The sequence below is a fragment of the Pomacea canaliculata genome, linkage group LG3 (assembly GCF_003073045.1).
Source record: "Pomacea canaliculata isolate SZHN2017 linkage group LG3, ASM307304v1, whole genome shotgun sequence".
Taxonomy (NCBI): Eukaryota; Metazoa; Mollusca; class Gastropoda; order Architaenioglossa; family Ampullariidae; genus Pomacea; species Pomacea canaliculata.
Genome location: NC_037592.1, coordinates 9207653 through 9351831, shown reverse-complemented (window position 1 = coordinate 9351831; position 144179 = coordinate 9207653). Strand labels below are relative to the sequence as shown.

Sequence of the window (144179 nt, the reverse complement as noted above, 5' to 3'; positions counted from 1 at the left end):
GTCACGAAGTGCTGTGGACAGAAAGGTCAGTGTGACGTACATGTCACAGTCATGATGCTGATGTGTCACTGTAGTATCCAGCGTGGGGACATGTCACTGTGCCAGTGTCAGCAATATGAGTACGTCACCATGTCACAAAGCATCCTCTTCGGTCAATTGGAAAGTCTTTGTTTCTATTCTCAAACAAGGAGGATTAAAAATAAAAAAAGAAATGTTATTGGCATTGCCGCTCGATCATAATTTACTTGTTCCCCTGTCTCCTTCACTCACTCACTTCACTCACTCCCTCACTCAGCCATGTCTTCACACGCCGTCCTCCATTCCCTGGCGTGAAGAAGCGGAGGGCGCGAGAGTGCGGAGGGAAAACTGTGGCGGGGGTGGGAGATCGATGCCTGGCCTGCAGACCCAGTTACTGCCCTTGATTTTTTCCTGGCTAGAACCTGTCTCAGACACATCATGCCAAACACCCACCTCCAGACCTTTTCACTCCGTCACCGCTGTAAATTCTCATTTTCCCTTCTCACACAGCGTTTAAAAATGTTCGACTCTTGCACGAAAACGTGAAAAAAAAGAAAAGATAAAAAAAGATGAAAGTCAGGGGTCAGCATGTGGCCGTATGCCTAAAGCCATAATAATATCCCATCATTTTTAGCAGACGTATTTGCAGTGGCGCGTTGCGGTTTTTGGCCGTTGGCTCCAAGTGGTGTGAGCATTGCCGTGAGAAGGGATGAGTATTGTTCATTAGGGTGAGGCCATCTTGCTCGAGACCCACCACACCGACAGTTGTGGAGTTAAAGTGATGTAACGGCGGTATTTACCCGCGACACCTTCGTCTACATCTGTTCACTGCCACATGGAGGTATATCCTTTCACAGGGTCAAGTCATCTGCCTGATCGTGTGTCTTCACATGTGATGCATTCTTTGTCTCAGTGTCCAGAATCTTCTTGTGAATTCTCAGAGCCATGCATATTTCTTATTTAAAATATGCTCTAGACAAAGACAGTTAGGGATTTCATAAGCCCCATTCTTAAGCAGAGAAAGAACACACATAAAACATATAAATGCAATATAAATAAAAAGAAAAACAATCTTGCTGATCCAGTAATGACAGAATGCTTGGTCTGGCAATGATGCCAGGGTATAAAATTCTGAAAAACCGTCATATTAGTTTTCGACATCCCCTTCCCTGCACTTTTTAAACTCTAAAAAAATTTTAAAACTCGTGTTTAGCCATTACACCCACTATCTCCATCGACCAAGGCGATTTTTTTTCAAGCCTGATTTTCTGCATTGTCATTCTCGACGGATATGACCTCAGCATCTTGTCATCACTCGGCAGACATTTCGTCTGCCATCTTTTCCGCCGGACAGGACTGACAGCTGCCAAGAAAGGGAAATGTCCAATGATCAGCAAACAATAAGACAACCCCATCTCCGAATCCGTTCTCTCCTTCTCTCTCTCATTGACTTCCACTTTCCTTTCATCTTCCTCCAAACTCCTGCTCGTAAGCTCTTCTCCTTTTCCTCCCTAGGAGCTCAGTGAGTTTTTTTTTATCTTTGCCCTTTATTTAGGTTCTAAGCTTCTCCCCCCTCACTCCCGTCTTATTTCTTCTTCAACAGCAGTTCAGTCTTGATCAGTTGCTCCCGTTATCCCCGTCACGGACAATAACTGCTTTCAGTCCACGGTGTAGACTTCAAAGAGTTGCCCCGCTTAGCCGGTCGACCGTCAGCGCAAAGTGGGAGGATTATCGAGCGATAAGATGCATTGACTCCCTCCTCACCCCAGTCCTGGAGGACGATGAAAGGAAAGTCCGCAGTGCGTGGCACCCGCACCGGAAGTCTTGTTGTATGTTCATGCGCAGCTCCTGGCACGCGCATGGCTGACGGAGAAAGCTCTCAATGGGCTCCTGGAAACGCTTACTTGGTTTATTCACAAACACCTTTTGAAAAGCATGCAATGGTCCTTCCTGATTATTTCAGTTTCTGGTTCTTCAAGCTTTCTATGCTTAACGAAAACAAGCGATACATCAAGACTACTACAGGGATTGTTTTCTTGTTTTTTTTTTTTCTCGGGTGGGGTTGGGAGGGGGATTTATGTGGCTTCATACAATGTATACATAGGTCTAAAGATATGTAAATGTTGTGGGTGTCAGCCATGAGGTATCTATAGGGGTGGGTGCAAGAACACGCTGCAAACAATAAAGGTACAGGATGCAAGGCAGGAAACCTTTTCAAGATCCCAGGATCAAACCCAAGCAAAGGATTGGCAATGAAATGTTACTGAGGAAAATAAGGATTTGAAGTATATATATAGTTAGACTTTGAATTTCTTTTAAAAGAATTAAAATTTCTGAAGACTATATAATCCACTAGTACATGTAAACTGCGTAGCTCCGTCTTGGTAACCAGAGAGATGAATAATAACTTTGGCAGAAAGTTGTGGAATTCTGTATTGGATAAATTTCCACTCAGTACCCGGTACTCGACATGATTTCTAGTCCAAGTCAGTAGATACAAGTTTCAGCCATGTTGCTAGAACATCCATATGTTTATCCTTGCATAATTTTATTTCGTTTGGTTTTATGAGTACGCCGACTACATCAGATAGAATCTTAAATAATTAAGAAATTTTAAAATTAAAATAAAAAATAGTGCATCCCACGACATTGAACCCCTCTCTGGGATATAAGCTATCAGACGGCAAAGATTACAATCCACTGTGTTGGCTTTTTGCTCTCTCAGTGCATCACCCGGTCGGAGAGCTCCTAAACTACTTAAAATATAACACTTCTTGAGATGAGACGAAAGCTGGAGCCAATCGGAAGCCGGCAGCAGGCAAATATATCGACATGAGAGCAAATGTTGTGCTCGTAAATAATGGCGCATCTTTGGAGGGTGCTTACATTATGCCCATTTCAGCAAAATGCAGCTGTGATCGCAAGGACAGATTGCAGGTTGTAAACAGTCTGCAGGTTTGTTTGTTGGAAGAGATCAACTATTTGATAGCTTGGCCTCTCAGACCTAGTACAGTAATAAAAAAGCTGTAGAAAAAACTTTAAATCCACGGCAGCTATCGTGAGTATCCCTTGTGTCTGGCAAGCTTTATGATAGGGAGTTACATCCTATCTTCTTCGTCCTCCGGCAGTGGGAGGAGGGTACGGCCATTACCAGCTGCTTCATAGGATTCAGATGGGCTGGTGTGTCAAAAAAATAAAGGTTCGGCCCTGACACCTACTCTCCAAGTTTATAAATCAAAACACCAAAGCAGTTCAAGAAAGTTAAAAGCATGCAACATCAATATCTTATGAAATATATTATGATACACTAGCAGGACATTCACAATACTGAATCAATATCGTCTTACGAGTTCCACCATGGCAGCTTGTCGGCTCCAAGCCCAGCCAGCCAGGATATATAATATATTTGTATACACATACATATATATATAATTGGTTCTGGATCAAAGGTACCTAACTGTCAGCCACTGCGTCTGTCTAGTAACCCCGACGACCAGTAACGGTTGGCCAACATACATCAGTCATCGTCGGTCAAAAAAGGAATTAACTAATGGGCAGTGAAAGAAGAAGATGAAGACAGTCGGATAACTGCCAGACAATATGTTATTTTTTCAGTCTAAATTCAGCTTATGTCTAAACTGGGCGAGCTCTTACACAACAGCATTGTCGTGATTTAAAAAAAACATGTTGAACACAATGCTTTGTAAAACTCGGCCAGCTCGCATTATACAAAGCAAACCGTTTATAAACACAACAGACTGCTATCAGCACGGAAGAAAGTACACAACACATATATTTAGAAAACATAATAGGAGATTTATAAACGAACGTATCACAGGACCTTTGTTGCCTTCAGCTAGCTTTAGACATGTTAGATCCGATGTTCCTTTGACCTCGCAGTCTGCTGGTTCCTGTACCCATGATGCAGCGGACTTTCTTGGCGTCGTTCACGACAGGCATCCGATCCCGCCATCCATCACCGTGGAGTCAGGTGCACCCAGGTTCTAGCTGGATGGTTAACGCGCAGCAGTCATAAGCTGCTCATATCAATGCTCAATTTACCGCCGACTGCTTGACCTTTAGCCACCCGGCTATCGCCCAGGGAGTTATCATGCAAATGGCCCCATCGCTGCTCTACGGCTTGCACATGCCACAAAAAAAAAAAAAAAAAAAAAAAAAAAAAAATACAACTCATCTAAACCACAACTGATGCAGAGAAGAGGAAGTTATAGTTCACCAGCTGTACCCTTGAAAAGTTGATCCCCTGACAGCAAAAAAATCCAATTCTTCTAGCATCACCTGCCTCACTCATAACCACTTTATCATCCTCCCTTTGAGAACTGTGGGAGACAAGAGATTTCGTATCGAAGGATTATCGAGTGATTAAAAAATTAGAATAAAATCAGTGTTGATTTTATCCCAGAGGCAACGAGAAAACAACCACCAAGCCTTACAAAAATCATCCAAAATAAACAAGGAAACATGCAAACAAACAAATTCAAACATATTTCGCAGCTCGGTGGACATTCTGAACTCTTCTCTTCCTGTCGGATCGATCGCAGTGTGCAAATTGCCCAACGTGGGGTGAAGGGCAGGCTGGAACCCGCTACACATGCGCAGACGGAACGGACTCCACCATCCGATCAGGCAGTCACGTGACAAGCGACAAGCAGGTTCAGGCTCAAGCAGAGGAGGATGCGAGGCGCAGGTCAAGGCGTTCGTTCATTGGAGAAAGTCTGCGGCGGCTTCACAGACACGGAGAGCTAGGTATCAGCGAAATGCCTTTGAGGAGAAGAGAGCATTACATTGCGAAACGGGTAGAATTTAAAAATAAAAATACCCAGCTTTTTTTGATGGCACCGTCTCAAACATTTTTCTGTTGAGCCATGCCCACTTATCTGCCTGCCAGTACAGCCTCGCCGAGTGACCTCTGAGCGAACTGTGGAGGTCAGAATTCTGTCTACCTGTATTTTTATTTTTATTTTTATCATTTAACAGCGTCGATAAAATTTCGATCGTGTGAAAACATTCGCGTTATTTCTTCTCAGAAGATGCATTTACAGCGGTTTTCACACACTAGTCTCGCTTGTCAGGCACCTGCCAGGCCGAAGGAAGGTTGTAATGTAGAAGCAGGTGAAGAACATATACCGACCTTGTCTACCCCTTGATCACGTGATGAGGTAACTACTACGATCAACGTTGCACTGAGGCTGCAGACAGTTGATCTTTCAACTACTCTGGGGTCTCTATCTCACTAGAGGGGCCTGATTAGTCTTTGATGCAAAAATGGACGATTGGATAGCTTGGTCAGTTGAAAACTGATTTGTGTGCAAGCAAGCGCGCTTGGTAAAATAGTTTTTAAATGTATTTATATCTTTCAATGCAATTAAACAACCTACATTTATTGTTTATGGTCACATAAGCTGCTACGTGTCTTCTATTCACAAAAAAACACACAAGTTTATATGCATGTGTTCGTAAGAGTTCTTACAAGCAGCACACACTTATATTGCAGTCAACATGCAGTTGCCGAGATGTGCATACTTGCATACAGGTGCCTAGTCTTATACACGTATATACACACACTTACCTACATTTACCTTGTTGTGCTCTACTAATGTGTAAAATTATTTTCCCGTTTCTTATACTCGTGTTTTCCTTCAATGTATCTTGTATGAATCATTGCTCTGCTGGATTTCCGGACGCCATGTACGAGCAATGATATATTCGGGGTTAGAGGTCACGGTATGGGGTATTATTACTATTCCGTGAGTGCGATAAGAAGCTAATATTTCCTGCACAACCAAGAGATGAAAATGTAACACCAAACACCACTGTTGTTTCTGTGCTAACAACAGACTACCAATCAGTCCTTCTGACCATGTCCTCCCCCAGTGCTCCACCATAGTATGTGTAGAGCATGGCTGTCATCAAATCAACTTGATTTGTTAGTCTTCTGACACTTTCATGCAATAATCTATCCAACATAATAAATTAGATACAACAAGATTTTATAAGGCCTACCTGAACTGAAAACTACAGTGAACCGTGAAAGTACATATCAGTCACTGACTCGAAGAAACACAATGATCACTGAACCGTGAAACCACCCACCCGTCCTTGATTGAAGAAACCACACAGCAGTAACCAAACCGTCAAACAACACGGAAGTCCATGAATGGAGAAACCCACAGAGGTCACTGAATAGTGCGATATAATTTAAACAATAAAAACCTTGACAGTACAAACAATAAGCCGCCGAACATTATTTTTATTATGTCGATCATCTCGGCGATTTCTAGAGACTGACTGGCGAGGAAAATGCTAATCAGTCGATTCCCAGCCTACGTGTTCCACTTTTGAGCATTTTTATGTTCCCAAAACGACACATCCTTTGACATGTCTAAATGTGTTCTAGGTGTAGAGCTGTTTTGTAATACGTAGTAATGAAACAATTACTGGAGAGATTTGAATACATTTATTGAAATTTATTGAAATTAGGAACACCATGTCGTCCTTATTCAACATATTTCAATAATCTGAAACACATTAATTCATGCTTTAAATCTGTGGCGACCTGCTGACCGATAAATGAAAAAATTCAAATAAATTATATATTAAGCTAAATAATTTATTAGTAAAGGTAGTGAGCAATGATCATGCAAAGATTTGTATGAAAAAAAATCCAAACCGCCTACACACAAACACTCATACAGTCCTAATATAAAGCATCATCTGATAGAAATAATACCGGTACAATGTCAATAAAAGGTAACTTTTGATTAAGGTCGTTGTTGACAAGTATATGAAAAATTAAATACTACATGTGCACATTTGACGGATGATATACCAGCATGGCCTATTATAGGTGATAATAAGATTATGTTAATAAGATTAGTAATAACAATAGGAAAGCAAAAATAACATTCATCAAGTACTTAATCTTACTCTAGGTGCACAGATGACAGACTGTTGTGCATAAGTATAAGATAAATGCCTATCGCTGTTGCCAATAGAAAAATGTTCTAGAAAGTTGTTCTTTCCCTTTCTCTAGATATCTAGATGAGGCTGCTTTCCCTTAGAAGTGCATAAGTGAGAATGTTTTTGGCGCAAGAATGCAGCAACACGGAAAGTCGCCAGCAATTAAATTTAGCTTTACGTGGGAACGTAGACAGCATCAAATGCGTTGCTAAGGTCTATTTCTGGTAAAGGTTAACATGACTTTGTAAGGAAACCATTTTATACTCAAAGCCGACAGTATAAGCTCATATGTGTGTGTGTGTGGAGATTAATATTACACAAAGGTAAAAACTTGCAGTGTGTGTATGTGTGTGTATGTGAGCGCGTGTTTGTTTATGCGATGGTTATTGCGTCCATAGCGACACTCTCATGACAAGTGATAGAGAAGGAAAGGGAAAAAAAAAGACATAAAAGAAGGACACAGTCCTTCCATCACCACCTCCACCACAGCCATCAGACTCTGTCGTTGCACGTGTCGTCGGCCCGAGCATGCCCGAAACACTAGCGCCGCCGTGCGGGCTGCTGAGCGGTGCAGCGCAAGCGCGGCAACACGTGCGGCGGATGGTGGCTGGCAGCCAGCGTGGTGGCGCCAGGGACAAGACACCCGGCGTACCGCCGTTGCCAGGAGAGCCAGAGCCTGCAGGGAAAGTGCCGCCAACCCGAGACCCACACGGACACACTTGCGCACGGTTGGCGCTTCTCCTTCCGCTTGAGTTCCGCCTCCACGGGTATTGCGCCATCGCGGACGCCTGCATGAGTGGCCGGCCTGCTGGTAGTTAGCCAGCCAGCCAACAAGCCACCACCGGCAGGTGAGCTAGACACCAAGCGGACCGTGTTGTCTTCTGTCCCAGCAATTTTTTTTTTCTAACAAACATTCCCCTACCACCTTCTCCTTCCACCCAGACCCTCCGTGTCGCAGACGTTGTGACGAAGAGTTTCGAGGACAAGAACAAGGATAAAAGGACTTCACCTACAGGAGTAAGTGTTCGTGCTTGTGTACTCACTCGGATTGTTATCCCTTAACCCAATACCGTCGACTTGATAGTCCTGAGCCCTCCCCATCCTCCTACCAAGTAGTTTTGTTTTTGCCACCATCTTCAAGAGATCAGGAGATTGCGATGGCAGTGCACCGACGACGACCAGGAAAGGTCAGGGCGCGCTGACGATGAAAGACCTCGGTAAGAGCAAATGTCAGTCGATGTTCTTTATTTAGAGATAGCTCACCTTTTCCGTCAGACAGAAAATATTTTACTCGATGACAAGACTTTATCTCTAAAACACACTCGGTGCTGTTCTACCCTGACTTGCTGTGCACTCGTATTGAATGTCAAAGACTAACTTCTGAAAAGAAATTCACTTTGCTTAGCAATTGTAAGATTTGAGTCTTTCACATTATTTCTAAAGTTTGGCTCTTTTCTAAAATTTCTTACACAAAATTCGTTTTTCTTACGGTAGCAAGAAGACACATTCTTTTCTTTCTATTTTTCCTCCCCAACTCCAACACACTCACACAATGTTCCACTACCGACACTAACACAACTATACATAAAAAGACTCGTTAAAACAATAATATTGTTTCTCATAAAGTATTTTGTTATCTGTTTAAAGGCACTTTGATCCGTAGACTGCGTATGTGTTATTTATACTGCACATTAATATTATTATCTATGATGTAAGCCCCGCGATTTAAATGGATGCACAACAGCACCTCACTCTACATTGATTCACCTTTGACCCAGCTAGAATTACGAAAACTTACTCCATTACAAAAAGTTTTCAGTGGATGATAAACCTTGTATATTCAGCTTTATTATGTAAGCGATCTTTACATATATTTGCTTTTAATTTTAAAGTCTTGTTCTGCAGTTTTGTAACAACAAAGCTTTGAAACGGCCGAGATAAGGGAAGTAACTCCTTTTGGCGTTGAAAGTCTAGGAAGGGGGGATGAGGAGCATTTAATTTTTTTTATAGCAATGTTTACAGTCGTTGTCCCCTAGAAATGACGGGAATGTAGTATGTTGTAGACTATGAGAAAAAAAAAAAAAAAAAAAAATCAGCCCACGAGACCTTTGAAGGGGGACAACCCAGAAGGCAGCATTGATGTTTTATTGTGCGATGTCCGGGGCGTTGCGATGCCGCTGGGAAAAATGGACTGAAATAACCTGTTCGGTGTTGATACATCGTTGCCGGGCCGAAATCGATTAGCGCACAGAACTTACGAGTCAGGATTTCTTTGGCTGTCAGCTTTACATCTTCCATGGACAGAGCGCGCGCACACACAAACGCACAATACACACTGATGGAAACCACACGCAGGTACATGCATCCAATCCCGCTGTGGCAACCAGCTTTCACGCCGATAGGCAGGTATTCGCAGGTGCAAAGACAGAGACACACTGCCACAAAGGATGAAAAATGGAGGTAGAGCAGCCAGGTAGGTGTTTCGACACCGTGGGACATGATGTCACGTGGTTAGTTAGCTAGGGACGGACAGAGAGAGATATGAAAGGACCAAACAGATAAAACACGTGGATGAGAAGTAGACAAATTTAAATGGCTTGCTTCATATGTATACCTGTTTGTTTAGTCTGTATATACTTATCATTCAATGGAGCTTGTAAAGGTATGTATTGCTGTCCTCGCTTCTTACCAGAATAAAACAAAAATGTAGGTTTGTCTGACTTTTCAAAGCTTTTGCCTCTGCCACTAGCATAAACTTTACCATTGCGAATTGAAATCATTTTTTTCAGCATATCAAAAGGTAATTTTTTTGAAAACACATCTGTATTTAATGTCTGTATACTGAAATACGTATCTTGCAAACATCATGTCTGGTAGACGAGTGAGAAAGAAGACCGCGAACTGTAAAGAATTTAAGGACCAACCCAGCTTTCCATTCCCTGAGTCCTCACAAGTCCTCCTCAACCACCTCTTCTTTTCATTTCGCTCCTTGAAACGGGAAGTAGTAGAACCTGGAATCTGAATTGGGTTGTGGAAATGAAGCCGTAACTTGCACTGAAGCTCGGGACTAAATTGCCTGGCGTATGGATATGGCGGCGTGTAGTCGGATGTGCGTTAGGAGACACGCTGTCACGCCATAGAAGCGATTTGCGATCAATGAGGTAAGTTTCCTCAGTAGTCGTCTCCCTGCTCGCTGATGCGGCTCCTCATCATCATATTCAGCATCTCTCTTCTTTCCCTCCTCTTGCAATGCAATCGTGATGCGTCTTCACGAAGGGGAACGAATTGTCTGATGTTATTTCTCCGAGTCTGTTATTTTTACCAGGGACAATGACCTCGTTTGGAACTTCTTTTTACGTCGGGTGTGTACCCATTGGCTACTTTATCAGAACCTCCAATCTCTCCCTGGCAATGTTGTTTTGCCCATTTTCGCCAGTCGCCGCGAAGGAAACTAAGCAATCACACTGTCTGTTGCCAACCACCTAAAAGGAAAGAGTGAATGGAGGATGCACATGAGAAAAATCGTTCAATTTCCCTCCCCCTCCACATTCCGCTAGCTCACTGATTGCTGCAGACCCTGATTCAATTTTATTTTTCCTCTAACGACGATGGCGCTATTTCCTCGAGTTCTGGAGTCTCCGTTTCTAAGTTGTTCGAAGCACGCGCATAAAAGTTAGAGATGACCTCTCAACTTTGACAAGAGATAATATCTCGTTACCAGAGCCTCAGCATTACTCACCTTTAAACTTAGATTTTTCAGTTGCCTTCAATGACAACGAAGTCTTTATCCTCAAAATAACCTCTATCTTTTTATAGAAAAAAAAAGGAATTCGGGAAGCAAATGAGAAAAGCCAGGATAATAAATAATATGCCGGTTCCTAGGATACCAATCGTTATACCAAGCAATGCCCGCTAAATTCTGTCTCAAGACAGCCATTCTTTCTTTCTGTGACAGGAATGTTATTTTTGAATTCCTGTTCTTATGATGCCACTGCCTCTCCTAGGAGTTGAGGTTAACTTCGACCAAGCCTTGAGCTAGATACAGAAATATATCTTATGTCTTGTAATAATGGGTGAACGATGTTCAACTGTTCATTTACATATTTTGTTTGTCGTGTTTGACCTTTGTCTTCTGTTGTATTAGCATGTAATGAATGTGTATTTATTTGTGTTCATATTATTTAAAATAAAATCTTGTATATTTGTTTCTACTATAACAAAATGCGGTCTTCAGTAATGAAACCTGTTTTTATATGTGTCTTCACCTTTTCAATAGTATATTCTCTGTCTTACTTAAAATGATTCTGTTTATCTGATCTCTTTGTTAATGTTTCCGATTGTGTGCACGTGTGCGAGCGTGCTGTTGTGTGTGTGTAAACACTTTTTGGTAGAGTGGAGGTGCTTAGGTACAATAACATATCTTTGAGGATAGTAAGAACTTTTTGTTAGTTTGTTTCCCCACAGTTTTCTTGTGGACGCTAGTTCATTTAAACATTTTTTCTAGCGTTTATTTTAAAGAATCCTGTTTAGAAAACATGTCAGATGTTATCTGCTAAAACTGTTAAATTATTTCCAACTTTACCTCTCACCAACCACTGCAAACGTGTTTGTTCTCGTCGCATCTCACACTTGATAATCAGTGGAAAATCTTGGCGATGAACAACAGAAATGAAACACATGGTGCGTTTTGCTTTCTTTCTCACTCTCTCCCAGATACACAGTTTCACACACACACACATTGCTTCCACCAAACGTGGCATCTCACTGTTGGAAGGAAGGAGTAATAAACAAGGGCAGGTAGGATTACACGGGACAATTACATCACTAGGTAGACTTGTGGACAGGTGAGAGTGGCCAAGAGTGATGTGGTTCTCACTGTGGAGGTTACAAGTGGTTTTCCACCACCTTCTAGAACCACACCGTCACATTTCTTCACCTGGCAGCCCTCCGTGCTAGATTTATCTCTCTTGACGCTTCCTCCTGACAGAGTTACCCATCTTACACTCACGTCTAGTGCACCCGCATTCCTTGGAGACCTCCACCAGGCGCAGTTAACTCCCCCTACCCCACCCGCGCCCTCCAAACGACTCGCAGATGAAAGCGTTTTATTCCAGGAGGACTTCCTCGCCGGCAATAGAAGACATCGCCAGCGGCGAGTCGTTCGAAGCTTTGGTCTGGGAATTATTCGCAACATGAAATGGGGCTGAATCAGCACAGACACATCCCTGTGGTGTGGGGAACACCGTCAGCTGACGTTCCCTGTGAGGTGGGCAAGGCTCGCAAACGTCCATCGTGTGAGGGAACATGGAACTCGTTGACCTCGCGGCGTCAAATCAGAGGGTCAGGTTGAGATCTGACGTCATGGAGGTCTGAAGTTAGAGGTTCTGTCGTGGACCACCCTTCAGATTCGGTCCACGTGGTTCTGTCTTCCAGCTGTCGCTTCCGGAGTGGGAAAGTTTGTCGGGAAGGGACTAACTGACGAATGAAAGGAAGGCTGAAAATTTGTTTGCGAGAGATGGAGGAACATAATGAGGTTCACCTGACAATATGTGAGGGTAACACCTTTCTGATATTCATTGTGAGCGCAAGGAAGAGAAAGAAAATTGTAATATACTTGAAGACTGATGTGGGCAAATCATTGTTCCTTAAACTTGGATTCAGAAAGTGAAGAGTTCTGTATGGTTCTTATTTGACTCTTGTAAGTCATGTTGTTTTACAGTTTGTGTGTAGGTGTGTCTGTGTGTGTGTGTGTGAGAGAGAGAGAGACTTCGAGATCCTAGGTGTCGAAGAATAAGTGAGATAAACAGAGAAAGAAAGGAGTAAGAATAATGCGAAAAAGAGATGGAAAGGAAAGTGATTTCCCCTTCTAGGTGTGAGAAAGAATGTTGTGTTTTTGCTTGAAAAGATATCAAGTAAAAAAAAAATGTCTAGTTTATTTTCAGCACTTAAGAAAAGCTAACTACTTTTTTTGTTCAGCTAAGTTTTTCCTTCTTCCTAGAAGTTATCTCTGTTTCTTGCTTCTCTCCTTCGATTAAATCTCCCTCCCACCTCCTTCTATCGCGATGTTATCATATATATTCATATGGTGTTTGGCCCCGAGGAAAAGTGAGATCTCTCACACCTCACCCTCAAACACGAACTTGTATTACTGGACTGCTGGCACACGATTTTTTTTCCAGCTAACTGCCAAAACGAGGCATGCTACTCAATAGCTTCCGGTTTAGTCACATTCTTTGTTACGGCTCGCCGAGACTAACAGCGGAGAACTTCACAAGAGGCTAAGCGTTGGTCTTGGCAGACAGACAGCAGTCCACCTATACACATCCATGCCCTCAAACGACCTGAAAAGGTGAGAAAACATACGGTGTTTGGCGGGTGTTTCTCACGCCGAGCCTGCAGCTAAGTCAATATCATTACAAAGCAGTAAATCCTGTAAACAGATGCCACATGCAGAGAAATAAAAACGTGCCGGAGACGAGAGTTGAACCCAGGACAGTCAATCCCTAATGTATTGGTGACCGCCCGCTATGTACAAAACACCAGTATTAAAACTTTACCTCCGAAACAGATTCAGTGCTTTCACTTTTGTCCGGTTAGGCCATGGATGCTAACAGAATACTCGCCATAAATTCAGCCAATAAACTCGCAGCTCTTGCGGCAAACTCCCCGGACATCCATACAGGGAGGACAAGCCAGCTTAGCTGACGGGGAAAGCCCCTGGGAGAACCGGCTACAAAATAAATTGCGGAAATTTGTTGATAGCTGTTGGTCTGTGGCCTGCTCTATTGAAATAGTCGCTGCTAGTCGTGTGACATCCAGAGGCGATAGCGAGGCTAACAAGATGCTGCTGACACGGGGTGAGTCTGGACTGGGCAATACCCGGCGAGGGTGGGGTAGGTGGTGAAGGATGAGGGTGAGTGTAGAAGTGACCTCATTGATCTTCGTGCGAATAAAACGTTTCCGGTTGTGCACTACAATAACCGGAATCTTCCGACATTTTCTCATCTCAGGTTACGTTGACTTTTGGTCTTTTAATTAAAAGGTTTTTTAAAAAAAAATTTAAAACACAGAAAATAAGTTATTCTGTTGTCACGTAGTTGATTATTCAGAAATGACTGAAGTTTTTGATGTTGACGGTTACCTGCCCACAGCGTCAACAGCATCACCTCCACCAGTGTCGTTGCCGATAAAGTCTTTGTCAATACTAGACTGAATCATTCCAGTAGTTGCACACACACACACACAAACTTAGGACTCGCGACGACGACGACAACAACACTCGTGAAATCAATTGCAACACAATCCGAGTTCCCAAGCACAGGTAAACATTGCCAGAGACCTCAAACAAAGGGCCACCACTGACCGTGAAGGTTATTGTCGCCTCTGGTCATGGTACTCGGGAGATGGGGTGAGGTAGGGGTCGGGTGGCTGCTTTTACTGGTTTCTCTCTTTCTCTTTTTATGGCCTTCTAACGATTTTAGCTTGGGATGTAGAGAAAAATTATGGGTCCCTCGACAGTTAGACCCTTTTCCGTTGTCTTAGTGCTGTGTGAACAACCTCGTATCAGTGTGTCATAGTTCTGTGTCTGTGAACAACTCAATGTTCCATTGTCCTTTTGCCATGTGAGCAGCCCTGTCTTAGAGCGCATTTGTATATTTTCCAGTCTGGGTTTTTGCTCCTATTTTGTAAAAGCTAAGGGGGAGGAGACGATGAGAATCATATTCACTTTTTATTGAATTGTGCAGAAATACTTATACTGGGAAGAAAAACTCTCGAGAAAGCAAGTGTGTGTATGTGTGTGTGTACTTGGGTGGCTTGCCTTTGACTTTTGATCTTTAGTTATCCTTTTCCTCCCACTCTCTGCCCCTCGTCCTCCTGTGAAGTGGATTAGGATCTCCGTGCTATGTTGTAAACGTGTGAAGTGAGCTGAGTGCTGTTCACATTTGCTGTAAATAAAAAAAAAATGACAAGATGAAATCAAGACACTTGTGGCGTCTGCAATTAACGGAAGCTTGGGGCCATATTATTTTTAAAGACATCTGTGGATATTGTTTACAAAACCTGCAGGACGTGTTTTTCGTTTTGGTGTGTATGTGCGTGGGCGCGAGTAAAACATTCGAGTTTTCATATCCGTGTATATGTTTATGTGTTTATGTTTAGGTGAGTGTACTTAAAATCCCGACAAACTTTTACTGTTGACTTCTAGATATCTCTATGTCCTCTCAAAGAAAAGAAAAGACAACTGTCTTTTGTGTTTGATATATTTTGCTTATAAAACTCTGAAGACTCATGTTGGAATTGCTTTAAATATTTATTATTGTTATACTCCAAATCAACAGAGAGAAATGTAACAGAAATGTTTACATGAACAGGCAAGAGAAAACATGATTTTAAGCTTTCTTGTTGACGTATCTCTTTAATCCATATTTGCTCGATCGTTTTCAACAAACACCTTAGCAATGGCAAGATAATGAAATTAAAAGCAGCTTTTTTCTTGCTGCCAGCCTCTTGCGTCATCAGAGTATCTGCCAAGCGCGCGAGAGCAATCCATTTAGGACCGTTACAGACATTTTACGACAACAAAGACGTTCCTGACGAACTGGGGCAACCGCCCCCTCCTTCTGGGAACCTGGCGCCCGTGCTGACGGGATGCCTCCAACACTCATGCAAAGATTTCGAATGAGCAATTAGTAACCGGAAGTTTATTCACAGACCCTTCCTCTGCTCTTCGTCCTACACGTCGGCATTCACAATGTACCTGCAACCTTGTAATCTTTTCCCGTCCATGATTTTTAGGACTACATCTCGAACACAGGAAGCGAGGTAAAGATAAACGAGAGAGGGAAGTCTAAAATAGGGTAAGAAGGAGGGATCCACTCAATAGTTTTATTGTTTTCTTGGACTAAATAAACTCAGACATGTCGTCTGGGAAATGGCGCTGTAATAATACTTTGACTGGCAGAAATACTTGATGGAGAGAAAGATTGATGAAGAAGCTTAATATTTTATTGAAAAATAGAAACAAAATAGGAGGAAAGAGTCATTAATTAAAAATTAAAAAATTGCTGTGAAACGGTACACTCACGCGCGTGCTCGCACACACACACACATACACACACTTGCACGCGCATGCGCACAGAGAACAAGCACTCAAAACCTCAATTTATGCGACTGTGAACTAGAAGAGGCACTTGACACCTCCTTAAAAAGGAAAGACAGAAAGATTTACCGGTGATGAGGCGTGCTTTGTGTAGGAAAAACAGGAAGAAAATGGTGACTGTTTCAATAAATTCTTCACGCATCTAACGGTAACTGCACTTAAAACAAACGGCTTTCAGGCGAGAGTGGTGCTTAGCATTTCTGCAAACCTTCTGTAATGTGAAACAGTCTCTTTCATCACACTGGCGTCCATTGAAACCGTCTCGTCATTTCATCATTACTGACCTTAAACTGATAAAGGAGGTCTAAGTTTCCATCGGAAGTGACAGTGGTAGATGAAGCTTTTTGCTCTGAAAAATAGTGGAGATGGTAAGACCAGGAGGAGAAGAAATGGCGGGAAGTGTGTGTGGGTCCTCTGTCTTACTGTAAGTCTGATTGTAGTGGCAAGAGTTCTCACAAACAAGACTGTCATTAGCTCAGCATGTTGACCAAAGCTGCAGGGTCTCGTGTCCATCACAAAGCCACTGATCCGTTAAAAATATTATGCTAGAGGAAGAGTTAAGAACACAAAAGCAATGACTTAAAATTACCAGACTAGAAAATCTATATCACAGGACAGACAGACAGACAGACAGACAGACAGACAGACAGACAGACAGACAGACAGACAGACAGACAGACAGACAGACAGACAGACAGACAGAAAGACGAGACATAGGATCCAAGACAAGGAAGAAATCATTGAAAAGCGTCGGCAGGAGCTACTCTTGCATCGCTGGTCTGTTTACTCTCCTGGGTTTCTGGAAATTTTACCGAAGAGTGTTGTTTGGTTTGGTTTTTTTTATCTCCCCCTTTTAACGATTAATGAGTATTGACAACGCGCACTTCGTATGGTTAGATGTTTTCTTTTATCCCCCTCTTTCATGCTTGGCATATAGAAATTTTCAATATTGGAAAAGATTTCCTCTTTTTTTTTTTTCATTAATGCCTGTTTCAGAGCTTATTCACAAGTTTTGCCGTGCTTGCTGGCGAGCAGCAAAACGCAGACACTTTGCTTCCATGCAGCCATCTTGCTTTGTAGATTGGGCGGCTCAGTATCTTACGATGGTTTTCAAGATGCCGGAATGTTTGAAGTAAAAAAAAAAAAATTAAACGAAGAATAATGTATTCCTCTCCTGAAAATAGCATCTGATTCTTTTTCCCCTTCTCACCGCGGCTCATTTTCAGAGATGCATCTGAAGTCACCTGCAGTAAAAGCATCACTATTAGCTTTCCTTGCTGGATGCTGGACAAGGGTAGACACCAACCTCGAGAGTAGACAGACTGAATCAATATGTAAGAACTTGTCTTGAGAGAGTTGGCGAGGGTAGGGTAGGGTAGTTTTCCTTGTGTCGGGACGGTTGGCTTTGTGCAGAATCGGCAGACACGAGACCCGAGACAGGAACAAGACAGGGAAGGAGACAGGAGAGCTGGGTGCACAGAGGTCATTCGTTGGCTGGCTGTAGCTGGCCCCGGGGGTGGGCCTGTGCCTACCAACAGCGCGTATTTCCGACCTTGCAGGAAACAATAGCCGGAGTTAATGACTTTCTTGATGCAGCCTTCAAACGGCAAGCAGTACTTGTCTCTCTCACCTTGACTTCTGCTCCACGAGAAACAGCGAGACTGGCTGGCCGAAACGCGAGAGGCTAAAACCTGAAGTCTTGGTATGACGTCATAGTGGGACTTAGGCTGTTCTGATGCAAACCTTTCTTGACTAAAGAGTTAGCCTTAACCCCTGCTCTTTTTTTACGGGTGGGTGGACAAATTATTAGAATTTTTGAGGAGTTGAAACAATTCTTTGCCAATGGTAGTAAAAGAATCCGATGTTCCTTTATAGGAATCCAAACGCATTCATTGACCAAACATCTCATCCACTGACATCGCTTTTCCCAGGTCATGACATCGGCTGACAAGACTGGCTTAAACTAAAACGATTTGCCCACCAAGCAGGTCCTCTAAACTTCCAAATGTAAGACGTTCTGATGGGAAACGTTTGTGTCTCAACTAACTTAATTGACAGTAATCTAAACAAACCAATCTTTATGGAGGGTGAGTGTGAATCTGGGAAACCATCTAGTCTTTGGAATTACGAAATCTTTGTCAATGACTGGGCTCGGAATGTCGTAAATTCCTCTTTGTTCTCCTCCTCCTCCGCAGACACCTGATAAAGTCTCCCCAGGTATGGTCCCGATGGACGTGGGTGTTCGTGTACGAGCTTGTCCCTGGCCAGGGTATTATTTTTTTCCGGCATTGAGCATGGGCTGCAGGACATGCGTTGTGGTCTAAATATAGCATCCAGATGTTGATAGAAGGGACTGGTCCCCGGTCATGGCGCGGAGCAGCTAATTGCCTGGCGGGGTTAAATCAGGTTTAGCGGTGTAACAGAGAGCCGTCTGCACGGCTAAATAGGAAATGCCGGGCTTTCACCAGCCTCGTGATGCTGAGCCATTCCACCAGAAATGAGAGAGAGAAGGATGGGGAAGGACAAGGGGGAGGGTAAGAGACACAACAACACATACACACATGGTGTTTAATATATATATACCTTTTTTCTCTCTCTCTTTCTCACCACGAGACACTTTTTAAAATATTTTCTCGCTCTCTCAAACACCGTCGATTTACTGGTAGTGTTATATTGTTACAATATTTTCTATTACCATGTTCTTTTGGCAACAGCTTTGATTTTGTAACTATTTCAAACAAGGGGAAAAAAGCAAACGTTCTGGATGTTGATATGTTATTTCCGAATATACACTCTGTTTATATATTTTTATTTTCCCTCTTTAGTCAACAATATGTTACTGGTTATTCTCTTTTTTAAAATTCAATTATTTTTTAAAATTTAATTTGACTTAATTTAATATAGTTTATTTTTTATCTTATTCATTGCCAATCATCAGTTTTTTTCATATGCTCTCCTCCTTAACAAAAAAACAAAACAAAAAAAAAACAAAAAACAACAACAACAACAAAAAAAAAAACAAATAAACAAACCTACTACCTAATGAATAAACAATTAGTTATTGCTTTCATAAGACCAGGGTTTTAGGGTTCTCGTGCCATGCACATTCAATCTACAAACGCGAGTTTATTCAAGTTATTTGGCTTAAATTCAAAAACAAATGCGAATCAACATCCACCCACAAAGCTCTTACCTCAAAGCTTATCGAAACAAGACGATAGCCATGTGCACGATGTCTCGAATGTCTTTGTTAAACAAAGATCTTTTCTCTGAGTGCCAGTCAGGCATCACCCTAAACAACATTCATAAATCTGTCTTATCGTGCAGCAGTTCTGTAAGTGCTATTCATCATTCAGCTTTGCCTGCCTGCTGCTGTCACCACTACCAAAAACATCCGCTGATTATTTCAGGGAAAAATGTAAAACCGATTTCTGGTAAACCTAATTCATTGATATACACAGTTCATACTGTTGTGTTTACAGTTCAGTGTTTTGAACTGTAGATACTTTACAAACAGTTATGTAAAAATTGTTTTTAATTTGAAAAGACAAATGTGTTTCTTTGTGTCCGTTGAGGAAAATAATAATTTTTAAGAAGAGGGATATTTAGCTTTAAAAATTCAAAAAAATGAGAATTTGCGGGCAGACCACTAACCAGATAAATGTAATACATAATAGTCACCAGAAGAGTAGAAGCAAGTGCGTGCACATCCTTTATCCTGTCAACCTTTGACCTGAGAAGGTCAGCACGACTGACGCCGCTTGGAAGATTACTCTGGCTGCACGAGCACAAGGATTGCTCTTCAAAATTCTTTATCGAAGACTAGCATTTCTCTTTCCCATTTCCAAACTTTGGCACTGAGAAAAAAGAAATAATTGTCAGGCTGCACACCTGTTGTAACTAATACTCCTCGGGAGTTTTCTCACCTGGTCAAACCCTCAACGTTTACCTGAAGGTAAGTCCCTCTTTCTCCTGACGAACATTGCAGATCATCAGGACTAGTCCATAGCTTCGATATCTCTGCCATCTCGCCAAATCTCGTAAAGGTAGAAATTATTAATTCATGTTGGTTTTGAGTCTGCTCACACTTCACACCGTCACTATCACGACATCTCCACGACCACAACAAGTACCACCTCCATCATCGGCACCACCACAACCGCTTTCACTGAAGCCTCCCTCAGGCCGTTACAGGATCCAGCATTCTTGCCTTCTCACTTGAAGAACATGCAGGCGGACACCCATCAAGCATTCTTGTCAACACTCCTCTCATGATTTCAACGGCTTCTTAAAAATTATTCCCTCGGGGTACTTTGTTGATTTTTTAACTTTTTAACAGGAGCGTTACTTGCTTGAGAGATGTCTGCTAGAAAAGACCCGACAAATGCTCTGAGGGTTCTGGATCTTCGCGATTTAATGAAGTATGGGAGACAAGATGGAGCATTTTCGAAAAAAAAAAACAACACGATCTAGTTAGACGAATCAAACAATTTTATTTACCGATTACATCAGATGCCTTTTACTTATTTTAAGACCATTTTTTCTGTTCTTGAGAGATATTTCGTGAATTAAATGTCACTCGGTAAAACATGTATTGTTTTGTTCCAGAAAGAGGCTAAACAGGATATTGTAACACACGTTTAGCACAGCAAGACAGAGGATAACAAATAATAACGATGATGATGATGATGATGATGATGATGAACAAATATGGCCTCCTCAATGGCTATTATCATGCTAGAACACTGAAAGCTAAATACTTTTTAATAATGTAGCTTTTTTGATTGAAATCTGGATAATTTGAACAAGGTTCTTAAAAATAAAACAGAGCAGAGCATTACCTGTGCGATACCTGAGATATTGTCAGCTTAATGGGGAAGATTTTATAGTGCATTTAACATGCGTAATGAAAATGGAATTTAGGGCTGTCAAAAGAAATAAAATGTAAACGTGTGAAAAATACCGTTAGCTGGCAAGTGTTCAAATCGAGATGAAAAACAAGAGAAGTTCACCTTCATGAAAGTAAGCCACGAACAGCTGATCCACAGAAAATGTTTCGAAACAAGGCAGTCTTTTTTCTCCTGTTCCCGGCATGCAACATCTTTGAGAAGCATCTTTGACGATAGCTCAGAAAACATATCAGTGTTTCATCTCTCTCTCTTTCTTTTCCTCTCTCTCTCTTTCTCTCTCTCTCTGTTTTCACGTGCGTTCAGTTCGTGGGAACACAATCACACTTCGTCAAAACCTAATCTCGAAGTTGCAAGGGGGCACATGCAGGAACACGAAGATGCCAGAATTAATAAGAAGCAAGAGGATGTCGAACCTGCAAAATCTTGGACTGAACGCATTTCAACCTTCCACAGGAGTCGGGCCCTAGCAGCGGAACAACAGCAGTTCACTTCCCGCAGCCATGTAACTAGTTCAACTAGGGCTCAGTCATAGGGCTGTGGTGAAACTAATTCACAGCATGTTTTCAAATATCTATATCTATCTATATATCTGTATCTGCTTTTAAAAAAATTCACATTGGAATTATTTTGTCAAGGATTTCCCTCATGCAGAAATTGTGTGCGAATCTAATATTCACAACTATTTATAATGAATTTATATTTTATTTAAACATTGTTTTTTGAGGTTCTGGAAAACTTGCGAATGTAACATATTCTAGAGTAACAGAATTTGTAAACAGTTTAATAGAGACAATAAGAACAGTTTCAAGCATCGTGATAAAAAGATTCCTTACAGGTGTGTGAGAGAGGAGAGAGAGAAAGAAAGAAAGAGAGAGATTGCATTTGTTTTCAGGTTGTGAATGTCTTAATGTATTTGTCTTCTTGATATTACTCCTTGGAGAGTTCGTTTCACTACATCCAACAGAAAAAAATCTGTCTGGAATCCTCCAAGATAAACATTGCTATTTCTGGCCTTTCCTTGCACGGAAATAACCACATCATAAATGATGAATGAAGCCCTGCTGGTTCCTGGACCTACTTCTGAAGTAATTATTTAGACTATCATTATGACTGGAAACCTCCAGAATCCGATGTGTGCGAAGAGGAAAAAGCTTGCGAGGCATGTCATGAGTGAGGGAAGATAACATTCCTCTGTAGTCGGCGTTATCGTCTAGATGTGTGTGCGAAATAATCTCGCGATTGCACGTGCTCCTTTAGCATCAATATCTTACAATTTTTGTTTTCTTACATAGCTTACACCTCATGAAATATTCCAACCCTCTACTGCACTCTGTCCATCTTCTCCGCGCTTGTGTCTGTGTGTGCGTACGCTCTTGTGTATATGGGAATGTGTGTGTGTGAGAGAGAGGGATTGAGGGAGGGAAAATGAGAGAATAAAGGAATAAAGGAAACAATCATACTCTGTATGACAATCTAAAACGTGGATAAACATGTCAGTAACAAAATAAAATAATAAGGAGCCCAGCACGGGATTGTGGGATGCGGAGGTTGCTGCACGAGACGAGAGTGAATTTACCTGTTCCGTCGTTTCTCACTAAACAAAACAAAGGGACTCAACTGTGGCGAGTGTTGTCGTAAACAATATTTTGACGCCGGCAGTGGGGCGCGACCACAATGGACATGTTAATGAGCGCATCGCTGTAGTGGATTAATTGTGTCGGGCTCGTCATTAACACCGTATGGATGGTGACGATTACACCTCACTCCCCCCCTTAGGGGACGGCAGGTGAGAGGAGAGACACCATGCTAACACCTCCACCACAAACACGTGCCACCGCCACCATCCCGACCCAAAAAAGCGTTAGAAACACCGCGTTTAGTGGACAGAAAAATCACAGTTAGGCTAAACAGACGAGGCTGGTCATGCGAAACGACAGGGGTTGTATAGGGGGAAGGGGAGTAACATTTATGTGTTTATTTGTGGGACAGAGGGTAGAGTAGTCGCACATGAAATAGAAGACCTTTTGGATCATTGCAAGATCATGTGATGAAGGTAAATAGGCTGTGCCTATCTCCTCTTTCTTCTCCAACCCTCTTTAAAGTCAGGTACCTATTCCCAAAAGAAGATCGACCGGTATAACTTTGCTGCGCTACACGGGTATTGAACCTGGGCACCTGTTGGTTTCGACACCGTTACTCTAACCACTCCGCTATCCGCTTATCATGCTCTATTAGATGCAAATAACTTTTGGGCACAACCATTGCGATGTCCTGTAATGGAAAGACAATACTTGCATAGGGTCCACTACGGTTTTAGGTTCTTTACAGAGGTAAAGAAAAGCCATTCACACCTACAACCTTTATATGTGTTTATATTCATGGTTGACCTTTTGTAATCTGCTGTCCTTATCATAAATGACCGCATTGGACGGGATGAACATGCTGTAAACCCACCCTCCCGTAAACTGGTCAGTTCAACAATTTTTCAAAGCTAACCCTCAGGGGTAACCTTGATTGAATTTGAACTTGCTTGGTGCCGGCCACAAGTGGTTTGATGAAGATGTTGGCCCCTAGTGGAAGAGGGGCTGCTGTCTAAACTGCCAGACTCGTGCTGCACAGTCTAATGACCCGCAGGTCTCCCTGGAGGCCGGGACAATCTAATGAATGTCCTTTTAACGTCCCACTCCGCTTGGATGCGCTTAGCAGCCGTCCAGTCAAAAAGACAAGTTTACTGCGCAGGCCCGTGTGACGTAATTACTGGAAAATTCAATCACCTGCAAGCTTAGGGAGAGATCATGTTTGCAGCCAAGTCTGCAAAGGGTCGGTTTAAACGCTGGTGCAATTCCTGCTCGATTCAAAACAAAAACAGAAGAAAAACAAAACAAAACAAAAAATATCATCTCTTTAACATAAAGATGGAAATGAATATAATTTTTTTAGTCTTTAAATGAAAAAAAGTTTGTTTGTTCTCTGTTGCCTCTAGGATGAACTTCCGGGGCGGCCATTTTGTTTTTTGAGCGGTAGTGTCTAACAACAGGATCGACTGAGATGTGTACAGGTCTGGTCCAAGAAGTTGGTGGCGGGAGGGCTGCAGGTCCAGAAAGTGGAGGATCTATGTTCCTCCACACAAACACACCGAGCTTGACCGACTCCTGTACTCAAACACCCACCACACTGATGCAGCTTTCCAACACTGAGATGCTTATTGATTGCACAGCTTCACTTTGCTGATTGCATTTTGTAGTTGTGTGTTTTTTTCTTTGATTTTTTTTCCTTTCTTTGCTCTCTTTTCCCCTTATCTGCATTTTCTGTCTCTTGGCCTGTGTGTGCCAGCTTCACATTATGTATTGAAACAGGTGCAGTGATGGTGGCGTCTATCTTTTTCTCGCCTACATTTTCTGTTTGTGTTTTGTGAGTTTGTTTATCGTTTAGCTTTGCTTGTCTGTCTGTTTGTTGTTGAAAGGATAAGGTACTTATCTCAAAAAAGGTTGAGTTTGCTATTTGCAGTGTTTGTGTTCAGTGTCATGTAAAACCACGATTTGAAAACACTAAGAACCATGCAATTGAGAATCTGTGTCTGCATCTTGATATGCGCTTATCTCTATCCCTGTATATCTATCTTCATCTTGATGTGCGTTTACCTCTGTTTGGACCTTCATTTATCTGTGTCTGTATGTATTTGGGTCACGTGAGTGGCAGCCATGGGCTCCACCCACAGCAAACCTTTATCCAGTTTGTAGCAAGTGGTCTAGCTCTTTGTCACTTTCTGGCAAGAGTTCTAGTTCTCTTCCTGTTTCTTGCAGTCTTTGTAGCATCTTGCCAGCATCTGGCAAACAGTTTTTCTCTTTTTTTGACACTAACATTTGTCCTAGTATCCACTAAATAGATCATTTATTTTATTTCAAAGTGCTATGTTCTGCTGTGGGAATCACAAATGCTCCATCCTGGTTAAAATCTTGTTTAAAATAATTAAACCTTTAAGAGGTAATAATCATTTTAAAATTGAAGTTTCGTCCAAAAATCTCACTGATGCTCTGGATACGATTGGTAAGTATTTGGACTGGCTTGGCCCCAGCTGATGGCAAGTATACACCACTAAAATGTATCATTAATAATAGCCTCATATTCATTATCAAACACTTATCTATTCTTCACATGACTGTTTCTGGCAACAGTTATTCCTCCACTCATCAGCCATAAGAAATAGTAATAATCATAAAATACTATAACATCAATTCCGTCGCTCGTCCACTCGTCAGACAGGAAGTAACAATGTGAAGTTTCATCTGAGATGATTGCGATGTTTACAGATGAGATTCAAGGACCACTCAGTCCATAACTGCTGTCTGTAGAATGGTGCTTGGCAGGGGGCCCCCTGGTTCCTGTTCCAGATTCCAGCCAGAAGATGCTCTGGAAACATCGAACGAAGTCCTGATTTAGTTTACTTGTTAGAAGGCAACTTTTATGTCGAAAGTGTCTGCGGTTTGGAATTTTTATTTTCTTTTGGATTCGTTTATTACGAACATTTCTTAGTCTTATTATGGGATGCTGCTTGGTCTGAAGGGACACAACTTGTAATCACCTGCAATTTTCAAGATCGTGGCCTTTTTTCTATTTCTGGAAGTAATGCTTCATCATCATGTGCTTTCATATTTGTGGAATTAATTTTTTGAGATCGTAACAGAAAATCATTTGCAACTGATTTTTCTATTATTTTAGTTTCCAAAGATCGAGTCCATATTTTTCAAAATTTTCATCAATACAATATTTTAAACGAAAAAAGTATCCAGCATCCTTTTGTCCATTTTTTTCTCTGGTATTTGACTACAGAATGTTTGACTATCGTATACAATGGACTAACCTTACCCTACCCATTGTATATGACGATTGATATGTATCAATTAAACAATGAAAACTATTTGAAAAGTATTTACCTTTGAGATGAAGATGGATAAAGATAAACAGATAAAATAATTTAACTCTTGCTGCCAGTAGTTTTAGGCGCACCACTCCTCCCTTTCTCTGGCGACGTAAAGTTCACGTGATAATTTGTGGCGGAGTTTACGTTCGCTGCTGAAGCCCGCCACAGGGCCAGCCGTCAAACTGGCAGGTTCTTGCCTGGTGTCAGGGTTAGTGGTACGAGATCCCGAAAGCCCCAGGCAGCGCATGCGCGGAGTTATATTTCCCTTCTCCCGACTTGCCCGGGCAGACGTCGTGTCTCACGGTCTGATTACGTTGACGTTGAAGTTGTCTCCCCTGACCCCACGTAGTTGACGAAGATTGACAAGTCGGGTCAGTTTTTTCCCTTGCTGCCTGGCAATCTTTGATTACCTACCTAGTGAACTTTGAACTCCATAATGACCTTCAACTGACTCCAAAAGGGAAGGAAATAAAACTCAGGAACTGGAGGCAACTTGATACACAAGTTCTACGACAGCAATAATAACGATTGTACTTCCCTAGAACTTGATATCAAACCGATCACGCCATCTTGTGCAAAAACCATTTTTCTTCGGCTGGCTGGTTCGTAGGATGATTGCCATTAGCGAGTCTAGGAAGTAGTTCAATTTGTTGTCATGGCATACGAAAATAAACCTTGTGCATTTTTGTTCACAAATGAACATCGCACATTTCTCTGTTCACTTCCGTACACTTCCTTTCAGCATGGTTCTATATTTTAAAATGGTCCTGCATTACAAAATACTTTTGGCTTCTAGAAAATTCCGACGCCTCGAAGTCGTTGAAAAAATCTGTCCGTGTTACTCGTCTCCCTCATCCACCCTCATCCCCATCCCCATCCCCAGACACGTGCCGTCACGAGCTGCAGCATTGGCGAGGCAGCTACTGGTGCCGTTAGGACAATTTTTCGTCATTAGTCTGGCCGCATGGCCGTCCCCTGACCTTTGAACTGCGCGGAGACCAGTGCAAGAGCATAAAGCTTTGTATGGTATTCAGTAACCATCCATCACTGCCACAAGCACGCTGTCAGGATGGCACTTATCCAGTCCCACAGTTCTGTCAGCATTCAGGACCAGACACGAGGGGAGTTGAATTGTCAGTACAATGCTACTATGCTATCTCTTCTGACAGTAAAAGTTGATTAATAATAGTAATAAAATATGATATGTGTCTATAGAGAGAGCTGAAAATATCAGAATATTTCGATTAATTATTTTGTTTCAAACATATTTCAGTCATTTTATACTTTATAAAGGTTCAAAAAATACTACAATTTAACAGTTACAAGTACGTAGATGCATCATTATTTTCTGATAAGTTGGTGTTCAGGCATTTCAAATTTTCTTCAAAGGCAGGGGACGTAATCAGGGGCATGTAACTCGAACGATGGTCTGATGCTGTCGGCACAATGGTGATGGGTCTTGTCCGACTGAATCCGATCTTGAATGTCGGCCTGAGGCAAATCTTTTACTTCTTACTAGAGAAAAAAGAAATTGTTTGATTTTTCACGATTTTTAATTCTGAGATCGTTTGGTGTCGCCTGAGGCTGAACATGTCGGGTGAGATCGAGTGTCTGAAGGACGTGAAATTAAGTCGCAGTCCTCTCTTTCTTTTCTATATTCTCCCTCCATTTCTTTCTGTGTGTTTGGGTGTGTCCATTTTTTCTGTATGACTACCTGCTTGTCTGTCTGTCTCCAATCATCTGGTCACTAAAAACAAAGAAATACGAAGAAATATATCAGATTGCTCATAAATGTCCCCTCACATGAAAACATTATTAAATATTTATAGCATTTAATAAAGAGGCAAACAAAAATAAACCTAAACTCACAGTTGCTGCCAAAAGATACCAGCCCTACAGTATTTGAAATTTAAAGTAAGATCAGTCCAGGTGTGTTCTTTTTTTAATTAAAATTCAAAACGTAATATGCAAATTAGCCATTCCCAATTAGCTGGAAATGATTGTAAATGAGGTCTGGACCTTGTTCCAAAACAACGTTTGGCCGGAAGTTGTTATTTTGCTCCTAATCCGGGAGTCCTATGACCAATTAATGCTATTTGTTTGAAGATAATTTTACACTTCAGTTGCTCGTTAATATTTATGTCTTACAAATTTTCACCACGAAAATTTCACCATGCCTCGCAATGACAAAAAAATGTTTCTTCAGACGGAATTGCCACTCTCTCCCTCACCCCACCATCCCGAAACCCTCCATCCTCGTCTTACACAAACCCTGAGTGAAACATTACCTTCATCGCCACAGATGGGAAGCATTTCTGTTTGCTTCCTGTTTGTTTCAGAAAAATTATCTGCTTTCTACCCCCATACGCTTTGAAGCCACCCACAGACCATCACGCCCAACAAGAATGCAAACTAATTTAAACCACATGAAAAGCAAGGAAGAGTTAGGTACAAGCTGCGTGAATTCCGACTGTTTGGATGGGGTGGGGAGGTCGACTGAGTTTGTGTGAACATTTCTTCTCCAGCCCTGTACCTTGCTTTAGGGGGATAGTACTTGGGAGGGACATGGAAGCTAGAAACAACAAAATTCTTACTCCGGTCCTGCCGGTATGATTGACTTCCCCGAGCCTCAGCATCCTCCAAACTGCCACCATCAGCATCCCATCGTCTACTTTCCATCATGACGATCAAAGTCATACTGAACTGTCATTATTGTTGGCACAAGAACATACGACCATCACTGTCATCACGAGCTCTGCCAACTTTCCTCCCTCCTACTTTTGTGAGGTTTTCTTTCGTTCTTAGCTAGATATAAAACTAGGTGCAAGCTAATGGTTTCCAGGCATAATACGATAAAGTAGATTGCTTTCTTGTTTCTTCACAAGCTTACGTTTCACATAAAACGATTATAAAATCAGAGTCGAGAAAATATAGCAAGGAGCACAAATGTGAGGAAGTCTATATGGTGCTTGTAGGAACTTTTGTAAACACCCAGCAGACGGATGCCGTGGTGCTTTATGGGATGTATTTTCAGAAAGATTAGAGGCCAGACAAAATACTTTCGAACCAAAATGGAGCAGACAGGGTAGTTTATGTGCACTAAGTCGGAGCCAGTAGGGAAATCTTCTGAGCCGAAAATAGTAGAACAGTAAGTAATCCCTTTGAAAGTAGAGTACATACAAACACTGGAAGCTCTGAGGTCAAGAAATATTTCTGTAATAGGTAACAAACGGACAAGTACTCCTTTTATTTGTTTCTTATATGACTGCTAGGCGTTACCTTTCAAACTATAGTCCCTAGCCGGTTACTTACTATGCTCAGTCCTCGAAAAAAAACACCAACAATGAGGTCAGTTCGTTGATTTCCTTCCTATGGACAATTGGCCATATGTACCCGTAAGAGAGGTGAAGGTCGCTGAAGACGTGAGGACAGACTCCATCTTGTCTCAGCAACTGATGCACGAGGCAGTGCGTGTGGACTGGCATTCAAAACCCGCTATCAACCCCGTGTTCCCGCTCCTCCCACTGGCTCAGCACTCATTCTCGCTAAACAGTTCTAAAAATGGCGATGTTTGTCACATTTTGATGTATGCCGGTTCTGTTTGGTCTCTGGTAACGACCAAACCAAAAATAGTCAAACAAACAAACATACAGTTCAACATTTTTTTTTCTTGCGAGTCTGAACGTGTGGCAGATGAAAGCTGCAAAGAGTTGAAACGTGTAGCACTGGAGACGAACTCTAAACATTTTTATATTTATAAACAGGTATTTGTTTGTGTAGTCCAGGAACATTCATTCCCTTTATAGACAAACTTCAGTGAACGTGAATGAAGAACTTTTGACCAAGCAGGATTTTTTTATTAATTTTTTTTTTAGCAAACAACATTACGGTTCAAAAATGTTTCGTGCATAAAAAAAATCATGTGATATCGCTGATTTCGAATCAACGCGAGACCAATAGATGCTGTTTGATATCAACAACACAGGTGTTATTCAGTATTACAGAACAACATTCACCTGAGTGAGAGTTATGTATCAGGTACCAAGCACAAACCCGTTTTCTTGTCGATCGTTAGTATTTTTTTCACTAGTTCTTGCAGAAAACACGCATGGTGTTGACAGAGCCTCCCCACACACACCAGTAGTGTTGTTATTAAAGGGAACTGGCGAGATCGGAACCGCCCTGGACAAAGTGTTCTACTTGTTGTCCCGATGGTGTCGGAGCAAACCTCCCACGCTAATTTAATATCGCCGGTGTTTGTGAGGAGCCGGGGTTCTCAGTCAATACACTCGCCCCCGACACCATGGTGTTGCTGTGTTGCTAAAACACGCATTAGTCTGCGTTGGAACGGGGGTGTGGTGCTGCACCCGACATTGGAGCTTAGTCTCGCTGTCTGCACACCCGCGTGCATGGTGTGTGTGCGTGTTCAGTATTTCTATGCAATCTGTGTGTGTGTGTGTGTGTGTATTTCCCCTTATTTTTCGTAGTAAGCCTCTGTGTGCATGTGTGTACGTATTTGTGTATGTGGGTGTGTGCGTGGGTGTGTGTGGTAATCTGTGTTTGCATGCACGTGTATGTGATTCAAGGTAGCTACCCGCATTATGAATGTGTCACCGTGTACCCGTACATTGATCGTGTATTTTAATATTTGCATCCACCCCGTGCAGTTCGACCGGGTGTTTGCGTGAAGGTGTGAATACATTTTGTAACCCATGACTGACTTTCAAGTGCATTTTTTACTGCAATTTTTCCTAATTGCTCCAATATTTTTGTTATTACTTCGGAAACGCCATTCATATTTATTGACGAATTCACACTGACTCTCAAACACACCGCTTACTTCACACTTACCTCCTCTTTCTTCAGTTGGACCTCTTCACACTTGTATGTTAGTTTGCACTTGTCTACACTTACATCCTGACCATATTTGTACATACCTACTTATACTTCAGATATTTCTAGCCTCGTGATATTTTAATTCATCGACTTTTCTCTTTATTTTAAACCACAATTTAAGTCCGTCTTAAAACTGTTCAATTCCGTAATTAAATGTAAACAAATTTATAGAGTTTTCTGGGGGAGAGGAGTTCTCGTGGATGGCATGAAAGGACGAAAACTGTCAGATGGGCGTTAAGTTAACGACTAGTTGGAGAGAAAATTTGACTTTTCTCGTTCGATTTGACGGTCTGATTACAGTCGTGGATGCCTGTGATGGTGTAGTCGACTGTCATATCAAAGGGAAGAAAGAACGCCCCTAAGGGACAGCACTCAACGACTATGTCAGACGTAACTGGTCTTGTCACCTGATCATTAGATGCTTCTAGCAAGTAGCAAACTTGAAATGGGTTAATAGGGAATTCGAAATACTATGTATTTCTTTATTGCATAATGCATTAATTAATACAATTTTGTTCTGAATTATTCCTGAAGGTTATAAATAAGTTGTTTTTTTCTACTTGAGCTGAAGGGTAAAACTGTTTCTGTATGTGTGGGTGTGTGGAAGGAGGGAGGGATGCCTTCATTTTGTATTTTGAGTTGCTGCCTTTTCTAGTGTTATTTTAAGTGTCTGCAAGTGTTTTAGGACTTACTTGACCTGCAGGCGATCATTCATGCACAACCTTTTTAAAGTGCTCGTGGTTAATTAAGTGCAGAGAGAAAAACAGGATAGTGCACACAAATGGAGGAATCAAGTGCTGACGGTTAGCAAATGGGATTTGTAGTGCTGCTACTTCCACTGATTCTAAGTTTACTTTTTCTTCTTTAGTTTGTGCTTTTTTGAGGTTAGGGTTCTGAGGTAGTACCTTGAAAAATCATTTTAGAAACATCGCCATGAAAGAAAAATAGAATCTCCACAATAAGCAAAATAAATGTTTGTTAATATTCTCAGATTTTCACGATGAATTTATTGCATCTGTGTGCGTGCGCGCTCGCGCCACTCAATCCTAACCTTGCACTTGATGACTCATAGATGAGCAAGTCCTAATTAGACCTCTAATTTAAAAGAAGTCAGCTTATTAAGATAAAGACCTGACGACGTGGAAACCTTTAACCTTAGAAGATATTTCAAACACAAACAAGTCTTGTGCTGAAGATATCTCTCTCTCTCGCTAAGAGTTCCTATTTTCCAACCCTCGTTTAATTCTCGCCCTTTTTGTCCTGAAATTTGTTCTCTTGCTTTTACTTATAGTTCGTGGTCAGTGCTGGATCCTGCTCTCAAGATTTGTTGCCGGTACGTGCTGGTCTGCTCCTCACTAATGGAAAATATTTCTGAGACTTCTTGTGAAGGCGCGACTTGTTAGTAAACATATCCGGGCTCCACAAGCGAGCTCTTTAACGCCCAGAAACAAGATTTTCTTGTGAATAAATTGTGCGACAGTTTACAAGGACAGAGGTGCAACTCATTGGAGCAGTGTAGTCTCGAGGAAAGATTTTGCGATTTTTCTTTAAAAAGACGGTTTCAACTTTTTTTTATCAGGATGTGAGAGATACGGAAGCGGTTATGGTGGATTTTATGGTTTGTAAAGATGTCCACTTCGTTATAGAGGTATAAATGAGAGAGTGAAGGTAGAAAGAGGTTATCGTGTACAGATGCAGGTTATCGTGTCTGAGAGTTCCGGGTATTACGGAGATGTTAAACGTTTTCTACCGGAAATCGTGGGCGAGTCGGTCTGGTGTTGGTCACGAAAGGTTGTTAAAGGATTGGTAGAGCAGTCGAAGCTCGTCAGCACGTGACTTAGCAAAAAAAAATAAAATAAATAAATAAATAAAAAATCTATTATGTAGATGTTCACTTAGTCACAGACTGATTGGCGAACTGATGGACTCATTCGTGTTCGTATTCGTTTACTTTTTTCACTCACTCAATCTTGTATTTCCCAAAGTAGACTGTGATTTCAGCACCGACACCTGTCTAACGTTTCTTCCTGCAGGTGATTCATAGCAGGACATAGGCTTTCTAGCAGGCATGGTTACTGGCTCACAAGAATCAAGAAATGCACCTGCCTAAGCTCCCATTCACAAACATTTCTTTCTTTTTCTTATAAAGCCTATGCAGTAAATATGCCAGAGCTTTTATAGAAAACATTAGCGGATAGAGAACAGGTGTAAAGTATTCTGATATTCTCCAGGCTGCCATTATACCCGACAAAAGTGGATTGGTATTTAGCAATATAGTCTGTTGGAAATAATATCTTTGCACCAAAAGCGTGACTTGGTGTGGCTGTCTGTATTGCCGGTGAGATTCTATGTCTGTCTGACATTTTGTTCGTATTTCTCCTTATCTTTGTATCTGCATCGGTCCTTCTTTGGTTTCTCATGCGTGATTACAACGCATAACACACACACAACACCAATGCTCACTGTGTGTGTGCTTCTCTGTGTATTTATTTGTATGTATGTGTGTCTGTATACCAGAGAGAGGCACACCCGCTGTGTTTATCAGGATGTTGTGGACACGAGCATCACTTCACCACACCGCCGAGGATTTCAAATCCCACTTGCCGTTAGCACACTCGTCACTCACTCAGGTATTAAAGAGAGCTGCCCTCCAATCTGCACTTCCCATCTCGGCCCCGGCAAAGCCCCGCCAAAAATCGCTTATTTATCCCCCTCCCCCTTCAAACTGCCGTGAAGGTGACTAGTCATTTAAATTTCCTATGGCACAGTGCGCAATGCAAATGCACAAATGAGGTTTGCAGCTTTCTCTCCTGTTTCTGTTTTGTGGAGGGCATGCCTGGGGGTCCTTATTAACACCGGAATGACTTTCCAACAAATATTTCTCTTTTTTCAATCATTTCGTTTTCATCTTCAGCATTGTTTATGATCCAACCATCGCCAATAACCAAAAATATCAATTCTAATTTTTTTAAATAGAAAATAGCTCATACATATCCTGTCCCTCTTCTTTCTCTCCTCCGGAGTTATCATTTACAAAACCATCGCCATTTTTTATCATTAACGCCACTATGTCATCGACTGGTCCGAGGACACTGATCCTGACATACAATAACTACTCCAGGCTCCGGGTATCTCGCTTTCCACATCCTGGACCCTTTTAAAAAGGAGATAAACGGCCCTGAACACTGCCAACCGCAAGAACAGCGGCATTGACGGCGACAACAATGTTTACTGCAGCTACCACCAGCAGGGCCTGCGCCCACGAGCCCTGCCTGCAGACAGCCTCATTGTGGATGCAGGATATCAGATGGCGCAGGCGTGCGAAGTCGATACGCCAGACCCACGGTGACGCCAACCCCGACGCCATTGTCATCGTCTGCTCGTCAGCGCCATGACTCCAACAATCATCTTGCTCCACTTTTTTTTTTTTTTGGCGATGAAAACAGCGTGAGTTCCTGTCGACGAACTCTCGACACTACTATTTGTGGGAGTAACCCTGACTTTGATTGTACTTTCACGTCTGGTTTTTTTTTTCTTTCTTTTCTGTTTCTTAAAAAATCCCAAAACGAGGCTTTGAGACATTCCGTGAGCATACGTCTCTTCGTGGTGATGGGCCCTGGCGGCTGATGGTAGGAACGTGGCTTGTGTTAGCCACGGTGAGTTTAAGCTGTCTGCCTGACTTCTCAGACACCACTTGTCGACTTGCTGCAAGACTGGCAAGCATCAGGAAAAAATAACGAGTCATGGATTTCTATAAACTGGATTGCTGACTCCACTCTCGCGATCCCTGATCCTAGTGAGATGTTACCGGCACTTCTCCTGTCGCTTGCCCATGCGCAGTAGGATTTGCTCGACGTTGATTGAATTCACAATAACCATCTGCACACTTTTTTTTTTTTACAGAAATGTTAAAGACAGCAATTTAACCTGTTTAAACTGAAAAAAAATTGTGGGTGATTTGACACTTCGAACTCACTGGTACTTCCCGTTAAACTGTAAACTGGGTGAGAACGAGGCAGGAGTCAGCTCTTTTCTCTCTTCTAGTGAAATTTTCAGTTGTCGTTTGAATAAATTGTCATCATATTAGTTCCTCTCATTTCAATGTTTTTCTTTTTTTCTTCTCTTTCACAATGTGGCTCTTTCTCTCACACAACATCACTCTGTCACACACTAACTCCTTTTTCTCCCTCGCTCACGCTTTCTTTATCTTACATCTGATGAGGTTAATAATCGTCGTTGCCGAATTTTTTTAATGACCTGCTCGCGGTTCGTGATGGATTCTCCTTTTTCACTGTCCGAAAAAAAATGTGCTGAACGTTCGGCAAACACGTGGTTATCGTGCGTGAGAAGCGAACACATATCACCCCGTACTGACGACACGTTCTCTGCCACTGAGGACCGAGTTTCTGGCTCCGGGTCATTAGTTCTTCTGTCCATCCACGATGATCCTGCATCCAGTTTTCCTTTCAGCCACATGCCGTGCAATGAGCTTCCGCTTCCTAGCAATTTGTCTTCGCCCCTTGTACAGAAAATGTTTTCTGTTGGGTTTTTTTTTTTTTCTGGGACCGAGGAGCCAGTGGCGGATGGCACGTTAAACTGCATGGGTGGACGTCGATGCCGGGTGGCGCCGAAACCCTCGACGTGCCCTCGAGACTGACGTCATGAGGCCAATACCCGGGGTGGGGATCAGACTGGGAAGCCACGATCAGCTAGCAAATAAAATGTCAGGGAGATAAAAATAGGCGTTGTAGAATATCAGGTAGGAGAAACCGTGTAGATCAGGCATGTGTGGCAGGAGATAAAGCAGAAATCTATGCAGTGATAGAGAGAAGGGGAAAAGAGTGAAGCGAAGTAGGAAGTAAAAATATTTGCTTGGGTGAATGGAAAAAAAAATAGTCGTGCATGCCAAACATAAGTGTTGTGTAGATTTATCAGCAGCCCATACGGAAAGCAATAAATGTGCAATGTACTGACATTCAGACAAAAACTTGGTGTTGGACAAGATGCTCCTGTTGACAAACATGAAGATGATAAAAAAAAAAAATGCAGCACGTAACTGAAGGTTGATTTTGTATGTGAAACCAGTCAGAAGAAAGCAGAAAAACATAAAAAGCAGAGGTGTGTGAAACACATAAATAAAAATCTAATAATAACAGCATTTATCATGTTTAGTAAAAAATAAATCTTAAAGCAAACCGTTGACATATGCTTGATGATATTTTGTCTTCAATGATAAGCTGCAGTTAAAATTTAAAAAAAATATTTCTTTTCTTTATCTCTGAAATTGATATCTAGATTGTTCTCCTCTTATCAATCATATTTATGATAAAATTGTGTAGATAAAGATGTATATGAAGTAGAGAAAGTCAAAGAAAAATAAGAAATAAAAAAGAAGAAATAATGGTTGTATTGAAAAATTCCACTGCCAGAGATTTTCTTCTCAAGCGGTTCTGTCTCACATGTGTGTTCAGTGAAGCATTCAGTTTACCTGAACTCAGACCTGAGCAACTGCGAGGCGTGGGTGCGCTTGCCTTGAGTGTGGGAGTGGCTCACTGGGAAAAGTGGCAAACGCCAGACGAGGCTTCCAGAGGTTGAGGTCGCATCTGCTTTCAACTCCACCCACGCGTCTGGGAAGCTGGCAGACTTCCTCCGGAGTGAAGACATGACAGATTGGTGGGCGAGCGGTCAACGTGGCATAGTTTCTCATTATTTTTTTCTCTCCTTTAGTTTCTCGTACAACATCGTGATGACGGGTGGGTGGTTGATCGGGTGGGTGGTGGTGGAGGCGATGGAGATAAGACGCGTCGATTTTTATCATCGAGGTTATTTTCAGTGGCGGTGCTAGACAGGACTCTTGTTTCGTGGTTGGAATAAAAGCAATGAAAGTGAGCTGGAAATGAAGAGAAGTTTCGAGAACGTGCAAGTATAGGAGGCAATCCGCGCCTGTGTCAAAGAACTTTGTGGATATCTTTTTTATGGTGAAGAGAAAAGATATATTTGTCTGGGGCTGCGAATGGCGATTCTGGCTTGAAAATGTCCTGATTGCATGCTTTTCTGTTTGTCTAGTTGTAGCTTGTACACACCCACGCACAGTCCTACACACACAGAGGTGAACACACACATACACACATACGCACACAGAAATACAGACATACAGATGTGATTTTTAAATATGTATTTGAATGTTAATTGTTCTTAACTTGGTCTTAGGGTTGATGTAGAGAAATACGCTACATAAATCTGCATCATCATTCTTATTGTTATAATAGTAATAACACACGCGCGTACGAGAGATCGATTCATTCCCGTATATTGCATGGAAAGAGTACACGAGGCCTTAATGTGTACTTTGTACATATTGTACACGAGTACGAGACAGACAGAAGAAGCAGAGAGACACAGAAAGAGTGGAGAGAGGTAGAGAGTCAGAGTGACAGAAGAAGCAAGGAAACAGAACAAACGAGGGAGAGAAAGAAGAGGAGAGACAAAGATGACAGAGTTGGTGTAGTCGCTATATTAATTAACAGACTCTCTCACGGCTCTCATTTCAGACGGAGATTCTGTGTAAGGAGAGAGCTGACGACGGGGAGGATGAGCACAGCGAGGACCAGGCGCAGTGAACATGCAGACGCGTCGGTGCAAGAGACTAGCGTTACTATAGCAACCGGACACACAGGCGTTGCAGGGCCAGTCACACTCGGGGGGAAGACATGTTCCCCTCCAGCCTCCGCTCCTATGGCGGCAACCGCAAGGACAGCGCCATCCGGGTAAGTGTTGACACCCGGCTTCATGTTCTTAATGTTGCAGATGGTGTGCATTACTTCTTTTTATTTTTTTTTTAATTCGCTCATCTTGTCTACAGAGATTGTTATTCATTTTGTATGTAGAGGTTGTGAATTGATGTTGTGTATTGCGGTTACTGTGTACACACCGTGCATTATTGGTGTTTATACCGCGGGTTGTTATAATATAATGTGGTCGTTATTACTGTTTTTAAAGCGTAGCACGTGTTATAATACACTTGTATACAGCACACATTATTAATGTTCTGATTCACGTGCTTTGTATACAGTGTGCATTATTAGTGTGTTTAATGATTGTATTTTACGGTCAGAAATATTTCTGACAGTTTTATTAGAGTATTTTGCACATGGGTGCGTGGAGTATCGAGCTTAGATGGAATGATATGCCGTATATATATGGCTGCCTGTGTGTGAAAGAGAGACAGAGAGACAGAGAGAGAAAGAGAAGCAGGGACCTCAACCCACCAAGAAATATCGGAATCTTCATTCCTAAATCATAATTGTTTTATGCTTTCTCAACTCCGGGTCTGATTTAGCGCCTGTGTTTCTAGTATTCATTTGTTGTAATTAACATAATTGTCCTCTAATTAGTTTCCAGGAAGCCGTCTTTGTCATGCGCACTAAGTCTCAGCTTGCATGCGCTGTTCACTGGTTGTACGTCGCATCCGCATTTTCGAAAAATAAATAAGAAACTACTGGATGTTTTTGCCATCAGTTTACCCTCCACAAAAAAGTCAGAAATGACATTTCTTAACAAAAAGTATAGACACCAAAATTGGTAAAAAGTCTATTGCAGCCAATACAATTCTGAATCAGTTCTCTCTTATTAGATACCTGTACACATCCACATTAGTCTGATATTGCTAGCTGAGACATACCGATTAATCTGATATTAGCTTACACACACACACACATACTGCTCAGAGATATTAGCATTGGTATGATATTACTGTCTGTTACTGCTGCTAATGTGTATCTCCTTCAGTCTTATGCTAACTATCCTTCCTCCATGGCTAAACACACATGAGACGAAGCTGTGTTAGCTCATGTAGACTCATGTAGACACATGTAGACACATCGATCTGTGCTCAGTACAACACGAGCTGGTGTGTGACTGTGGAGCAAAAGACTCTTCATCTTGGACTGGACTTGCGCAAACATACTTAATGAAAAAAAAATCGACTGCTGGTCTTGGAGTGTGTTCCTCAGTCAAAGAAAACTTTTCAGCAGACGATAGAAATAAATGAGTCCATTCACCCAACCAAGGCGATGGAGTGTTTGTTGTGACTTCACTAGAGAGGGTGGGCAGCTCAGTAACACACACACAAAGATACCCGCCTCCAACAAACACACACACCGCAAGTCTTCCTTCATTCCATGGGAAGATTCTGATGTACCAAAAAAGAAAAAAAAGGTTGAGGATGGTGGTTATGAGATCCTAAAACTGCGACGATGATTCCTTGAAATCTCTTCCTCTGCTCCTGGATCCCGTAGGCATGGAGACCAAGTGACAGAGTGGGGGGCCGGGAGGGCCATATTGTGATAGATGTCTCAGATGTGAGAAGAGCTGTCGGATATCGGCGGAACGAGTCTGCTGAAATGGATTGATGATAGCAATATCCGTCGGCAAATGCTGTGCTGACAAAACGCCTCTAACGACTAACAAGAACTGCTTTCCGGTCCGGCAGTGTCCGTTACGGTGTACAGGAATGTCTGTCTGTGTCCACAGGACTCCAGGTCCGCTGGGCAGATGACTGGCTGGTCATGGAACCTCCTTTCGTTTTGGAGAATATCAAATATTATTGTTTTCTGTCCTGCGTGGGTCTTCTTCAGCCAGCAAATAAAACCGATATGTTGGTAAAGCTGTGTAAACATGGATTACAAGTACTATGCTACTTAATTAAGGAGATTCTAAATATTGGGACGGTATGCATGAATCTGAAGTTGGATTAACCTCAGCTTAGCTATAGATAAAAGAAGAGACAATGAATTTAAGCATGGTTAATGACTTAAATCGTTTTAAATAAATCGGTTTGATAGAACCACAGTAGAGAAGACAAATCATTGAGCTCTTAAAACTCAGCTATTTTTAAAAGCCAGACTTTCGTTCCTGTCAGCACATTTTTCTGACCTGGGGCAAGAAACTGACTGACCTGAGAAGGAGGAAGTTTGTTGGCGGATCTGACGTCATCAGAAATGTCACCGTAACATGCAGGGCAACGAACGATAACTTGTCTGAATTTAACATCTTTATTGCCCCTAGACCGACCGCTTAGCTCACCCACAACACTCAGCCAGTTATCTCTGATGTTGCTGAAGAAGAGAGATGTATTTTTGTCCATTGATCTGGGAACATCTCACTTGAGGAAACGGCCACTAACTGCCTCGCATTTCAGTTCAGCGTGATTACCCCATGACAGCAAGAAATGTTGGGCTTTAAACATGTCTACTTTCGTGTACGAAAACCAGGAAGTGATGATGATGATGATGATGATGATGATGATGATGATGATGATGATGATGATGATGATGATGTTGAACATAGGCTACTGATTCATTGCTGGCAAAGCAGAAAAATTTTTTCCAGTGACCGACCTAACGGACACTCAAACTTGCTGTACTTTTGGCTTCAAAGTTTAATCACATAAATTACACAACTTCAGAGTTGCCTGTTGTTGAAACAGGATCGTTGATTGTTATTGATAAAAATGATTGGGTAATGAGTTAAAATGATGATGAGAGGTCCTGTATTTAGTTATTGAACTGATTTCATATTGAATTGATGTATGAAACTGAAGTAGTCTCATTTTTATTGGTTCTAAAACCTGAATAATTACAGATTGCCTCCTGGCCTTCTTTCAGCCTGCATGAATGCTGTCCCGCCATTTTTCCTCGGTGTCTTTCTCTCGGTCCTCTTCTCTCTCCCTTCTTCCCCACCCCTGACATCTCTGTCTGCATCAGAAGATCAGGAAATGTCATTTGGGATGTTTGATGTGCATGTTCTATCCTCGTGCCCGGAGGGGCCATGAAAGGCGTTAAGTATGTGTACCCGGGGTTGTCGAAGAACCCCAAGTAACCAAATATCCACGCCCAGATCCTATTTCCAGATACCAAGCTCCGGCAGGCACACGATGCCAACATTTCGATGGCCAGAGACGAACACTCTCTCAACACTTCTCTAAAGCACGAGCTTCGCCCAGATAATTTGTCTCCGTAACCCACATTCCAAAGAGCACGTGGAATCGACTTCTGGCGACAAACTCCTGTACTTATCTGACAGTTTTATTCTTCCCGATATGAAGTTCCTACCAATTAACAAGAAATGTGTGAGAGTGATAAGTCTGTGCATGTTTCTAATATGTAAGTATTATTGTACAGGTACCTACAATCCTATCCTCACGTGGAAGCATATTTATGTTTGTATATATGAATGTATTCAAGTGAGTTTGAGTACGTATTCGGTTGTTCAGAGAAAAGTGTGTGGGCGTCAATGAACTTCAGCTTTTGTCACGATTCCAGGATAAATGATATTTCAGTATTAAGGGGACGCAACTCTCCGTGTTCACAATTTATTATTTTTACTTTTTCTGTCGTTCTCGTTTTTTTTTTGCTTGCCTTTTCCAGATCGGAGAACTCCAGATCGGTTGTGTACTAACGCGAACTTACGTAACGAAAGCTGGCCACTCAAAGGTCACGTGTTTCGACCCAGACAGGAATTGCGCCGCCTGCCAATCGTTTCTCTGTACAGCTCGTCACGTTTTTGTTCTTTCCCCAGACATCCACCCACTTTTTACCCCGATGGTTGGTATTTGTCATCAGAAATGGTTGGCACTTTCTCGCTTGGTATTTGTAGCTGAGAGCGGTTGAGAGATACTGGCTCGAGAGACGGGAATCTGGCGAATTATTTGGTTGTGCTTGTTGCCCTCGGTGACTGATATTTTGATGTCCCGAGTGATGGCTGGGTTTAGTACACTCTAATTGATTGAAATTGTTGTCTTAAGTTGTTTTTGATGCCGTAAATTACTGGTATTTTTTATGAAATGTGGCTGGTCTTTGATCCCCTTGGTGGCTGTTTTTTTTAGACCGTGATAACAGATACTCTTAAGTATCTTCTGCAAAGTGGCTGCAATGAGTGGCTGGCTGTTTAACACAAGTGGCTGGTAGTTATATCATATATGACTTTCAGAGATGGCTGGTATTTGGCATGCCCTGAGTTGCTGGTATTTACATGCCAAGTGGCAAACACATTTTGATAGTATTTTTGTCCTCCGTGGTTAGTTTTTCTTGCTATGGACTCGATGGACTTCGCATTACTGTGACGCAGGTAAATATGTGTTATAGCTATCAACATATTCACATTTTATTTTAGGCCGCGATTTCTCTTTCAGCAGGTACCTTGTTAAACTCCTCTTCCAGTTTAAACAAAACAACTCTGGGAATACGATCGCCAAGCGACTGGAACTCCTCAGAACAAGGTGTTTTTGTTTACAAAGTCGTTCGGCATTACTGGTTCCGTTAATACGTTTAATGTTACACGGAGGAGCAGGTTCTATGGAAAATATATCATAATGCTTGTTTGTTTTCTGAAACTTCATATTAGCTTAATGCAAATGTTTAGTGTTCTAGTGCATTGAACCTTAGAAGAAAGAGAGAATGAAGCAGCGAAAAGAAAAAGATATGCAGATTGATTAATAATTGATTGAGTGTTTGATCTATGGATTGATTGAACTACCTAGTTGTTGTTTAGAGGAGAAAGAGAAAGGAACCTATCAAGGTTTAAGAATGTCTGTAGAACCTTTAAAGAATCTCTTCAAGGTGCTAGCAACCGACAGTTTACAGATATTCTTTTCTTCCCATTCTCCCAGTCTCTGATAAACTACAACCAGTCAAACCTACAGTTAGTCGTCCATGTTGATAATGTACGATGCCGGTAGCAAAGCTCTAGCCATCGAGTGGGACATCTTTGAGCTCTAGAAGATTACTCGTCCAGCGCCATCCTGTGTTCTTGTGTTCTGTATTCCCATCTACTTCTACATCACTCTCCGTTATGAGTGGGCGGGGACATGAAGAATGAGAAATCTATAATCCCTGATGTCCCGGAACTAATCTCACGAGGGAATGTTTTTGTGGTGATCGTCCTACAAGCGGGCAAAGAGTTAAGGACAGGGCGCAGGAGTCAGGTCAAGGTCACAGGAAACGCCAGCTCGTCATGTGAGTATTGACCAGTCGGCTGAGGGCAGGCCACGACGTCATTATACACAGCGGCCATGAAGAAAATAGCTGCCACCAGGGGGCGATAACAGAGTCTGCTCTTTTTTTATCCTTTGAGAAGTGTATAGAGTGTGGTGAAGGTAGTTCGCGACAACAGCCATGATTGGTGAGAGTCTGTTGCCCTCGGATGTGTGAGAACATGTGAAGGGTGAGGAACAAACACAAACAATAGCTCTTGCCCTTTGCCAGTGAATTTGTTATTACGAAGGTGTGGGTTCATATCTCGGCTTATGTGCGCATGTATTTCTACAGGTTGTGTGATGCCGTAGGGAGTTTTCTCCCCTCCCACATCCATCACTCCGTCGGCCAGGTAGCATACCCAGCCCCATCGTATGTTCATGAATTATTCCATGTGATTGACCATAATGTAAAAGTCTTCATCAAAATACATTTCTATTAGTTTTCTGTCCCTGATTATTCTTTGTTATCGTGTTAATTTTTTACACAATCCTAGTCTACAGCAAATGAAAACGGTCATCTTGTTTGGTCGATCATGTTTTTGCAAAGTGGGAAAGGGGAGATGGTGGTCGGGTGAAAGGGAAGTGAAATCGCTTAACGTTTTATGCTGATTAGTGGGGTGGGAGTCCACAGGACTACACTAAGTTGTTCGGGGGGAGGGAGAAGAAAGGCCAGAATCGGTGATCAAATTGCGGCGAGTAGGTCAGTCGTGTGTGGCCACGGCGGTGCCTCCACCATCGACTCGCCGCCCTGGAGTATGGATTGGACTACAAGGCTGGTCGCCCTGGAATATGGATTCCCATGAAAAGGCCGGTCGACCTGGAGTATGCATTTGAATGAAATGCTGGCCGTCCTGGAATATTCATTCGAATGACAGGCTCAGCTGATCGATTAGCTCACGTGACCAAATTGATATTTATTTAGCAAGTGACCGAGTGAAAACAGGACAGCTCCGACCTTCTGCATTGACTTGAGTCCCGAGGAAGTGAGAAGATGATGTTGATGATGAGGTTGTTGTTGATGATGATGATGATGATGATGAGGATGAGGAGGAGGAGGAGGAGGAGGAGGAGGAGGAGATAATGACGATAATGACGAGGTTAAAGGCGATTTCTGCACATGTATATGTGTGAGTAGTATTGCTATCGAGAAGGAGGTCGGTTTTATTGATACTTTGACGCTGGAGAGGCAGGGAAGGCGTGAGCACAATGTGTCATTAAAAGGCTAATCGATACACAGATAGTGCTTCATCTAGTCCCTCGGCGCTGCAGCTCGGAGGTTGAGGGAACGTATCTGATTGCGGCAGTTGAAGATCTCTTCACCAACATGTCCAACTGCTGACAGCAGCACGCACCCAAACCCATCTAATACGCTTTCCAAACTCCGCTCTTTTTGCTGCAAACATGCTCCTGAAGAAGAAAGAAAGAAAGAGAGAGAGAGAGAGTTAAAAAAACCGCTTTCTAAGCACATCGCTAGATGGGGTATGATTGGTGTATAGAAACGATGGTCGGGCAGGAACCCAAAATGCAAGCCTGTCCTTCTTTGGTGACATTAAGGAACCTAATGACACGAAATTGCTCTGGCAGACGGCAGACTCTGCAGATCAAGCTGCCCGCTTGTGGAGAGAGAACTCTGAATTTATTTATTTAAAAGCATGCGTCTTGTCGGCGCTCATTTTCATCCATTCTGGAATACAGGCAAGCTCTGCTCCTGTCGGAGAGGACTGACTGCAGCTATCAATAGACTGACATTGCCTCGTTTCTCCATTTGCAATTTTTTTATTTGAGCTTTGAAATTATGTTTGACATGTTCTATGGGTTTTTATATAGCAACAAATCCCCGCAAATTAAAACTGCAAAAAACCCCCCAAAAAACAAAATAAAATAAAAAATAAAAAACCACAAAGCTACCCCCCAAAAAAACAAAAACAAAAAAACCCCCCAACAACAAACAAACAAGAAACAAATTTTAAAAAAACCCAAAAAAATCACATAAAACAAAACAGAAAGGAGTCAATGACAGCAGTGAACTAACTTAAGATTTGCAGATGCCCGGTTCCATTGTTTGTAGGGTAACATCCTGTGGAATTACCGCGTCCCTTTGAAGCTCAGTGTGCTATGTGTCCACGAGGAATGAGCAGGGCAGTTCTTTAGCCAGGAGTTACAAGGGAGCATCAAAAAGCCTTCTAATATTGGATGCTGAGGACAAACTTCGCCGCCGGCCAAGACTGAGGCCCAAATGGCAGGCAATGAATGGGCGGCGGCAGAAACTCTCAGACGTCTGGAAATTTGAGAAATTCGGACAACTCGATAAGCCTCGGCCGGTTACCGCTTGACAAAACGAAAATTGTGAGCTGGGCGCTTGGGGATCGCGCAAGAAAGCATGCGCGGTTTGATTGGGTTTGAGAGTGCCGAGACGCGAGCTTCCAGGTTTCAACACATCAACTGCTCTCCGAGATTAGCAGTCTACGTGATTACTCTTCCTCTAAAGCAAACAAACAAACAAACAAACAAACAAACAAACAAACAAACAAACAAACAAACAACAAACAACCAACCAACCAACCAACCAACCAAACAAACAAAACAAACTCTTAAAGTTCTCATAGAAATAACATATTTCAAACATCTTATTCGTTTAAGGTATAGACCTTACTGAAGGGGAAGTGCAAGAAATAAAGTGTGAGTGGTTTAACGTGTCCAAAGCCATTATATAATGTCTGCGCTGAATTAGCGTGTTCAAACATAATTTGTTTTCAGTCCACAGCACCTTTATCCACCAGCCTTTTCATCTCGCAACTCTATTTATTCGTGGGTTTTTTTCATGTTCTTATTTTCTACCTTTAACGACTCTTATGGGTTTGCACGCTGTGCACACCTGGATTTTCTTGAAAGGAAACAGTCATCAACTGGAAACTTATATGAACTAATCAGCTGGTCTGGTTTTTTCTGGTAGAAAAGCGCGTGGACTCCTCCGATATGACGAGAAGGAATATCAGAGGAGTAGATTTATACAATTATTTTTATTAATGCAGCCCTTTTATGTAGACATGTTTTTTTTAGAACTAGATGAGCTCACAGGGCTTTATATCATAGGTAAATGTCCTCCCTAACCTTTTCAGGTTGTTGGGAGGTGAGGTGTTAGAGACCTCGCTTTTCTCGGGGTTAGCTTTACGTGAGGGCGGTGCCCCTCGATGTCTTCCTTCCTCTAAGGAGTCAGGTACCCATTTCCTCCATTTCTAACTTAACAACATCGCAGATGCTGGTGTAGAAATAAGTCCAATGGCGCCGTCCCTGATTCGTTGTCACCGTCCTTAGCTACGTGAACGATTATTTGCTCACAAGACACTCGGTACTTTGCAACCGCCAAATAAACAACTTCTGCAATTCCGTCACCGCTAGTTTATAGACGAGCAGATGATCTGTCTACAAGACACCTGCCACTGTTGGTGCTCCCATCCACCCATCCACCCCACCAATACCCCCGTCTGTTGCATATATTATGTACATCAGTCCTATTGCTCCTGGTTTACATCCTGCTTTTTCCGGTTTTTCATTCCGCCATCATCACCGCTGTTATCAGATAGTCATTACGCCGCCATTATCGCTGCTAATGTCGCCGCTGTAATGCCGTTGTCAGCACCCGGGATGTCAACCCTTGTCTCGCTGCAACCCACACCGTGGACTGGGTGGGCAATCAATATTCTGGAAGGTCCAGAGCCTGTTGTTGTTGTTGTCGTAGTCCTTGCTGCTGTTGATCAGCTGTGGTTGGAGCTGTTTTGATGATATCGCAGGTGTTATCGATACCGATGGCGCATGCGCACTAATTCGGGTAGCTCAGTACGCGTCACTACGTCTAGTGCTATCGACCAACTACGTGTTTTGATGTCAACGACTCTGAGTTGTCCATCAACCGAGTTACGTTTTCAGGAAACTGAAAGTCAAAATCCCTGAATCTTGAGGTTTCCAGAGAGAAACTTTTTTGTGCACTTGATCCACTAGTCTGGTTCTAGCAATGAAGAAGACCAGGTCGTTGAGAATGTTCTCTCTGTCCCATCTGGCAAGTTGAGTACCAGGAATTATTGGCGTCTACCCGTAATGAACATTGAAGGTCGATACAGTCACTTGGTAGACAATGGGACCTTGTCCACCATGACCATATGAGACATCTGACGGCCTTTCATCGCTCAGAAGTGAACACTTGGATGGAGAGATGTGTGAAAAGGAGAAGAACACTATAGTACGCAGGTTTTACCTGATGGTTAGTAGAAATATGATAATCTACTCACAACCTAAAACTAGGTCTCTACTGTTTCAGATAGTTGTCTCAGTGATAAAGAATCCCTTGTAATCATGGGGTTTCCTTTGCAGAAAGCTTCTGTCAAAAATAGCCAATATTGCCGGCTTGCTAGGATAATAAAGCAAGCTTAAGAACGAAGTCCATGTCTTGGAAGGCGTCTAAAGACTAACACAGTGAATCATGATTAACCTCATTCCACACAACCTAACGAAGTCAACGACCGAGAAACGAGGCCGTTACTTATGTCCAGCTCGCGGTGAAGGCTTCATAAAGAGTAGAACTACCTTGGATGTGGGCTCCAGTTGGTGTTTGATTGAATCTGTCGACTGCACACCTCCCAGTGGACCTTGTTACCGGCGAGAACGCGATTCCATCGTCTGCTAGGCTACTTCCGGTTACAGAGCCAGGACGTCCACAACACCCGCGCAGTAAACGCAGTCGTGAGCGAAACTATTTCGAAACACCAAATGTATTAAAAGTAATTAAATACATCTTAGGGTCCTCGAGAACACGGTGGATGATACATCTGTGCAGCAGCTCCAGTCTACTGACAATATCCGGCATGAGACTGAAATAGATGAGCAAGCAGCAGACAGGCCGGCAGACATCCAGACAGACAAACAGAACAACACTGGCAAACGCTTACCACAACATCTAGCCTTCGCTGTTTATTCGCGACAAAAACCTCCGGTGCAGCTGACTTATTTATTGCCTTCTTTATTGCTTATTTAGTGTCGGTTCTTATTTATATTGTTATTGAACAAGGCAGGAAAAACACTGGCGCGTCGTTGGTAACCGGGAAAAGTAAGATTTTACAGCAGGTCACGTGAGGACACGGGGTCAGAGATGGGGGATAAATTGGGGGCGACATTACCATTTTGGTGCAGAAGCAAAGGCCGGTATTTACTTGCAAGCAATAAATATGTGGGCTAGTATCAGGCTAATAGATACCATCAGTATGTACTGTAGAGAATGGTTTACTGAGGGCAGGCTACATTTCAAGCTAGTGCGGGGTTTCCTCTCTGAGGTTTGTTGGGAGGAAAAGGTTTGTATTGCGAGAGAAAAATGGGGCCATGAAGGGGACGTGCAGATAATTTATAGTTTCTTTATGAGGTATCACAGAAGCACAGATCGCGTATAACGAGATGTGTACAGGGAATGGGTGTGTTGGTAAGGGAGGAGAACGAATACCTCCATCATTTCCGGAAAATGAAAAAGATGTCCGTGAGGGATTCTTGTTGACGATGCTATTCTAAGTGAGTATTTTTTGATTTATGTTGTTTGTACTTATGATGAGAGTCAGTGTTGCTGCTCACTCTCAGCTTTGAGTGGCTGACATTAGCAGACGAGACAAGTGGGTTCACGACTTCAGCCCTCGTTGTCGTTGTCGTTGCACGAGTAGTCAGTTATCTGTAGCAGGTCTGCTTGTCTGTCTGAATATGTGTCTGTCTGTGTCGGACGAGGTGTGGATATGTTTGTGTTTGTGTGTGCGCCTTCTAACAGCCAGTTCATAACCAGTTGTTGTTTCTTGTTTGCGCAGACCCTGGTGGCGGAGACGTTGGTGTTGGCCAAGACACACGGATGTGTGGAGAAGATAGAGAGCGAGCTTGAGGAGGAACTGAGGAGGGACTCCAAAGGCCCGCCTACTGATCCCCTGTCCAAGTAAGTAACCCCGTTTGAAAGAAAAAAAATAAACACTAGACAAAAACTGAAAGAAAAGAAGAAGAGAAGAAATAAAAAAAAATTGAAAAAATGAAAGCATGGACAAAATAAATCAAGAAAGGTTTTGATTCTCTGTAGGTCATTCCGAAAATAGATGATGGGTGGAGGAGATTTGTAAGAAATTGGAAATTGGAAAGAGGGAGATAAGATAGATTGAAGGGAAGAGAAAAAAACGTTTTTGAGTACATTTATTTGTGTGAAAAAAGAAACTACAAACAAAAGCAAACTAGGACGATACAATATCAATTATTCACTTAATAAACGGGAGAAGCAAGATTGTAACGGACAAAAGGAGCTAAAGTTTCAGATGACAAAACCGTATGCTAAATATTCCGTTTTTTTCTAAATTTCTAAATTAAATTTACAACATTTAAAAGTGTCAGAGCCTGCTTTTTTATAGCACTGGCCCGTACAAGCTCACGCACACACATACACACAGATACACGCACGCGCGCGCAAACACACACACACAGTGGAATGAAAACGAAAGAGGTACAAACACGTTGATAAGAGAGTCTATCAATAGATAATCAGCTCCAGGCAGCCTGCTACTTCAAGTGGAGGCTCAAAGGCACGTGATTAAAGCATTATTGATAAGCAGACGTCAGTAAAGCATCCGGCGCCATCTTCTGTAACCCGGTTACCCTGTTAACGGTCAGTGTCCTAATTGTGTTACCCTGTCAGCGGTGCAGTTGCACCAACTCACCCCTTCACTCTCATGGCAGCCAATGACCCTTGAAAGGTCAATGTAGGAGAAAGGGGATGGGGAGATGGGGAAGAGGTTGAGAAGGGGTAGATGAGGAGAGATTTGGTAGTGATGGTGACACAGAAGGGAACGGAAATAAACGGGTAAAGAATAAAAGAAACTTTCATCATCTCTATTGAATTTTCATCGATATCAGTTTGGTATTCTAGAAGTGTTTGCAAGCGAGTTGTTTATAGACTTGAGAGAATCAGGGTGCTTGTGATCGGCAGGTGGCGTCGAAAGGGAGACAAGGTGTTGAAGAGCAAGTACGTCCTGCTGACCGTCGCCTTGTTCTGCGTCACCGACTGCGCGCTGGTCCTTGGAGAGCTCATCCTCGATCTGCATAAGGTGAAAGGTCAGTCTTAGTACCTGCTAGCTTTGGTTCGCATTTGGTCAGAATCTGAAGTGGCAGACTGATTACTTTCAAGAACAAAGAAGAGAAAGAGGGTCTGCATAAACTAACATGTATTAAAGAAAGAACAGATACAAATAAAAAAAAAAAAACCGAGCAAACAAGACACAGTGGATATTCCATGGAACCATAAATCAAAAGATGTCATATCATTAATAAATATTTAAGTAAAAATAAATTACAGTATTGTCTACGATGTCCAGGACGTGAGTTCAATAACAGAGCTTCCTATACCAATGCTCTCGTTCAATCTCGCACTTTCTCCTCCGCGTCCCTCCCTGTCTTAGACGTTCGTCAGATTATGTTTCTGTTCGTGGACTTAAGAATAATGGTCTGTAGGCCTTTGGTCTTGCCCGGTCCTTGTAATCTCAGGCCGGTGGATAATTCGAGAAAGCCGACATAGCTTAGACAGTTGAGTTTAGCGCCACTGACGCTAATGTGGGGACCTCGGGTCGACGGATAATTCGAGAAAGCTGACATAGTTAAGATAGCTTAGCTTAGCCACATTGACTCCAGTGTGGTGTTGGGATGTTGCTGGTGGTTGAGTGGGAAGCTAGGACAAGAAAGGGAACTCTAACACCTGTAAGAACAGACTTTACGAGTTATCAATGTTTAGTTCGGCCAGTTCACACAGTTTGAGGTCCCAAAATGTTTATTTACATTCGTCAGCAGGCATTTAAAACAGTTTAGAAAGCAATGATAAATCTTACCATGCGAAAGAAGTATAACCGCCGAGGTTAACATGGGATATGAACGCCTACTAGTCAAGTTACCAACCTTGTGAAGTTTATGACTGAAAGTTTCTCGTACCAGGACTCAGTTTGTACACATGAACAACACGATGCACAAAAACTTCTTTCATACTTCCTGGCGTACAGACTATCACATGCACACAGAGATACATAAATAAATCAATTCATACATGAAAATACATAGCACCCCCCCACACACACACACACGTATATATGCATACTCAAAAAACAGGCACACAAACACACATACTTGGGTAGGTTGTCTTCAGATGTTAAGCTGCAGCAGGCAGGGATCGGTGCCATGTTCAATCTCCTGATATCGATTACGTGGCGCTGACGGCGTCGGGACGTCGAAGGGGGAACCTGCACCTTGTCGCTCGAGAGTCTAGACGAGGTCATGAATGCGCGGGAAGGAAAATATCAATGAGTTTGACGTCATCGCTGCATTCCTGCTTTTCGTAAGTCTTCTGCGAGTGTCATGCCTGAACTCTTGACCAGAGTGGCTGAAAAATTACCGTCAGTCACTAGTCTGGTGGTACGATAAAAACACTTTTATCTGTGAGTCTTCGCGTGTGCGTGGATACATGCATGCGTATGTGTGTTCGCTTGTTTCTTCGTTTGTTTTTCTATCGGACTGACCTTGTCCAATGACTAGTTTGACCGAGTGGTGGATGAAATAACAGAAGAATAGAGATGTAAATTAGAATGGATACCAGCTTGTGACAGACTTGACAACGTGGATGTACATTACTTACGTTTTGTCACACCGGACGGTAGAACTGGTGACGCGGAAGAATTCCAACTGTCGGTGTCTCCATTGATGCGAGTAAACATCGATCAACAAGAAAAGTCTCTTACCGGCTGCTCACATTTCTTTCTGACATTCTACAGTATTTACAGTTTTAGGAATATAATCCGGAAAACTAAAAGCCTGTGTGATTGACAAATCAAACATCAAAGTGAATGGCTATTAATTGATTGTTTTGTTTGGTATGATAGCTTTGATCTTTTGATATTAAAAATCAAAGAGACATGTTTTCATTATTTATTCACATCTCTTGTTATATTTATCCACATCTAGAATGCATAGTACAACATTTAGCATTGATGGTTGAGATTACTCTACTTACAAAATTAAATAATTTTAGTGTGTGAAGAAGGTTTGATAAGTTAATAGTTTTAAATTTAAACTATTCTTGTTATTGCTAGAAAGTTAATATAAATTACTAAACGTTATCGTTGAAATAAATAAGAATCAACAAGAACTGATAGCATTGCATTCTGATACCACAGAGCAATAAATTGTTTGCTTCTGTAGCCTCCCCTTGAGATTCATATTCTGTATACCAGTCTCCCATGTCTATGCATCATGACTACCCCAGGCTCCAGTCTAGTCCACCCTGTCTTTGCATTATGACTGCGTTAGCCTCCCATACAGTCTGGCGACGATCGACGCAGACGCCATCTACGATTTATCTGTCTTATCACGTCTTGCAACCACACACCCCCGCGACAAATTGTCCTCCCCCCCTCCAAAAAAAAGAAATGCAGGCTTCATGTAAAATTTTCATAAAAGCTCTTTGGCTTTTCTTCTTGGGTAATACGTTATCAGGATGTTGGTCTCTGGCGATATCGTAAGGGGAGATCACTGCAAGTCCAACGTAAATCCTCCCGCCGTAAATGAAAATACTGTTCGGAAGCTTCATATCCCCCAAGGGAGGTGAATCGATCTGGAAAGGAAAACAAAAAAGGAAAACTTTCTGCCTTGCTACTTTTTAGTTTAGTAAAATGGTTTCGTACCCAAGGGACATAAATCATCTGCTGCTTGACGCTCTTGTAAGAAGGTCCTGGCAAAAGTCGACAGAGCCGTTGTTCCATATGTTCCTCCAATGTTTTCTCTTTTTTTGCAAACGAATGAAAGCAGAGATCACAAGATGGTGCAATGCCTACGAAAAAACTTTTTTAAAACTTAGTTTTGAGAGACGGGCGACAAGGCAACACACGATCAACAAGTTGGTGGCGAAGCCTCGATAGACTAAAACTTTTTTTTTTACTCAGGGAGTTGAGGACCGACAGTTGGACCTGGCACCACGAGTGGACAGTTACCAGGGTACCGTGACTTTAGAGTTCATCTTTGCTGCTCTCGTGAAACGGCGAAATAAGGGCAAGAGAGGCCATGTCTGTCGTATTGGAAAATGCTAGAGTTATGTTTAAACATTCTGGGATAATATTATTATTATTATTGTTGTTGCTGACATGCTGAAGCATGCTGGGATCTACTAGGACATATTGCATATATTCAAACAAGTAGCGCACTGGGTCATTCCGGAACATACAGTGCCAACCGTGCTAATCAGCACCAGCCATCTCCTGTCTTCGCTTCGCGTGCACCTTGAAGGGAGAGAACTGGAGGGCGGGGAAGGGGAAGTAATGCCGAGGTGAACGGCTTGTCTTTCATTAGTTCAACCCTCGTCTTTTGTACACACGTCCTTCGACGGTGGACTTCGGTGAAGGTTTGCGCGTGTCAGGGAGGGAGAGAGAGAAAGACAGCCAAAACTTTGGTCCCGCGAGCCGCAAGAAACCGTTGTGCTGTGTTTTATTATCCGGGAACCTGCGTAATCACTCATTACAACCCGGCATTATTGACCGTTCCTTCAGAAAATGATAGTCATTTAATGGGCTGGTGCGGCCGGCTCTTGACAGCGCTGGCGATGTAGCTCCCTTTTGCGTGATGAAACTTCCTTTCTTCTCCCCTCCCCACAAAAACCCTGTTCTGTTTCCCGCTCCTCATTCCACCACCCATCTACCCATGCAAGCTGCCACCCATCCATCCTGCTGGGTCTGTCACCAAGCTCCTAAGATGGCGAAACGTGCGGCCGAGATCCTTCTCCGCGATGTCCAGTATTTCTCGTTGGCCAGCATACCTCACCCACATGACTCGTGTCCTATACCTAAAAGAGAAAGGAAAGAAAATTAAATCATTCTTTATTGTTCACAAATTATAATTGAGACTTCATTTCTTGGCATTACAGATTTCCGAGTATAAAATAAAGGAAATCGAAAAGACCAGATTGTTTGGGACGATCAGAAAAAAGTTTTCGAAGCATATTCTCGACTAGAAAACATGGTGAGAAGTGTCAGGTAGCTAAACAATGGCAGCAGGAACCACTCATCGCAATAACCCGCACTAACAACTGGGAACAATCATTCTAATAACCCCACACCCCATTTCTTCTCTGGAGTACACGGTACTTTCTGGAAGTCAGATGTTTTATAGCTGCAGCTTAAGATGTATATATGTGAAAATTACGAGCATCTTCGGAACATTAAAGGAAAAAGGAAAGAAATGGCTGAAATCGGAAGAAGCTAAAAATTTACGCAAACCAGAAAAAGCTGTAAACGACTTTTTACTTTTGTATGCTTGAGTGCTTAAGGAACAGTCTTCCCATAATCCTTAACGGAAGTGTCTTGTGAGGTGCAGCTTGTTTCTCTAATGACTCGGTAAAGCTCGGTGCAGAATGCTCTTTCCTAAAATCAGCATTAACACCTCGTCCACCCTTGTGTCTATGAGAAACACGGGTATAAGCATCAATCGGCAGCATTCAAAGCTCCAGTAGTGTAACGAACCCAACATTAGAACTGTATATGAATATATATATATAGTCGAGATTACAACCGTTTGAGAGCTGGGTCCTCGACATCTTTAAGGTGATGAAGATGCTAACGGATTTTGTGTGTAACCAGAAATATTGTTCACTGTTGCAGACACCCTCGAGACATCTGAGAGCGCCATACGCGAGTTCAAAGCCAAGCTGCACAAAGCTTACCCCTCGCAAATTAACGACACGGATGCAAACATCAGTGATGTCTTCGAACTCATCGTCAAGTCCCGCATCATCTGGTACAACCCTCACGATAACTCATCCTCCTCAAGCAACTCATCCATCCTGTCATCTGCATCGTCGTTGTCGCCGACAAACTCGTCCGACGCGTCGCCAGCGTCGTCGGATGTCGCTGGAGTATCGTCCTTGTCGTCGGGGCCATCATCTTCGTCGTCATCGTCTTCTTTCTTTGCTCTCGCCGCGTGGACGTCACATGATAAAAGCCACCGGCGGGGCACGCGCAGTGTGTCGAACGCCAACGAAGTGAGGGAATACGTGGTAGTGGTCGATGATGTGCGAGAGAACCTGACCTCGCACGTCAAGCCGCTGCCTGGAGGTCAAGGCTATGATCCTGAAGGGGAAGGTCACACACACTCGCAGGGGACCGGGCACGAAAAGGACGGGAAGCATAAGAAAGGTCACGTGTACAGCCTGGAGGAGGAGGTCGCGCATGCGCTTCACATTGTCAGCCTCACTATGATGGCATGCCTCGTCTTTGAGGTGAGTCATTTCTGATTGGTCAAAATGTTGTCTTTCTGAATGTTTTTGACTCTATTCTCGCATAATGACATCGTTGACACTGTCTACAGTTAACAGAAATATTTAACACAACAAAGAATTAAAACAGAAACGTCGTCTACCAATAATATTATAGTAATGAGATGAAAGTTAGAAATTTAACAATACATGTGTAGTAGTTTCCCCTTTTACATTATTTCAAGTTGAAGGGATTGGTTCCCTTAGAGGTTCTTTATTATTCTGAAAAATCATTTAATGCGAGTTTTTGGAATATATTCTTAGCTTGAAAGGAAAGCACTAGCAAACATTATTTATTTGGAGAATTTCCGTGCTTGGTAGTGAATTAGTTTGATTAATGACGATCATGACAAGGAGAAGAAAATTATGCACCACTGGAAGTACGGACCAAAGAAAAAGGTTTATAAAGGTGATGTCCTTACAATCAGTTCTATGGTAACCATGTTTTTTTGCTTGCACGTGGCACTTCAGCAGTTTATGTACATATTCTTTAAAATGAGGGACTCGGGAAATAGAGAAAAGCAAGAACATGGTTTCCAAAGGACAGATAAGCAAAGTTAAGGTGGAAAAATTCTCACTGAGGAAAGAATGGTATCTCTAGCAGGAACAGACATTTTTCACATTGCTTCTACTTCCAGTGTATCAATATTTTCACGATTCTTTGCGCTAAAGAGAACGCACTCAGTTCTTAGTAAACATGTTTTTCAACGGCAAGAATTTTCAGTCTAAAAAGCACAAAGTTTCGCGCAGTCTCAAAGGTTATTATTCCTTTTCCTAAATTTGTCTGCTCATTGACTGTTTGATGGCCAGGAGCCTCGATGGTCGCGCAAGGTGACCTTCCTATTTTGGAGACTCGACTGACCCGGATGGGCCCATCTTTCTGGCCTCGGGCGCCGGGTATCGACCACCACCGTATGGTACACACCGTCTAACGGGCTTTCGACTTGATTTAGTTTGTCTGAACATCGACTGTTCCTTGGCCAGACGCACTGTCTACTGTACGAGCTTCTCTCATCTGGCATCCTCCGATCTTCACCCTGACTCTCCCCCACTTCCTCCCAATGGATCCTTCGGCTTTTTTATGATTGTCACCAATACATTGACTTTTGACTGAGGGAAAGGGAAGTGCTGAAAGGTGTTGTGCCTGTGAGCGATGCACCTTCTTGAGGAGACCTCTTAACATAGTAAAGAGTTGTCTGGGACTTCGTATCGAGTGTACGTAGTTCAGCCTTTCTCTGTCTTATGGTATCTGTGTGTCCCCCGACTCTTTGCATGATGGAAGGACGAAAGGGAACAATCTGATAAAGGGACATTGGAGCCAAGCGTGGATACTTTTCATGTCTTAAAGAAAAAGAGAAGGAGAGATAAACACACACATATATTACATACATACATTACGCATACCTGACCACAAATCATGTCTCGGATGTCTAGAGTAAACGAAAGTGTGAGAGAGAATAATTCGTTAATACGTGTAGTCTACTCTAAGTTAATGTCCTGTTCTACCACATGCGTTTACGAAGGATAAAAGTTTGCTGAAGGAATGTAAATGGTTATTTCATGTGATGAAAGAATGGTGCTTTACATCCATATTGCTTATGGTATGGATTGAAATTCTTTAAAAAAAAACAGACAAAATGTAAACCAGAAAGTGACAAAACAAGAAAAAGATGGAAGAAAGAAAGTAGTGAAGATAAGGAGATAATGTGACTACTAAATAAAGTCTTGATGACATGGTGTTGTCGTCTGCGTTTCGCCAGAACTGTATTAAACCTATTCTTCCATTTTCTAAGCCGCAAAAGGTTATTCCATTTTGGATTCGGAAAAAAAAATACTTAAGGCCAGTGACCCCGAGCGTTATTTCGTGACGTCACGTGACGCCGAGAACACGACGATGAAAAAAACAACGCCAGCAATGGCGTCCTCAAGATAACCTTATCACATGACCTCATAAAAGTACACAATGCCATGAAAATCACACAAGTACGAATCCTTGCGCCAGCGCCAACCACCCGCCCGGAGGCGGTTAGGCGCAGGAATTTAAATATATTTGCATGCGCATCCTGTCCATAGCTTGCGCTCACCTCCTCAACTCCTCCATCCGCCATCTTTTCCCTCCCCCCCCTCTCTCTCTCTTTTCCCAAGCTTCATTTCGCGAGTTGTCTGGGATCGTTGCTACGGACGGCAAAATCTGTGATTCCTGAGATTGGATTCCAAAAGCTTTCCGCGGAGGAGGTCAGGCGGCTGGGTCACAGCCAGTCGATCCTCAAGCCGTTCTCAGAGGTGCATGGAAGACCCAGCTCCAGGGTTGTCTTAGTAGCCGAGGGGGACCCTCTAGGTCATCTCGCACGAACGGCACCCGCTAACGGGGTGGGCGAGGGTGCTGGGGTGGGGTGGTCGGGTAGTAAATGGAGAAGCAGTTGGCAAGGTGCCAAGGTTAGGCTGATTCGCTATTATCTCCCATTGAACAATAATCTCTCCTACACTGATGGTTTGCGCCCCGTCCCTGCTTCCTTCCTCTCCTCCCATCTTCTCGCTCACCACCCCATAACCTTTTTTTCTCCCCAAAAAAAACTGTATCCCCTATCCCTCCTCTCCACCTTACCTTCTCCACCCCACACACCACCACCTCTTTTTGTGCATTTTCGCCAATTTCTACAGGTCGATGATTCCTGAAAACGAAACACTGGCGCTGGACCATGGTGGCCAGTCAATGCCTGTTAGGACATTTGGGACTGTGCTCAATGCACCGTTCACGTAAAGAAAGATCATTTTCGCAGATCGACGATATGGGGAACTGGGTGTGTGTGTGAGGGGTAGTCTTTTGCACCTGCTTTGGGGAATAACCACCCTGTTGGACCTAAAGTTGCTGGACCTAAAGTCGACTGCAATGCTACAGCCACAAGAACAGAATGTATCTTAAATAAGTAAATAAAATATAAATATTTAAATTCCTCCTCTGTTGAAACTGCTATTTCTACCTGGGTTCTCTTACAGGAAATGTGTTTTTGGCTTATGAATGAGATTTGTAGCTGACACCTCTGTCTCTCGCCTTTCTTTCTTTCTGTCTTTTCTTATCATCCTCCCAACTTTTTTGTTATTTCTCTCCTTATCGCTAACTGCTGTCTAGTCTCTTGATCTCGTTCCAAGTTTCTATTCCTCTCTTCGTGCTTGTCTGTGTGTGAAGGTTTTGCCTGTATGTAAACTTGGAAGCTGTAATGTTTCTTAAACATTTATAAAACTGAAACGGGGTTGAACACGACAACCCTGCACCTTCCCTTCCAGAAAACGAGGCATTCACAAGCAGTAAAAAGATGCTCATGGTAAACGAAAAAAATAATTAAGACAAACACAGGAAAAAAATTATAGGACAGAAAACACAAAAATTTCGGAAAAGATTTTTATCTCCTCTGATTTTATTTTTAAATAATTAATGGGATAACTGTTTTTCAAATCCCAAAATTTGGTTTGGTGTTGAATAGCCTTTGGACTTCGACGATGAATAAGAAGCTCTCTGTAAAGAAAGATCGCCATGAAAAAAAATATTTAAAAAAATTTCTTTCAAGAAACTTGAAAATTGTGCGATGTGATCTGCAAAGAATACAGCTGGACCCCACGTAGGGATAATGTTATGTCCTGTATGAACGAAAACGAATGAAATCGTTAAAAAAATCGATGATTTGAAACGAGAGAGTATTCAAATCCACTACTCCGAGGGTGGGCTAAATGTGGGGTATATTTAATTATGAAGAAATAAATCTCAGATTTCAACTTTCTTCATGTTTAAAGTGATTTTAATGCCGTTGCATTTTTAGCGTTAGCCATTCCTTGCCATATCCCAAGTCCTCCCTCCATCTTTTTTTTCCATTTCTTTTCCTCCGTTTGCTTTACTCATTATTTCTTGCTTACAGTTCTCTCCCTTCCTCTCTTTTGTCTCATTTATTCCTTCCTTTTTCATTCTCTGTTGCGTTTGGTTTTGTCCACTTCTGTCTTTCTTCATCACTAGCACTAACATTTTCCCTGCCAAGCTTTTATCTCTCTCTCTTCTTTCCTGATGTCCCAGGTATGGGGTAATGATAGACCCGCCTAGATACCATCCAAAAATACCCATTGATATCCTTTATCGCTGGTTAGAGCACTTTTCCAGTTTTCACGTGTTCTCATAAACACATACTTTATACATCAGTTCGGAAAGGTCACTAACAGTAATTTAGTGCACAATGAGGTCAGAGTTTGAAGGATTTTGAAAGCTTGAGCATGCAATCGTCAAACCTCAACTCTTTCTGCTGGCTACTGTCTTGCCAATGTAAACGTGTCCATGGACATCAATGTTTTCCAACTGCTACATTCCTGTGGATGGCGATGTTTGAAGACTCGGACCTCGAGGTGTCAGAGGAAGTGTACTCGCTGACATTTTTTAAAATAATAACCACTTACTCACGAAAAGACCATGAAAGTTTTGACAGAACTCGGCGTCCAGTTCTTCAATCGTCGTTCCCGCACTCACCGACAGAGCGCGCTTTGCAAACTGAATGTCATGCATATGTCCTGGAGAATGAGTTCTGGCCCCTTGAATGGCAGCCAGGACAAACATGGCTGGCAGTTGGGGTGGACGGGAGTTGCGCACGTTGCATCAACAGGAATCGTCGGCAGCAGTGGGCACCGCCTGCAGCAACAATAACATCATCAGCAACAATGAAAGGAAGCGGCATCTACCACCCGTTGTCCCAGGGCAGATTAAACCCTTGGCAGCTGCATCCTCTCCAGCTGCCACAGCTATCAGTCGACAGTCTACAGATGATGCACGTTTTGTAGCGCTTTTTAAACAGACTGGATTCTTTCACAAACTGACCTTTTGAGGGTAGGGAAGTTTAAAAAAGTTTGAGCAACCCATTTTGCTGATGACTGAAGATAGTATTGGGGTCGGGTTAGTTCATCTTTCTCAGCCTTATCCAACTGCTTTGTCTGTTTCCAGTATAGCAGACGACAGGGTACGATCTAGATATGTGGGTTTATAAGTCAACCATTGTACAGTCCATGTTTACTAGAGTGTCGCCTTCTGTCTGCTCTGGCCCCTCTCTCGTAAATTTTCAATAAAGGCCGTTTAATTAAATGGAGCGGAGAAGTGGTGACCACAGCTGTGGAAGCGATTCCTCCCGTTGATATAACACGCAGCGCCTTGAAAGTGGGCTTCAAAGACAGAATATCACGTGTTTCCGCTTAGCTAGCAAGATGGCCAACAAAGAAATCCTTTTCCAAAAGGTCCAGAGACGCCAAAATTGAAATTCTCGACGGGAGACTCTTCTCATTAAAGTTTGCTCAAGCAGCGAGCATTTAGGAGAATTTTTTTTTTTACAAACTTAAAAGAAAACGTATAAAAATATCATGCGGCTGAATTGATTTCAGATGAGAAAAAATGTTTTAGAGGAGGAACGTGGATTAATTGTGAATGTGATATTCTTCCCCCTTCATGTCATTTATTACAATTTTTTGCTTTCGTCTGTCTGTGTGTCCGCTAGTATAATCTGTCTGTCAGTCTATGTCTATACAAATGTTAACATTTTTTTTTGTTAGTATTTGGTGTGTCTCAGTTTTTCTGGTGCTTTGTGTCTAGTATTTTTGAATTTTCATGGCTTCGTAGACTAGAAGGCTTTACGCATACTAAGTAATATATTTTCTTGTTATTATATTGTAGCCGCAAAATGTCCATCTGTCTCATCGCACGTGAGTGCATGTACGTATATATAAATATATAACTCTGTGTGTGTCTCTGTTTTGGGAGACATGAGGGAGGTAACTTTAAAATGCCGGGAGATAATCCTACACGAGATTTTTACATCTGCACTTTTGATTGCCTGGCTACGGGCTTCGGGTGGCACACTGCAACCATCATAAAGATTCGTTCTGCGTGCAAACTTCTGTCATCATTCTACTCGGGAAGAGAGAGAAAGAGAAAGAGAAAGAGAAAGAGAAAAGAAGACGAGTTAAACAGTTTTTCCCAAGTTCATGTCGCAGCACTTGAAGACTCGTCTGAATTTAAGGACTCACGTGCCTCTCTGGGGGCAGCTTGACATTTTTGAGACAACTTCACACTTTGGGGGACAGCTTGACAAGTTTTTAGGGGCAGTTGGGCGTTTCTAAAGGGCAGTTTGACCTGTTAAGGGAACAGCATGACATTTGTGGGGGCAGCTTGAGGTTTCTGACAGCTTGCCATTTCTGAAGACATCGGAAGGTTTGTGGGGCAAAGAAGTCTGTAGGAGCGGGGCAGCTTGCCATTTATGAGGTCGACTTGGAATTACTGGGGGTAACTTGACTCAACTGGGGTCATCGTGAAGTTACTAGGGCTGTGAGGGGTGAGAAAATTTATTGTCGTGTAAGACGAAAAAAAAAAAAAAAAACCCTCAGGGAATCAGGAAAATTAGTGGAGGCCGGAAAAGCAACTCGCATAAATAAGCAATCATCCGGTTATGAAAATACAATATCAGAGTATGAAATCATCAGCTGATTGATCCAGCCCCTTAAATCTTAGACCTTGACCCAGTATTTCCTTGGCAAGCAAAAAGAAAAAAAGAAAAAAAAAAAGACAGATGGTTTATGTTCCCGCACTAGCAGCGTTGACCTAAAGTTTGCCATCCCCTGTACCCGAATAAGATCTCAAACGCACTTAGATAAAAGCCATGAAATGTTTTATAAGAATAGTATTAAAACTACTTAGTTAAGATGCATATACCTTGCTCGTCGTGCAAGACGAGACCTATTTTTAACAATCAGTTTTTGTTTGCTTTCATTAGAAGTTTTTTGATTTAAGAAACTTTCGACAATTGTTAATACTTTTGGTGGATACAGAATTTTTTAAATAAAATTTTGTTTTGTTTTCTTAAGATCTCTTTAGATGTTTTTTTGATAAGTAAAGAGGTCTGTTTTTGGCTGCAGAGTGGAATTCCTTCCCCTACAAGATTTTTTGTATACCTCCGCTATCAAGTGTAGATGTGCTGAATGTCTTTGAGTTTATGTGACACATAAAGGGAAATGTAAACCGCGCACTTTCTTTGACCCTCAGAAGGTCTACTTTATTGTTCCTGTTATCAATCATTTTTTGTTGAGTCCCTGATAAGTTGCTGAGATTTGAGTTTACTCACAGTCACGTGACCCAAGATGTTTCTCACCTGCAGCGCTTGTCTTCTCATGACTGTCGGGTGTTGGTCTCTGTATATCTCTCTCACCTCTCTTCTGCTCTCTCTCTCCTTCCCTCTGAATGTTTCGAGACGCTGTCAGCGCGTTGTCTAGTGAGATGGAGTGGATGGAATGGATGAATAGCTGTGGATGTAGCTCTAAATGCTCGGTTCTGCAAGGTACACTTGTGGACAAGCGGTATGGCGAGATCATGAATGAGAAGATAACGACCATCGTTCCCAACAGAACGATAACATGGTGCAATCACGATAAACATTAAAATCACGAAAAAAAAGACTTTTATCTTAGAATGTTTTTATTTTTTTACAAAACGATAGACGTTAAAAATTTTAAAATAAAAATACTTGTGGTTCACCTGCAACTTCACCGTGGACATGAAAAAGTTCGGCTCCTTTCATCGTCCGAACTGCAGAGGGGCTAGAACAGGCCTTCACCTGTGGGAAGTATTTGCTCTTGTGGGTCATTCATTAAGAGGAAACCGATTTTACGAGACGAAAAACATCTCTGAACTAAGGACATTCCGTTGCCCCACTAAAGGCAGGTGTGGTTAACGGTTGCTTTAGATACATCCTTATCTACCTCCTTTGCTTTGAGCTTTCCCCTTGGTATTTTAAGAGATATACATCCTTCGTCTTTTGGCGATTTCGTGTTTTTCCACCTGTGTTTTTCAAACAACCTATAAGGCAGTTTTGTTAGATATAGTTTGCCCTTAAATTTGTTTAGTCGTCCGTTCCCTTAGTTTCTGTCTGCAGTACTATCTTCCATGTGTCTCGAGTTATGTTAAAAAGGTTTTTGTCATGTCAGATATTGGGCTATAGTGCCGAATATTAATTCCAAACTGTCTCGCAAGTACGTGGGCAATGTCAGGCACTCATATTAATTAAATTATTCATTAAGACAGATTGTCTTGTTATGTCTCCCTGTTGCAGCTGGCTTGGGTCTAGTCTTTTAAGATGTCCAGTTGTTATCATGCTAAATTTGTAAACAGAATTGATGTCATGGAAGAAAATGAACATTGAGAACAGATATTTAATGCATTAAAACTCTACTCTCATTTTATCTCTGTGATTTACTGATTTCCTCAAATTAGGAATTAGAAGTAAGAGAACAAGAAAAATAGTCATGTTATAGTAATTTTATTTAATTAATTGATGATGTGAAAGAGAGATTTCTTTATTCCCTTATTTATTTATCCGTTCTTTTAGGCTTTTTTTTTTTTACTTTTCTTCATTTTTCATCCTTTTTTACATCATTTAGAGCACAACACAAACGTACTATGTTGTAAGTTCAAACTTCTAGGAATGGATATTATTCCATTATACATCTTTGACATAATACTTTTAAATCAGAGATGTGTGCATCTATCAAATATCGAATACGGTGCTCTTTTAATGACAAAAATTAAGTTAGTACAAGGTACAATTACCCCAAATATCAGTAATTAATTAACTCACTTCTATTCTCGAATGTGCAAATATAACCATGCACAGAAATAGTTAAAACTCATAAAGTAATAATCCTCCGTGGATGCATCTCCATTAACACAATTATTGTGCTTTGACAACATAAAGGTATCTAATTACAATCTTGCTGTTTGCTTTTCATCTCTGTCCATATATGGTGTTGTTTGTAAAAATATTTATCAATTTTGTTGAGCTCTGGAAGACATTTTTACCTTCTATTAAACCTTTACTTCTATTGTCTTTCTATATTATTATGTTTTAAACTTCATCTACACGTGAAACATTATCCTATTCTCTATTTCCAGTGTTGTCCATAGGAATGGGAATCATGGAATCCCATCCATGGGATCCCATGGTAGTCGATACTTGATTTGCAAAATAAATTTACTGTTATTTCATTCATCAAGGATTCTTTCCTCTGAATCATCTATTGTATGTGAAGTAGCAGGAATTATAGAACTTTTTCAGTGTTGTCCATAGGATTGTTAATACCATGGGAATCCCATGGGAAACATCCATGGGACGGGATGGGACAGGTATAAATTGCCATGGGATGGGACGGGATCCCATGGACACCTGTCTATTTCTATTTCTAACAAACTTGGACGCTGCTGAAAGCTTTCTGTGCAGGCCTGCCTTTCTTCAAAAGGAAGCTAGAGGTAAAAATTTATGTTTATCATTTTCTTCTGTTTCTTTTCCCCAAGCATCCTTCACTGACCCTCTGTTTGTATAAAAACATCGCCCCACAAACCACCCTATCCGTTATTTACACTCAAAGTCAAACTACAGATTAGTCTTTTGCCGTTGATTATCTGGCGGTTGATGACGCATGCGCAGTGAAGCTGTAAGCGCCTCGATGGCGTCTTGTGCTCCACACTATTTCAAGTCCAGACCAGGTCTGGAAAGCGACTCCATGATTTATCACTCGGGCTGTTAGTCATTTTCACAGGCATTTCCAAAAGCAGTGAAACTGAGTGAGGTTTTTTTAACGGCTGCAACTATTGGATGGAGACGCATGGCGCCTCTCAATCAAAACAACATTTGTTCGTGTTTTCTCGTGAATATTTCATTCCTCTGCTCCATGTTGCCTTTTCGGAGTCTTCATCCTCGCGTTACCTCACACGTGGTCACGGCCCCAGGGAATCGATTCCCAGAATCCAGCGCGACAGTCATTCTGTACCGTGTGACGATAAATACAAGAATGCATTATTAATCACTATCCGACCCTCGGGCTGGCAAGACGAGACTCTAAGGGCGAACTCATATTCTCTCTTCTTTTTTTTTTTTTTTTTTAATGGTTTGGGTCTCGTCCCGGGTCAGAACCACAGAAAGCATGTTAAAACAGGATCTCTGGCTGTAAAGAGGATCGTTTGGCACAATAACCCCGCGGGGGAGAGTTTGTAGAATTAATAACCCCTCCCCTTACCCTCCATCCAGCCAGGTCAAGGTTAGAAAAGAGGGATGGAGAGAGAGGTTGTGGGGTAAGGTATATTTTTATTTCATTTTGAGGGAGTAATGAGTTGTAAAAGAGAAATATAAAGTGCACAGCGACATATATGGCGAAGAAATTGTAAATACTGAGCTTACTAATTTCCGAGATAGGCAGAAATTAAATTGAAATGCTTGAGAGAGGATTTTTTTAAGAGGGGGTGCCAGGGAGGGGATAAGTCACTACTTGTTTGATTATCTTCCCATTTATCGAGCGAGGCAAACGCAAAGCAAAACCCTTCACATATAGAAGCACTTGATGTTCGCATCTCCCTTTTCGTCCATTCGTCAACAGCAACAAAAAAAGGTTGGGGAGGGGTGACTGCAAACTAAAGTCTTCTCAAGGAAGCCCCCAAATGTGCACAACACTAAAGAGAAGAAGTAAGAGAGAGCAGGTCTGGACTTACATTAATTTCTCTCCTTGAAGCCTGTTTAGAATGAAGACATGCCATGCTACACATAGGACTGGAGACAGTAGCAGTAGTCAGACCCCGAAACTTGTTTTTATGTTTTCCCTTCCATCCTTCCTTAATTGTCTCTTTCTTTGAACATAACTCGTATCGGCAGTGCAAAAATAAACTTTTTTCTTTTCAATACTCTTTTATTGTTTGTAACTCATTATTTGTATTGTATATCATGCTTCATATGTTATGATTAATGAATTATAATACTAAGTAGCTGTGAATATTTTATGAATTGCTGTGACAAATTACATTTATTTCGGTATTAATATATATATCTATGCTCATTATTAATATACACAGTATATGTATAATTTTATAAACATTATTATAATTTATCGCGACAATTTTCATTCACACACACACACAAACACATTAGGTTAGCTAAGGTAGATAACTCTGTGATATGAGGAAGGCAACCCTATGTAAGAGACAGACAGGAAGGACAGACGAACATGGTGAAAGGCAAGCTAGTGTGGTGAACAGCCAGTGGCCACCCATCACCCACAATATCAACTGCCGGCCCAGTGCGGGTGGCCACTTTGCTGTGCTCACCTCATCTGTTAGCGCCTCTCGTCTGAGCGCGGTGCCGCCATGTTCCATCAGTCGGCCTGTCGCTAAATCTCATTACAATCGGAAATCGCTAGAAACTCATTTTTTGGCCGCCCACTAGGCTTTTTCGAAACCGCAGTCTGACAGAACGACTTTGTGTGTGAGTGTGTGCGCGTGCTTGCACGTTTGAATGTGTTTGTGAAGAGAGAAAAAACATAACAACGATGATAATGACAGAATAAATTGCAGTAATCGTTACTATCATTTGTTTTATCTTTGCCTAATGTTTGCACACTCCAGGAAAGAATAAAACCAAACATTAAAGTTGTCATCGTCTGCGAGTGAACACCCTGGCTTCTGCTAACCGACTTCTTTAACGCGTATTAGACGATGTCTGACCTGTCAACAGGTCATAAGTTCAATCGAGGGTCACTAGTTGCATACTCCACTTTCTCAAACTCATTTTAAAAAAAATTGTTATTTTTTGTATTGGTTAATTAATTCCTTCCATTGCATCTGCTTTCTCTACACAAATAGGTTTAGTGGATCTGTCTGCAGAATCTTTCTTTTTTGATTCGTTCATTCTTGTTTAAAAATGTTATTTTCCACATGGCGTGTGTCCTTTCTGTTTCTTTATTCTTCCATTACATTTTTTCCTCTGTTCGTGTGTACGTCTGCGCCTGCTTGGACGAGAGATAACACTCTGTGGACGACCAAAGTGTGGTCGAGGGGGGGGGATGTCCGGCCCAGCATTTGCAGGCGTCCAGGCACCGTGTGGACCTCGTCTGGTTCCGTGACCCCGTCTGGCGCAGACTATTGCCCCGTCGGGCGGGAAGTCTCTTCTAGGGTCGTTATCACAAACTGTTTGTCCTCGCTGCCGCAGTCTCCATTTTCTTTATCAGCAATAAATACAACCCCATGCAAAACCGCTGCTGAGATTCGACCGCCGACACTGGATCCTATGCGCGTGTGGTTTGTGAGATTAGGGCTTGTATACGACTTTTTATATGGCTGCTTTATACAACTTTTAATGAGCCTGGACACTCAATCGTGGACATGGGAGTGGGGGTACACCCAGGCTCCTAGAATGTTTACTTGCTTATGTTGGCATCATTGTCAAGAATGAATGTTGTTGCTGTACATTTTCAATGATTGGCCTCTGGAGGCATCGTCCTTGTCCTTCTGTTGACTCACCGTGAGTAGCAGGCTCAGGTTGACTGACAGGCTCATTACAAGGGGAGGCTTGGGTTGGCGGACAAGCAGAATGGCAGTTAATCTTCTGTTCACTTACTAAAGGCCGTCACCCGACAATTTGGGATTCTCCCAGTCCGCATTTAAGAACTTTGACTTTTCTAGTTTTTTTTCTTTTATCTTTGAAGGGATTTTTGGATTTTTTTCTCTTTTTTTTTTCTTTTCTGTTCCTTCCTTGTTTTAAAATCTTTACTTCGTTTTCCCTTTCCACTGAAAACAATTACCGTAAGAAATATGCGGTTGTCTTGATTACAAAGGGAGTTGCTTACCTTTTTCTTTATTGTTAGTGTTGACATCATTATTCAGTCAATGTCTTGGTGTTTAGATGACAATGAATAAGTACCTACACGTTTAGTGTATACAAATTAGGTTACTTTGATGAGTACAGCAAAAGTGAATGTAAAGTATTTAACAATGCAGGTCATTTGGATGCAAAAGTATTTTATACGAAAGAATACAAAGTTTTATTTTTTCAGTAAGACCATTTTTTGAGAGCGTAACACGTGATATCGTAACAATAATATATTTAAGTTTATCATGAAATTTTCAAATTTTATATCAACACAAACTAAAGTTGCTATTTCCCTGATGATATAGAAATATGGACAGCTCGCTCTCAGTTTAGATGTTCAAGAACTATCAAAAGATTGTGAAAAGTTCTTGCAGAACCATAATACTTTTGTAGAGAGAAAAAGAAACGAAAAAGGAGATGAGAATTCCAGAATGAAGACAGGCGAGATGCTGAGGCCGAGAACACAGAAGATGAGAGTCTGGCACAATGCCAGAGACAGAGACTATTATAGAAAAAGCGGGAGACAAAAATTCACGGCCGTCCCTATCGGTCAGATAATAATTCATCATGAGCTGAAGGAGAAGACGGCTTTACTTGTTCTTTAGTAGGGACCGGCATGCAAAGCAGCTTGCATGATCGCCGCCTGGAGACTGAGGGCTGAAGGGGACGTCACCAGAGGCAACCGATTATATTTGCTCTGCTCTTCAAACAGGAAATGCGCAAGTGGCTGTCAGATTAGCCCTGGAGCCGCATCCATGAAGTGGGAGGTAAAGACAATACCAGAGGTAGCTTTACATCCTGATTAGTCCTGGAGCGACAGCCATGAAGTGGAGGTAAAGATACTCCAGTAGTAGCTTTACCCCTGATTAGTCCATGAACCTCAGCATGAAGTGAGGTTTAATAACTCCAGTAATAGCTTTACTCCCGAGGCAAGGAGAGATTTCTCTGCGCACCAACTCATGCACACTGAGGTTTGCAGATAACCTAAAGATGTCCATCTGGAGTCCGGTTAAAAGCTGTAGTCATTAAAGAAGTGGCTAGGGAAAAAAACAGACTTGCTACCTCTAAGAAAAGCCGGACTATCGTCCTTATCGAACTACCACTTTTCTTTTCTTTCATTCTATTTTTGTGGCAGGAAAAGAGGTTTTGCTCAGGCTTTCTGTCTCTTTTGTGTCAGCACATAAGGTCTGAATCCGGTGTCCATCTCCAGCTTTGTTTACCTTTCGTAATTACCTTCCTGGGATTACGTGCCCGTAAGATCTCACACCCTCCCTTTTCACGAATTTTAACTCCACTCCGAAATAGTGTTGATGTTTCATGCATGTTTTAACCGCCAGGATAAGAAACCCGCCGTAGTGTAGAATTTAACTAGGAAGGAGTTCTACGAAGCGTGAGTCACTTTAAAAAAAAAACAGAAAAAATTAAAATAAATAAATAAATGGTGCAAGCACACAAATAGCAGAAAGAAAACAACTTAATATTGTAAGATTTATCTGGTCTGCCATATGTCTTGTGCAACGCCAGAAACGGATTGGCTCAACACCTCTGAGTGACTGTGTTGAGCTTTGCAGGAGTTTCTGAATTACACAGCCCATACTCGAAACAGTTTCTTGTGCAATATAATAAAAGACAAAATAATTACAATAATGATACACAAAAAACCAACAAAAACAAAAAACAAAACAAAAAAACACAAAAAACAGCAACAAAGAAACAAAAAAAAAAAACAAAAACAAAAGCAAAAACAAAAAATAACAAAAAGAATTAGTTTATCAATATAAAAGTAAGTGGTTGTTAGTCATTTCAACATTATTTTCACGATTACTCGGGGTATAGGAGAGTGCGGGGTGCGTCAAAGAAAACATTTCGGGTGAACAAGAAAGAGATAATGGTTAGAAGCTCTCAGGTCGTCACCGCATCTTAAAATTACCGGAAGCTTGTTTGACAAACGAGGGACTTGGTTCTCGTGGGTCTGGTGAATGAGACTGCACATCGGTTGTCAATTGTTTTCAGACGACACTGATCGCGTGTTTAAGGGATTAGGTGCAGTGCGTGCATCCTTTCACAGCATTGCCCACAGAGCGGGTACACAGTGGGGTGCATCCTCGGGTACACACAGCTGCTGCACTGTGCCGCTTCGGTTGTCTTAGAGTGTCCTGAAGTGAGAGGCACAACATTATTCACGGAGATGCCACGCGCGAATGCACACACACACACACGCTCACGCACGCACAAACACACACTACATTTCTCTGTCTTTCTCTCTCTCTCTTCTCTCTCACACAAATAACAAATTTGTGTCTGCAACAAATACATACATGGGGACAATAAAGACCACGACGACGACGATGCTGTAGCTGATGATGATAATAATTTACAGTTCTTATAGCAATGAGTACCCTTCATATGGGTTCATACGCAACACTTATACAAAAACTAGAGTTGATGATGATGATGATGATGATGATGATGATGATGATGATGATGATGATGATGATGATGATGATGATGATGATTATTATTTTGTTGTTGCTGTTGCAGACGTTTGATTTCTTCATCGTGATCGTGTCGTTTATTGTGGATTTGGCCTTCATGCAAATTCTGCCTCGTTTTGAAATCCAGGACTTCGTCTTCATTCTTGCCTTCCTGCTGCCCTGGAGGGTCATTCGAGTTGTCAACAGTGAGACCACATTTTTGCTTCCTTCTTATAGTCAGTCAAGCTGTATTTCTTCTTCATCCCACCACCTTCACTCCATTTCTCTGCTTTAATAGATATTTCCCACATCTCTTTTCTTCAATCCATTTCTTTCATTTTTGTTTACTTCTGTTTACTTTTCTTTATTTATATTTCCATATTTGTGTATATATATATGTTGGTGTTATGCATTATGTTTCCAAACCTCGAGATTCCTAATCTTTCTCTGCTAACACAACGTCATCATCATCATCATCATCGTCGTCGTTGTCGTCGTAAAGAAATATGAGGAAATAGACTAGTCTGATTCCTGCAGATGAATAAACGAAAATAAGCGAAGACAGGAGTATGGGAAAGGTTTCCGGTGGAGTATATTGTAAGCGACTGTTGTTAGATCCTCCGCTGAGATAAAACTTGACGCTGCCTCGTGTCTCGACACTCGCTAAAAGCTTTCGACCCCGCCATGTCTGCGGCAGTCTTGGCTTGCACCGAGCAATTAGGCTTGTTGCAGCCGAGACCAAACCTGAGGTAAAAGCCACTGTCTTTCCCCCCCTAACCCTCCCCCTTCCCACACACTTACACACATACACACGCCATCTCCACCCCACTCCTTACATACACACCCCATCACTCCATCCTTACTTCTTCCTGTGCGTGTCTTCTTCCTCCCTTCATCAGTTTTTTCTTAAAGCGGTGGCCCTGCGCTGTACACACGATTTCTCTTTGCCTCCGGGAATTGTTTTCTGTCGTGTCCTGGGGGTTATTATTTATTTATGGCTGGCAGTTCACGTGCGCCGGTTCATGTCCGCACCCGGGAGATGCTCGCCACTCTGCTCGCAGTGAGGAACTTGACAAAAAAAATATCTAAATATTATTCGTGCTCACCACGTTATCTCACACCCAGAAAAAAACCCTGCCACATTCCCTCTTCCACTGAATCTGCAGAATTTTTTCTTTTCATCGGCTTTCGTCTTCATCGTCGTCTAACGCTGGCGGCCATTTGCACTTCCAACACTGCGGTATTCGGGTAGCTGCGGTCAAAGGTTAAAAGGCTGACCTGCGCCAGCTGCACTTGGTGGAAGATGGAGGGGAGGATAAGAAAGGTCTGTTTCAGGTTCGTGGTGAGTTATGGGGGAGTAAGAGAGAGTTGTCTCCTCTGTGAGAAATGGAAGGTCGGCCGATGCTACCACAGAACATTGTATAACAGCTGGCGTCAGGAAACACGAGAGAGAGAGAGACGTGTCCTGAGGAAGTCTTGATCAGAGAGAGGCTTGCCCCAGACCTGATGTAGTCACGTGACATAATCGTGACCCTTCTCTTGGTGCGTCAGGCTAACAGTTTAGCTCATGTCAAATCACTATCCAGAGCAACACAGGCAGCACTACATCCTCTACCCTTTTGACCACGGGTTTGTCGTCTGCATAGACTTATTTATTTCTTTGACTTATTTATTTCTTATTTATTTCTGTGTATTTCTTGTGCACCTTCGTCGTCGATGTCTGTCTGTATGGGTGTTGTGAATGAGACAGACTATTCTTGTGGATATCAATGCTTTTAATACCGTCGGGAGGATCTGTAGCCCAGCCGCTAGTCCACTCCACCAAGGAGCTAAACGTCTCCGGTTCGAGGCCTGCTCGGGCCTGCACCGCACTGGTCAAATGTATGAACGCTAAAATGGTCAAACTGAGAGTATGCAAACACGTGCAATGTTATTGAAAACCCATAATATATATAAATCACTGGTAAATTGCCCCTGATAACTGAGAATATTATTAAATGACATGTCTGCTTCATAATGTCTGGGGTTTTTTTTTAGCTGACTTTACACTTTTTAGCATAGTCCTGAACTTGGACATTGCACCGCTTCATACATTTGACTTTAGATGCTCAGCAGATGTAATTAGCTGATTTATTAGAGAAATAGCCGCCGTTGTGGTCCATCGTTCACATACTGGGGAATCACTAAGACCAACACTTAATTATAAAACATATATATATAATCAAGAAAAAAGAAAAATACAATCACTCACTTCTTCAGCTTTGTGTGTCTGTGACTTCACAACTGCTATTTTAATGACACAATTCGTTCAAAAGTAAACAGAAACCTTTCTTTTATTTAAGGTTAATAATCATTTACATTGACATTTTTATCATCAGCATCTTACAGTAAATTAGACACTCGTGATTCATCATCCAGTCAGTAAAAGTTTCTCTACTTTCATCGTCCACTTACACACTGAGAGATAAACTCTTGGTTTCACACTCTTCGAGTTCCAGATAATCTGTGGATGTTTGCTTTATAGATGTGTCCTTTGTTGCCATGGTTTCTCAGCTTCTGATGTCTCTGTGCGCAGGCCTGGTTGTTGCCGTGCAGGATCACGAGCACTTCCGGTTGAAGTTGGTGTATAGCCGGAAAAAGAAAATTCAGAATAGTCTCAGGGAAACAGAGGTGAAGCTGCAGCTTTTCCGGGTATGTCCTCACACCTCTCTTGTATTTGGTGTTTGTGTGTGTATGTGTGTATGTGTGTGTGAGCGTGTGTGGGAGAATGCATTTGCATATATGTGTTAGTTTAGTCTTTGTTATTCCTCCAGAAGCATAGGGCCACAACATATATGTGTATGATTGTGTTAGATGTGTTAGAAAAAGAAATAATATGACACATTTTATTGCCTCAAGCACATTGGCAACAACAGGTCTGAGAATTTGCTCTTATTTATTCTTTTTATTTTATTCTTGTTATCTTTCTATTATCACACCTTCCTGTGTTGTCTGCTCTGCCGCAGGCTCAGTGCTGTGCACTCAAGCGACTATGCATCAACGAGGGCGTGGAGGAGGCCAAGATAGAGCAGATAGTGCAGCTGGACGAGTATGTAGTCAGTACGTATCGGTGTGCTTGCACTCACAACTTTCTACCTTAGTGCAGATGCACCCAAAGGTCAAACATTTTAGTTCTTCTGGTTCAACATTTATCCAATGGTTTGTCTACACGCACCAATGAATTAACGACTGTGTTTTTTTTTTCGTTAAGTTGTTTTATTCGTTCAATTCATTTGTTTTTGTTGTGAGTTCGTTTCATCAAGGTCACATAGGTCTGACGAGAGCAGCTGCAGAAGTCGTATTTGTCCGGAGCGCAGAAGCAAAATAAGTTCAGAAAAAAATTTCCCGTTATCCAAGAAAGCTTACCTCTGGCAGAGAGCTTGTGACAGCTCATCTGGAGTTAACATAGTAGTTTACAGTTGAGGACGTAAACAAACAACATGAAGGTGCTTTAACCAGGGCTCTACAAACAACTTTCAAAAGCAGATTTTTTTCTGTCTATCCAGCAGACATATTTTCTAAGCTGTAGAACTCATCCCTTTTCCCTCAACTCTGTGGTAATGAAATCTCGCCAGCTCGAGGTCACGACTAGGGGTCATCAGTGACGTCACAGCCGTTCATGCTCATTCATTTGTACTTTTCCCCGCATGACTGATATAAACATTCACAAGTAACGACCAATCAACATGGCGTCACGTGACAATGCTTACTGAAGAAAAACATGATGTGGGGGTGAAGACTGGCGTTCATAGTCAAAATTCTCTTTTTTTCTCATTTAAGTCACCTGTGTACAGGTATAGATGATGGGAAATATTCTTTGCGACCAATAAGACATTTCTCAAACACAAAAGTATATGATAGAGAAGAATATATACGTAAATTGGAATTATTTTAACACAAAAATAATGTTGCATATTTATACTCATGTTCATGTATCATTTTTTTCATATAATTCAAAAACAAAGTGATTTTCACGCAAAAAGGTCCTCAGTAAGTTTGGCCAGTGTGTGTCGTTCTGAACCACAGAAAAAAAAATTACAAAAAAAAAGAATCAGAGCCTATGTGACCTTACTGAACTGTTTAATATATATATATACTAACCCCTTTTTTTCTTGATGGATATTTTTCTTCTGTTAAACTTATTTGAACTAACATTTTTGACAGGTCTAGGTGTTATATATAGAAATAAACGAAAACTTGATGTAATATCTAAACTAGAAAATAACAGTTAGTTATTTGTTGTATTTCTCTTTATGTTGTCTTTCTCTTTTCTGTCTGTACACGTATCTTGGATCCTAATCTTTACAAAGAAATCATGACCTCTTTCATCTACACATTTTTGTTTCATATCATAATTGTCTTAGTTAAAGGCCCGAATGCACATTCTCCCACACAAATACGGACACACGAACATACATGCACACACACACAGGAAGGCAAAACACAGACACACATTGCACTAACCGCAACCATTCATGCATGCGCGTGAGCACGCAGACAAACACACAGGAAGTCAGTTAAACAAGTAAACATAAACAAATGTGAGCGCTGCCTGTACTGTAAACACAACTCTGCGAGTCGTGGACAAGCTCCACAAATAAGTTGAGCATGCACAGGAAAATAAGGAGGGACATGGCGGCAACCGCTTTCGATCAAAAGTTTCAGGTTTCCGTCCGACTTGTTTTACTTCAGCAACTCAGTGAATTCCTCTTAAGTGGTCGTCATCGATCGTCGAGCAGTTTTCTGCCTTTTCTTTTTCTTTTTTTTTTTTTTTTTTTTTTGAAGGCAGAAAATGTTTCATCTCTCGTGATGTGTGCCACCCATAATCCACGGTAACTACATTTACAAAGTGCTTGTGCGCGCGCCGCCAAGTCCTTCATGGGAAGTAGGCAAAGGTCCTGGCATGTATCGACTGGCATTTGTCATGTGACTCATGCAAACACGTGAACAACCCTGGTGTTTGGTTGGTAGGGATGTTTGAACATGACCAACAACCGCTACGACGACGAAGACGATGGCGATGATGAAGATAACAACGTCGACGATCATGTTTGTGGGGATCTTTGTGGAGACGCTGACATTAGACCTTAGACAAATAAAATTAACAGGAAAAAGTTAGGAGAGAAGAAAAAGGGAGAGAGAAAGAGAAAAATGAACTAAAAGGTGAAGGGGTGCGATGGAGCGAAGGACAGAAGAAATGAAGAGATAAAGAAGTAAACAGATCGCGACTGAGACAGAAAACTAAAATATTAAATACTAAAGCATTCTTCGTCAAGGTATGCGTATACCTGTCCTGCCAGCACCGGAATTATAGATAATACCACTATTATAACTATCTGCAGTGTAGTAAAGTAACTAAAGTTGATATCTGAGTATTTACGGGCAGGTAGAACTACTATGTAACAAACAAACAAACAAACAAACACACACACACCCATGCACGCACGCATAGGAGTGAAGCAGCCTTCGATAATAAATCATAAAGAAAAAAATATATTTGCAAAGTGATGAACCCATAATCAGATTCCTGCTCTTGTTTATTTTACTGCATCATGTTGCTATGCTTGCTAGTGTCAATAGTACAAACAGATTTTATCTTTTCCCTCGCCAAGACTTTGTTTACCTTGTTTGTTTGCAACTTCCTATTTTTTGTATGAATTACTGCACTAGCTCGCTCTATTGTTGATTTGACATCCTAAACAACAGCTCAGAGTCAATCCATCTCTTTGTGATCTTGTGAAATATATTAAATTAAACCGACAAAAATTTGAGTATTTGAATATTTATCAGCTGCTGTTAGAATCAACCTACTAACCCTCAATCTTTCTTACAATTCTTACTTAAGCAGTCATGCACAGTCAAACAAGCAAACAAACAAACACACAAACTAGCAAATGATACGCGAAAGCACGTGAACAGTCGCTTCTCTCTCTCTCACTCACGTGCGCCATACCAAGATGTCTCGCACCTGAAGGCTTTGTTCCGAGTGTGTAGCGAGTCTACAAGCACATGCATGCTATGATCGATTCTCCTGTTTTCTTTTTTTTTTTTTGAATCAAGAAAATTAAAATGCACTTGTGAAAGCACCCATTAGAGTTAGGTAATCTCACAGTAAACACGTGGAGCACTGGAGGCCTGTGGTTGTCTTGTCTGCCTGACAGCACTGATGTCTGAAAGATGTTAGCGAGCAGCAGAAGGCTGGGCAGACTGTCAAGCAGCAGTAGTTTATCACCATTACCATCATCAGCAACGACACTTTGACATCGTCATCATCATCATAGACCCCATATCCATACTCTCCCTACCTGTAATTTCATTAACAAGTCGCTCGTGTAGCTCACATGCACGCACGCACACGCAATAACAGATGCTTTTACATATACACACTTGCATGCACGTAGGCAAACACTGACGCTGATATAACAAGCACAAAGATACACAGCCCATGCACACAGACGTACAGCCGTACAATTACAGAGACTAACGATTGATATATGGCAAAAAAAGGAAAGATCCGAATTCAGCATATGCACCTACATGTACAAAATGTTGTATATTTATATACACACAGACAGTGATTTATTTGATGCTTACTTTCTATTTTCAGACAAGACAGGAAAGAGCAAGTGCAAAGTCAAGATCGACAACTCGTCAGTGATTCTTCTCGACAAGTCCGATTTCCCGAGGTTGTCGCCCAGACCATCACTATCATGCCTAGTGGAAAAGAAGCGAGGCACGCCAGTCGAGGGCGGAAAGGACGGCAAAAGTGACAAGTCGCCCAAGAAGGGGGCGCTGAAGGACTCGCCCGGCCGGCGGGACACGCTGGCCCTCATCTGCTCGGACGACTCCGACAAGAACCACATGAGGATGCCCCTCTCGCTCTTCCATAACGGCCCGAGGAAAAAGCGGTGGAACTTGTTGGGGCTCGGCCGGGATGGTACGGTGAAGCGGGCCGGAAGTTTCAGCCAGATCTGCCAGAACCCTCCGCATCTGGACGGCCTTGGCTTTTTGACTGCTCACGGGCCCAATGGCAAGGTCAAACGCGCCGGAAGTCACAGCCTGCTCTGTGGCGGGACACTGGGGCAGCTCAACGTCAGCATGGATGAGCGAGACGAAGACGACGTTTCGTCGCTGGCACTCGCAGCATCGTCGCCTGACGAAAGTCCTTTCCTCATCGACAAGCTGTTCCAGGGCGGGCTCAAAGCAAACTCACATGACTTGGCACATCCGTTAAGCGAGGCTGCTCTGCCACCGTCACCACCGTACCGCGAGACCCCTACACAGGCCCTTCATCAGGGGGACAGCAGCGGATCCTTCAACCCCAATCTTCTTCAGGCACCGGAATTCTGCGACACGTTCGCGAACGTTTCCGGTGACAAGGTTCACGACATCGAAAAAACTCCCAATTTACCTCAGGCGGACAAAGCGGACCCAAGGTGTGAGACTCATGAAGAGCTAGACAATGCGGGCGACGGGACAAAGCTAGAAACTCACCCTTCAGTATTCGACAGAGGAAAGGGGATAGACTGCGGTGTTCAGACCGGGGACCAACAAGAGGCTGAGGGACAAGTTACCTTTGCGCTAAACGAAAACGAAGTTTCTGAGGTATGCAAGTATTTTCAACAGGACGAAACAACGGGAAATTGTTTTGAAGTCGCCAGCTGTCAAGAAGCAGAGGAAGGAACACATTCTGAAGAGAGGATTCATCCAAGCGCGTGCAGCCATCCACTGTCCGAGCTCTGTGGGGATTCTGACGGGACAACCCAACCATCTGGCGTGGATCTTCCGTCTGTTGAAGACAGTGTTCGCGAAGACCATCCGCTGGAGGACGAAAAATCGCGAGAGGACGAGCACGACATGCTGGAAGGGGTTTTCATCTATTCTCATCCTGCTGAGGAGGAAACTGCGCCAAGTGAAGACGATCGTTCACTTCATCCAGCCTGGGAGCCTTTACCGTTTGAAGAAGATCATGCTAGAAATTCGTGTCCAGAAGCGGGACAGCCAGAGCTAGACGTCACTTCCGTTACTTCTGAAGGGACGAGGACGCAGAACGGTTGCCGAGTGTCCAGTACTGAAAGTGTTGACCAGGTTATACAGACCAATGGCTTGCCTCATATGTACAAATAGTTAAAGCAAAACTCGTTCAGACCAGCCTGTTGTTGACAGAAGGCCCTGCTTGCGTTTCTTTGTTTTATTTTCTTGTTGCTGTTTTTGTTACTATCCGGCTGAACCTTCCAGGAACAAAGACAATCGAAAGGTTGACGCCTGCGCTTTGACATTTGACGCTAGTACTTGCACATGTCAGAGTTACTACGTGATACGTGATACGTGATACGTGATACGTGATATATTGGTCCCGAAAGATGGCACCAGTGATTTTTTTCCAACAGCTGCCTGCCAGTTGTTAAATATTATAAAATAGAGCTGTGCATCGGTGAAAGATGCCATTGTTATAACTATAGCAATATATATATATATTTCACTTTTTTCCTCATTACACGCTTCCCTGAAGTTTGTAAGAACAGTCTCATCTGTGAGCCAACTTCCACTTGAAAAGTGCGGTAGATGTCGAGGGCACTTTCAATAGATCAGATGGCTGTGATTTCAATGCAATTTTTCTTCTTTTTTAAACTTTTGTTTGTTTGTTTACGTTAGACTTGTGACCATAGAGCTGCTTTGATGTCAAAGCACTAGTTTGACAAGCCCACTGTACATAGTTGATGTCACACTCTCGCAACCAAAATGCCTACTTAATTTTTTATTTTTCTCTCGACGGATGCAACATCTTTGACTGTTTAAATTCGGTATTCTGTCACTGTGTTTTGCAATGTATCCATTTTTGATAGCTGTTTTCCTATCCGTTTGGCATCACACTGTTCTATAGATATGAACGCCGTTGTCGGCAGGGCCATAACTCTTACAACCTGTCTACAGGTACGAGTTATATCCCTTATCTGGAGATGCGGTTGCACACTACAGGGAGCAATAAAGGCCACAGCAGACATGAGAAACTGATGCTGCATCGCCGTCAGGGCTTGTATTCATAAAGCTCGTTTACCCCAGTTTACATCAACTGTATGAACAGAACTTTTTTTATTATTAATGTTTGTAATTTATAACGAAAGACTAACAAACGGCGGTAAAAAAAACAAAACAGTTAACTAAACAGAAAAGATGTTAATTTTTATGTAGGTCATTTTATTCCTAAGTTAGAACAAAGAAGCTTTATCTAATATCTACCATAGAAGTACCATTTTGTCAGGGTGGATAAAAGTAACTTCCTCTTCTATTTCTTTTTTCTTTTTTCGTGTCCTCTTTTTCATTTCCGGACCGGGTGTAGGCTACACACCTACAACCTTAACCAAAAAACAACCACATTTTCAGTAATTACCACAATGATTTCTTTGTTCTAACGAGAATTGGGATTGAGCAGGTTATGTTAACCTCTGGTTCACTGCCCTAGATGGATGATTTACCCCTAAGGTAGTTGCCAATGGATATGAATACGAGCCCGGATGTGTCTGACATTCGTGCACGTAACCTTACTGACCCGACTGGTCCCGACTGGGAAAAAATATTTGACCTCTATTGAGGAGTAAAGATAGATGGTTGTTGGTAGAAAAAAAGGCATGAAGACTGGAACTTTCCCGGTGCGTGAACAATTTCACCATGTCTTCTGCCATTTAAACTTGGTCACATGTGAATACTTTGTTGTTTCGATCATTTAAAGAAACTGCAAGGAAACTAGCAAGTTGGGCTTAAACGATAGATACTAAATTTCCATTTACACTTTTTTCTGAAAAAAAAGATTCGTTTTCTTACAGTTATCACTGGAGACCATCTACGTGGCAGGACCAGAAGCCAATGATGTTGGAGCGATTTCAAAAATTGTATTCAGAACTCTCACGTCTATGACAATTGCATTGGAAGTAAACAATTATATCGAAAGGGTGTCGTAAGGTCACTTGAAAAAAATAACATGGAGACTTTTTTAAGACGATTTTAGGCAAAAGGACCTTTGAAACTTGGACTGCGATTCATTTTGTTCTTTTCTCATCATTTAAGTGCAACTTGCTAGTTGACTGAAGGGGTCCTTTAAATAACGTTCCCTGTCTCCATTTCTTTAAAATAAAATGCGTATATAATTATACATTCATAAACGCACATTAAGATGAATACTTTACATCGATACTTAAAAGCTTCTAGACATTTACTTTAACATCTTCACTTCAACCCCATCGCTTGACACTGTCATGGATTTGTTTTGTTTCTGTTCTTCCCTTTTCCTCGCCATATCCTGCTTTCTGGTTCTTTTTTTCTCTAACATAGATTTGAAGGAAAAATAATTTTCAAAGTATTGTTAGCCGCGGATTCCTTCATTCTACTGTCTCAAGTTTAATATATGAGATCATTACTTATCATTAGAAGCATACCTGTACACCTCTATCACTGTTATGTAGAACTGATAGCACAAATAAAGGTCTTAGCATTAAAGTATATTTTTTTCACCATGTCCATATTTCTATAAACTTGTGCCCGATATGCCGAGGTGTTTTCACTGTTTATGTTTGATTGAATTCCTATTGACTTAAAGGTCTAGTAGGGTGCAATATTTTCTCCTAGAGTTCAGTGGACGATACCATTTTCCCACCCACCTATCTCGAGATGCATGCCTACGAACTTCACCTTCCACAAAAACACAACAGTGTACAATGTGTACATACATATGTGTACAAGGCCTCAGAGAGCTTGGCTTAAATGTTATTTAGTTATTAGTGTGTACACACCTGACCTCGCAAGTTTGACCTCTTGTGGATATCTCTAGGCGTGTGTCTCGAGAACAAAACGGATTTTTTTTTTCATTTTGGGATATAGTATACTTCACTGGGCTTCACCTAGTCAGTAGAACAAGAATATTCCAGCTCACTCGACCTTTAACGCACGTGTTATGTACACAGTACACAGTAGGAGGGAATGCCTTGGTTTCATTTCAAAACATTTTTTTTCTAATGGCTAGGCAGCGATTCGGCACAACTACCTTTATACTTACATCCTGTCCCAGATACAGCGCTGTGTATGCCAGTTGTTGCTAGAGTGTCATCGTCGTCGTCATCATCATCATCGTCCTTAGATGTGGCTGCAGGATGCAAGGTGTTGTTCTGCTTGCCCGTGTCCTGATGCTTTCCATGCAAAGTCCATTCAATCCACGAAAGACTAGGCGCTTCCGCTTTGAGAAATGTTCTGCGATGTCATTTATCCACGAAGGATATACTGGCCACATAAATATGCACACTTTCTTTCTCTGGACGAGGAATTCTTTTTCAAGCTAACTTTGTGAATGAATTGGTTTTATTTTTCAGTTTATTGTGTTCAACAGGAAATTTTATTTTTGGTTTTTTTTCCATCTCAACTTCTTTATTTCTGTCTTTTTTTTTCCCCGACACATAGCATGGGACAAGTACAATTTTTAAAGATTCGACCAAGTATTTGTCAAAGATTTAACATAGGTAATCTAATGAAAATTAAGTCAGAATATGGTTTATTTGTTGTAACTGAAATAAAAGACTATTTATTTTCCTAACATACTACCAAATAAATAAATCGATTTAAAGAGCAAAAAAAAAATTAGAAACCAAGAGAGTAGAATGAATAATTTATTTTGAGTGAAGGGGAAATTTAGAGTTTATAGTCTGATAAAAATATTAAACGTTTTATTAGAAATATAAATGAGACTTACCCCAAATTGGGGTGTTTATACAAGGTATATCTAGCTTTTATTGTAAAAGATTAAAGATAGCAAGGATGGACTACAGGACTACATAGGAGCGGACTCTGTAGCTGTGGACACTACGGACAGTTCCCAAAGATTACAACATCTTATGTTTACTACACGACTCCTACAAAAATGGTGCTTTCCCCTCCACTGATTATCCTCACAAAATTTCTTTCATTCTACTTCTGTCTCCTCTTTGTCATTCATACAGAGACACACAAACAAACACACAAACACACACACGCGCTCGTCAACATACACAAACACACGTACGCCTGCAAATGCCCTCGCAATAGCAATATGAAATCAGAAGAAAATATACATTTCGTATAAAGCAGTTTGTATTTCATTAGCAAATACTATTATATTATTAAGGAAATAATTCTAATAAATTTCCAGTCTTGTATATTTTATCAATGATTGCAATACTTTTAATTTTTATAAATATTTTTTATGCATTGTAATTCTACTACACTTTATTCCCAATAAACTCCAATTCTAATGAACTGTAATTCTAGTAACTTCCAATTCTAATAAGCTCGATTCTAGTAAAATATTATTAAATATGAATTTTGGTTGAGTATGTTGTTTTCCAGGTACACGGTGATGCCTGAACTTCCTTAGTTGCGGAAGCGGTGGGTTGTTATACAAGGTTTTGTTTAGTTGGAGAACTAGCTGGGTTTTGTTCTGTTATCTGATTAAATTATGCTTTCCCGTAAGTCTTGTTTGTGTTATGAAGTGTCTGAGAGAATGAAATTGGATGAGAAAAATATCACTCACAAAAATTGTTGCTCGCTTCACCAGATTGTGAGATGTTTGTGTAAACCCATGAAGTGATATCCTGTCTTCATGATGTCCTGTGGTCGTACTCTGTATACTGTATATTCTGTTACATCCTGACATGTTTATGCCTTTACCTATAAGTACCCGTTGTTTGTGGATTCTTCACTTCGCAGTGGACTAAAGTGACCTCATGCACTCACACCTGGACACACACAGATTGTTTGACCTTTGACCAGCCAGGATTGTTAGATGCCATCGGTAATTTACCGCTAGTTAAAGCTGTCGTTACAGACCATAAGTAAGTAAGTAAATAAAAAAAAAGCATTTCTAATCCAGTTTTCATGAAGGAGCTATCGAGGGTCAGAGATTGAAAATGTCGATGTTCTTAAAGCAGCCATGAGTAATTAGAACATCAAAAGCAGCGGTCGCACATTCTACTTCTCAGGAAAAACCAGTCGACATTTACCACAGCAACCTAGCGGACAACGACCTGGTATGGTAATGGTAATTGTGTAATTGCTGAATTCCTTCAGCCTGACAGCCATGAGGTTACACTAATTACCGGACCGCATGGGAGTAAAAAGTCCACTCCTGCTTATTAATGTAGCAAACACAGGATGGTGGTGGTGGTGGTGGTGGTGATGGTGATGGTGGTGGTGGTGGTGGTGGTGGTGGTGGTGGTGATGGTGGTGGTGGTGGAGCTCAACAGCCTTGCAGTTATCAGTCCCGTGTCTGTATTGGGGCTTCAAGAAGAGAGAGAGTAACAGAGTAAGTATGGCACCAAAGTGTCATTACAACTGTCACCTATGTAAGGGGACCCGCTTCAGGACAGGGTTAAAGATCTGTGGCATCACCGTGCCTAGGGTTAGAAGGTCGTAATTAAAGTTTGCACTGATTAGCACCAGGACAACCTTCAGGGTCAACGACATAACCCAAACCCTTACACCTCCTCCCCCCAGCACCAAATCTAATTAGATAAATGCATTATGACTTAACTGACAAGTAAGACACTTTTTCAAAAATCTTGTCATCTTTGAAAAGAACATTCTTAAGAGTACTGAACAGTCATTAAAAATAAGTAATCTTCTTTAAAGCCCTTTGTGGTAAATATGTGTTGTCACTGAGAAAATACAAGAAGGAATGTCAATACTGGAATATTGACAATGATTCCCTAACCACCTTTAAAACCAAGCTCAGACCACATCTTTTCAAAGGAAAGACTTCACTGTGACCCTGTCCTGACCCTGAACATGTATCACATGTTTGTATTTAGTTTGTGTATGAGTGTATTCTGTAGTAGTATGTCTGTGTGTGTGTTATATGCGAATGTGGGTGAGTGGATGTTAGTAATTCAGTCTGTTTATTATTTTACATGAAGCGCTCGGTGGAAATCGTTTTAAAAACTGTGTATCAATCCTCATAATTAAGACTAAACATTGCTTTTAGTTTTGAGGGAGGGACTTCCTGGAGGCGTGTAAGGTCAAGTGGCTATCTAAGTAATAATAAACAATATTCGCCTAGCGGCTAACAAGTTTTGTGATACGCAGTGAGAAGAAATGGTTGCGAGAAAATGTCAGGTGTGAGCATCTATGGAGTTTAGAGAAAGAGGAGAGGTCTTTGTACAGTTGTTTGTTGTTGTCATCATTGTCAAAATATAAGGAAATGTAGCACGAAAAACAGGAAGACTGCACAGATAAACGCGCATGCGCGCGCACACCCCCACACGCACAAAGAAAAAAGATATACAGTACTTAAAGAAGTAAGTGCAAAACACATTTACATATACACACAAATACATATACATACCCATAGACATATACATACACATAAACAAAAATGTATATATATAGACTCACACTGCACAAATACACAGATCTACCCATACAAAGATATACAGAAAACACGCAGATATATACACTCACACGTTTACAAATACAGTGATACCTCGGTTCTCGAACATAATTCGTTCCGGGAGGACGGTCGAGAACCAAATTGTTCGAGAACCGAAGCAATGAAACCCATAGGAAATAATGGAAACTGGATTAATTCGTTCCAAGCCCCAGAAAATGCCTATTTACTGGCCTAATTTGTATATAATATGTAGAAAAACATGAGTCTCAACAAGAAATAAGAATAAAAGTGTATTTATTAAAACAAAAAAAAAATAAATAAAATGTACTGTACAGTACAGTAAATTGTGTTTCATTTACTGTACCTCTACAAACTTTATGGCAGGAGGGAATGAATGTGGAGGGAGGAGGGAAGGGGGATGGTTATTGTATTGAAGGGGAGTCCTCTTCAATAAAAACAGAGGGTAACTGCTCTTCGGGTGTTTCTGTTCTCTGTATCTTTTGCTGAGGAGAATCAGAATCTTGCTCTGCAGTTGCTTGTCTGATTTCTTTACGGAAGAATTTGTCAATTGTTTGCTGTTTTTTTTCTCCTTTGCAAAATTTTGCGGAAAGTGGACATAACATTGTCATTAAAAAATGTTAACTGCTCTATTTGCTACCACTTTATCAGGGATGTTGTTCAACACAATTTGCGATTTCTGCCCAATTTGCACACATTTCATGACTCTCTCCACAAAAACGTCACTCTCTCTCTCTGCACTCACACTGATGACGCAAGCAAGGCGCGCTGGGCTGAATCAGAGATCTGTAGGTCCCTACAGATCTCTGGCTGAATGAACGCCATTCGGCTCAACTCGGCTCATCTCGGACGTTCGGATGTTCGAGTTCCAAATATTTGTTCGGATTCCAAGACAAAATTTTCTCGAATTTCCTGGTCGAATACCGATTTGGTCGAAAACCAAGGCGTTCGAGAACCGAGGTATCACTGTACACTGACATATTCATACAAGTATATACCTCCACAAATCATTAATCACAGGTGCGAATCGCGTGCTTTGCTAGCAGATAATTAATTAACGGATCGGTTTTGGAGGCTGAAATTTGCAGGTTAGTTTTATATCACCAATATTTACTGATATCTGAAAAACCGCAAACCGTTCAGGTTGGTCTTTAAGAACTAAAACAACTGAAGTAAAAGCAGAGGGAAGGTCCACACTTGTACAAAGTATCAATAAACTTGGTGTGGGTGTAAAACAATTACACAGGCAGCGGGACCTACGTTTACAATGCATGAAGTGACCGCGCGTGCACTAACACCTGAGAAAGAAGCACGTGCGAGAGGTCAGACATGAATATAAAATCGTGACCTTTCACAGGTCACGTCCACAGCTCTTGGCTGCTACTTCCATCATGCTGGTGCTCTTCCTGCTGAGTTCGCTGCTCGGCGCAGCTGGTAACAACTTATTTCGAAAAATTCACTACAAATCAACATATTGTAACAATTAGTTTGAACAATTCATTCAATGTCAACATTCGGTAACAACTTATTTTGGAATAATTCATTACAAATCTTGTTCTCTAAATTACCACCAATCATTGTTTAATGTTACTAAAGGAAGATTAAACTTAACAGAATTTACAATATATTTTTCAAAAATATATTAATTAAATATTTTACAAATAGTTTTACTGCTTCTTTTTCTGAGGTTAGGGGAATGGCAGTTGTAGGTATTTTTATGTTCTACTTGGGAGAGAGTGATGCGTTTAAAAAACATAAAGGTTTAACAAAATAAAAAACACTCCTGCATCAACATATAAATATTAATTAAATTTAATTTTAATGTCATTTACAATGCCGGGTTTGCTGCCGACAGTCTGGACGTTCGCTGGACATTTGCTGTTCGTTGTGGTTGACAGTAAGTGACAGACATCTCACGTTCGCTCCCTTGTGACAGTGTCCACCGAGGACATCGACAACTACGTGGTCAACGGGGTGGTGGCCCCGCAGGCCGTGTACAAGTGGCAGTTGTCGCTGCGACAGTCCGACTCGCACATCTGTGGGGCTGTGGTGTACAACGAGAAGTGGGCCGTGACCGCTGCTCACTGCGTCAGTCCCAGCAACTCCCCGTCAGTACTCACACCCTCCGTCACTCCCGGGTCATCACACACATAGAGAGAGAGAGTGAAAGAGCGAGAAGGTGTGAGAGACTGATAATGATAAACCAAGAAAATGTGCGCGCGCGCATGAATGTGTATTTAAGTGGATTTGTCTACTTCATCAACTTTTTTTGAGGCTGTGTCTAGCCGATGAGGTTTATTTTTGTAGCTGTGAAGTTTATTAAGTATATGTTATATGTTCTTCAATGTGTTAACTAAGATAAGTGTATTTTTCAGCTCTGTCTACTCCGTGAAGTGCGGACTCTTTGACCGAAACAATGTCACGGGCTCTCAGCGTGTCGGCATCCGCCGCTTCATGAGGGTGGGTACCTCAACTGCTTGAAATTATATTTAAAATTGTGATTTTATTGAGCGTCATGCCCCCTCCCCTACACTAATTAATTTTTTTCTTATTCTTTTGTAGATTTTGTCTCAGACTTAAAAGAACTCGTAAATTTACTAAGCCAACATTATTGTTTTCCGCCACTTTGGCAATAAGTTTTGATGTCACAAAAATCAAGCTAATGTCTTAGTAAAAAAAATTTATGGTACAATCTCCCACATCTCGTATGGATCCATAGGACAGATACACACAACACTTGATTCTCAACAAGTAAATCTTTCAGGTATACCAATAATACTGGCGGCCCGGTGTCACCAATACAGTGAAGGTTGGCTGCCCTGAGTTCATTTCTCGTCTCGGGCAAACATGTTCTTTCTCTGCACGTGGCATCTGTTTACAGGGCTGGCTGGCTGCCCTCCGCCAAGGACGGTCCCAAGCCCGGCTGAAAAAGGAGGAGGGTTGGGCGTGGGGCCAGCACCCCCACCCCGTAAAATAAATCCTTGCTACCAAAACATCGACAACAGTTAAGACTGTAGTCGATGGCCTATGCCCCAGGAGGGGCGAAGGGCCTAAAAAAAACCCCAAAAAACCCAATAATACTGCTTTCCAGCTTTACACGAATTTTCTCTCGAGATGTTTACTAAACGAAACCCTTTATGTGTCATTTTAAACCGTTTACAGTGGGAAATGGTTGGGGAATATTACTAAAAATAGAAGCAACTTTTTTTTTGTTATTACAAATGACAAAGTAGAAAAAAAATAGACAAAATGTCTTGTTTGTTCTTGTACCCGCTTAGCACCCGAGTTACAACCCCAGCGGTGCCCAGGGATACCCGAACGACATCGCGCTCCTCGAGTTCGACACACCCTTGACTTTCAACGAGAACTGCAACAAGGCCACCTTCTCCTCCGGCAGCTACGACTACGCCGACGTGGACGCCATCATCACTGGCTGGGGACGCCTCTACGGTGAGCATCACTAGGTGCAGATTGACACAAAGAAAGACACTTCCGGTTTTCTGTAGTGTTGTCATGTGTCATACATTTCATTGTACTGCGTCATGCTATCTTCCAAAAAAAATTCATGATGATGATGATGATGGATGATGATGAATCTTAAACTTGATGTGGCAACACCAGGTGGCGGGCCTCTCGCTGTCAAGAAGAAGCTGGGTTACGTAAAAGTCATTTCACACACGGAGTGTGCTGCCACCTGGGGTACTGGTGTCAACGCCAACTACCACATCTGCATCCTGGACAGGCCGGAGTACCGCTACATGGCCTGCAACGTGAGTGCGAGGGGTGGGATGGGGGAGTACGTTTAGCCTACGTCACAGCTACGTTGTTCAGGTCACGTAAACCTCGTTAACACAGAAATCCACTGACTCTTGCTTTTACAATCATTGTTACTGTCGAGTTTCTTACATCAGAAAATTAGGCTGACATTATTAGCAGGACTAGGTGTACTAATGTAACCTACCTTACTTATCGTACAACAGAGAGAATTTTCACATTTTAAACTTTCATATTTATTTTCATGAAATAATAAATATATTCCGATGTCCAGGGTGACAGTGGTGGACCTCTGCAGGTCAACGGTGTTGTTGTTGGAGTCGCCAGCTGGGTGGCCTCGGGCTGCCTTGTGCAAGTATGTAACATTGTTTGGACTCCAGGAAAGAGTGCAGCAAATAAGGCTAAGTTGTGTTAGTGTCACGTGACAAGGGCATTAGGTTTGTAAGATGTATTTCTGCTTGTCATTGTCTCTTGGTGAGCTATCAGTGACCTCCCACAGCCTCGGCTAAAAATAAGAATGTAAACAGAGTTTGTTCTGGTTTAGGGGTCAAAGTGCAAGTTTATCCCAAAGTACATTTATACCAGTGATGATCAACAATAAAGATAAGAATCAATTTTTTATTTAAAACTGGCTGTACTATTTTTCTTCTCTTCTACTTACACACACATATATATATATTGTGCAGCTACCCAGGCGGCTACACCAGGTACAGCACCTACAAGTCCTGGGTCGACTCGACCATCAGCGCCAACTCTTAAACAAATGTGCCGATACTTTCGTGAAAATAAATCGTAATAAATGCTTATCTTTAATAAGTGTGTCTGAGTCAATTACTTAGTTTTTATATGTAAAGGCTATATTTTATTAAACAAAGAAGCATCAAGAGTAAGTAAAGTATTAAGAGGTTTTGACACCAGCCCTGAGATCCTACTTCTCTAGGAAAGGAGACATGGTCAGGCAAATGTAAGACGAGAAATAAAAAGAAATATTTAAAGCAAAACCTGACAGGTTTACCTGGCTATACCCAGGTAACAAGATGGATTAATCAGAAACAATGTGGTTGGTATGCTTTTTTCTGTTCCGGTTAATTCTCAATGAATTATTTTTGCGATTTGTCGGGAAGCTTCCAGCAAAACGTAAACAAACAAAAAAAAAATAATACACGAAATTAAATGAGGCAGAAAAAACACGGTGTTGTGAGTGGGATGGGGGACATAGACATGAGTTTGAGTCTATGGTGCGGTTACAGACCAGTAATGTAAACTAACTGCTCCGTGGTCGACACAAGTCAAAGTCAAAATTGAAGTGTGGACCACTTGAGTGGTTTGTGTACTGAGTAGGTACATCACATGAGTAGGTACATCACATGAGTAGGTACATCACATGCTCGAACTGCAAATCAACAGAATTAAATCGAAGCTCAAAATATTAAAGAAAATAAAACCCTTGAGTGTAGCTCGGCTGAGGGGCTGTGTCAGAGTACAGCGAGGGTTGGATCCGAGTCGAGGCTTTGAAACATTCAAATGTAACGGTCTGCATGACTCGGCAACTCTGTGTGTGTGTGTTTTGTCATGAGCTCACCGACCTTGTTACTCAGAATAGCCTAATATTTGCACTCTGTGTGTGTGTTGAAATGAGTTCAACGACCCTGTGTATGTCAGGTGAGTTAAAATAACGAGTTCACTGACCGTGCTACTCAGAGTAGCCTACATACTTGCACCGTGCGAGTGTGTATGTGTGCGTCTGTGTGTGTGTGTGTGTGAAGGGGAAGTAGGGGGTTAAGAGACTAAAGAATGCATGAAGGTGAGTGTCAGCTGCTTTCACCGATTACACGGTTGAAAGCTGGTACCAGGTACACTCTCAGGTAACTCAGTCCCAGCTACATCTTAGTGCGTCTGTCTGTGTGTTCATCCATCCATTCTATCTGTTATCTTCCCAAAATATGTGTATGAACAGTGCCCTTCAGCTGTTGTATACAAATATTTTGTATTAACAAACATACAACAGAATAGGCATATAAATATAAATTCTGTTGCATGTTTTTTAATAGTGATTTTTCCAGAGAAAAACTTTTAATATGGGAGGAAAGGTGGAAGAAGTGTGAGGAGGCGTTGAAGACAGGATGAGGCAGAGCTGCTGATGACTTTCAAGGAATTTGACAAACATTTCAATATAATGTGGAGGTTGTACAGACCATTACAGGCCTCACGAGTCCAACATCTGTGCCATGCCGACTGATTGGTTACTGCGCAAACTAAACTCAGAAAGAAATGAACTTTCTCTTGTTCACACGCTGGCATTCATTACCACTTTCATACATGAAGTAGTGTGTGTAAATACTGACATTATTATTTTTTTTCTCAATAAAAGATTTTAAGCAATATAATGAACATAACTCAAATACACAATAAAACAATATTTTATGGAAGAGGGAAGATAAACATTATTGCTTGTGTCAGCAGCCAATGTGATATCTATTGTTTTGCTACATCCTCATAGATGGCGAGTTATTTTGGTAACCTCCATCTTATCTAACTGCATCGAATATTCCATTTATTGAAGTATAATTTATTTTTTTTTCATCTCAAACCTAACAATACTATAATATGCAGATTGAATCATTCAGAATGGTCAGTGACATGTAGGAGCTAAGACCAGTCATGGAAAGAAAGCGCCTGACTAAAATTCCTTATTAGTCAAAAAGTTCGCAGTTTTATAAAAGATTTAAAGCAAGGCTATAGAAAAAATACTTAAAATAATGTCAAATGAATATTGCTTTTGATATTCGCTGCAATCTTCATCATCACCACTATCATCATCAACAAAAATACTTTTTGTAAAACTTTTATTACAATCATGTTACAATAGTGGAGAGATAAAATAAAGTACAAATAGACAGGGAACAGCAGGCACATGCTGAGTGCACACACAAAAGAACACATATATAAGCACCGCATATGCGCGCACACACACACACAAGCGCAAGAATACAGTTGTGAACATGAAACATTAACACGCACGCGCGTGCACACACAGTCTCTCTCTCTCTATCACAGATACATACACTCTCTCTCTCTCTATCTCTCACACACACACATAAACACGCGCGCGCGCAGTATTTGTGTTTTACATATATATAGATATATAGTTAATATCCAAGATATATATATATAGATAGTGTATTGTTCACTCTCTGAGAATAGAATGTTGTATAAATAGAAATGTCAGCGGGCTGGGAAATTATTTCAGTTGTGTATCTTTAGTATTGTTATATTTAGATGATGATGGACTACATGCTGTTAGATGAATGTCGACAGCGGTGATGATCACGAAAACCAGTCCTAGAACAGAGCCTTGTGGAACTGAAAATCGTCTCGCAACATAAAATATTCCCTACATTCCACTGACTCAGCACAGCATCCATATAACCGCAGTATTTCATAAACACTCATCTCAACATCACGTGCACCCAACTCTCTCACCTTACCTCTCACCAAGCAATAAACTTGTAATTATTACAATTACTTGACTTACAGCGAAACCTCTTTCTCTGTCACGGATCATGTTACAAATCACTTGAGGACTGTCGAGAATGAGAACTGAACAGGTGGAGAACAGTGAACACCTTTATAAGACTTCGGTCGTCTCGAGCTGCTTCAGTGACAAGCGCACCAGGGCCGTCGCCATGTTGTTTGTGTTGTTTTCGCTGACTCTCCTGTGCTTACAGGCCGCTAGTAAGTATGTCCTTCTGTACAAACCATCTCTACCTGCTCTTGATAACGATGTCATCACTCAAAAAAAAGTATGGTGAAGAAGAAAACTATGAAGAGAAAACTTTTTTAATGTCAAAATGAAATCGCATTAAAGAAAGAAATAGACAGATATATTGTAATATTGTAGGGTAGAGAAAGAAAAACAGTACAAAAATAAAAAAGATAGAAAAAATTAAGTTATCCAAAGATAGACAAACATTAAAAGTCAAAAAAGACAAGAGATAAAGAACAACGAAGAATTGTCAAAAATGGAAGAGAAAGAACAATCAGTCATCAGAGAAAGACAAAGTTTCCATCATTTCTCTTCAATTCATATTTTTGACCTTGTATAATGAATTACTCCGAAGCATTTTATAAATCGCTTACACTATTATTTCCATTCAGAAAGTGAATCAACCGAATTTCGATAATGTGTTTATTTTTATGTTGTTTTTTTATTTTTTTATTTTTTTTTATTTTTTTATTTTTATAAGCTGTGTGCGTGCGCAGCATACTCACTACATGTATCTCACCACTAACGGTTAATTACCTGAAGACAATTACCGGCATGCACTTTGTTTTGTTTTAAACCTCAGACGCGGAGATCGACAACTACATTGTCAACGGCTACGTGGTGAACCCAACGAACTCGTTCCCATGGCAACTGTCCCTGCAGCGTGATGGCTCGCACATCTGTGGAGCTGTGGTCTACAACAACAACTTCGCGCTGACAGCTGCTCACTGTGTGGATGGAGCTGTTGCGTAAGAACCTGAGCCTACAGCTGTCTACATGCTGTCACATAGTCATGTCTCCCTCTACAGTAGACAAAGCTAGACATCGACATTCTACATTCAAGTCTTCATACAATCACTCTATCCTCAAACAGTAAACAATAAGTTGGACATGAAGATTTCAAATAAAGGCTTCACATAATTTTATATGCATAAAGTTACACATAAACTTGTAACATTTATACATCCAGTGAAGATGTAGAGGAAAGACTGGATGCGAAACAAAGGAGAGTTCTAGAACCCTACTCCTAGACATGCGAGACAACTTTTACTGTTTTTCATGGTTTAAATATTTTAGAAAATTTCCGCTTCTTTGAGTTTAGCTGTGATGTCTGGATTTTGTTTCAAGTTCAAGGTTCAGAGTGATTGTGTGGAGCTCACAACATCCATACAACTGAGACTCAGCGACAGACGGTCTCTGTCTCCGCTATCACTATGGTACGTGTGAATTCCAGATAACTCTACTCTGGTGGTGTTTACGTCCCCTTACAGACTTGTTTTACATTTGAAAGTCACAATTTTATTTAGTTTTTTTTTTTTTTTTGTTTTTGTTTTTTTTTTGTGGGGGTGGTTACGGCTGCATAAGTCTGTTTTTCTGTTTCTATTTAATCTGATCGAATGGACACATATATATTTATACACACTCTACAAGTGTGTGTGTGTGATTGTGTTCATTAAAGACATACTAAAGAACACACAGAGAGTCAGACAAGACTACATTGTTTTTCTGTCCTCTCCAGCATCCCAGCTACAATCCCAGCGGAAGCGGATTCCCCAACGACATCGCGGTGCTGCGCTTGTCCACCCCTTGACATTCAACAGCTACTGCCAGGCCCCCAACCTTCCCTCCGCTTCCAACGACTACGCTGACCAGTCCGCCGTCATCACCGGCTGGGGTCGCCTGTATGGTGAGTAGTGCTTACTGATCTACAGTCTCACTTGGTGGTGAATGTGTCTGTAGGTAGAGCTGTAGCACCAGACATCTACATAGTCCATTTCCCTTTTACGGTCTAGCCTAACAGGTGAGCTTGGTCAAGTAATAATTGTCAACAAATGATTAAGCTCTGTGTTCACTTCTGCAAAGTTTTTGTTATGTCCTCTCTCTTTCACTCACACACTTTTTCGGAATATTTTAGTTTGTTCAATTTCTCATTAATGATTTTTCCCTTAACACTTAGCATCCCCAAAAGGGGGAAACAGTTTCCTACCAAATAAAGCCATAAACACATGTCCACTGCTCAGGTGGGGGCACCCTGCCCAGCAGACTGAAGCGAGGCGATGTGGAGGTCCTGTCCAACACCAAGTGCCGCACCTACTGGGGCACCACCATCAGCGCCACCTACCACATTTGCGTCAAGGACCTGGGTGACAGAATCTACGGAGGTTGCAATGTAAGTATGCTGCACGAGTCTGAGATATCATGTGTGGACATGGCCACCCTAGGCGCCATTGTGTCGCAAATATAATCAACAGCTGTCCTGATGTATGCAGCTAACACAAAAGGCTTTGTGATTGGGCAACGCCGAATTAGCCTTTGCTAGAAGCAATTGGATTGGCTGCGGCGTTCAGTGACGTCAGTAGTGTTAGGTCAATCTTCACGTGCTTTTCTGAAAATAATTCATTATAATCTGTAATCCTTATTTTCAAACTCAGGGTGACAGTGGCGGCCCTGCCAGCGTTGGTAACACTGTGGTTGGTCTGGCCAGCTTCGTCGCCAGCGGATGTCTGACCAAGTGGGTGGCTTTGTCCCGGGTGTATGGACAATTAATCTTAAAGTTCACCTTTTCAAAGATGAACCATTAAAGTTAACATTAGAGGTCTAAGAAATTTGAGAATAGCTATATATCTATATGTCCATTGATTATATGTATGCTGCGATTAATTTCTGCTTCACGATAAAAGGTTGGATCACTTATTCCTCATGCGTAAATACTAACATTACTAATAATTTAAAACCATAGAAAAACGTCTTCAGATTGTAATCGTGTTAGTATTTAAAATATAAAAATTTATATTAAAAATAATATCTAGTGATGATCACGTTTTCAGTGTTTATAACATGAGATTATATCAATAGGAACAAATGATAATGAAGGAAATATTTTAAAATTTCGTCTTTTAATCTCTTCTTTAGCTACCCGACTGCCTACACCCGTGTGAGCTCGTACTTGAGCTGGATCTCTTCCACAGTCGCCAGCATGGGCTGAGCTCTGCTCACTCCGAGGACTGTCACGATGGCGTTAAAAGTGTTTCACCTTTCTGCCATCCTGTGTCTGTGCGGAATGTTACAATAAAAATTTTAAAAAATCTTGTCACTTTTCACAGTTGTTAGTCTCGACTGGGCTTTGTTGGCACTTTTTTTTTCATCGTCTCCTTTCCATTGCCACTGGCGCCTCCGTTCTCATTTTTTTCTTTTATTTTTCTTGTTTCTTTTTTTTTTCTGCTGAGTAAAAACAAAACCAAAAAATAAAACCTCTGATCATTCTTAGAATTAAACATCACCAACACCAAAGTCCATACCCATGCTGAAACTATACTAAAAAAAGGTATTTGCAAAACAGTATAGACCAAACACTCAAATGATTCATAATGAGGATGATAATAATAACAAGAAGATAACACGCACCAACGGTTCAAGTGTATCACTTCCTGCACAACCCGCTGACGTCGACTGTAGTTTTTATTTAAATGTTAGGCCACGTGACCGTATCAACAACTGTCTGGCGTTGTGTCTGTAAATAGTTTATTTTAGTTATAGGGATAGGTGTTTATTGTAAACATTTCTCTTTATTTTATACTTTGAAATACAGGTCTAAATGTTGTTTGTTTACTTCATGTGTTTATTTTTGTAAAGGTCGATAGTTTAAGAAGCAGACACTTGAAGTTTATTGCTGCACACGCGCCGTTTATGGGGCCATGACTGTTGACACAGCACGCACATTACTTTGGTACATCCGCCATGAGTGGATTCTTAAAATAGAATCTTCTTACCTACATTAACCTTTCCTGTTTAATATTACAATCGTGTCTACTAGCTTTTTGTATACATCGTACTGTGATTGGCAGACGAGTGATGTATGCATTCATTCACACAAAGCTTGCAATAATTTACGCAGTTTTATTTTATTTTATTTTTTATAAAGTTTGAGGATATAGACAGGTTACAGAATTTCATCCAATAATGAAGCAGCAAAAACTGAAACACCTGAGAAGAAGTCTTGTGTTTCTTGCCAGTCACCGTGAAATGTTGGAACTAAATTCCTCATTTATATTCAGCGCCATGTGTGGTGCACCTCCAGGGTTAGTAACCAGATTCAGAACACCGGCGTGTGTTAACGTTCACTAACGGTGCTGCAGGTCATTGACTTCTGGTGTAACAGAAAAAAATGTGAAGGTATAAAGTCAGAGGTAGGGTCTGCCGCAGCACTTGCTACAGAAATTTCACCATGTCTTTGTTTAACTGGAAGCTTTTAGTGTTCGTGATATTCTCATCAGCAACTGTCCTTCTGATATACTTGAGCACAAGACGTGGTTCATCGTCGTTCTTCACAACCCCCTCACATCGTCTTTATCATCGCCGATGACCTTGGTAAGAAGATGATCAACAAACTCATTTCATTTTCAAAGATTTCATTACAGGTAATTTCATTTTAAAAGATTTAAGGCCTTTAGTTTAATTCTATGCTTTTTTTACTTTCAAAAGATTAGATGCGTCATGTGTACTTTCATGTTGATAAGTTTAGACTTTCCTAACTTGTCTGTCCCCATCGGGTGGACAGGCTGGAGCGATGTCAACTGGGAAGACCCTGACATCCACACCCCCAACCTGCAGCAGCTCGCTCACAATGGAATCATTCTTAACAACTCCTACGTACAGTACCTCTGCTCCCCGTGAGTTGTACACCTGTACTAACGGTATAAATAGACACAAGCTCATACCTTGAGTGTACGTGTAAGTTATATATGTATAAAAGTATACAGTATATGTGTCTGTAAATAGCTATTCGTAATTAAAATGACTTATACTAAGCATCATGCAGTTTCAATACTTACAATACACTTTTTGTTAAAGTAATATCTTGCGTCCATATGTAATTGAGGAAATATTTAACTTACATCGGCAGGTGCAAACAAATACCTGTATTCAAGTATTTATGTTTGCCTGGCTGTACAGGTCCAGATCTGCGCTGATGTCCGGTTACTTCCCTTTTCGTTTAGGAATGCAGGTGATGGATGCCATTGTTTTTATAATGTAGCAGAAGCACCAGGATGGTTATGTTTAGTGTGGAAGGGTCTGGCCAGAAAAGCTGATGATAGGAACATTGTAGCACCTGAGAATGTTGACAAGAAATTAGCTAACGCCGTGCCACGTGACACATTCCACAAATATGTTTATCGTGGTACAGTGTGACACATGGCTACGTTCAAAATACGTGAGGAATACTCTCAGAAAACTGATTTTGACGAATACGACTTGGAAACTATGAAAAGGATAGCACTGGACGATGTCTTCTGGCACTAAAGAAGTTGTTTGGCTAAACCGAGCTAGAAGAAATATTTCACGTCTACATCTGCAAAAAGCCACGACAGCATACAACGTCCGCATCACTAAATTTAATGTTGAACATGATATTTGATGTAGACCGTGAATACTGAAATCATTAACCATGACAGTATTATTAATGTCAACGTCACACATGTACTTCCAGCATAGCGTCATCCATGCGAGACAGAGAAGTTTCTTGCCTCACAACGTGACGACACTTCCACAGGCTTTGAAAAATAACGGCTACGCGACCCACGCCATTGGGAAGTAAGCGAAGTATCTTTTCATCCTCCCTCTTTTCTCAACCTTAAAAACCAATCATTTAAAACTAAGAAAGTTGTGCGTCTTGAGTGTTGATAGTTGGGTTAGAACTACTGAGCTTTGGTGTGTCTGTAATAGGTCGCCAACGGATAGGGTTTATCTGGACAGTGAGTGAGTCCGTGTGTCACTTTATGTCATGCAGGTGGCATCTTGGTTACTGCAACTGGAAGTACACACCCACCTACCGAGGGTTTGACTCCTTCTATGGCTACTACAATTCTGATGAAGATTATTACATTCACGTCAATGGTTGGTCTCTATTACACTGCTTTGTGGGTCTTATTCCCTCTCACATTACTTATTTTACCGGGTATTTTTAAAGATCAAATAGGTTTATAATACCTTGATATTTTTATCTTTATTTGTATTTTAACAGAATTTTGGAAATGTAACGTGTGTGTGTATGGTTTACTCAGTTTGAAAACTTCTTTTGCGATGGTCATAGTATGTGCCATCAGCGTAGTACCACTGCCTTTCCATGTGTCTAATCGTGTTCTTTTTATATTTTTTTCTTCACACAGAAAACGGGCTCGACTTTCGATTCAACGAAGAGCTTAACTTGAAAGACACAGGCGTCTACTCTACGGTTTGTTTTCCCTGAGCTACTTGCTGCTCAATCGCAACTCTCCAGAATTACAAACCCATGCATTACAAAAATGTTCAAAGAAATGGCATAATAAACTTTTAATGAATTATGCAGTTAAAATGTTAGAAACAAAACATAAATGTATACAGATTATTGACGACTGAGCTCTGGCAACCACTACCAACTCCACTCAGTCCAGCACCAAACATCACCATTACAACCACAGTTAAGCCGTACTTTACCTTCGAGACAATGTCGGGATAGAATGAAGTGAGGACTATGTTGTAGTCGTGGTGGTTGCTGCTGTTAATGGCGATAGACTTCGTTGAGGCATCTCCCACTTCTTGATGTCTCCCAGTTGGCGTACTCTCGACGTGCTCAAGACATCCTGGACACTCACAGCCTGTCCCAGCCTCTGTTCCTGTACCTAGGCTTTCAGGCTGTTCACTTCCCACTGCAGGTAAACGTTCATAAAGAGTGGTGAGGGGGTTTAGTTCCTTTGTTTATTGGTTACATTGGAATTATTTCTGGCTTATTTCTGTGTAACACATTCTTTCTAGAACTTTCTTTCATGTACCTGTGTTTGTATTGATTCAGTGAGAAAAAAGGCTACTTTACAGGAAAATACAAAACAAAGCATTATCTGATGTTTATCTTATTAAATTTGTTTATTTGTATAATTTTAGAAAATAGAAAAAGGATATATTACTAATCAAAGCAAGTTGCTACTATTTTATTTTAACTATTCGGGTTTCTTTTGCATTTAAGGTTCCGAAAATATACGAAGACAAATTCTGCTCTCACATAAGGAACACGACCAGAAGAACATTCTGTGGTGAGTACCCTGTCCATCACTGATGTGGCGGAATGAGTCAGAGTCACAGACAGACATAAAGACAAACAGTGAGTCAACGAGTGAGTAACAATAGCTCTGTGATTCTATCCTCAAACAGGGATGCTTGCCGCCATGGATGAAGCGATTGGTAACCTGACGAAGTTGCTAGAAGCTCGAGGTTACATGGACAACTTGCTGCTGGTCTTTACTACACCGATGTAAGTCTGATGTTGAGCTTTAATAATTTCCGTCTTGACACTGTAGTTTGAAAACTCAGAGGCCTACTTCTGAGTCACAACCATGACCTGCAACATTCCATGACTTGAAAAAAAATTATTTCTTCCAGAATGGGGGCGACCCCATGTACGGAGGCAGTAACTGGCCCTTGAGGGGTGCCAAGCATACCTTGTGGGAGGGTGGCACACGTGGCAAAGGATTTGTGTTCAGCAAAAATCTCTTCAAGAAGACGGGAACAGTTTACAATGGGTGAGACATCAGAAACTAACCCCATGAAACTAGAAGTTACAGGGTTAGGGGCGGCTTATGGTTAAACGTGGAAATGAGTTACAGATATCAGTGGTTATGGAACGGAGGATGGACCGGTAGCAAAAATCAAACAGAATATAAAATATGATTAAAATAAAAGGAGAATATCGAACATTTTAGACTAGCGAGTAATTTTCATCAGAAAACTCGTTCTTAAACTCACTGTTTAATTAATTAACAAAAAAGTAAATAATTAACGATTTTTCTTGTTAATTTTTGTCCTGTTAATTACTAGGCATGTTTGGAGTGTGTGTTTTTCGGTAGTCTAATTTTTTGTTGTTGTAAGATTAATTTCTTTTGTTGATTAAAGTTAATGCTATACTTATGTCGAATGTATTATGTGATCACGTTAATGCCTTATTAACGAGACTACACATGGTTACTGGTTGTTGTTTTGAGCATTTTTAATCGTATTGTCAGGTTAATGCACATTGTTGACTGGTTTCCGACACTTATGACACTCGTCAAGGGGGAAACCCGTAAGTAATGTTTTTCATTCATCAGTACCTAACTACTTGTCTGACACTTAGACATGTCAACCTGTGACTCATATTTCTGTTTTCTAATTGAAACATGTAGTCCATCGTCGCTCCCACATCGGCTGTGATTAAAATTGCCCAAACTTATTACTACTGAATGTCAAAAGGAATAAAAAGATAATGAAAAGGTGCTATTGTCATTATTATCAGCCGTCACCCACCATCCTCACATCATTAATAATCATTATCAATGAAAAGATTGCGTTTCGTGTCTACAGTTTTTTATGTATTGCTTTGAATGGTAGTTTTGTTGACAAAAAAATTTAAAAACAGAAAACCTGAAATTTACTTAAAAGACACCGAAAGAATGATGTATATTCACGACATGACCATTTTCTGTAGCACCAGGAATGGATGGAGTCAGCCAGTGGGAATCCATTGTTAATAATGAGGCAAGTCGACGAAAAGAATTTGTCTACAACATTGACGAAATCTCTCAGCACGCTGCGATCAGGTCAGATGATACTTTCGTTCCTTTCTTCTCTCCTCTTCTGCCTTCCTCATCGTGTCAGTACGTCCGCTCTTCCATTCTCTCTTTTCTCTCTTCGCTTATTTTCTTTATTTTCTCCTTCCCTCTCTCTCTCTCTCTCTCTCTTTATGATTCCAGAACCCCCATAAGTTTATAGTTCTGTAATTTCCCCTTTTACTCTGTTGGTGTTATCCATTACTTTGTAATTATTATTTTATTATATTAGCTTATTTATTACAAAGTGAATAACTATTTTCATGTATTTGGCGAGAGCTATGCACACAAAAAAATGCTTCTACCACCTTCGTAAATAAATCTCCCTAATCATTGACTGTGTTCAGTTGTTGCTGTTTAGCGTTTTGCTTTAATGACCGCATGGTAACTGAAGGCCAGACTACTTAATTTGCTTAATTGAGTGACGTCAGTGCTAGCAATTATTTTTTTTTTTTTTACCGAGGTAATGGTCTTCTGGCTATGGTGAATATCGTTTGACTATGCATCTGATTTTTCTTTTCGCTACAGGGTGGGAGACTGGAAGCTGATCCAGGGTTCACCAGGAAATTACACAGGATGGTATCCGCCACCAAGTGTTGGCAGCGCTGTTCATGAGGCTAACTACACAGAGAGCGGACCCAACACCTTTAGATTGTACAACCTCAAGGGTTAGGGTTTTGTCTTTACACCAGATAGTAATTTCTACAGATGGTCAAATGATCAAATAGTAACACTTTAAATTACACTGAAACACTCTATATTACTTTTAACAAATAATATAAACTTTCATCGATTATTCATGATTGTGCTTTATCTTTACTGACTCAAAGAAGGGAAAAAAGAAAGTTGTACATAATAATATCATGCGTAAAACCAAAATATTGGTATTTAATTGAAAGTTAATCAAACTCGCTGCGGAACAGCATGGCAGATGCAAAAGTTGAATTAACATTAAGCACACTGGCAGCGACACAATGAAGTGAAGGGAGGGTACTACAAAGTTGAAAAGCGCATAGTAGTGCAAAATATACTGGTTAGTCTCCCTTGAATTTGTTTTTTAATTAGTAGTAGCAGTATTAAAAATTAATGATAATATAAAAAAATTGACACACAACTTTCAAATCATAAAATGATGTGTGGTCATTTTTCTTACAGCATTTTCATTATCACAAAAAATATTCAGGAACAAAAGAATGTTCCCCGTTATTTGTATCGATGTAGCGTTCTTCGCAGTCTCTCTTTTGCCATGTATTACGTGCAAAGGCGAGTTTTTGGGACAGAAATACACAAATTTCTTACTTCAAATGTGTATTATAACCGTTCAACCTCTTTCCATCTATGTCAATATTTAAAATTTTTACCCGTTCCTTATTGATATTTTAAAATTCGTATTTTAATATAAGTAGTTGATACTTTTATTTTGCAGTGCATTAGGTTTGCAATAGGCTTAACTTTCCCTTCGCTTTCTTACTTTGGCAGACGATCCTTACGAACAGAAAGATCTGGTAACAAAAAAGCCCGATGTGTTGGAAATGATGAAGACAAGGCTGGAGGAGTGGAGGAAGAATCTAGTTCCGGCCAACTACCCGGCCAATGATCCCACTTGCTGACCCAGGAATTTATGGAGGTGCCTGGACTCCCGGCTGGTGCTGAATCCACATGTGCAGAGATTTTTCTTCGTGATCTTAGAATTGATTCACAAATGATCGAAAGAAAATGAATGAAAGAAAGAAAAAAAAGAAAGAAAAAAAGAAAGAGAAAAAGAAAGAAAGAAAGACATACACAGTGTGGTCTCTAGCGAGAATATGAAAGTCTTTTCTTTGTCAAACGATTGTTAGATACTTTTCTCAAATAAAACATACCAAAAACAGGAGGAGTGATCTCTTGTGACATTCTTTGTTTGAAACTTGATACAATCCTTTATACATCCAGTAATTTGTTTCTTCCTCGTTTGCCGACACATAAACAAACGATGGCTACTAAAGCTAAACTACAAGTTTTAGGTGCTATAATTTTATCACCAATTTTCAATGGATATAATTAAGTAATTAATTTTTAGGGAAATTATTTAAAATTAATTTTAAAATGACATAACTTTATAATTATCGACAGATCGCTCAACCGTAGGAAATGGTCGCGGTCTGCTTTGATGACATAATGGAATGAATGATGCTCTGTGTAGTTCAGGGAATGCTCCTAAGTTTCTAGTTAATGTGTCTAAGCTTGCACGCGCCTTTCTAACAACAGTCACAACCGTTATCTCGCGCTGAGTGATAAACACGCCGTCGGTGCTTGACCCTTAATGTCACGTGACTGCGTGCACACTGCTTTTTGTACCTACATTGACACGTTCTGGTTAGACACACGGTGACTGTTCTGCTATTTTAGGCTCATTTCTTAGAAATTAGTGAGTTTGTGTGCCGGATTTGTTTGCTTCCATAAGGTATGGCCACATCAAACCTCGAGCTTCAAGCCCTCCTCACATTATCATCATTATCGGTGATTTTTTTTTAAGTGAAGCATCTAGTGAAAACATGGTCACGTTTATAAATAAATATTACCCTCTTTCAAGGATGCCAAAATACAACAATGTGTACTCTGCCATAAAGAAGCGTCTCAGATATGTAAACAAACGAATATATAGATTTTACTTTTAAGAATAAAGCCACTAAAGAGCCAGGGCATTGTTAGCAGCCGGATTAACAGAGTTTGGGGGAGAGTTTGGGTGGGGATGGTGTGGAGGGTGTGAGGGAGGCTGTCCACGTGACACATGAGACTGAACCACCTACAGTCTGCAGCACTGGATTTTGGACGCCAGCCCTCCAAGCACTCGACTGTAATCTGAGGGCCTGCAGCATCTGTCTCCTCAACGACAGCAACCTTCGTTATCTCCACGGTTTTGCTGACTCACCTGAAGTTAAGACACCGAAAAAAAGAAAAATTACAGGACCTTCATAGTGTGGTTATACATAGCAACGGTCACAAAGAGGCTCAGTTTTACAGTTCTACACCTTTACACTCGAGACAAAAGCTTCCTCTTGAGCCTGCATTGTGATAAGTCATTACATAATCGTCTGTTTACCAGGTCTCATTTATGTCTTGGTCGCCTTTGCTTCCACATCATCACAGAGATGGATGACAAGCTCCCGAAGTCGCTGTTTTGTCTAGTGATAGTTTTATCCTCCATAACCTGCATCCATGCCAAACCTCGGGCTTCAGATCTTCCTCACATCATCTTCATCATTGCTGATGATCTAGGTAACCAAAAAAAGTTAACAGCAGCTGTCACAGTACATTTTTCTTAAAAACGAAAAGATATAAATTCTAAAACTAAATCAGGTTTGCGCAAAGAACATCTCCGCCAAACTTGAATTATATATTTATATCTGTATTCTCTATGTCAAAACGCATTAATATAATAAATATTAGGAAGTTCTGACGGTTATCAAGTCTGAAACATAATTACCAGTTTATCATAATCGTTAGCGGTATATTATTCTCACGTGTTAATGCACTAAATGCATGGAGATTTTCTTTATGCTGCTTTATTCTATCCTGCATATGTGTTAAAAGCAGCAGTTTATAAAATTTACAGTTTAAAGGCGCTTAGGTGGAATGTAATCCTTTTTTCTGATATAACTTGATCAGCCGTAAGAGATATGTCAAACGACATTTTTACAACATACCCTTATCATTTCCTCTTTTATTGAATTTTTTTAAATTAATAACGTTTTTCTGTGTAATTATTAAAAAAGTCTTTCGTACAGGATGGGCAGATGTGAACTGGGAGGATCCGAACTTACATTCTCCGAACTTGTACAACCTGGCCACGAATGGAATAGTGCTGAACAACTCTTATGTACAGCCTCTGTGTTCTCCGTAAGTCAGTCATCAACAGCTGAGTTGTTTCAGTGATCGAAAAATTCCAATTATAAAATTAACAAATTCCGAAGATCAAACACAGAAACTCGCATTGCTTGAGAAAGTTGAATGAACGAGTAAATGGAAAAAGTAGAAATGAGTATGAAGCATGTGAGCTATAGTTTCATTCATGCTTGAGTCAGTGCACGTGTGAGTTGTTTGTGAAATCATAACACTGATGGAAGTTTCGATAACTCCGCAGATCGAGAAGCGCTCTTATGTCAGGTTACTTCCCTTTCCACACTGGATTGCAGGTAGGTTTGATAAACTCGGTAGTTGTGGTTGTTTTTTTTTTTTTAATTTTAGGATGTAGTTGTATGTTAGTATGCCTGCATATTAATGTCATATGCAATCCCTAGTTTTCGTGTTTGATTATCATCGTTACTGATGAATATAAAAATAAATAAATTAATTAATTAATTAAAAAAACATGAAAATCACAAGAAAGTTTTAAAATATTCCTGACTCTCCCTCAGTCTCTATTTTACAAACTGTTTCCAGCACATGATTATTGGGTCGATGCAGCCGGCGTTTCTACCTGAAAACGTGACGACGCTCCCACAGGGCCTGAAGGACGTGGGCTACGCCACGCACGCGATCGGCAAGTGAGCACGTGACATAACGTGAAGGTGCGCGCGCATGCATAAAGAGGAAACAGGAAGTTTATCGCGAGTCACTGTCGAAACTGTGCTCTGACTGTGTAAGCTAAATACCAGTCCACTGTGTGCTCAATGTGTGTCCTGATGCCGACATCGTGTCCGTTCCTCTAGTGTCCTGATGTCGACACACTGAGCGGCTTCCTCCTACAACAATATTTAGACTGCGCACGTGTGGTTGGTTCTCAAATGCTGTAACTACACATGTTTTCGATGCACTAACTGAAAAAAATGCGCTCTAATGAATTGTTTCCTCTTTGCATTCACGCTGAGTTGCGGCAAGTGGTAATTAGTCTTTCAAAGAATGCCTCATATGGAGTTAGCTTTCTAAGAGATAAGTCACCAAATAATTAATTGAATGATGCATTTTCTGTACTTTTTTCTTACCTAGATGGCACCTTGGGTTCTGCAACTGGAAGTACACGCCAACATTTCGAGGATTCGACAGTTTCTATGGTTACTACAATGCAGACGAAGATTACTACAGACACGAGCACCGTAAGGTCTTCATTACTTACTCTGCGCGATATATGAGTAAATGTGCTTACAAAATATAGTAAAAACTGATATGAGCTCTTTGTATTTACTACTGTATCAATATCAATAACAATATATAAGTGTTGATACAGTTGTGCAGGCCCATTGTTCTTTTTCCTACCTTATTATTGTTAGTGTTGTTTGCAACTTCTGTGCAGGAACAACAAAAAATGTCTATGGGGAAAATGTTGCTAATAGGAAAAGAGTTTTGAATAATATATTTTAATAGTCATCTCACCATTTACAACTCTGATCACAAAAGTTATTTGTCTAAATGTTCCTCAAATATCATGTCTTCTATAATTTTAGAAGGATTCCTGGACTTCCGCTTGAATGAAGGCGTTGAGATGAACGATACTGGAGTCTACTCCACAGTACGTCCTTCATCATTCGTATACTTTATTTATCTTCACTTGGTGTGTCTATCGGGTTTTCTTTCAATTCACGACACAAAGAAAAAAAACTGCATTACGACTACAGCAACAGCAGCAGCAGCTGATGACAATGTTGATGGTAGTTTAGCATCCAGAGTCAACAATTTAAGTGCTAATTTGTATGACAATAATCTAAAGGTTATATACAAGAATAGGTATTACTGTATATGATGATAATTCAAAAATCATGATTTAAAAAACCTCGTGTGTGTTGATTTATATGATATCACAATTTTGCTGTTACAGTTACGATTTTGCAATTAAAATATCAATTAAATGATGATGAATAAGGTAGGAGTGGAATAAGGGTTGAGATGTGTAATTGTAGGACAGGTGAAGTATACAAGCAACAATACTAACCTGGACAATGACGAGATGAATACATTTATGTTGACATTTATTTCAGTTTGCCTTTTCTCGCCGTGCTCAAGACATCCTGGAAACACACAACACATCTCAACCTCTCTTCCTGTACCTTGCATTTCAAGCTGTTCATTTTCCTCTAGAGGTATGGAGCAGAGCTCTTGGAAATGAATGCGTGCGTTTGTATGTGAACTCGGATTTATGTGTGGTATATATAATATATATTAATATAGATATAAAGTATCTAAAATACCGAGAAAAAAACTTTGTTTTCAGGTGCCTGTATTATACGAAGAAACCTTTTGTTCTCATATTATAGACGCTAACAGAAGGACATTCTGTGGTAAGCCAGTTAAAGACTTCTTTGAAATAAAGAAAATAAATGAGTACTTCTAGTGCTTAAAGGTTCCTAAGGTACTGCTGACACGTGCACATCAATGGATCATCAAATTATTGTGATTTCAACATAAGCTATCCACTTTTTTATGTAACTGTTACCAAGTCCGATTTTTCTTATTGTTGGACTTCTCACCGTATCAAGAATTGAATATTAACACTGATATAAAAACAAAATCCAATCAACAGTATTGAGCTACTTGTTTTTATTGATTTAGAGATATTCTACAATTGCATGTGCTGTGTTTTGTAGACCAAAACTGATTTTTGCGGAGGTGAAAGTATGTTTTCGTTCGTCTATTATCCCTAGTTGTTCAACCCTCTTTCTCTGTGTAACCAGGGATGCTGGCCGCCATGGACGAAGCTATTGGGAATATAACACAGGTGTTGGAGAGACGGGGCTACACAGACAACATGCTGCTTGTCTTCACTACAGACGTGGGTGGACCACGTAGTCCTTTGATTTATGCTTGCAATTTATATTCACTTCTTCTAACGACCTGTAGTTCTTTGGTCAAGAACTACACTTACAGAGCATATATATAATTAATGTGCAAATGCATTAAAAATAGTTTTAAGATATATCAAAAGTAAATGAGAGCCCAACTTGAACTTTCTTGTTTCATTTGATACAATGCACTGCATGGCTTTACTACTTCACACTGTGAACTGTGATTTCAAACAGTTCGTACATTCACAAGGACTGTGGATGTAATTGATTCTCGACTGTTCCACAGAATGGAGGAGATCCCAACCAGGGGGCCAGCAACTGGCCTTTAGAGGAACGAAGACTACCATCTGGGAGGGCGGAACTCGAGGGAAGGGACTTGTGTACAGCAAAAATCTGTTTAAGACGCCGGGGACCGTTTATAACGGGTAAAGATTATTTTCTTTGCTTGCATCTTTCTTTCTGCTAATCTGTTTGAGAGATCCAGGGAAAGAAACAGGACACTAAAGAGAAAAATAAGGCGACGTTGGCTACCTGCAGACTTTAAAGGCTGTTGTTTATTTTGTGGTCAGGATGATGCACATCGTGGACTGGTTTCCAACATTAATGACACTCGTCGGGGGAAAAACTCGTAAGTTTTCAACCCATCTTTAGGTATAGTTACGATATACTTAGGTAGACATCTTTAAATCTTATGTCTAATTGGTAATTAGAACCATCGTCTTCGAAACACTCATACTTATAAAGAAAAGCTCAACACATTCTTTATTCAGAACATAAAATATTTCTTTCGTTTTCGTGCACTCCTATAATCACTTAAAGTGTTTTAAAATTTAAATAACAAATCTTTTCCTTAATACCTCATGTCAGTACCTAAGTCTGTTTCCAGTGATGGACAGTCATTATGAACATGCAACATCATTCATACTTCAAGTCCACATCACTGTTTTAAGGATAATGTTCATAATTTATGTGAAACAGATAGAATACACGCAAAAAGTGAATAAAGACACCTAAAAAGAATAAGCATGCATTTATTTACAAATCAAGATTATCTCTCATTTTATTTTCATTTTGTAAACCTTCTAAGCTCCTGGCATTGACGGAGTCAGTCAGTGGGAATCTTTGGTGAACGGTGGAACAAGTCCCAGAACAGAATTTGTTTACAACATCGACGAAATCAATCAGAACGCTGCCATCAGGTAGAGTGCTCTCCACTGTATCCCCCTCCCTTGCTCTACCATAGCTTTGTACCCTACCGACAGTGACCCTCATTCCCACCCAGAGGGTATGTTGTGTCTAGGTGCATGTATATCTGTGTGTGTGTGTGTGTGTTGGTTTAGTTGCTAGGTGATGGCAAAGACCTGCAGCAACGTGTTCATTCGCCATTTTGGTCTCGACTACCTTCTCTCTGTTCTCGTACCAGGGTGGGCGACTGGAAGCTGATCCAAGGTTCGGCGGGTAATAGGAACGGGTGGTACCCCCCGCCACAGCTGGCTAACTTTGTGATGGAGAGCAAAGATTTCCTAGCCTGGCCTGACAACTATAGTTTGTTTAACATAAATGGTTGGTATCTTCTACTCTGGTGGGGACATTTTAAATTAGTACATGAATGAATAATAAATTCCCATATTCTCACTTTCCAAAAGATCTCAAGTCCAGTCCCCTGACTGCTACTGATTATGCCATAGGAACTGTTTACTCATCCCATTGCAAAACTGGACTGTCTGAGTAGATTATTTGTATATAGACACAAGCTCTAATATCCTTTAATGCTTCAATCAGTCAGAGCTAACCATGCAATTATACATGAGTGATTTTGTTCGAATAATCAGATGCTGCTTTGTTCTGTACTGCAGAAGATCCTCTCGAGATGCAGGACGTGGCCAGCCTGTACCCGGATCTGCTTGCATCGCTCAAAACGAGGCTGGAGGAGTGGAAGGCAACGTTGGTGCCGGCTAACTTTCCTCCTGATGAACCACTCGCCGATCCTGAGAATTATGGCGGTGTGTGGAGTCCTGGGTGGTGCTGAACACAACACGCGCTAGGAAATAATATTCTGTCACGCGCATTATAATTGCTTTGAAACAATTTGCTTAATTCATTGCAGAATGAAAGTATTTTTCTACATGACATGCAAAGGTGAAAGATATTTTATATTTGACTTGCATTCGCAACGCTGTTGAAAGACTGTAACACACTAACACAAATTTAAACAGTCAGTGATAATGAAAAACAGTCCGTAAGTTTTGAAAATCAGATATTTCTATGTTGTTGTCGTTGCTATTGTTGTTGTTGTTGTTGTTGTTGTTGTTGTTCACCTTTAATTTTTAAATTTCATATTTGTAATAGTAGACTTAATGGCTAATAAAGGTTTGTCATCCACATACTCTGTTGTGGCTTTCTGACGAGATTAACACGCCAATAATAATCTTAATTTAAGAAATAAGTTTAATGCTCCAAATTAATAAACAAATAAGATGAGTAACATATTTAACCAATATTAGGGCATATTAAGATTATAATTCTCCACTTAAAATGTCTCGTTACAATCTCTTTTGTAAAATGTTCATTTTAAAGCCACCTTCGAGGTCCAGTGCAAAACGAAGAGACATAACATCAGACATAACAGGCTCTTTTCTTATTCTTTAATCCCAGTACCATGAGGTTGACAAATATAAACATGAACACAAGTAAAAAAACATGAACAGAAAGAGCTAGTCTAACAATTCTTTATATTAAACTTTACGACACTACCCATCAAAGACATTTTTTACAAATATGTTCTCCTTACACTCATACAAATTTTAAAAAAAAACTTTCTTTACACTAAAAAGACTCAAAATTCAAAAAATCAGAGTCACCAACGCAAAAACAAAATTGTCTCAGACTTTCTTCCGTTTTCTCAAGTGAAGAGACTACAGTCTATTGATATGGATGGTCAAGACTTCACACATGAGGTCTGTGTCGAGAACTCCAGGGAGTGAGCAGATGGCCGGAGATTGCGACTTCCGTTGCCTCGGGTGGTGACACTCTGGACACCTCTACCAACTCACGCCGACATTTACTGTGCGCGCACACTTACACTAAACTGCTAATTATCATTTAATTGACTCTCTGTTTATATACTTTGATTCATTTGATTACATACGGAGACATGCTTTACAGGGCTTTCACGGGCGAGAAAAAGGAAAAAGTTGTATTTAATATATGCTTCATACCGACCAGTAAAATATGTGAGTACTTTGTTTATTTATAAACAGACATGTATTATGAATATTTCAATACCCTTAGAAGTTGAAAGAATAAATAAATCATCTTAAAGATGTAGGGACCTACCTTTGTTCGTCAGGGGGGCGTCACAAGTAAAAGGTTGAGAACCACTGCCCTATATCGTAATTCAAAAAGCTAATAACAAAGAAAATGCATTCGGTTTTATACACTAATATTGTTTTATAAGACAAAATTGTTTTCACAAGTTCTATAAAAAATGGTTGTAGTCGTCTTTGTAAACACAAGTACAGTCATTATCTACACCTTGTTGCTGAGTCACCGCTAATAACGACCCCGAGATGACGCGGGGATGAACCAAGAGTTTCTTTCCGTTCTTATAAAACAACCTCTGGGCCTTGTCAGGTGTAAATAGTCAGCAGTGCTTAGCACACACCAACGCCCACTCGTGTACAGACTGTATGTAATACAATCGTGAGATAAGCGTGTGTGTACAGTTCATCCTGTCCTGGGAGAGTTTGTCTGAAACTCGTGGCATGGCTGACAGTTTCCACATGTCGCTGTTGTGTATGGCGGTGTGTTGTCCATCATGATGTGCATCCACACCAAACCTCGGGCTTCAAACCCTCCTCACATCATTTTCATCATTGCTGATGACCTAGGTAAGCATTTGGCAAAATGTGTTTTTTACATAAAAAGAAGCAGACGCAGTGCCCACACGCACAAACACACACATGCAGCTTAGCTAATGTTGACTGAATGAATAACAAAACGGTTTACTGGCCTGGCATATGAATGTTTGAATGTTTGTAACTTCTCCAGGCTGGGCCGATGTGAACTGGGAGGATCCAAACTTGCATTCCCCAAACCTGTACCACTTGGCTCACAATGGAATCATTCTCGGCAACTCGTATGTCCAGCCCGTGTGCTCACCGTAAGTCCGTCACTTACACAAGTAACACATCCCTCGTCACTCAGATGTTCGTCAGTCATAAACAAATAAACAAGTGCAGACAGATTATATTTTAGCAATTACCATATCAGCTGAGAAAATCAGACTACTTTTTGTGTATACAGCTGTGTGTTATTAATAATAATAATTATTGCGCCTACGTTTTTTTCTGATAACAACAAGTTACATAACTCTGCAGATCAAGAAGTGCGCTGATGTCTGGTTACTTCCCCTTCCACACTGGCCTGCAGGTGGGTGTGACTGACAGAACCCAGTACAGCTGCTCCTGCTTGAGCAACATCACTAGCAGAAGGCTTCGTAGTAGTAAAAACAACAATGTCAGCACAAGTAAAACAATTAAAAAGTCATCCACTAACTAAATGACTCGAAATGTTTCAGCACTTCATCATTCGTTCGATGCAGCCAGCTTTTCTACCTTCCACAGGCCTTGCAGCAAGTGGGATATGTGACGCACGCGATCGGCAAGTGAGCACTTCACATGTCACACGTCACCCCTCGCACGTCACACGTCACACCGCTCGAAAAGTGTGACCGTGGTATAAACAGGAAAAATAGAGATGTCATTACTTGTAAATGTTTCAGCTGTATGATAATTTTGAAACATTGCACTATCAAAGTAACATTCTGCTAACATGTCATCTCTGCACTACTTATGGTGCAAGGACACTGCCACTGCCACTGACACTGAGCACACACGTTTCCTGCATCAAAGGTCTTTGTTTGAGTACTGAGTTGTCCTTGGAGAAACATCTCGTAGGATTTTTCACAAACGATTTGTTTTTCTATATTTTATCAACACCGCTTTTAATTTTTGTAATAGCATGATGTTAGTTGTTGTTATTGTGGCTGTTGTTGTTTGTAAACAGATGGCACCTTGGTTTCTGCAACTGGAAGTACACGCCGAGATTTCGTGGTTTTGACAGTTTCTATGGTTACTACAACGCCGGCGAAGACTATTACAATCATGTCACTCGTAAGACTTTGCTCTTATTTACAAATATTGCTTTTGATATTCGCTGCAATCTTCATCATCACCACTATAATCATCAACATAACTACTGTCGTAAAAACTGTTATTATAATCATGTTACAATAGAGGAGAGATAAAATAAGTGCAAACAGACACAGAAAAACATGCACATGCTGAGTGCGGACGCGCGCGCACACACACAAAAGAACACATAAACACCGCACACACGCGCACACACACAAACAAACAATCAAGCACAAGACATTTGCGAGGCTCAGCAAGTACATAGCCCCGAAACAAAAGCTTTATTAAGGCACTCACATTGATATTAACGAAGCTGTGAACATGTAACACTAACAGGAACGCACATACACACACACTCTCACACACACAGTCTGTCTCTTTCTCTCGCACACATACACTCGCGCTCACATTATTTGTGTTTTACATATATTTATAGGGTCAATATCTTATATATAATGAGATATATATATATATATATATATAAATTGTATTGTGCACTGTTATGAGACTAAAATACTATACAATGTAAATGCCAGTGTGCTGGGAAGATTGTTTCAATTGTTTATCTTTCGTATTTTATATTAAGATGATGATGATGATGGACTACATGCTGTTTGATGAATGTCGACAGCGGCGATGATCAGGAAAACCAGTCCTGGAACCGAGCCTTGTGGAATACTGAAAATCATCTCACAACATAAAACATTCCCTACAAATACACTGACTCATCACTACATCCATATAACCGCAATATTTCATAAACACTCATCACGTGCACCCAACTCTCTCCTTCACTTCTCGCAGCCTCTCACCAAGCAATAAACTTGTAATTATTACAATTACTTGACTTACAGTGAAACCTCTTTCTCTGTCACAGATTATGTTACAAATAACTCGAGGACTGTCGAGAATGAGAACTGAACAGGTGGAGAACAGTGAACACCTTTATAAGACTTCGGTTGTCTCGAGTTGCTTCAGTGACGAGCGCACGAGGGCCGTCGCCATGTTGTTTGTTTTGTTTTCGCTGACTCTCCTGTGTTTACAGGCCGCTAGTAAGTATGTCCTTCTGTACAAAGCATCTTTACCTGTTCCTGATAACGATGTCATCACTCAGAAAAAGAATTGTGAAGAAGAAAACTATAAAGAAAAAAAAAGAAAACATGTCAACACCAAATCTCATAAAAAAGTAGCTAAATTGTGGAAAAGCGAAAGAAAAAAAAAAAAAGGTACAAAAATGAAAGAAAGCGATAAAAAATATTATCAAACACTAGACAAATGAACATAAAAAGAAAAAAAAACAAGAGGAAAAGAACCAAAGAACAATGAAGAATTGTCAAAAAACGAAGCGAAAGAACAGTCAGTCTCAGAGAAAGACAGAGTTTCACTCATTTCCCTTAGATTCATATTTTTGACCTTGTAGAATGAATTACTCCAAAGTCTTTACTAAATCAATCAAACTATTATTTCTATTCAGAAAGTGAATTAACCGAATGTCGATAATGTGTTTATTTTGTTTTTGATAAGGTGCGTGCGTGCGAAGCATACTCACTACATTTATCTCACCACTAATGATTAATTACCTGAAGACAACTACCGGCATGTACTTTGTTTTGTTTTAAACCTCAGACGCGGAGATCGACAACTACATTGTCAATGGCTACGTGGTGAACCCAATTAACTCGTTCCCATGGCAACTGTCCCTGCAGCGCGATGGCTCGCACATCTGTGGAGCTGTGGTCTACAACAACAACTTCGCGCTGACAGCTGCTCACTGTGTGGCTGGAGTTGCTGCGTAAGAACCTGCCGCACACAGCTGTCTACATGCTGTCACATAGTCATGTCTCCTTCTACAGTAGACAAAGCTAGACATCGACATTCTACATTCAAGTCTTCATACAATCACTCTCTCCCCAAACAGTGAAAAATAAGTTGGACATGAAGATTGTAAATAAAGGCTTCACATAAATATATATAAAAATTGTATACGTAAGAGTTACACATAAACTTGTAATATTTATACATCCAGTGAAGAATCAGAGGAAAGAGAGCGTGCGAGACAACGGAGGGTTTAAGAAACCTACTCCTAGACAGGCGAGGCAAGTTTTACTGTTTTTCGTGCCTTAAATATTATGGAAAATTTCCGCTTTTTTAAGTTTAGATATGACGTCTTGATTTTGTTTCAAGTTCAAGGTTCCAAGTGATGTGTGGAGCTCACAACATCCATACATCCGAGTCATGGCGACAGACGGTTGGTGTCATCGTTGTCATTGTGGTACGTGTGATTCCAGATAACTCTACTCTGATGGTGCTTACGTCCCCTTACATTTCAAATTCACAATTTTATTTTGAGGGAAGGGTTAGGGTTTCATATGTCTTTTTTTGTGTTTTCTATTTAATCCGAGCGAATGGACACACATACACATATATATATAATACACACACGCACGCACACACACACACACACGTGTGTGTGTTGTTTTTATTCTTACAGACATGCTAAACTACACACATAGAGTCAGACAAGACTACATTTTTGTATTTTCTATTCAGCATCCCAGCTACAGTCCAAGCACAAGCGGATTCCCCAATGACATCGCGGTGCTGGCGTTGTCCCCATCCTTGACATTAGACAGGTACTGCCAGCCCCCCAACCTTCCGTCCCCCTCTGACTACGCTGGCCAGTCCGCCGTCATCACTGGCTGGGGTCGCCTGTATGGTGAGTAGTGCCTACTGATCTACTGTTTCACATCTTTGGTGATAAATGGTCTTTGTTACTAGGGATGTAGTTCTAGGCAGGCCTGACGAGAGGGGGGGACAGGGGGGTCTGGTGTACCCGGGCCCGCGGCTGTCAAGGGGGCCCGGCCTTGGTCAGTGGATTTTTTCTTCTTCTTCTTATTGAGATTCGAATTGTAAACATACATTATATACTGGGAAAATAATTTACGATTACAAGTACAAGGGGCCCGGAGAGGTCTGTCCCGGGGCCCGGGCTGGCTCTCGGCGGCCCTGGTTCTAGGCATCTACATAGTCCATTTCCCTTTATCAGCCCAGCCTAACAGTGGTGCGCGGACAGCTAATAATAGTCATCGCATGATCAAACTCAATGTTCACTTCTGCATAGTATACTTTTATGTCCTCTCTCACACACACACACTTCTCTCTGAGTATTTTAGTTTGTTCAATTTTTCATTAATCATTTCTCCTTTAACAGTTAGACATACCGAAAAGGGGGAAACAGTTTCCTGCCAAATAAAGCCATAAACACATGTCCACTGCTCAGGTGGGGGCACTGAGCCCAGCAGACTGAAGCGAGGCGATGTGGAGGTCCTGTCCAACACCAAGTGCCGCACCTACTTTGGCAACACCATCAGCGCCGCCTACCACATTTGTGTCAAGGACCTGGGTGACAGAATCTACGGAGGATGCAATGTACGTATGCTGCATGAGTCTGAGATATCATATATGGACATGGCCACCCTAGGCGCCATTATGTCAGAAATATAATCAACAGCTACCCTGATGTATGCAGCTAACACACTTAAGTTCTGTCGAATTATTTGTCCTGCATAACGTTAAAGACTGAATGCGAGTTCGACTGTTATTATTAATGCAATGTTTGTGACAGAATCAGAGTTCAGTACATTTTGAGAACCTTTTCTGAAAGAATTGTTCGAATTCTCAGTAAGCTGGACTTTTAAAGGTTAGCCCCCAATACAAAATTATTATAAAATAAATTGATTGAATTCATTTTGCTAATTCTTAAAATGTTAAGCCTTGGTTGTGCAAAAGAAAGACCATTAAACATCCTAGGCAATTGCAAATTGTCAAGTCCTCTCAGGCCAGTTCTTAGCCCCCGCGGGGCCCGAGGCAATGGGCATGTGCGGGGCCCTCACGCCACGATCACACGGTTTTAGTTGGGATCTAAAGTCACATGTCAATCAAAAGCGCGGGGCCCCTTGAAGCGCGGAGCCCTAGGCAGATGCCTCGTCCGCCTGCCCCTAAGCACGGCCCTGAGTCCTCTCTCGTGTAAATGAGCAAAAGGCTTTTTGATTGGGCAACGCCGAATTAGCATTTGCTAGAAGCAATCGGATTGGCTGCGGCGTTCAGTGACGTCAGTAATGTGAGGCCAATCTCCACGTGCTTTTCTGAAAATAATTCATTATAATCTGTAATCCTTAATTTCAAAATCAGGGTGACAGTGGCGGCCCTGCCAGCGTTGGTAACACTGTGGTGGGTCTGGCCAGCTTCGTGGCCAGCGGATGTCTGACCAAGTGAGTGGCTTCATTCCGTGTGTATGGAAATTAATATAAAATGCACCTTTTTAAAGGGAAACTCAAGGCTTGTGATAAGGCTCTGGCGACGGTCAACCGTTTCAAAAATATATTTAGTTACAATTACAGAGCACGAGAGCGATACAGGAGAAATAAAGGATTCGTTTCTCACTTAATTACCACTTATTAGCACTATTTCGGTTGCCGATGTTTATAAAAATTGAAAAAATCCAGTGAAATCGACCCTTGTGTCCTTCCGCCGAGTAACCACGATAGCTTCCCGAGATGGTCAAGCAGAGGAGTCTTATTGTGACGTCAGTCTCCTTGTGACGTCACATGCACAGGATCAAAGTGTCTGAGGTCATTGCGAAGATTTGACGTCGTCTGTTTATTCGTATGACGCACTCTGTGTGTCAGGCTTGTAAGGCTCTGTCTTTCGGAAACTGATGAAAAGAAAATTTTGAATCTTTTCCATCTTTTTGTTTCAATCGGGTGCAGCACATTCTCGAGGCATGGTTCTCACTATGGAAACCACACGTCATAGGGTCACGTGACGGAGAACGAGACTTCGTGGAAGCAAAAAAAGTTTCGCGTAATTTCTCTTATTAAACACAACATTCTACTACAAACCTTCAACGTTTTCCACATGAACACACCTATAAATAGACGAGATTCAAGTGAATCCTACTCTGTACACGATTCTAAGCAGTTTTATTTTGCCTTTAGAATCCCTTTACAGATTAACCTCATTAAAGTTAATATTAGAGGTCTAAGAAATTTGGGAATAGCTATATATCTATATGTGCACTGATTATATGTATGTTGCGATTAATTTCTACTTAGCGATCAAAGGTTGGATCACTTATTCCTTATGCGTAAATACTAACATTACTAATAATTTAAAACCATAGAAGAACGTCTTCAGGTAATCGTGATTGTAATTCGTGTTAGTATTTAAAATATAAAAAAAATTATATTAAAAATAATATCTAGTGATGGATCACGTTTTCATGTTTATAACATGAGAATTATATGAACATCAAATTATACTAAAGGAAATATATAACATTTCGTCTTTCAATCCCTTCTTTAGCTACCCGACTGCCTACACCCGTGTGAGCTCGTACTTGCCCTGGATCTCTACCATAGCCTCCGGCATGGGCTGAGCTCTGCTCACTCCGACGACAGTCGCGATGGCGTTGAAACTGTTTCAACGTTCTGCCATCCTGTGTCTGTGCGGAATTATACAATAAAACAATTTTAAAAAACACGCTTGGCACTTTTCACAGAGTTGTTAGTCTCGAGTGGGCTTTGTTGACACTTTTTTTTTTATCGCCTCCTTTCCATTGCCACTGGCGCTTCCGTTCTCTTTTATTATACTGAGTAAAAACAAAACAAAAAAAATAACCCCATGATTATTCTTAGAATTAAACAATGCCAACAACAAAGATCATGCCCATACTGAAAGTATACTAAAAAAAGGTATTTGCAAAATAGTATAGACCAAACACTCAAATGTTTCATAATGAGGCTGATAATAACATGAAGATAACACCCACTAAAGGTACAAGTGTATCACTTCCTGCACAACCCGCGACTGTAGTTTTCCTTTAATGTTAGGCCACGTGACCGTATCAACAATAGTCTCGCGTTGTGTCTGTAAACAACTTGTTTTGTTATAGGGACATGTATTTATTGTCAACATTTTTCGTTATTTTATATGTTGAAATATAAGTCTAAGTGTTGTTTGTTTATTTTTTGGTGTATTTTTGTAAAGGTCGAAAGTTAAGAAGCATACACCGAAGTTTATTGCACAAGTTATTGCTGCACACGCGCCATGTATGGGGCCATGACTGCTGACACAGCACGCACATTGGTACATTCGCCATGAGGGATTTTTAAAATAGAATCTTCTTACCTACATTAACATTTTATATTACAATGACATCCACCAGCTTTTTCTGTACCATACTATGATCGCCAGACGAGTGATGTATACATTCATTCACACAAAGCTTGCAATCATTTACGCAGTTTTATATATTTTTTTATCTATGAAAGTTTGAGGATGATATAGGCAGGTTACAGAATTTCATCCAAAAATGAAGCAGCAAAAACTGACACACACTCTCGTGTTTTCTTGCCAGTCATCGTGAAATGTGGGAACTAAATTCCTCAGTTATATTCAGCGCCATGTGTGGTGCACCTCTAGGGTGAATAACCAGATTCAAAACACCAGCGTGTGTTAACGTTCACTAATGATGCTGGCAGGTCATTGACTTCTATCGAAACAGAAACAAATGTGAAGGTATAAAGTCAGTGGTAGTTCTGCCGCAGCACTAAAACACAAACTAAAGTTATGCACTTAGGAATTTAGCTTAGTGACAATTACAGTTTCAAAAAAGTTATAATGTGTTGTAGTTTGGAAGTGTCGAGTCCTCGCTGTTCCAAAAGAAAGAAGCCAGCTACTGATACATTGGGCACAACATTTTGAAACCTTTACATAATACATCTTCTTGTTTTTATTAACGGTGTAAACAAGGAAATAAAATGCATGAGTACAATAATCTCACAGCATCAAAGAAAGCATTAACAGGTGTTTTATATGTATATATGTTTGTGTTTGGTACAGACTACGTGAAAAATGTGCTTGCATTATACATGTAGATATGCAGTTGTATGTGTGTGTGCATGTTTGTATGTCTTTGTCACTGTGTGTGTGTGTGTGTGTTGGTACAGACCTACAAAAATGAGGAATTTGTTTCTGTTCTCAGGTGCATGCTTTCTACGAAGAAACATTTTGCTCCCACATTACAGACGCCAACAGGAGGACATACTGTGGTAAGATAAAGGTTCTGATAGCTTCCCTTATTTTAGAATTATATCGTTAATCGACGTATACTACTGCCTACCCTCCCACTGACCATTGTTTTTCAATAAAGCAAACTATATAAACCAAAAATACTTTGTTTATTCACCAAAGTGAGGCCATGAGGACTATTACAATCGAGTCACTCGTAAGACTTTGCTCTTATTTACATCGCCCAATATAAAATACAATAACAAAAATATAAAGGATGGCTGAGATGTAGCAGCACAAGTAGTAACATCACAAGTAGCAACACTGTAATATACCTGTAGTAGCAGCACTTGTAGCAGTATTATTTCTAGCAGCACCACCTGTAGAAACAATATCACTACCAATAAAAATAACAGCAGCAGTGCATCCCGACGAACTCGATCTTAAGCTGATTATTATTAATTGTCATTATTCTAGAAGGAGCTCTGGACTTCCGGTTCAACGAAGATGTGGAGGACAAGGCTATAGGAGTCTACTCCACGGTAAGCACTCTCCGTTTCCTACGGTCTGAACATTGGAAAGATTGTGTTCACTTTCTGCATTTCCTACAACTTCCTCTGAAAAGCTTTCATTAACAGCAAGCTTGCCTTATTACTCTGATGATGAGGAAGATTATTAAGAGAAGAATGAGTTATATTTAGACGTCTACGGCTTAAAATCGCTGTGATGTAAAATCTTTGATTTCAAACTTTAAAATATTTGTGACTGTGTTGCTGAAACAACAGTCTTGTTATTGTGATGTGTGGTAGTAATGATAATCGCTAGAAATGAGCGACTAACTATTTAGTTCTGTTTCTGACAGTCGGCACTGGGGAGAAAAAAAGATGAGTGGGGATGTAAGACAAGATGAGGGTGGTGAGGAAAGTGATGACGATGACATGTTATTGACGATAATGATGAGAAGACTAACAACAAAAGCGCCGTAGATAATAATATCTTTATGCTAACATCATTTTAATATTTATTTTAGTTCGCATTTTCTCGCCGTGCACAAGACATCCTTGAAGCGCACAACACATCTCAGCCTCTCTTCCTGTACCTGGCCTTCCAGGCCGTCCATTCTCCACTAGAGGTAGGTATACAGCATTTACAGGTAGACACGTGGGCACATCATTGTGAAACCTTTAAATGTACATCGTCTTGTTTTTATTAATGGTGTAATCAAGGAAATAAAATGCATGAACAAAATAATCTCACAATATCAAAGAAAGCATTAACGGGTGTTTTACATATATGTCTGTGTGTGTGTGTTTGGTACAGACCTACAAAAATGAGGAATATTTTTTCTGCTCTCAGGTGCCTGATTTCTACGAAGAAACCTTTTGCTCCCACATTACAGACACCAACAGGAGGACATACTGTGGTACGATAAAGTGTTATTTGATTATAGAGTTTGTGAATTTGTTAAACTTCAGACAGTTCTGATAGCTTCCCGTATTTTTAGAATTCTATCGTTAATCAACATATACTACTGCCTACCCTAATAGTTTAGCATACTTTATTTCTGCTCATGACCAGGGATGCTAGCAGCCATGGACGAAGCTATCGGAAATATAACTCAGGTGTTAGAGAGGCGGGGCTACACAGACAACATGTTGCTTGTCTTCACCACAGATGTATGTATGTCAATAATGGTTAATTTCGACAAACATTTGGATTATAGGCCCATTAGAAAATGCCGAAACACACTTATTTAAGATTAGTGTAAATTTTTAACAAAATCTGACCCTTAATGTTTGAAGTGCGAATGAACCTTTTATCTATTTTTACACAATTTCAACATTCTAGTCAAAGTCAATGAAACAGACGCTCGAAAGAAGGAAAAACTTTACTGGAATCGCTATAACTATAAGTAAAGTTTTACAGTAAAGTAATAAATAAATATGACCTAGGTGTTAGATCAAAAGTGTTTATAGTGCGTTGCATGGCATTGGTTTTCTTTGTAGATAGTATAAACTTTAAGTTTTAAAGAGTGTATATATATATTGTATGTTGACAACAAAAGATACATTATTAATTTCTTGTCAGAATGGCGGAGATCCCACTCAAGGAGCCAGCAACTGGCCGCTGAGAGGAGCCAAAAACACATTGTGGGAGGGAGGCACCCGGGCAAAGGACTTGTGTACAGCACAAACATGTTTAAAAAGACAGGAACTGTTTACAACGGGTAACATCCCTCGTGTTGTTTGTTGTGCAGGTGCTTTTATTACAAGGGCACCCATGTCTGTGTGCATGTTTGTGTATGCAAGACCGCAAATCTGTGTATGTCTGTCAGCCGATGTGTGTGCATGCCTTTTTTTTCACATACCTGAGCGCTATGAAGGCAAGCAATACATACATTAAACAAACAGACATACATATTGATAAAACAACCTCCAATCTTGTCAAGTGGTAGTTTTCTGTCTGTGGTCAGGTTGATGCACATCGTGGACTGGTTTCCAACATTCATGACACTGGTCGGCGGAGAAACTCGTAAGCTGACTGTATTTTAAATATAACATACTCTCTAAATCCATTCTTGAAATTTTATTTCTTTTTATGACTGTGGAACACAAAAATGTCTGCGATATGTTCTTGATAAGTTCCTTACATCTATTCTTAAGTTGACAATCAGACATTTGAGCTGTCAAAACAAAGCACAAGAATTGTCATTAATAGAATATATAAGAGACGCATTTGTGGGCGCCTTTATTTATTTATGAGCCATTAAATAAAGTCTTTAGATTTAAGGACCATTTAATCCTTTAGAAGGAACAGAACTGATATGAATTGCTTTTATGCGCTTAACAAATTTTACATTTATTATCAGGCCCGTTCTTACCCCCCGCGGGGCCCGAGGCATAGGGTATGTGCGGGGCCCTTGACACCACGATCGCCACGGTTGTTATTTAATGAAATGTGCGGGGCCCTAGGCAGATGCCTCGTCTGCCTGCCCCTAAGCACGGCCCTGTTTATTATTATTATCATGACAGTAAGACCACGTTTATGTCTAAATTGTCATTTTGTTTATGTATTTGATAAGCTCCTGGTATTGACGGGGTCAGTCAGTGGGAATCCATCCTAAGCGGCGGAGCAAGTCCCCGGACAGAACTTGTTTATAACATCGACGAAATTAATCAGAACGCCGCCATCAGGAAGAGTGCTCTCCCTTTACAGTCCATTCTCTGTTCAACTCCCGAACTTCCACATTCCTTTTTCTAACAGTCGCTTGGGTTGGATGGTCGGGTTTGGTAGTTTTAGGCAGTCAGGTGTGCGTGCAGTTATGTACCTGTGGATGCAAGCTAGGTGTACGAAAATCAGAAGCGCGTCCACGGGTCGCCATTTTGGTCACGTGTCTCGTGTTTCTCTGCTCACCACAGGGTGGGCGACTGGAAACTGATCCAAGGGTCGCCAGGCAATCAGAGCGGGTGGTACCCACCTCCGCATCTTGCTGACTTTGTGATGGAGAGCAAAGATTTCCTAGCCTGGCCTGACAACTATAGTTTGTTTAACATAAATGGTTTGTATCTTCTAATCTGGTGGCGAAATGTTAAATTAGTTCTTTTACTGGGAATAATAAACATATTATACTATACACATAAAGATAAACGCAACAACACACCTGAAAGTTACACATGGTTCGGACATTTATGATTAATGCTTTAATTAATTAATGTATTATTTATTTATTACTTTATTGCAAACATTGTGATGCGCAAGAAATGATATCATTTAAAAAATCAGCATTTCGACCAAAGCATGATTATGGAACTATTTGAGTCATTGTTTACTTGCAAAAGATTCTTTATGGATTGAACTTTTTAATCAAACATATTATGTTTCTATTAACAGAAGATCCTCTAGAAATGGATAATGTTGCCAGCAAGTACCCTGACGTGCTTGCTGCGTTGAAAACGAGGCTGGAGGAGTGGAAGACGACGCTTGTGCCAGCAAACTTTCCTCCTGATGACCCCCTCGCCGATCCTCAAAACTATGGGGTGTCTGGAGTCCTGGGTGGTGCTGAATATATTTATCCCATCTATCCTCACGCACACGATTAATTAAAAGATTACAGCCAGTTCATTCTTCTTAAGCAAAAATAAAAATCTTGAGTGAAAATAAAATAGTTTGATAGATATAATCATTACAAATCATTATAATAGATGAATAAAAATTTTGGGATTATCCTTTTTGCTAAAACGGATGCTCATGTCAGTCATAGCTGACTATATATATAAATAATGTAGATAAGCCATGAAACTTATATGAGACAACGACGAAATCAAACAGCAGCTGAAAATACGAAGTAAGCATTGATTACTTCTCTTGGACACCTTCATTATATTTTTATTTTTACGTGCTTGTAACAATAGACTTAAAGACTTTATTATTGTATGTACTTACCTTGATATTTCAGTTTAATTTATTACTGTCAGCTGAGATTGAAAGAAGAACAAACAAAAAACAACTCCTAGTTTAATGCCTTCCTGTGTAAAACGACTACTTAATTGTCTAAAACGATGGAGAGGTCAGAGTGTAAAAGCTAAATTATAGTTTTAAGTTTTAGGATTCTTAGATGATCGAATCTTATAATTATTCCTTTCTTTATTATCATGTAAACGAGAGAAATAAAACACAATAAAAAACTACAAAATAAAATGTGTTGCGTTTATCGGTGGCTGTTCTGTACTAAATATGTATTATATAAAACACAAAATTTATAAAGATTATTTATGATAGCTTTGGTAAATCACATCACTGGTAGAAGTCATGTTGATGTGATACAAAAGATTTTGATATCTGTGCCATTCTTACTATCATTTTTAGGTTTGTCTTATATTTACTTTTACTCAAGCTTTGAGTGGGGTGAATAAATAAAAATGTCTTATGCGTGCCTTAAGTGCACAGGACCATTTGTCTTAAAGTGTAAGGGTAAAGGTCAAGTTAGTCCTATTTGCGATCGTTGGAAAGTGAGATGTAAAGAACCCCACTTATCTCGGGGCCAGAAGTCTTTTTTTCTTTTAGGACGGTAATAATTTCTCTCTCCATGTCTTATCTCCTTCAAACCTCTACAGAAAAGTACTCAGTCTACAGCTGAATCATCTGGTTGGAGTATATTGTTAGATGGGTATTAAACTGACTCGCGTGTGTATGTGTGTTGGCTAATTTTAGGATCCATAGATATCACGAAGGTATTTTTAGTATTTCAGAAACTGCTGTCTTAGTTCTAGAAGATGTATTGCTTAATCTACAACCCCGGTTGCAGTATTCTTTACAAAGAAGCAGCCACCATTTTTATCTGCATTAATGGCTGAGTCACTGCTGATAACGACGCCATCTGGCGAGGGGAGAGGAAACCCCACCTACAACTCGTGGTTAGCGTGCAGGGGTCAGGAATGTCCCGGAGAACGAAAGTATTTGTTGTGACACATTTTAGCACAGCAGGTAAATAAAGGTCTACTTACGAGTCTGACCTGCTGTCCTGGAGATTTTATTAGAAAGTTTGTGCGATGGCTGGTGGCCGCCAGAGGTCGCTGTTGTGCGTGGCGGTACTTTTGTTCTCGATATGGTCTGTCCACTCAGAACCTCAGGCTTCAAGTCCTCCTCACATCATCTTCATCATCGCTGATGATCTAGGTAAGCATGTGGTCAAATAAGTTTCTTTTGAGAGATTTCAGTAAGCAAAGGCATAGCATCCATTGTTCAAAATACGCAACATCTTCCTTTATCCTATCTTTGGAACCAGCTGGAGACTAGATGTTCTAGTCCTTCAGTTGTAGTCATTAAAAAGAATAGACACATAATAGGCTCTTAGGTTTGTCGAGTGGTGGCAAGCAAGTCCTGTATGGGAAGTCCAGTCTGTTTCCTTGTGTTTGCTCATGATTAAAACAGTGAGTCTCATTAACTACACTACATCATTCAATTTACCGTCCTTTTAGGTTGTCTCGCTTTTCCGTGGAATGTTATAAGACCGAAAAAATCCATTTAGGTCGATAAGCCACCATTGATAAATGGCAAAAGGTCAATCTGGAATGTTCTGTTACGGTTCCTAACTTCTTCAGGTTGGGCCGATGTGAACTGGGAGGATCCGAACTTGCATTCCCCAAACCTGTACCATCTGGCACAGAATGGAATTATCCTGGGCAACTCTTATGTACAACCTTTGTGTTCACCGTAAGAACCTGTCAGTTAGGGACATCAATTGTTTGTTTGTTTGTTTGTTTTTTATGCCGTGCCAGCAATAAAGACATCATGCGCATGAAGAACAAACAAATGTAAACACAATCACATCCTGTCTTTATGCTCGCTCGCTTAGGTATGTGTGCGTTCATGGACACTACTGTGTTTGTTGTTTAATTTATTTAATTATTATTTTTTTAATTTTTACCTTTATTTGTTTTGTTAAGGCATAATTCAGAGATAATCAGTTACATGACTCTGCAGATCAAGAAGTGCGCTGATGTCTGGTTACTTCCCCTTCCACACTGGACTACAAGTAGGTTTACAAACATAACAACAACTGTACCAGTCAATCTAGATAAATGTACAGTTTTAATTAACAGACCGGGTAGAATGTCAAATCTTCTTAAAGCTCAAACGTGGGGTGATGAGGGACGATAGGGATAATTATTTTTCAAGTCTCTCATAATTAATGTCTCACCCTTTACTGGACAGCAAAGCATGTTTTGTGTTTATATACTAATTGACTGTTTGATTGGTTGATTCAATACCATGTCAAGAACACATTCAAAAAAATCAAACCTTCACAGGGACAAACAAGTACACAGATAAATACAAATATTGGCAAACGGGTAAAGCTCTTTTCGCTCATTCTTTTTGACTACAAGAAATCTTTGACAGCTACTGACTTGCCATCCGCAAGTGATTTTTTTCAAAATTTTCAGCACATCGTCATTCTTCCGATGCAGAAGGCATTTCTACCTGGAAACCTCACGACCCTTCCACAAGCTCTGAAGAACGTCGGGTATTCAACTCACGCGATTGGCAAGTGAGTACGTCACGCGCCTCGAAGACGCACGCGCTGAGGAAAGGCTAAGGTCGTAGGTCAACGGCGACCGTCTGGGTGGACGTAAAACTCAATGTCGGCGTCGTGTACGTTTGTGAGAACAGAATACTGACATTGTCTGCGTTGGGGCCATTTGACTGACGAATCACGCTCGCACATGACATGTCAATCACAAAAGTGCATGTTGGCCGCATGTGATTATTGTTCTTCCACTTTATACCTTTACTCTTTTTCTGGTAGTGACAGACACTTTGGTGAATGTCTCATGACATTTTGGCGACAATTGGCAAAATGGACGATGGCTTCATGTTGACAGATATTTAATATTTTTCGATGCCATTTCTTTTTTTCTTATCAAAAAAATAGATGGCACCTTGGATTTTGCAACTGGAAGTACACACCGAGATTTCGTGGTTTCGACAGTTTCTATGGTTATTACAACGCTGATGAAGATTATTACAACCACGAACACCGTAAGGTTTTATTTTGCTACACGATATAGAAGCAGCTACACCTTTATATTAAAACGTACAGATTGTACGGAAGCAAACAATAAACAATGTTAACATTGTGACCGTTAATCTACCCTTTCTTGTCTCTACACTTTCTGTTTCCAATTGAACTGATTTTTAAATAGTCTAATTTGGAAATAATCGAACCTTTACAACGCCGATCACAGTGATTACAGTAGTATATCCTACTCCTCAAACACCCTCAGTATTTTAAATTGTCTTTTTTAGAGGAAGCCCTCGACTTTCGATTTAATGAAGAGGTGGACAAGAACGCCTCGGGAGTGTACTCCACGGTAAGTATTTTACATTTTCCTGCATCTGGCCATTTTATATAGAACTACTTGCTTGTAGAAATGTTGGTTCAAGACAAATAAGGACATTGTAAGGGCAATTGTTATTATTAACATGGAGACAGGATGGAGCCTCTTTGCCTCCGTAAGACGATCACTCTTACAGTGGAAACTTGTTAGTTCTTTGTAGTATTGACTTGTGAGATATAGCACAAATTTAGACAGTGACTTGTGTAATTTGATATTATCTGGTGGTACAGCTGTGTTGTATGAATGGTAATATAGTGGTGTGACTAAGTGTCTGTCATTATTGTCAGCCGTTAATGACTATAATTACAGTATATTTTAAGTGACTGTTAACGAAGGGCAGAAAAAAGAAAGATATAGAGTTGTTGAGCTGGCAATGTAGTGACCACGTTGTTGATAATGTAGTGACCATGTTGTTGTTGACAAATCATATTTTATCATCTGTGCAGTTTGCATTTTCTCGCCGTGCGCAAGAAATTCTTGAAGAGCACAATACTTCTCAACCAATCTTCTTGTACCTGGCCTTCCAGGCCGTCCATTATCCGTTGGAGGTAAACACAATTCAGTTTTTTTTAAACTGTTCTCACAAATTAGCTATATAACCCACAGATATTCAGCCTCTGGTATTCAGTTTGAATGTATGTTTACGCAAGCGCGCAGACGTGAAAGGTAATTATAGAGTAATGCGGTAGTAATGCAGTCCCTAAAACAATAAGAAGTGAATTTGTTTTCAGGTGCCTGCAATATACGAAGAAAGCTATTGCTCCCACATTAAGGACGCCAACAGACGTACATACTGCGGTAAGTAAACATAATCGACTTCCATAAAAACATATTTTCATGTTTTCGAATGATTTGTTCAGAGCCGTCAAAAAAGTAGACAAGCCTCTATGTCCATAAAATAAAAAATTTTATTGAAAATATTTATTTAGTTTACCTCCTGAATTGTCAGTATTTCGTCTTACACTTATAATTTAGACTTATATATTTATAATTGTTGTGAAATTGAAATATGCATCAAGCACGCATTGTATTCATTGTATCCACTAAAGAGGGTGTTATTAACTTTATTTAATTCTGAAACTTATTAATTAAATCATTGATCTATTGGCGTGTTTGTGGCCATGACCAGGGATGCTGGCCGCCATGGACGAAGCCATTGGAAATATAACTGAGGTGTTAGAGAGGCGGGGCTACACAGACAACATGTTGCTGGTCTTCACTGCAGATGTGAGTACTGTTCACCGCACTTTATTCCTTTGGTACTGTACTTTCATTAGCAAAAGCACAAGTTTCGAATATGGAAAAGGTTTTTTAAAGAGAACATTTAAGATTTGTTTACAAATACTACTTGTATCTTTGTGTAGCACTATTGGAGACTACATTACAGCAACAATCTAACCATCTAAATGTTTGTTGGCGACATAAAGGAATATAACTTACCTGTTAACAATCCAATAAATTAAAAAGTGTAACTTTAGGCACACATAGTAGAAGTGAGCAAATAGCTACTTCCAATACGATTCAAAATTTCATTTTAGAATGGTGGAGACCCCACGGAAGGGGCCAGCAACTGGCCTCTGAGAGGGGCCAAGAGTACACTCTGGGAGGGTGGTACTCGGGGAAAAGGACTTCTGTACAGCAAAAATCTTTTCAAGAAGACAGGAACTACTTATAATGGGTACTGATACATCCATCTCTGTTTCTGATCGTCTGCTTTTGTATGCACGTGCGATGACGACTAGAACAGGACAGGAAACTCAAAATATCAAATGATGAATTATAGAATGCATAAAAATTATAAATTATGTACTGTATATGTATATATTACTGTGTATATATATATCTGCCACATAACAACATTGTCTTTACCTACAGGTTAATGCACATTGTAGACTGGTTTCCAACATTCATGACACTCGCCGGGGGAGAAACTCGTAAGTTGTCTGGACTGATTCAGGGTATACTAGTCTGTATGAAGTACAAACATCTATGTCGGGGTACTTTCATTCCGTTGTCGTAAGACTAATAAGACTGCTGTTCAATCTACATACTGTCTTCAGAGGGTGCATGCACTTATTTAAAATCAGCATGAGTACTGCAACATAAACGTTGACAAAAATTTTAAAAACTCAGTTATAAAGCGGATTGGTCATTATAGTCTATATTTGTGTGTTTTCGAAAGCTTCTGGTATTGATGGGGTCAGTCAGTGGGATGCCATCGTCAACGACAAAGCAAGTCCTAGAACAGAGTTTGTCTACAACATCGACGAAATCAATCAGAACGCCGCCATCAGGTAGCTTGCACTTTGACCTTCCCACCCGCTCTCTAACCTCCATCCACCCAAAGAAGTGACATGGTGGGTGGCCGTGTTCGTGCTGTCTTTGGCACGTGCTCGTGTGCATGTGCAGGAGTGTGATGGGGAAGTGACGTAGCAGTGCGTCTTGCTGACGTTTTGGTCACGTGTATCACTTTTGCTCTCGCCACAGGGTGGGCGACTGGAAACTGATCCAAGGGTCGCCAGGCAATCAAAGCGGGTGGTACCCACCCCCGCAGCTTGCTAATGTTGTGACGGAGAAGGAAGATTTCGTAGCCTGGCCTCACAGCTACAGTCTCTTCAACATCAATGGTCCTGATGTTATTATTTGGTTGTGTTGTAATCTGATGGCTGTTTATACAATATTTTTTTTTACAAGAAGTATATATGTTCATTTTAAATCATGATACCTGCATATACGCAAGAGTCCATTTTAAAAAATCTTTTTAAGTATGGATGAACAATTTTGCTAGAAATTTCTTTAGAACACAAGTCTGCTTCTATTTTTAACCGACTAATTTTGTTATTTCTTCTCACAGAAGATCCTCTGGAGACGACAGATGTCGCTAGCAAGTACCCTGACGTCCTCGCAGCACTCAAAACGAGGCTCGGAGGAATGGAAGGCAACCCTGGTTCCGGCCAACTTTCCTCCCAATACCCCTCTCTTTTTGATCTGTCTCTGTAGTGTAGGTGATGCTATGGGTGTGTCGTGGAGCCCGGGTGTTGTGCTGATAACGACACTGACCACACACTTGGGATCATTAAAAGATTCTCTTATTATCTTTTTTTCAAAATAACGGCAAAACAAAAAAGTTAGCACACTTTAAAAGAAACCTTTCTTGGCAAAGATTTTGTTTTAAAATTTTGCTCGACTGTTGATCAACAACGACCATCAGGAAGACAATATTGCTCAGCAAGTACAACACAGACTTGTAGTATCTATAAACTTCGTTACATTTATTATCTAGAATAATACAAGTGATCAGCATGACTCTGCAATACTCTAACCTAGTTCATGTGAGCCTTAAAGGTCTAGTGGGGTGACAGTATTTAGTAAAGTGTGGATAAAATAAAAACCTTGGTTCTAGATACTATTTCTTAAAATTTTAATACAAATAAATACATACATTCGTTTTCTAGATACACGCAAAATAGTATCAACGAGGAACGAGATTCATGATAACATTTCCTGTGTCCAATCATCAGAAATTATTTTACAACTCACTACTTCTTTAATGATGATAACAATAAATGTAACTCCTTATCTAATGATGTATGGAAGATAAGTCTTTGCAAAGCAATAGAATGTACACATGTATATATATACACACCTAGGGACGCTCCCATTACAGGGATTAATTATCTGGAAACCGCTCGACCGTCGCACGAGGAAGGCTACAGAATAGAAGGAAGAAGAAAAAGAATAAGGAAAAACTGTAATTGGGCATCTTGCTACCCGGCATAATCAGTCTCCCTTACCCGGCTTTGCTAAATAGGACAGAGAGTGGATAGGAGAGAAGATATCAGTGGATAAACAATACAAGAGCAGAACTTATTATCTACAACACGACTTTATTAACACTACAGCAACTATTTAACACAAACGTCCACTTCCTAACCTAAACCCTACATCTACACCAAAGTATCTTAGCTTCTACACCTTAATATCTTAGCTACAGTCACCTCTGAACTCTTCTCCACGCATGTGTCTGTGAAGGCTTGATGCCAGGATGGGTGTGATTGGTGTTTGTAGAGAAAAAAGCGGCCATAACCAAGTCGAAATCCGAGTGTACTGTCATTTGGCAAATCGACTAATTCTTCTATTTTTCCATTAACACTGCGATGCCCAGATCCTGTGGATACTACCACAGGTTTCCGGAAGCAAAGGGGGATCACTGACTGCCACAAATCTCCAAATAACAGAGATTAGTCATATCAAGATTTAATGAGAAATAACATCACAGCAAACAAGTAGCTGTCACTGGAATTTATTTACAGCAGATAAAGATATCGTCAAAGCGTGCAAGAGTGAAAATCCGACAAATATTTAATAATAAAAGCGAACTACTAGCTCAGTGGTCCTCACTTTTCTCACTTTAATTATCGACACAGATAAGCGACATACAAATTTGTGACCGAGAGATGAGTAAAGGAGGGTGTTGACGCCGACATCAGCACCAGCCAGGACTCCAGGCACCGCCATACCTAGCCGGGTTAGCGGCGGGATCAGGGCCAGGGAAATTCGGCGGCACCTCTGTATTCAGCCATTGTGCCAGTCTCAGCTGCATGGCGACTAGAACATCCGGGTACAGGCTCTTGACGTCATTCCTCTCCTCGGGGTCCTCTGCAATGAGTTAAAAATAGCTGCTGTCTTCACCACAGCTTCACGATGACAAAACAAGGTCGAGGGAGGTAGAAGGAGGAGATGATGGATGGTAAGACCTAGAAGACTGGCATGTTACAACCCAACTTGCAACACAATAGGCAATTGATTTGTGTGTATGTTTATCTGTGTGTCTGTGCGTCTGTGTGTGTGTGTGTGTCTGTGTGTCTCTGTGTGTGTGTTACCCTTGATGTTGTAAAGCTGGTAGTCGTCTGGGGCAAACTTGGTGTAGTCAGGAGTCACGCTGTCATCACTATCGACTCCAGGAACAGGGTACCAGTCATTCCATGTACCCGGTGACCCCTGGATCAGCTTCCAGTCTCCATTTCTTTGAATGGAAAGTTAAAAGGCATTCAAGTGGAAAACTGCAGGGCCAATGAGATTGAAAAGAACGACTTTGAAGGCTGCTCTATTCAATGTAGAATCAAACACTGTCACCCTTGTTATTCTCTTTTCTACATTCCCCCCATCTCTCTCTCTGTCTGTGTGTGTGTTCAATCGAGCGGGGACTTTCGAATAAGAATGAGCAGTTTACCTTATAGCTGAGTTCTGGAGTATTTGGTCAATGTTGTAGACGAAATCATAGCGTGGACTTGGACTTCCATTGAGAATAGACTCCCACTGGCTGACCCCATCAATACCTGGGGCTGCACACCGCAGGATGTGATAAATACTGTTGTTAGTTCTACCACACTGTACATAAATCTGCCTTGCAATTAGCAAACTTCATGAATTATTGCACATCTACACTAGTAAAACTACATCTATGGACACTGACCTACCATACCTTGCAAAAATCAACTTTACACATTACCTGGATACTTAAAATAATAAAAAATACATTTACTTTTACTAGCAAAAAGTCAAACTGTCATATACACAAACTTTATAACCAGTTTATTATTTTTTTCTAGTTTAAAAAAAAATTGATGTTGAGACCAGACAAGAATCGGTCTGTTGATTTTGCTCCACAGATCCCTTCTATTCATAACCAGTGACTACCAGCGGAACAATTGATTGTAGGGCTATCACAAATGCAGTCAAACTTGGAAGAAAAACAAACTGAGAGAAGATTCTTGATGTTTTACTTTGTTCATTTTCGTTTTCATTAAATAAAAACTTACGTGTTTGACCGCCAACAAGGCTCATGATGGTTGGGAACCAGTCGACCGCATGCATAAGACTGAAACATATCATGGGCTATCAGAGACATGTTGTTCCTAACTGTTCAGAATAAGTTGTAGATAATATTACTGTTGAATTAACCCTATTGGAATAACGCAAAAACCTTACAGTAAGATTAGTCCATCCTTTGCTTAGTAGAGCGAAGCCTTGAATCTTACATTAGCAAATGTTCTATCTCACTTTTCATGCAGAATGAAGTCCATAAATACCCGTCATGGATGATCCCAGTTTGCTTGAAGAGATTCCTGCTGTAGACAAAGCCAGTACCCCGGGTGCCTCCTTCCCACAAGGTAGATTTAGCCCCCCTTAAAGGCCAGTTGTTGCCGGCTGCCCATACGGGACCACCATTCTGTAGAGAAGTAATAAATGTAGCTGGCTGTGACAGGTCTTCTCTGCCTGGTCCTGTTTAGTCCTGCTTAGTCCTGTTCTGTCTGGTATATTGTGCATTGTTCCTTGACCTCTTCTATCTGACCTGTACACTTTTCTTTCAGTTCATGTTTATTTCTCACTCTTGTTCCCTACCTGCAAGATTGTTTGTCGGTCCTTATTGCCGGATTTTATCAGGAAAGGTAAGGCGGCAGAAGGAGAGGTTACTCTAGGCTGGGTGAATCACTTATTTTCACTACCATAGGCTACAGCTCTTTATTTTTACGATCTTGTTTTTATTGAGGTGTATTAGGTTTAGCATTATGTTTCACTTATGTCGAATGCCTCTATCTCTTTGTATTATGAAGTCATGTGACTTCTGTCTGCTGTTGAATTGTCTTTTCCCACTCCTAGACAACAACACATGATGTCCTTAACACACTTTCTGACAAATCTGTTCTTAACTCACGTCTGTAGTAAAGATGATGAGGATGTTTTCCATGAAGCCCCTAGTATCCAGTAGTCCAGTTATATTCCCAATTGCCTCGTCAAGGATAGCAACCATTCCTGGAACAGAAAATATGATGATAGTTCTAACTTCATCTGATGTAGTCAAGCAAAATTGTGTCGAGGCTCTAAGGACATTCATTTTCTTCTACTTTTTGTGAACTTGGAATGAAATGTCTTCGTCATTAACTCTCTATATCTCATCTTATGTCTTGGGTTTTCTCACAGATTTGTGACAGCCTGCTTTGTTTCGTGTGCAGAGGGCATTGTAAGGAAGACAGTTAAAATAAAAATTAGCATAAAGAGAAAAAAAAACCATTACCGCATTTTGTTTTACGAGTGGAGTTTTGTGTCCCTGAGCAAAACACGTTTTCGTAGACCTCAGGAACCTGGGTAACAAAATACCTTTAGACATTTTAAATTTTGTTCGAAAAAGTAACTTCCTTTTATGGATACAATATAATTCTGCAAGTCCCACAATTTTAGCTTATCAGACATTTCACATAGTTTAAAATAGTTTCTATCATGTCAAAATGTCAGGATTTAAACTTTGTGTTTTATTATAACCCATGACCATGTCAACAGCTTGCTGAGGTAAATATAAGAAATGTAATTTCCGTAAAATTTGCTCAGATGGTTTTGTAAATTACCTCGAGAGGTTCATGAACAGACTGGAAAGGCAGGTACAAGAACAAGGGCTGGGACGCATTGTGTGCGGCGATGATCTGTTGGGCGCGTGCGGCATAGAAGTACTGGGAACAGAAAAACAGATTTTTATCAAATGCAGGTTAAACTTTAAAAATCTGACCAAGACAGTTGTCTCCGCCAGTATTTCTTTTTCCTCGTCAACTCCAGATTCACAATAAGCCCAAGACAGGCCCAGCCCCGCTCCTTTATAATGTCCTCAAACAATCTTTCATCTATAGTTTGTTTATTAGTTCTCTTAGGTTTATTTTAAACTCTGTTGAGTGGATGCTTACTGCTGAATATTTCCCAGTATCCTCCGTGTCTACGTTCTCGTCAATCCTCAGATCCAAACCTGGTCCTTTTGACAAAGAAATGAACGCAGTCTCAAAATTTATGAAAAGAGAACAAAAGTCCTGTTTACACCAAGGTCCTAAGTCCTATTTCCAACACAAGACATCCTTCGACTCTTCAGTTCTAACACTTGTATGTCTGCAGCATTACCTATCTCATCAGATACTCTCATTAAAATGTCTTTATAGTAACAAAGTAATTTCTTTCCATTACCTCTAACCTATAATTTTGTCAAATGATTAAATGGCATTCTTAAGAATGATACAGAGGCTTTTATTGGTGACAGCTGCGTCTAATAAATTAATTTACTTATAATTTATAATTTTAGAAATAAATATGTAAAAATTAAAGGTAATTATCACAGCTATTTCTTATGCAAATAAACTCTTAATAAATTGTAATTGTAAACAAATTTGGAGAAGACACTAGATGACTTCAGATAAAAGAATGTGCGTTTCTGAGGAGTTCCTCTTTAAATGTTCAATAAGATGTTTAGCCATTTCATCATACATACCGAGCTTGTGTGTATAATAGTCCTCTGCAGCATTGTAGTAGCCCATGAAACTGTCAAACCCTCGATAGGTCGGTGTATACTTCCAGTTGCAGTATCCCAGATGCCATCTGCAAGGCAGACAAATACATTCCATTCATCCAGACAAACGATTTCCCACCGAGGATAATATAGATGTTGCCAAGGTATTTTCACGGCATGGTATAATGAAATCATAAAGAGATAAAAGTTCTCTCTGCCAGGTCTACTCAACTGTAAACAGATGAATGTTTCCCTCTCCTACGTGTACTCACTTGCCAACAGCGTGGGTGGCGTAACCGACTTTCTTCAGCGCCTCGGGGAGGGTGGTGAGGTTTGCTGGCAGATACGCTTGTTGCATAGGTCCTATCACATCATGCTGTAACACATCATGAATATGTATGAGGGGCATGTAAGTAGGACATACAATCGCGACCTTTAGAGGAGATCGATGCGTTTAACGAGAAATTGGAGAAACATCGTAACAATGTCTGATATTTGTACCTGTAATAAACTGGCAATAATCTAGCATGTATAAACTTAGGCGATATCACAATAAGTTGATGTAGCAATAATTATTAATGTCATCCAATAACATGTAAGTAAATAAAATTGTTACCTACCTGGAGACCCGTATGGAAAGGGAAATAACCAGACATGAAGGCACTGCGAGATCTGTGGAAGATAACATTTGCTTAGACATATTTCAAGAGGCTAGTTGCACAACATGTTTCTAAAACTTAAAACTGTATTAAAGAATCAAGTTTTGAAAAGCCTTTCAAATTTTGGTTATATACCATTTACCTGAGTATCAGACTAAATAACAAAAATGACAAAAGTATGGCTTAAACAGTTTAACCAACAGTTTAACCCTATCAAATTATGTTCAAATAAATATAAATATGTCTACTCGTACTTCAAACGTATCCAACAGCTCTAAGATAAAGCAATTTGTGGTGTTACCACACAATAAAGATGTTAAATTATCTCGAAAATTCGGGTATTGCCCGACAATGCAGGTTCTGGCAACACACTTACGGAGAGCACAGGGGCTGGACATAGGAGTTGTTCAAAATGATCCCGTTCAAAGCCAGGAAGTTAAGATTCGGGGTGTGCATCTTGGGCTCCCTCCAACCGACATCGTTCCAACCTTGAACGTAATCACATTAATAAAACATTTCAATTTTCCACATTACATTGATGCTTACATGGACATCGACAACCGTCTTTGACATCAACATCATCATCAGGCACTCTGCTCCCCACTACCATCCTCTTCATGCAGTGACCAGTCATCCTGTTTGATGAAGAAGAGCAGAGACAGACAAGATGACAGACAACCTGCCTAAATCATCAGCGACGATAAAGACGATGTGTGGAAGCTGGTTGGGTGGTGTCCGCGAGAGGGCGTGTCGTGGGCAGAAGACACACACCACCAGAAGCAGAAGAAACCTCCACGTGCAGGACGACATGTTGCCGTTGCTGTTGCTGCTGCTAAAGGTTGGGTGAATTTCTTGATTTTTGACAGAAGACGACTGTAAAATAAGTAAAATATATCATTGTACAGATAGCGTACCCTGGATGATTAGACAGATGTGATTCTCACGAGTAGATGCGACGGAAGTGAATGTCTTTACAGGTGAATACGAAACTCTTGAGCGCTTGATACATCTTGATCAAGGATTATCTACTACCTACCAGGTGTATTAATTAAAACCGATTGTGCCTACGATGCTCCGGTTGTTAAAGGACAATGACTGGTCAAGTTTGTGCAAGACAAAAGTACTCCGGATGTCACACCTGTGTCGTTCAGGTAACATTCTATAATGTATTGCTGTGTAGTGTATATAACAGCAGGTCGCACACTCCTACCTCATGTACCTCCGAGTCACTGGCGTGCAGGTAGGGCGTGGACCAATGTCAGCCTTGACTTTCTACCTTCACTTCCACCCTCCCTCCTCTTCTCTGTCACTGATTGTCAGATAAGGAAAAACCAATTTTAATCGCACCAACACTTGTACTATATAAAGCTAGATAAGAGAAAGGCAAACAATTAAGAGTTTTATTAATGTGGCCTTCTGAAGTACTCAAGGAAAATCTTGACAATCGTACTCTAGGGGCTGTATTCATGAAGTGAAGGTATGTCCTTACCTGGAGGACAAAATGGAGGCAACTGACGGACGAAAAACTTCTTGTATCAGTATTACATAACACTCTGTGCAGACCCCGTGGATAGAACTACTGTCCCAGAGGTAAACCGACATCTGCGTAGTCTTGATACCACTTTACAAAATACATGGACAGTACGCCTGTCGTTGAGTTACCGGAGCGATGACCTACCTTCACTTTATGAATGTAGCCCCTGGCCTCCATCTTGCGGGGAAGGGTTATTTATAGCGACCCCGAGAGTCACGCCGGTGTAAAGTCCTCCAACAAGCAATTCTGTGGCCTACTTGTGTAAGTGTCTTCATACACTGACCCTCTTACTGGTCTGAATACAAGCTTTTCATGGCGTGCGCGCCCTCTATCTTTCTCTCCTCACTGTATGTGTATCTGTCCGCTTAGATGTGCAGATGTAAGTGCATGCATACCAGTACTTGTTTTTATGTCAATGTGAATACATATACGTGTGTATCTGAATGCTACATATATATATATGTTCAAAAATGATTTGTGAAGGCGTGACTGCGTGCTGATGTGTAGCAATAATGCAAACAATACTACAACACAAATATTTCTGACATGCGAGAGATAAACCTAACCGGAAAACTGACCACACATTTCCAAGCCAAGAAAAGATCGTCTTTTACAATCCTTCACACACATGAATGTGTCCCTGACAATTCTTAACATTCTTAACACATTCATGGTTTATGCGAGGAGTGAATAGTATAATAGAGCACAGGCACTCGTGGGATATATCCGGTTCAATACCCGTGGAACGCAGAGTACTTTTTCCAGCTGGCTCAAGTTTTTGACAAAAAAAAAAAAAAAAAAAAGGTATAAGGAGTGAGAAATAGGCATAGAGAATATTGTTTCAGAGATAAATAGGGTTTCTAACTCGTCATTATCCCCATCTGGATTTATTAGGGACTGCCTTTACCTCGTCAGCAACCTCCACCGGTTCATTGCTACTCTGCCATCGGCCCTGGTTTACAACACAACAGCAAATGAAATGTGAAGTAGGACTACCATATCTCTGTAGACACAAGACCAGCAATTTGCTGACAGACAACCTGTCTATGATTCCGCTCGTGAGTGGCTTCAAGTGCTGTGTGTGTAACAGCAGTCCATCGGTCGTAATTACCGCATCGTCAAAGTCTTCGTCATCGGTTCAGTGTCAGAAAGTCTGATGATACTCCAGCTGTCCAAGGTTCGCAAGCCAAAGTGTTTTTTTGTTGTTGTTTTTTTTTTTTGTATTGTCAGCAGCAAGCACAAAGACCCTTGAAGCTGGCGTTTCCTGTAGTCGTTAACTGGGCGCGGTGACCGTGAGGTCAGTTGTACATGTACCACGTGATGTTACATGTGGTGTGTCGATGCTGAGTACCAGGATGCTGGAGAGGCGATCGTTGACTCTTAGTCTTTGGGGTTGGTGTAAGGAGAAGCCATGGATTCAAAAGCAAACCGACTGGGAGAGACCAACCGCTGAGACTTTATCAAAAAGTTTCAGAATGATGGTGTTAACGGAGGAGCATAGTCTATAGGCAAGAATGTGAGTCAGGGGATTCGGAATGACCGATGAAGTGAAGAGCTAGAAAGACAACACCGTCCACCGACCGATAGTGTCGGTAAATTGAAGTGGGTCCAGTTGCCTCTGGTGCACTAAATGTTCGAGGACCAATCATAAGTAGCAGTAGTATAAGTACAGTAAAAGCAACACGTAAACAATAAAATCAGTTTGTAATTTTTTCATACTTCTCTGAGGATTAATTTACTGTTGGATAGAGATGCAGTCTAAGTATGAGAATAAGTCAATGTGTACGTTTGACAGAGTTAAGTAACGCACAAAAAAGGTTTTTTTTTTACTTTTCATTCGCTCTCTCTCTCTCTCGGTCTCTCAATAAAGTATTTGAGTCTTGAGTCTGTCCAGTGACCAGGTCAAACCTTGTGTTGCTAACAGCGCTCCTTTTATCCTGTTGAGAGGCTCATTACCACTTAAGCGAAAATCAAGTTGACTTCCTTCGTCTACGAGATGGGACATGCCTCAGTTTCCTCACTTCCTGACCTTTAACCTCGACCTTTTGAACTGAGAACTGAGCTGAGTGACGCTCGGCTTTAAAGTGCAGAAGATGCGAGAGAACAGTGCCAACAGTGTGTAACAGCATGCCGGTCAGTGAGTCCACACTGCCAATCATTGTCACAATGACAGAAACTTGCTCATTAAATCAAGAGGAAACTTGCCAGATAGAACTAAGTCCAGAAAATGAACAAACAAACAAACAAACAAACAAACAAACAAACAAACAATTCCAGCGAAGTCAGGGGACAATGAAAGAAAAGACCTAGGCAAGCTATCCGATCATTTCTCTCCCTCATCACTCAAAACTGAAAAACAACACTAGCAGGAGAAATATTTCAGTTTACTTTAAACTTGATATTATGTTTTCTCCAGAAAATCTGCAGAATTATTTTTATATTAAGGAAGAGCAGTAGACAGGAATATACACACTTTTCTGGATTACAAAAAGGCGACTACAACCCACGGTAGTACTTATGTTTGATTTTCTTATCTTTTTGTAAGACATTGATAGATATGTTTTTTTCAGTCAGCTTGCAAACCTATATGTTTAATGATACTCTATACAAATTAAGTGCTAGAAAAAGCAAACATTATTAATTCATCAACAAAACTGAGTCGATATTAATAATGACACGAGTGTACACACCCCACACTGGTACTACTCCTACTCCTACTACAGATATTACTGGAAGAATACTGAACAGGAGGTAAAGAGACAGGGCATGTCTCTATGACATCAAATTTCAAATATTGTTGATTTCTTTTTTAAAAAATCAATGGTTTTTAAAAAGAAAAAGTCGATGACAAAAAGGCCTGGGGAGAAATTATATCATAATTAAAGCAGCCTGCTATGACAGCTGTTGCAATAATTATATCGCTGCCAAGTATATATTTTGCTGTAGGATTCTAAACTACTTTATATGAAGTGTGTATTTCTTGTCTAATTTTTTTTTAAATCGGGAAACCTTTATTTTATCAGCTAAGAATATTTTAAGAGAATCTTTTATTCAATAATACATTTACAACTAAATGTGTAGACATAATACACACTTTTCAAAGATACTCAAACATGCGTTTATGGCAATTCAGTTGTAATTATCACTTAACACCGGAAGAGAAGTGCATAGACAGACCTAGTATCCGCCCAACATCATCTCTCTTCCTCTTCCCCTGTCAACCCCTGCGAGCCTCCCTGACGATAACTCTCACAGCTGTGCAGCGCAGTAGCCTCCCCTCACCGACACGCCCCACTGGGCTCAGTGTGCACAAGGTTCTCTCTGTTTTTCTGTTCTCTGGTGCAGACGGCTGTTGTCTGGCTAATCATTTTTCTCAGATGTTTAACATGGGTGTGACTAGGTTTGTGTTCGTGGGACTTGTGTTTCTTCTCTTTCACAAAGGTAGAGGATTTCATCTCGTGCATGATGTCGCTTGTGGAAGGAATGTTGTACTTGAAACTTTTCACGATGTGATTTGTTGAGTGTTAAAATTGAAAAGACTTGTGCATGATGTAAATTGTGCCATACTTGTAATGACTCAGATCGCTAATTATCCTCTCGAGGATCCTGGTAGTTTAATATTTACACACTCGCTTGTCACAATTGCAGTGATGGACTCAGGGTTCAGATCTCGTCTCGGGACACTCTTTCTATCTGAGACCTGTCCACAGGCGTCGGAGGTTTTTTTCCGAGTACTCCGGTTTCCCTCCTATCCCCCTCCCCCTCCCTATAGTGCGAAATCACCTCAGGGTCGGGGCCGGTGTCATGCGCTCACGAATTGCCTTCTCACAGTGCGCAGGCGCAGGGGTCAACAGGTGCGCATGCGCAGACAAGGCAATTTGTGGGCTTGAGTCCGACCTGAGGGTTGACCACGTGTTAGGACAGAATATGTCTTGAATTTAACAACATTGTCAAGTGTGGTAGACTCGCGGATCGAGGACGTGTTGTGATGCAGCTCAATAACAAATCACCGCTACAAAATTAAGAAGGTAAGTTACATTTTAATTTTTATTCGTGGCTTAGTCGATCGGTTTCTTTGTAAATGATCGTCTGCTATTTTTTTAGGTATCATCACGAACTTGTGTCCCCGGTTTATTTTTTACTCGTCGCTTAGTCGGTTTCTTAGTAGTGTTCCGTCTGTTATTTGTTTGTCTAGGATTGTATTCGTGGCATTATATAGTATTATAGCGTGCTAATTAATATAGTGCACACAGACAGGGCCGCCGAGAGCCAGCCCGGGCCCCGGGACAGACGACCTCTCCGGGCCCCTTGTACTTGTAATCGTAAATTATTTTCCCAGTATATAATGTATGTTTACAATTCGAATCTCAATATCTACACTCAAACTCAACTTCTGCATGTGTAATGCTTGGGTGTTCTGTCCTTAGACCTTTCTTTAAAAGAAAAAGAAAAGGAGAAGAAGAAAAAAAATCCACTGACCAAGGCCGGGCCCCCTTGACAGCCGCGGGCCCGGGTACACCAGACCCCCCTGTCCCCCCCTCTCGTCAGGTCTGCACACAGACTGATTTTTAATTCATATGAACGAAACGTGTAATGTGCTATTGACGTTTAGCGATGCTGAATGACCGATCGTATAAAGAAGTCCGAAACTGAATCAAGCAAAGTGATTCAGTCGTTTTGACTACTTAGGTTTCATTCTTTATTTACAAGATGTAATAAAACACATAAGTTTATGAACATGTACTGTATAGTTTAATATGCACACAAACCTTTCCAGATGATGACAAAATGTCACATGATTTGGGTTTTTAAAAGAATGGTTGTAAATAAGCAAAAAGTAGACATGGAGAGAAAAGCATGAAGCAGGATTTTAAACTGGACATCATTACCAATTTCGCTAATTTAAAGTAGTAGGTTTGCAATAACAAAAGTTAACACATTTATATTTGAAGCCATTATAATCAACCACTTTGAATGCAAAATAAAAGTCTTACAATAATAATAAAATTTAATTTGGCTACTATTACCTTGTTTTTCTTCTTATGTTGATGTCAATATTAAGATTTATGCATCAGTCAGTCCATAATAATGCTTTAGCATATCACGAATAAATATTTATTGTTTTCATGCACAGTATGATCACCACGATTTTATTTTTCAGTGGAGATTTCCAGAGACGGGAGCTAATTTCCAAAAATTGGGTGCACAAGATTTGCAACATAGTACAGTGGAGCAGAAAGAGGGATATCACAATATGATAAACAGTGTAAAATGCAAATGATGTCAACTGCTGCATTTTTTCTACTAGCGAATGACAATTGAGCTCATTTCACAATGAGGAATAAATATGCTGTTAGTTTAAATTGTAAACTTTATGTTTTGTATCATGTATGACAGTACTGTACTTCTCTGATTGCTTACAACGGACACAACATGGATTGCCAGCCAAACAACTGCACATAGAATAAACCTGGGCCCCCTTGCTCATGTGATACATCATCACATTAAGTCAAATGAGAATTAAGAAACACTAAGGGTTTTGCCACACGTTTCTGTAAAATACACACAGGTTTCATTGTTTCCATTTTAACTTTTACTGTTCATGCTGTTATATAAGTGACTTAGTAACCAGATTATGACCCTAGAGTTGTGGGTAAAGCACTGTACCAGTGTACATT

The 144179-nt window shown here is 40.8% G+C and overlaps 8 protein-coding genes across 10 annotated transcripts in view; 7 read left to right on the top strand and 1 right to left on the bottom strand.

Annotated features, from left to right (window-relative positions):
• Positions 1-37309: 37309 nt before the first annotated feature.
• On the top strand, positions 37310-78815 carry LOC112560502. Of its 2 annotated transcripts, XM_025232403.1 has the most exons (9): positions 37310-37653; positions 48758-48879; positions 49915-50039; positions 54614-55230; positions 64529-64582; positions 70509-70647; positions 73017-73132; positions 73447-73540; positions 77088-78815. In XM_025232403.1, the coding sequence occupies exons 1-9, from the start codon at positions 37597-37599 to the stop codon at positions 78605-78607; spliced, it is 2844 nt and encodes a 947-aa protein (XP_025088188.1). In that variant the 5' UTR covers positions 37310-37596; the 3' UTR covers positions 78608-78815. The 2 variants fall into 2 exon arrangements, with proteins under 2 accessions (XP_025088188.1, XP_025088187.1); XM_025232402.1 differs by lacking the exon at positions 37310-37653 and having other exon boundaries at positions 48653-48879.
• Positions 78816-83810: 4995 nt separating this feature from the next.
• LOC112558832 (serine protease 53-like) lies at positions 83811-95499 on the top strand. The gene is given in 14 exon segments (XM_025229527.1): positions 83811-83900; positions 86814-87013; positions 87281-87365; positions 88184-88355; positions 88527-88675; positions 88954-89034; positions 89366-89495; positions 93029-93194; positions 93574-93586; positions 93965-94022; positions 94025-94132; positions 94467-94615; positions 94878-94957; positions 95359-95499. Coding segments are annotated over 14 exon segments (1554 nt in total). The 3' UTR covers positions 95432-95499.
• Positions 95500-96619: 1120 nt separating this feature from the next.
• LOC112558829 (arylsulfatase B-like) lies at positions 96620-99734 on the top strand. Its single transcript, XM_025229518.1, has 9 exons — positions 96620-96813; positions 97004-97115; positions 97399-97450; positions 97934-98037; positions 98234-98340; positions 98613-98677; positions 99036-99137; positions 99446-99512; positions 99631-99734. The coding sequence occupies exons 3-9, from the start codon at positions 97415-97417 to the stop codon at positions 99732-99734; spliced, it is 585 nt and encodes a 194-aa protein (XP_025085303.1). The 5' UTR covers positions 96620-96813; positions 97004-97115; positions 97399-97414.
• Positions 99735-99864: 130 nt separating this feature from the next.
• Positions 99865-102933, top strand: LOC112560619 (arylsulfatase I-like). The gene is made up of 5 exons (XM_025232560.1): positions 99865-99998; positions 100479-100537; positions 100940-101051; positions 101589-101728; positions 102540-102933. The coding sequence occupies exons 1-5, from the start codon at positions 99874-99876 to the stop codon at positions 102668-102670; spliced, it is 567 nt and encodes a 188-aa protein (XP_025088345.1). The 5' UTR covers positions 99865-99873; the 3' UTR covers positions 102671-102933.
• A 1243-nt stretch (positions 102934-104176) lies between these two features.
• On the top strand, positions 104177-124184 carry LOC112558828 (arylsulfatase B-like). The gene is made up of 26 exons (XM_025229517.1): positions 104177-104318; positions 104828-104939; positions 105184-105235; positions 105483-105586; positions 106029-106135; positions 106484-106548; positions 107015-107116; positions 107621-107648; positions 109675-109821; positions 111869-111980; positions 112398-112484; positions 112886-112992; positions 114640-114805; positions 115198-115318; positions 115564-115729; positions 116294-116442; positions 120059-120125; positions 120562-120626; positions 121115-121216; positions 121441-121507; positions 121663-121760; positions 122173-122366; positions 122558-122616; positions 123167-123278; positions 123504-123643; positions 123976-124184. Exons 1-26 carry the CDS (start codon positions 104192-104194, stop codon positions 124182-124184), a joined length of 2865 nt encoding a protein of 954 aa, XP_025085302.1. The 5' UTR covers positions 104177-104191.
• Positions 124185-125508: 1324 nt separating this feature from the next.
• On the top strand, positions 125509-130982 carry LOC112558827 (arylsulfatase B-like). Its single transcript, XM_025229516.1, has 14 exons — positions 125509-125760; positions 126186-126297; positions 126568-126619; positions 127029-127132; positions 127517-127623; positions 127891-127955; positions 128429-128530; positions 128714-128780; positions 129112-129209; positions 129521-129660; positions 129858-129916; positions 130165-130276; positions 130470-130609; positions 130837-130982. Exons 1-14 carry the CDS (start codon positions 125634-125636, stop codon positions 130980-130982), a joined length of 1431 nt encoding a protein of 476 aa, XP_025085301.1. The 5' UTR covers positions 125509-125633.
• Positions 130983-132145: 1163 nt separating this feature from the next.
• LOC112559784 (arylsulfatase B-like) lies at positions 132146-137837 on the bottom strand. Its single transcript, XM_025231186.1, has 14 exons — positions 137651-137837; positions 137344-137455; positions 136929-136980; positions 136581-136684; positions 136291-136397; positions 135719-135783; positions 135389-135490; positions 135061-135127; positions 134701-134798; positions 134075-134214; positions 133805-133863; positions 133216-133327; positions 132866-133008; positions 132146-132641 (listed from the first exon to the last, which is right to left on the bottom strand). The coding sequence occupies exons 1-14, from the start codon at positions 137775-137777 to the stop codon at positions 132469-132471; spliced, it is 1461 nt and encodes a 486-aa protein (XP_025086971.1). The 5' UTR covers positions 137778-137837; the 3' UTR covers positions 132146-132468.
• A 3976-nt stretch (positions 137838-141813) lies between these two features.
• LOC112560282 overlaps positions 141814-144179 on the top strand; it is a 10039-nt gene continuing 7673 nt past the window's right edge. For both annotated transcript variants that reach the window (XM_025232021.1, XM_025232020.1), the window contains exon 1: positions 141814-141942. The gene's annotated coding sequence lies outside the window, so the exon portion shown is untranslated. The remainder of the gene's footprint in view (positions 141943-144179) is intronic.

What these genes read in the sequence shown, in the direction of transcription:
- LOC112560502 (XM_025232402.1), top strand. Translation starts at nt 48,689, where the DNA reads ATGTTTGTGTTTGTGTGTGCGCCTTCTAACAGCCAGTTCATAACCAGT. An exon ending in TGGCATGCCTCGTCTTTGAG is followed by an intron (nt 55,231 to 64,528) that starts GTGAGTCATTTC and finishes TAACAAACTTGG; the next exon opens with ACGCTGCTGAAAGCTTTCTG. An exon ending in GCTGGACGAGTATGTAGTCA is followed by an intron (nt 73,541 to 77,087) that starts GTACGTATCGGT and finishes TTCTATTTTCAG; the next exon opens with ACAAGACAGGAAAGAGCAAG.
- LOC112558829 (XM_025229518.1), top strand. Translation starts at nt 97,415, where the DNA reads ATGTCCGGTTACTTCCCTTTTCGTTTAGGAATGCAG. An exon ending in GCGACCCACGCCATTGGGAA is followed by an intron (nt 98,038 to 98,233) that starts GTAAGCGAAGTA and finishes TATGTCATGCAG; the next exon opens with GTGGCATCTTGGTTACTGCA. An exon ending in ACACAGGCGTCTACTCTACG is followed by an intron (nt 98,678 to 99,035) that starts GTTTGTTTTCCC and finishes GATGTCTCCCAG; the next exon opens with TTGGCGTACTCTCGACGTGC.
- LOC112560619 (XM_025232560.1), top strand. Translation starts at nt 99,874, where the DNA reads ATGTACGGAGGCAGTAACTGGCCCTTGAGGGGTGCCAAGCATACCTTG. An exon ending in ACTCGTCAAGGGGGAAACCC is followed by an intron (nt 100,538 to 100,939) that starts GTAAGTAATGTT and finishes CATTTTCTGTAG; the next exon opens with CACCAGGAATGGATGGAGTC. An exon ending in TCTCAGCACGCTGCGATCAG is followed by an intron (nt 101,052 to 101,588) that starts GTCAGATGATAC and finishes TTTTCGCTACAG; the next exon opens with GGTGGGAGACTGGAAGCTGA.
- LOC112558828 (XM_025229517.1), top strand. Translation starts at nt 104,192, where the DNA reads ATGGATGACAAGCTCCCGAAGTCGCTGTTTTGTCTAGTGATAGTTTTA. An exon ending in CTGTTCATTTTCCTCTAGAG is followed by an intron (nt 107,117 to 107,620) that starts GTATGGAGCAGA and finishes TGTGTTTTGTAG; the next exon opens with ACCAAAACTGATTTTTGCGG. An exon ending in AATCAGAACGCCGCCATCAG is followed by an intron (nt 123,279 to 123,503) that starts GAAGAGTGCTCT and finishes TGCTCACCACAG; the next exon opens with GGTGGGCGACTGGAAACTGA.
- LOC112558827 (XM_025229516.1), top strand. Translation starts at nt 125,634, where the DNA reads ATGGCTGGTGGCCGCCAGAGGTCGCTGTTGTGCGTGGCGGTACTTTTG. An exon ending in CCTTCCACACTGGACTACAA is followed by an intron (nt 126,620 to 127,028) that starts GTAGGTTTACAA and finishes CAAAATTTTCAG; the next exon opens with CACATCGTCATTCTTCCGAT. An exon ending in TGCTGGTCTTCACTGCAGAT is followed by an intron (nt 129,210 to 129,520) that starts GTGAGTACTGTT and finishes ATTTCATTTTAG; the next exon opens with AATGGTGGAGACCCCACGGA.
- LOC112559784 (XM_025231186.1), bottom strand. Translation starts at nt 137,777, where the DNA reads ATGTCGTCCTGCACGTGGAGGTTTCTTCTGCTTCTGGTGGTGTGTGTC. An exon ending in CTTTCCATACGGGTCTCCAG is followed by an intron (nt 136,685 to 136,928) that starts GTAGGTAACAAT and finishes GATGTGTTACAG; the next exon opens with CATGATGTGATAGGACCTAT. An exon ending in CTGTTCATGAACCTCTCGAG is followed by an intron (nt 135,128 to 135,388) that starts GTAATTTACAAA and finishes TTTGTTACCCAG; the next exon opens with GTTCCTGAGGTCTACGAAAA.